Genomic DNA, 144,179 nt, shown 5'->3' on the forward strand with positions numbered 1-144,179 from the left:
TGAAAATGTTAAAAGTACTGTTGCCCACGGGCATTTATGAGAAATTAAAGGAAAAAGATTGGGAGGTGGGGGACACAAAGATAGCATGGGCAGAAATAGAAGACGAAGAAAGCAAACGAATCCCAGGGTTAGGCCTTGGGGACAGGACTAAAGCATTACCCGGATTAATAGTACAGGTCCTGCCAAGATTATTGACAACTAGAAAGGAAGATTGGGACGCCATCTCGTCCTGTAAACAGAAACAAGATGAAGATACTAGTGACTTCTATTCAAGATTCGAGAAATGTTTCATTATAAATAGTGGCCTACAACCAAGCAGCGAGTCATATCCACACCTTTTTGTATCAAAACTAGTCGAGAATTCCCTACCATTAGTTAAAAATAGAGTGTACAAAGTTGAAAGTACTTGGCAGGCAAATACGCCATCCCAGATGTTACAAATGTTACAATATCATCAGAACAGAATTAGAGAAGAACAAGATCAGGAACAGAAACGTATGAAAGACACAAAGATGAAAATGTTAGTAGCTCAGACGGTCCCAGCCGACGGTCAGAGAAAAGGTGGGACCCAGACAAGTCATACTACAGCTCCCGTTAAGGGGACATGTAATTACTGTAAACAGCCAGGTCATTACGTACATGAATGCCCAGTCCTGAAACATAACATCTCAACAGGTAAAACTAAAGAAAGACCGCATCCGCCTAGACAAGATCAGGTCCAGCAACAGACCTCACAAAATGTACAGCCAATGCAGAATACACAGCCTATGCATGCTCCATCCCATACAGCACAGACAGTAGCAGTACCACAGCCACAGCCCATTGCCGCGACTCAGCAAGTTTCACAACAGATGTACCAGTATGCCCAATCTGCATATCCAGATTACCCCCGATATACATGAAACAGCCTAGAGAGGGAAGGTGGTTTGCCTCTTATTGAAATTCCTGTAGATCAAGAAGGTCCTTATGTACACAGTCACGTATTGGGAAAAGACAGAAAGTTTTTAATTGACACAGGGGCAAGCCGCACTACAATAAGTCACAATGAAGTCCCAGGGGCACCCCTCTCAGGCTCACAGAATGTTTCCCTAGGTTTTTCAGGACAGCCTATTGTAAATGAAGTATCGGAACCAGTACCATTGGCTGTGGGTCCATTATCCCGAGTTACAGACTTGTTACTTACGAAATCATGCCCAGAAAATCTGTTAGGAATTAAAACACTGAAGGCTCTAGGAGCTATAATATGCTGTTCCCCGGAGGGAGTTAGACTCTTTCTACGGGATTTCAAGGGTCATTATGTTTTACGAGATTTTGATGTCAGATTGAAAAATGTACCAGATCACCTATGGGCAAAAGGCCCAGCTGACATAGGTTGTATGCATATCACTCCATACCGTGTTACACTCAAGACAGGAGTTGTTCTACCCAGAATCAGACAATACAAGTTACCACCCGAGGCTGTAGTGGCTTTACTGAAAATCATTGAAGAGCTTATTGCCCAGGGAGTGGTCGTAGAGACCAACTCCAATATCTGTAATTCACCCATCATTCCAATTCTTAAACGTACAGACCCCAATGCACCGCCAGTATATCGGCTGGTGATTGATCTTCGAGAACTGAACAAATGCATTGTACCACAGTACCCTGTGGTCCCCGATATCTCTTCCCTATTGACTGCCATTGATTCAGAAGCAACGTTCTTTACTGTAATTGATCTCAAGAACGCCTTCTTCAGTGTACCTATTGATCCGGAGAGCCAATATCTCTTCGGATTCAGTTTAAATGGACGAAGTTTCAAATTTTCCCGCGCACCTCAAGGATTCACAGAAAGCCCCAGCATCTATAGTCAAGCACTGAAAAGACAACTAGATTGTATTCAAATGCCAGTTAACACCGCTTTACTGCAATACGTCGATGATCTACTGATCACCGCACGAAGTGAGCCCGAATGTGAACAAGCATCATTGACAGTTTTACATTTCCTGGCCGACAAGGGACACAAGGTGTCTCCTTCGAAGCTGCAATTCTGTGTTCAGCAAGTTGTATACTTGGGTCACTTGCTGTCCAAAGTGGGGAGACAGCTCACTCCCGATCGCATTCAGTTAATTGTAAATATGCCACGACCACAGACACAAAAGGAAGTGCGGGCCTTTATAGGCCTCACCTCGTACTGCAGACAATGGATTCCTCAATATGCATTTCTAGCTAAACCACTCATCCAGTTAACGACGCAGGAGGCAGCAACTTCGATTGCCCTCCCTTGGACTCAGGAACACACACAAGCCTTTGAGGAATTAAAGAAAGCATTATGCCAAGCACCAGTTTTAGCGACACCATGTTACAGCAAACTGTTTACACTTTTTGTTACAGAACGTGACGGCACAGCATTGTCTGTCCTCACTCAAGACCAAGCAGGTTCACATAAGCCTTGTGCTTATTTCTCAAGTACATTGGATTCAGTAGCCCAGGCACTCCCTGCGTGCTTAAAGTCAGTAGCAGCAACAGCGTTAGCAATAAGACAAAGTGATTCAATTGTTTTAGGTCATCAGTTAACAGTACAAGTCCCACATTCTGTATAGGTTCTTTTAAACAGAACCCAAACTCAACACTTGACTATAGCACGACTGACAGGTTACGAATTGACACTATTCCAGCCACACATAGAAATTAGACGCTGCAGTATCTTGAACCCAGCAACACTGTTACCTACAGTTATGACAGATCCAGTTCCGCATGATTGCATCGAGATCATTAATGCAGTAACAAAGCCCCGACGAGATTTAACAGATGTTCCATTGACAAATGCAGACCTGACACTTTATGTGGATGGTTCATGTATGAGAACAAGTACAGGAGAATTAGTGGCCGCATATGCCGTGACCACTGAAACTGAAGTTAAAGAAACACATCGTATTGATACACTGTCTGCTCAAGCGGCAGAGCTCATCGCTCTGACCCGAGCCTGTATACTAGCCAAGAACAGAAATGTTAACATATACACTGACTCCCGTTATGCGTTCGGAGTCGTACACGACTTCGGCATGCTATGGCAAGAACGAGGTTTTCTGACCTCTCATGGTGCCAAGATCCAACATGGTCCCCTCATTCAAGCACTGTTAGAAGCAATACATCTGCCTTCAGCCATATCCGTCATGAAGTGTAAAGCACATACTAAAGTCACAGATTCTGTTTCCCAGGGTAACGACCTGGCAGACCAGACAGCCAAACATACAGCACTGACTCACACTCAGACAACTGATACAACAAAGACAACCGAACAGACAAACTGTATGACAGTCAGGGATCCCACACTAGATGTTATCGACATTCAGACACATGCTACTCCAGAAGAAATAAAGAAATGGATTGAACTAGGAGGGATCCAGACAGATCAAGGTTGGATGACGAAGGGAAAATCTACATGGTTTCTCCCTGACTCAATGGTTCAAGTCATGATAAATACAGCACATAGCCCTGCACATCTAGGAGAGAAAGCGATGTTAGACAGTTTACAAAATCTCTGGAACAATAAACACTTACGAGCAGCCGCAAAACAGAAAGTGCGTACTTGCATGATCTGTTGTCAGTTCAATCCAGGTAAAAGCGTCCCTGTAGAGCAAGGTGGATTTCATCCTCCCGATCACCCTTTTGAAGTCCTCCAGATGGATTATATCCAGATGGACCGTTGTCGAGGATTTAAATATGTTCTCGTAGTTGTCTGTGCTCTGTCCCGCTGGACCGAAGCATACCCAGTCCCAGATTACACTGCTCCGACCACTGCCAAGCAGCTGGTTCGTGAATTCTTCCCACGATACGGCTTGCCTCGTGTCGTGTACTCAGATAACGGTCAGCCATTCTCATCTGCATTAATGAAAGAAGTTTCCTTATTACTGGGATACCAGTGGAAGTTCCATTGTGTCCGACATCCCGAAGCCGCAGGCCTTGTAGAAAGGCATAACCAGACACTAAAGATCCGCCTTGCCAAAATATGTCAGGAGAAAGGGGTCGACTGGATAGTCGCCCTGCCAGTGGCACTATTCTACATGAGAATGGTCGCCCATTCGAGATCAGGGCTATCCCCGTACGAGGTGGTCTTTGGCAGACCACCGAATATGTGGGGGACGCCCATTCCGAAAAAGATTACTGATGTTGATTGTAATATGTTGACAGATTACCTTGCCTCCTTGATGTCTGCACTCCAATCATGTCGTTCACAGGTTGCCGCAGCCTTCCCTGACAACACTGATGTAAAGCCACACGACGTCCGTCCTGGCGACATTGTGCTAGTTCGCAACTTCGACAGAAAGAGTCCGCTGGAGCCCCGCTGGAAGTCCCCGAAGACCGTTCTTCTCACCACGAGGACGGCCGTGAAAATCGAAGGAAGAAAGGGGTGGGTTCACACGAGTCATGTGAAAAAAATTTTTGGACTGAAACCTGATCGAGACTCGTCCACCCCCACCAAAGACTGTGTCGAACCAAAAGACTTTACAGAATCTGAACGAGAAAAAACTCCTCAAGAAAATTATCGCATGAAACTCCGATCTAGCAAGTCAGACAGTTTAATTGTTTAAGTCCTCCCCTAGGTGAATCGGTTAAATAGTTTCTGACATGTATCCCCTAGATCGAGATAGAGAGAGAGAGAGAGAAGCCAAGAAACGTACATATTGTAAATCACTTCGTAGTCACTGTATAGTGACACTATTAATCATGTTTATTCTGAGTATTTTAATTATTGTTGTCAGCATCGTTTTGCCTATCTATTACCCTATTTTCAAGCGTGAACAATCTGTCTATAATGTATCTGCTGAGCACACTTTTAGTGAGTTACCTCCACATGAACTTTCCTACAGACTTGCGCTGCGCAACAACACATTCATTAGTATGCTACACCATTCTCATCAAACTAACAATGCTACAAATTGCTGGATATGTGGCCGACTCCCTCCCTACCAGAATTACAAGGGAGCTCTGCCCCTCTTTCCGTACCCGTTCACTCACAATGGCTCCTGTGGAGCATGGTTTAAAATAATTAATTCCTTAGATCCTGATATTGCTGTTTTCGATGGGGGTTGGGTTTGGGGAAACCTGAACTTAGTCCTGCTTGACGTCTGTTTCCCTGATAAGGAGGGACTCCCCACTAGAATAGGAACTGATCTAGAAAATGAAGTATATGGATTAGGTAAATTATACAATTAGCCTTATGATTCTTACTGTTGAGTCCGAAGCTACGCCAGTTCTACCCATTATGTCAGTATTGCCAGTCACTGGTGAACTATGTATCAAGAAGAAAGGTTCAGTACACTTAGGTCATAGTAAATGCACTACCGTGGTCGAATTCAGTGATCATGGAAAATCGTCCTTTAAAGCTATTAGTCATTCTTACTTTGTTTGTGGTCATACCGCTTACATACGCCTACCTCCAGATTGGGATGGTACCTGTTACATTGCATTCCTTCTGCCACCTGTTTTCCTAGCTCCCCCTGATTACCATAGAAATACCAATCTAGTAAAGAATAGACCCAGAAGAGATATCCCATTTGTCGACTACACAGAGACGGCATGGGAACAGTACACCGACTTTAATAAAGGATTCTTTTTCTTTTTAGGACCTGTTCAGAATAGTAAATTAATACGCAGATTAACTAGAACACTTGAAGCAGTAGTAAATGAAACTGCCTCCGCCTTAGGTAACTTAACCGAAGAACAGTCCGCCATGCGGGTTGTTGTCCTTCAGAATCGTCTTGTTATTGACGTCATCTTGGCAGATAGAGGTGGAGCCTGTAAGGTCATCGGGTCAAGTTGCTGTGTTTTCATACCACAAAACGCACCATCTGTATATCAAGCTATCACCCGTCTCCATAAAATTGCAAATCAGATACATCAGAATCCAGGCACCTGGACTTGGTCCGGTTGGTTCTGGACAACGTTAACAGCTTGGGGATGGAAGATCCTATCCTTCCTAGGCATTGGCCTAGTCCTAATATTCAGTTGCTGCCTGTGCCTGCAGTGTGGGCCAGCGATTTGTGGACTGTGTGCCACGTCATGTATTGAACATTCCAGTTTTCTCTCAAAACGTAAACGAAAGAAAGAAGAACAAATGATGTTACAAGAACAAACTGATCGATTCATGAGGATCGATATTTCATGAAGGGTCCGTAGGGAACAAGGAGGGAATGAGGAAATATAAATTTTTGGTCATGTTATGTTCCCTAGCACGTACCCCACCGACTCCATGTACCAGCTTAAAGTGCATGTAACTTCCCTCCTGTGCCAGCTATGAAGACGCAAATACATTTGCATCCAACGTTAACTTGTCCTCTTTCAGATCCACCCTGAATGGATTATATAGTCCGTTCCTAAGTATGCTATGCCACCGTCTTTTTGTAGTGTACTTTACATGTTTTTCCTGCTCTGGCAGAGTAGGCCCTGAATTTCTGCCATCGAGCCTCTTTGGGCTCCTGACTCTGACAGCCTCTGCCCAGGCTACCTCTGTACCCGTGAACTCTGACTTACTTTCAGCGCGGCCCCTCGCGCTCAGCTCAGCCTGCTTTCTGCCAAGACTGACTATAACCTTCGAGTTATCTGTTCCGCTCCTCGAGAATGCATTCCTGCCTACTAGCTCCAGTAAACATCCTCTCCAGCTGCAGAGCCAAAGGGCCGACCTGTCTCAGTGCAAGTAATTCATAGCCCCTGTTACCATGTTTCCATGGAAGGCCTCGTGCCCCCTACGCTTCTCATGCAGACACTTAGGCGCTTATACACGCATCCACAGTTAGCATAGAATAGCTTCTGCCCTAGAGACCTTTCCACCCAGATAGTATGGTTCCTAAACATCAGATATCAGATACGATAAAAGTACAAGTTGATCTGACATGCCAGACTTCTGTCTCTTTCCGTCAGTGTAAATGTCAAGTCCCCTGCACCCCTTCCATCACACGTCATGCAGCTGCGCGCGCATCCAAGCTTCCGATTTCTGCTGACATTGCAACAATTCTGTTAGCACCACCCCTTGGTGCCACCCACTTGCGTCACCTATCAGTGACGTTTCTAGCACACACCTCTGGTTCACGCCTAGTTCACGCCTCTTGATTACGTACTAGTAACACGTGCATACTGTTATCTTGTCTTCTCTCAGCTGTTACGCCTACTACACTACTTCCTATGGTATAAATCAAGTATATAAGCTATGTAATGTCAATAAAGTTTGCTCTATCCCTTCTGACACCCCTGTGGTGGTCAGAACATGATATCCTGGTCACGACCATTCCTTTATGAGGAATAAAACCCTTAGAAACTCTAACACCACGGACTCTGTCTTTTTTCATTCCGATTGAGTTGTTATTGATTAAGTACTTACCTGCATAGAAATTAAGAGAGTAAATTAATTATTTACGTCAGCTAGATCGCACTATGATTGACGACAGCGAGGCTGGTGCCTTTTCCATTTCTATTAATGGCTATTTCACTCTGAAAGGCCTTCTAATTTACCGCCCTCCGGGCTCCACTGCAGCCTTTATTGAAAAGCTAGTGGAAGGCGTCACAGAAGCCGCATTACGCTCGGATAAATACCTGGTCTTAGGGGACCTTAACCTGCATTTAGATACCCCTGCGGATAGAGTGGCGAGTGATCTATGTCACACGATGGCCAGCTTACAGTTCGAACAGAAGGTATTGCATCCTACCCATAAGCTGGGCCACCTTCTAGACCCAGTTTTCGCAAACTGGAACCAAGTAGACGCCCAACCCCCAATTCCCATCCCATGGTCTGACCATCTCCTCGTCCCCTTTACCATCGAAATGCAGGGACCTCGCCCCAGTGACCCCCCTGCTGATAAACACCCAAGGCGTAGATGGGCAGCGTTCCCCCAGGCCAAATTCAATCTGGCACTTACTGAGAAGGGTCATCCTGGGGGCGATGGGGTAAATGAAATTAATTCCAACTTTGACCAACACATCATGGAAGCCCTGAATCAGGTGTCACCATTAGGTATGGCGAAATTGGGGGGCCGAGTGCAAAGATCGGCACCTTGGTACAATGAGGACTTGCGAACGGCCAAAGCAACATGTAAACGCGCCGAAAGGCAATGGAGGATTGCCTATTCCACTCAGGCCAAAACTGTTTACATAGACTGCAGACGTCTCTATCACACGTTGATTAGGAAGGCCAAATCATTGTACTACTGCAATAAGATAGAGGAAGCAGAGCAGTCCACCAAGGAGCTTTTCTCTATTTATAAGTCTATTGCGATTGGAAAACCCGCCGCGGTGCCTAAGAAACTCTGCACCACGGAGGGCTGTAACCGAATTGCTGAGTTCTTTGCAACTAAGGTCACCAACATCTATAACTCCTTTCCCCAGAGGACAGACAGTGGCTCTGCCCCCTCGGAATCCTCCAGAATGAAAGGGGAACAACGTCTAACCACTTTTGTTACTCCTTCCACTACGGAACTTCTCCGTATTTGTGGATCTATAAAATCCGGTTCCCCTAGAGACCCGACCACTCCTAGTCGGCTAAAGGACAGCTTGCCAGTACTAGAGCCCTATGTGCGTCATTTACTGGACACCTCCTTTGAGTCTCAGGTGGTCCCGAAGGCCTGGAAGCAGGCAGTGGTACTTCCTCTGCAAAAGAAGACCAACGTCAGCTTTGAAAAACTGGACAACCTCCGTCCCATTTCCCTCCTGCCCTATATGGCGAAGGTGGCGGAAAAAATAGCCAACATACAGCTTATGCAGTTTGTGGAGACGGCCTCGCTACTCCACGACTCGCAATTTGGCTTCCGCCCCCGTCACTCGACGGAGTCTGCTCTTCTCGTGGCGGTGGAAGCACTTAGACAGGGAGTGGACGAGGGCCAAACCATGGCATTGATCCTACTTGACTTAAGCGCAGCATTCGACACTGTAGCACACTCCACCTTGCTACAGTGTCTGAATGGAGGAGGGGTGACAGGAGCTGCGCGTGGCTGGATCAAGTCCTTCCTGTCTGATAGGTGCTTTCAAGTCAGACTGGGTGATTGCTACTCCAGGGAGATTGAGTTGGGCCAGGGCGTACCTCAGGGTTCGTCCCTGAGCCCAACCCTATTTAATATCTACGTCTCCCCCCTGGCGGCCATCGTGGAGGGATATGGTCTTCGCCTGGTGTCCTACGCCGATGACACGCAGTTGGTCATCTCCCTGTCGCGTGCGCCCGGCCTTGCAGCGGACATCTTCAGGAATTGCATGCAAGATCTTGCTGCCTGGATGTCCGCAAACTGTTTAAAGTTGAACGGTAGCAAGACCGAGGTGCTCGTGGTGGGGGGTGCACCGTCTGCGTGGTCGTCGGCGTGGTGGCCACCTTGTCTGGGTGAAGTTCCTGCTCCCTGCCGCGAGGCCAGGAACCTTGGCGTGTGGCTGGATAAGGACCTCACCTTCGGTCCACAGGTCGGTCGGGTGGCGGGGATATGCTTCAGTGTTCTGAGAGCCCTCAGGAAAGTGTTAGATCTGCTTCCCATTTCTGCTCGAAAGACGCTGGAGCATGCCCTGGTCACCTCCCGACTTGATTATGGGAACCTGCTCTATCTGGGGGCCACAGGCAGGGTTATGGGCCGCCTGCAGGTTCTTCAAAATGCGGCAGCGCGGCTGGTTCTCAGACTCCCCAGGAGGTCTTCCGCCAAACCAGCTCTACGGGCCCTCCATTGGCTCCCCATTGAGAGGAGAGTGGAGTTTAAGGCCCTTGCCACATGTCACCGTATCCTGAGCGGCAAAGCACCTCTTCCGCTCCAGAGCCTAGTATCCCGTTATGAGCCCGCACGCAGTCTTCGGTCTTCTCAGACTGGGCTGCTAAAAGTCCCAAGAGTATTCAAAGCTCGTATGGGAGGTAGATCCTTTAGATACCTTGCTCCCAAGTGCTGGAATAATCTTCCGCTGGAACTTCGACTCGAACCTTCTGAAGTCCAGTTCAGAAAAAAACTTAAAACGCATTTTTTCAGCAGATAGCTTTTGTGGGAGGAGGAGGGACAGCCACTTCACTTGTCATAGCGCGGGGACACGCCAGTGGCGTAACCAGGCGCTTAATAGATGTCCGATAATAATAATAATAAGAGTGGTGAGAAAACCTGAGTCTTGATTGGTGAGAGAGCAGGGGAAACCGTCCAGCCCGTCCTGCAGCGCGTCCTCAGCTAGGACGGGCGAAGACGGGCAGGACTCTGGCACGACTCCGGCACAGGTCCGGCACATCCGATGATCGCGTCCACTGCGCGGAGACATATCCGTCCCCTTTTATGTGCAACTAGAGCGCGAGAAATCACTAACACACTCAATATGGCCGCCGTAAATCTGTACCCGGGACCAACTCCACAGCATCAGTACTCGGTTGAGAGTGGCCCTGGGCAGCGAAGAGGAGGGAGAAGGTGTGAGCAATAAAAAGCTTCTTAAATCAAGCAGTTTAAGGCAATTTTAGTTTAAGGCATGTTAGTTCCAGACATTGACATTGCCTACAGAGGAGTATACACCTGGTTCACATTGGCACACAATGAGTTGGCACCATGGTTCACTGACAATGCCAGGGCAGCTATGATGTCTACACACAAAAACAACATGTACTCACAGTAGATACTGGCAATGGTGCAAACACTGACATTGCCATGTGAGAAGGGTGGTTTCAAGTTCCATACATTTGTATGTCTGTTGTAAATTAGCAGAAATGGGTTAGCGTTGGCAGAAGCCATCTTGCATTTAGAAGTTATCTTATCCACTTTTTAGAAGCCATTTTAGTTTCTGGAGGCCATCTTGTCTACCATGTGCTGCCATGTGCTCACTATGTGCTTTGTCCTACCTTCCTTTTAGCTGCGCCTGAAGTCTGCCTAGTAACAGGATATATTTAGCCTCCTCCACTTTCACGCCTGCTCAGAAATGCCTGGTAGAGTCTGCAGCTGTTACTGATTAGTTTTACATAGGAATGTGTTCACTATGTTCTGAAACTGTTAGCTCCTCCCACTTGGTTGAACAAAGAGAACTTGTATGTCCATATTTGGTAATTTTGTGTGCTCACAGGAGCCAAGACTGCCCCTTTCATTTATGCTTACTGTGTAAGTCTGAAATGTATTTAAGGCGCCAGCCTTCTGAATTCCTCAGACTGTCTCATTCATTTGCCATGGCTTTTGGGCGACACAGCCTCACCTCATATGAGTGTAATAAACTGTCCTTTGATATTTCAGAGTTCTGTGTCAGTCTCTTACTGCTTTATGGACTACGTATCAGTGAGATCCCTGAGAGGCAGGATTTTGATTACAACAGTTGGCACCCCAGATGGGACTCATCAGAGAGGTGACAATCTGGAGGAGTGATCGTCTTGTCAGGAGACAGAAAACTACTGAGCAGCATGGGACTGGTTTCTGCAAAGAAGGTATGCTGTGCACGGCGCTTCTGGTGATTCCTTGTGTCTGCAGCTCGGTGTGTTTCTGTCCTTCCTGATTTTTGATCCTCCACATGATGTCACCCCTGACTGAGAACACTTTTGGCGTGAGTATTAAAATGTAACATAAAAAGATAGACTGTTAGATCATTTAGAACTTGGCAGTTAGAATTTGGACAGCTTATGTTTGGTAAGAGTAATTTTGTGGCCCCTGTTCTAGGTTTTGGATGCCTTTTTATGGTAAGGTAGTCTTAGGAACGCTTACTGTGGCGTATTCGTATTTGAGATAGACTTGTCTACTTTGGATTTTGTTTGACCTTTGATGAATATGATATGAATATGATTTGATATGATTTGATTTGATTTGATATGTATGTGTTGCAACTCATATAGGCAGGTCATGCGAGGATATTTCCTCCACCTTTGATAATAGTGTATATTCTGCACTATTTTTGGCATGCCTGTTGTTGTCTTTGGTTAAGCTCACATGTTAAAATGTGTTGCTTTTGTGAAAGGTACCATAATGTGATGTGAAGTAAATGAGCCGGCTTCTCTTAGAAGGGATACCTAAATAGGTTTAGGGGTGAAAACATATTTCTTCCTTGGTGATATTGTATCCCCAGGGAAATAAAATATGGACATAATACATATAAGGATCCTTTGTTCTGTGCACTTTTATGAATGGGGAATGCAGAGCGATTTTTGGTGCTCTGCCAGTCAAAACTTGAATTGAAACACCATTGCCAAACGTTCCTTGTAAATATGACGCACAACTAGCATTTACAATTGGTTTGGTTTGAGTTCCGTTTGTGGGTTGTCTTTTTGTTTCAGTCCTAGGTGTTGATCTGTGGGTTCACTGTGTGTTTAAATGTGGTTTTTTTCCTGTTAGTGTAACTTTTGTTTGTGAATAGCGTTGGCGCGAATTTATGAAACACATGCCTTAAGCGCTGTATTGTGTGTCCTGCATGTTTGAAATGTTTCTGTTTCTGTGTGAAATGAGCTCAATACGTGATTGTGGATTTCTTGATGTTTTCAGTCTGTTAAGAAAAATGTTGGATTAATTGATATTAGGTGGAAACTAAATAAGAATGCAGTAATTTGCCATGTTACCTGCTAAAATCGCTATATGTTGTTTTTTAATTTATAGACTAAGCAAAGGCACACATGTGCAAAATGTTAAATGCTTAAATTAGATAAAGTTAAAATTTACATTCACTAGGAATATGAAAGGCCTCAAAATTAAATTGTGTGTTCTGTAGGGAAAACGAATTTGTAGCCTTTTTTACTTACATGCATTTTCATATATGTAAAATGCTAAAACTTCAGCTAAAGTGAATTCTGCTACGTTTAAATGCATCTTGTGGCACACACATTTCTGAAAAATGTCTGTTTTCAGTAAGACTGAAAGCTCTGGGTTTCAGCTTTGTGCAGGCCCTTTCCTGCCTTGAGAACGGCAGCTGTTGTTTTTGAAAGGCCATAAATGACATTGGAATGTTTATTCAGCCAGAGCCTAGCCGTTAGTTCATCACGCTCTGAATTTAGCATTTTAGAATAAGTGTTTTAGAGGGTTACAAAAGTAAGGTTCATTATTTTGTATCACAGGAAGACATTTCAATTGTGGTTTTTCTCTCTTTTTAAACATAGTAAAAAGAAAAAGGGGTATAATTCTGGTTTTGTTGCTCAATGTCCTTCTAAAATTCTGGCGCGAAAATCTGTCTTGTTTTCAGTGAGGCTTTTGTGCATAGGCTCATACATGACTGCATCTAAACTGATAGGCAAAAGATGCAGTTTGGTTTTTAAATGTGGATTTAGCAATTCAGATTGGGTTTAGAAAAAAAATTTTTTTTTATTAATCATGGAAAAATTATTTGAAAAAAAAAATATGTGTTTTTTAAAATCGTTTTTAGATATTCATAAAGCTTAATACTCATACTATGACCTCCTAAAATTAAAATTTTATTTAAGTAATGTGTAACTGCATAATTAGGACATTTGCATGTCGGGTTTTGACTTGGCGCAGGCGTAACAGCTCATTTTTCTAAGGCATTACATGCCTATGCCTCATGTTCGCTCTTTGCAACATGTAAAGCACATTCTTAGGATGATTAATATGTGATACAATTGTAGGATTTTCATTTTCAAGTGCCCCAGAATCAAAAGTCGAAATTGAGTAAAAATTGACTTTTTAACAGCATTCTTGTCATTTACCATAGTTTTGCAGTGTTTCTGGCTTTCAGAGAATGCATATTTGTGTATATTACAAACTTGTGGGTTGTTATTAGTCCAGGTTGTTCTTCATAGCTCAGTGAACCACTGTGCCCGGTGCAGAGGTTTATGTTTAATATCAGAGTTGAAGATTCTACCTTTGGCAGGGCTCATTTTGTCTTTCATCTTTGTAGGGTTGATAAATGAGTACCATTGCATAGGGTGGTAGCAAACATTTCATTTACTGTTGGTATGCTATGTTATTATGTTCTGCAAATTGGTCACAGTAAATGTTTTGAAATATAGGACTAAATGAATTTTATCCCTAAAAGAAGTCATTTATACAACATGTGTTTTTCAACAGGGTTGTTTTTTGGAGCTTAGAAAGAGTGGGGAAGGGTTTCTGGCTTTGTCAGTTAGAGTGAGGAAATAGGTGGGGGACTGAAGGTGCGCAAGGTTCGCCTGGCAGAGTTTGACCTTAAGGTCAGTGAGATGGGGGTTTAGGAGTAAGTGAAAACAGATGGAGCAATGACTGCTTGGTGAAAGCTTCTCTGACTAGCAGAAAATAAAGCTTGCACATTAGATGGCTTGCGCAAGGCTTTTACGTCCACATCTGCAGCTCATTACATTAGGGCTTTGTCTCCGAGAAGTGCATTCCTGACCAGCCTTGGAGAGAGGAAACAGAAGCAGGGCCTAAAGGCCCCCCAGGGCCTAAAGGCCCCCTAGGACCTCGAGGGCCAAGGGTCTCAAAGGGTCTCAAGGATGGACTGGTGCACGGGACGCAGTGCATGTCTGTGAAAGTACTTTGTTTTTGGACAGTCGATATTAAAGTGGGTAGCATGTTTTAAAAGAAGGATGGTTGGTTAACAGTTGAGATTTAATATGTTATGTGCTGTGTTAGCAGTATGTTGAAAAAAGATGGGTTTTTATTATGACTTTTTTTACAAGAAATGTTTGTGTGTTTTTTTCATGATTTTACATTTTTTCCCTTATGAATGGTTCTTGCTGATCTTATGCGTCACAAGCGACACCGTAAGTTTTATTTGCCAGTTTGATAACCAGCAACTGGTGATCACCTGGCAAAAGCGGGGTGTGAGTAAATTAAAGCGTAATTTTGGTGCAATTTTGATTTTTATTTTTGATCCTGACAAATTAAGCAGGCCTGGATTTTGGGTTTTGGGGTGCATGCATGCATGCACAACTGCTTCTTTGCATGTGCTATTGTAATTTATCTATGTTTTCTTGTGCTTGGTATACTGCATGTATATCTGATGGTTTGATATGTTGTTTTGTTACATGTTGCTGCTTTTTGATATTATTACAAATTTGCCTGTGTTGTGAAGAGACATGTATGACGGTATGTGTCACCGAACACCACGAGGTTAATATTTGGGTTGATACTAAATTTCACAGACATAATGTTACATGAAAATACATCACCTCACCAGTGAATGTTAGAATTTGGCTATGATAGTATTGAAGTAAAATAAAAGATATACAGGAAGCCACCATACTGCCCTTCTCCCTTAAGGAACAGGCAGGCCTAGATTTATATACATATCCTTGATTGGACCTAAGGATGAAATTATAGATTTGTGGCTGTTTTTAAAGGTGACCTAAATTTTTCATTTTTTCCCTTGAAGAAGGAACTGGACCATTAGCTGAGATTACCGTATATGGTGTAGCGCTTCTCCCCAGATGTTGCATTGTGCCCAGACTGCAGAGATGTAATAGGAACAACCACATTATGCATAATTCCCTTTTGTATGACCAGACTGTTTCTTTCTCTTAAGACTTTTCTTTAGGCCTGTATTTTTGATGCTTTCCAGTCTGACTGTCAGCTTAGTGATAGACTGGTTAACTGACTTAATAGTATAGTAAAAAAAGTTTCCCATCTCAATAGGAGACACTGTATGTTCATCCTTGAATGTGGGAAAAAATGTAATGCCCATTCTAATCAGGTTCTCAGTTCTTTTTTCTGCTGCTTTAAATCTTTGATAGACCACATGTGTTTTAATAATGTAAACACTAGGAGTTTCTATGTTTTCACATTTTGATAAATTAGCCTTTGTCTGAATGTCCCTGATCATCTGTTTTATGTGATTTCGCTTTTGAGGTGTTCTAGATGAGGGATTTAGGAACACTTAGACTTACTCATTGAGGAAAATGTTTACCCCATTAGACAATGCCACTATATGTAAGGACATCTATTCAGATGGAATGTTTATGTAATTATCTACCCTTAGATGATAGAAGATATGCTCTCACATGGAAACTCAATGGAAGGGGCTAGAAGCACTGTTTTTGCCTACTGCCTTTGTCTTTGTATTCTATGAGAATGACAGTGTATTTTAGATCATGATAGTCCCAGGGCGTATGACCACTCTCTTGAAGATTGCAGGCCAACTGATTGCAATCCCCTTGTTAAATATTGAATTGTTTTTTGTACAAAAATTGAAGGAAACTAACAATTATGTCACATCTCCTACATCACTAGGTTCTGCAGGATGTTCCAGAGTCAAAGGGAGAGTGGCACCCTGCAGAACGAATGATCAAGATGAATTCTAACTCCTATCGTTGACAGCCATAGATGAAAGCAGGAAGTTTTGGTCTATAGTCCCAGCACCCAGTAAGGAATCTGCACGCCATCAATGGTATTTCCAAGTTCTTTTGTTTGCTTTATCAGCCAGCGTTCCACGACAGAAGAAAAGGAGTCTCTTTGGTTTTGCAACAGAATGAAAAGTTTCAGAAAAGGGCAAAAAGCTACCTGTTATGTACTGGCAACCTCTGACAGTGTACAGCCCCTTGAGCCCCTTGGCCTGAGTTTTGGCCTGAGCCCCTTGAGTCCTTTGGTCTGAGCCCTTTTGCCCAAGTTTTGCCCGAGTCTTGGCCTGAGCCTTGGTCTGAGTTGGCCACGCCGTTCCCTTTTTCCCTTTATTCCAATGGAAGTGCAGTGCAATGGAGAATTTGAGATTGGCAAGAGGCACTACATTCTGGTGCCCATGAAAGAGCAGCTTGAGCGTCCTCTGACACTGAACAAGGAGTGTTGGAGTCTGAAAGTGCTGCTGATCTTGCTAAAGTTGTTTCTCAATAGTGTTTGGATCTGCACGAGATGCTTTGTGCCCTTGATCACGAAGAGCACATCATTTGTAGTGTCTGCCGTAAGTGTCTGCCGCAGATGAGAGACACCAGTGCACTGCCTTGAGACATTGAGACTTTCGTCTGAACTGTGAGTGTTTGCCAAAAGGGCACTCCAACGGATGCTAAGACACATTTCCATGGAAGGCCTGAAATGAAGAGGCCCATGCAGTGATGGAAGAGGAGATTCGATGAACAATAAAAGTCTGCCAGAGAGACTTGGAATTGGACTCTGGGCATAAGTCGTGATCATATAAGCGATTCCTGAACAGTTAATTACTGGGTGTTGTGGAATTAATTTTTATTATCTTGCTTGCAGTATTTTAGAGTAGTATTCTGTTTAGTACAGGTAGAATAGAAGTTCATTCTCTGTGGAAGAGTATCCCTATTCAACTTGAGAGCATTGAAGGATTGCATTGCCACTGTTTCACATGAGAATATAGTGTTTTCTGAAAGGTTTTAGGATTTGCTATTGCTTAGGGTTGTGAAATTGCTCATTTTCTCTGTAATAGTGGTCATTACTTTCTCCTACTGTTTGTATGTATGTTTATGACCTAATGTCCAGTTCTTTAGTATTCCTGGTCATACCCTTGCTGAAATGTTTAGAATGGAAATGCTTATCTAGCAATGAATTAGGACCTTGATGTAATTATTTGCAAATTAATGAGCACCTGTTTTCTATGTTCCTACTGGATCATACGGATGTCTTCAGCGAACGCTAAAACGGCCGTCTGTTGTAAATTAGCAGAAATGGGTTAGCGTTGGCAGAAGCCATCTTGCATTTAGAAGTTATCTTATCCGCTTTTTAGAAGCCATTTTAGTTTCTGGAGGCCATCTTGTCTTCCATGTGCTGCCATGTGCTCACTATGTGCTTTGTCCTACCTTCCTTTTAGCTGTGCCTGAAGTCTGCCTAGTAACAGGATATATTTAGCCTCCTCCACTTTCACGCATGCTCAGAAATGCCTGGTAGAGTCTGCAGCTGTTACTGATTAGTTTTACATAGGAATGTGTTCACTACGTTCTGAAACTGTTAGCTCCTCCCACTTGGTTGAACAAAGAGAACTTGTATGTCCATATTTGGTAATTTTGTGTGCTCACAGGAGCCAAGACTGCCCCTTTCATTTATGCTTACTGTGTAAGTCTGAAATGTATATAAGGCGCCAGCCTTCTGAATTCCTCAGACTGTCTCATTCATTTGCCATGGCTTTTGGGCGACGCAGCCTCACCTCATATGAGTGTAATAAACTTTCCTTTGATATTTCAGAATTCTGTGTCAGTCTCTTACTGCTTTATGGACTACATATCAGTGACACCCCTGAGAGGCAGGATTTTTGAATTACAACATGTCTACTACCTTTGTGGGCAAACACAGTATGCATACAACTGGGTATAACCACATGCCTTTACACCTCATGTAGCCGTAGTAGACAGGGATGCATGTCCTACCCCACTAGTGAGCGTGCTTACACATGTGAACAGACATACTCACAAAAAACAGGTATGATGACAATAGACACCACTATAGCAGTGTGTCACGCGATTGCTAAGCGGAATAACAAAGTACCATTATATGCACCTGCACTCCCCCTGCCATGTCACGCAGCACTGTCCATTACACAGGTGTAGGGTCCTTTGCGGTCTCTCCAGGAGGTTTGCATTGTGCAGATGGGAGACTTATATCCTGAAGGGCACTACATGACAGACAATGACTTAGGCTATATCCATACGCCCTCTCCCCTTTTTCACTATTCCTGCTTTTGCCTACAGTGGCCTATACATGATCAATACCCAGACTTCCCCTCAGAACCACCAACACTACAGGCCCTGCAGTTGCTCCTAGTCTTTCCCTCAATGAAGTAATTAATTACCTACCTTTAGGAGGCGGTGCAGGAGGAGACGGGCAGGGGGCCAGACAAAGGCTTACACAAATGGAATACTGTATTGTATCAGCCTGTATCTGAGGAGGAGTGGGTGAAAGTCATTCAAACAAATTTGTAGTGCGCGCTACTCACCCGTTAGGGTCTCAAGGCACTGGGAGGAGGGGAGCCGCTACTGCTCCAAGAGCCAGGTTTTGAGTTGTTTCCTGAAGGAGAAAAGGTCCTGTGTCAGCCGTAGGTGGGTGGGGAGGGAGTTCAATGTCTTAGCTGCCAGGTAGGAGAAGCATCTTCCTCCGGCGGTGGCTCAGCAATTTCGTGGGACGGTGGCATATGCCAGGCTGGCAGATCAGAGCTGGCGGGTGGGTGTGTAGAATGTGAGACGGCTGTTGAGGTATTTGGGGTACATGTGGTGGAGAGACTTGTGTGCGTGGGTGAGGAGTCTGAACCTGATCCTCTTGCTGACGGGTGGACAGTACAGGTCTCACAGATGGGCAGAGATGTGGCTGTGACGGGGGATGTCCAAGATGAGTCATGCAAAAGCGTTGGGTATGGGCTGGAGTTTTGTCAGGAGTTTGGAGGTGGTTCCAGCGTGGAGGGTGTTCCCGTAGTCCAGTCGGCTGGTGACGGGGGCCTGGGAGACCGTCTTCCTGGTTTCGGTGGGGATCCACTTGAAGATATTTTTGAGCATGCGCAGGGTGTTGAAACAGGATGATGAGACGGCGTTGACTTGCTTAGTCATCGTGAGGGAGGAGTCCAGGATGAAGCACAGGTTGCGTGCGTGGTCCGTGGGCTTGGGGGCGGTGCCCAGTTCAGGGGGCCACCAGGAGCCATCCCAGGCAGAGGGGGAGGGTCCTAGGATGTGGACTTCCATCTTGTCTGAGTTCAGTTTGAGACGGCTGAGCTTCATCCATTCCACAACGTCTTTCATTCCTTCTTGATGCCTGGCTCTGGTAGTGGCGGGGTCGTTGGTGAGGGAGAGGATCAGCTGGGTGTCGTCAGCATAGGAGATGATGCTTAGGTTGTGTTGGCGTGCGATGGCTGCGAGGGGGCTCATGTAGACGTTGAAGAGGGTGGGGTTGAGTGAGGATCCTTGATGAACGCCGCCGATGACTTCGCTGGCCAAGTATTGTAAGGGGGGAGGTGGACTCCCTGGGTTATTCCGGTGAGGAACAGAATGATCCACTCCAAGGCCATCCCTTGGATTCCGGTGTTGCTGAGGCACAGTATCAGTGTGCTGTGGCATACGGTGTCAAAGGCTGCCGAGAGGTCCAGGAGGATGGGGGCAGCTGTTTCCCCGTTGTCGAGCAGGGACCTGATGTCATCGGTAGCTGCGATGAGGGTGTTGTCTGTGCTGTGGTTAGCTTGGAAACGGGACTGCGAGGGTTCAAGGGATCCGTTAGTCTCAAGGAAGGCGGAGAGCTGTTTGTTGACAGTCTTCTCGATGACTTTGGCAGTAATAGGGAGTAGCAAGATGGGGCGGAAGATCTTGAGGTCTGCGGGCTCCGCAATGTGTTTCTTCAGGAGGGCGCTGAGCTCAGCATGTTTCCAGCTCTCCGGGAAGGTGGCGGATGCGAAGGAGCTGTTAATGAGGTCCCGGAGTCAATCAATCAATCAATCAATCATAGACATTTATAGAGCACACTACTTACCCGGAGGGTCTCAAGGCGCTAGGGGGAGGGGGGGTGTGCTGCTACTGCTCGAATAGCCAGGTCTTGAGCTTCTTCCTGAAGGAGAGGTGGTCTTGGGTCAGGCGCAGGTCGGTCGGGTGGGAGTTCCAGGTCTTGGCGGCCAGGTAGGAGAAGGACCTTCCTCCTGTTGTCGCTCTTCGGATGCGGGGGACGGCGGCGAGGGCGTGGCTGGCTGATCGGAGATGACGTTTGGGAGCGTAGAAGTTGATGCTGTTGTTGAGGTAGCTCGGGCCTTGGTCGTGTAGGGCTTTGTGTGCGTGGGTGAGGAGAGGGAAGGTGATTCTTTTGTCGACAGGGAGCCAATGCAGGTCTCTCAGATGTCCGGAGATGTGGCTGTGTCGTGGGACGTCGAGGATGAGTCTGGCCGAGGCGTTCTGGATCCGCTGGAGTCTCTTCTGGAGCTTGGCGGTGGTTCCGGCGTAGAGGGCGTTGCCGTAGTCCAGTCGGCTGGTGACGAGGGCCTGGGTGACCGTCTTCCTGGTCTCGGTGGGGATCCACCGGAAGATCTTCTGTAGCATGCGCAGGATGTTGAAGCATGACGAGGATACGGCGTTGACTTGTCAGGTCATGGTGAGGGAGGAGTCGAGGATGAAGCTCAGGTTGCGTGCGTGGTCTGTCGGTTTGGGTGCGGTGCCCAGGGCGGGGGGCCACGAGGAGTCATCCCAGGCGGAGGGCGAGGAGCCGAGGTTGAGGACTTCCGTCTTGTCTGAGTTCAGTTTCAGGCGGCTGGTCGTCATCCAGTCGGCTACGTCTTTCATCCCTTCGTGAAGGTTGGCTCTGGCGTCGGCGGGGTCGTTGGTCAGGGAGAGGATCAGCTGTGTGTCGTCAGCGTAGGAGATGATGTTGAGGTTGTGTTGGTGTGCGATGGCCGCGAGGGGGCTCATGTAGACGTTGAAGAGGGTGGGGCTCAGCGGGGATCCTTGAGGGACGCTGCAGATGACTTCGGTGGCCTCTGACTTGTACAGTGGTAGACGGACTCTCTGTGTTCTTACGTCGAGGAAGGAGATGATCCATTCCAGTGCCTTCTCCTGGACTCCGACGTTGCTGAGGCGCTGCACTAGGGTGCGGTGGCAGACAGTGTCGAATGCCGTGGAGAGGTCTAGGAGGATGAGGGCCGCTGTTTCTCCGTTGTCCATCAGGGCTCGGATGTCATCGGTGGCAGCGATGAGGGCGGTCTCGGTGCTGTGGTTGGCTCGGAAGCCAGACTGTGAGGGGTCGAGGGATCCATTCGTCTCGAGGAAGGCGGCCAGCTGTTTGTTGACGGTCTTCTCGATGACTTTAGCTGGGAACGGGAGGAGCGAGATGGGGCGGTTATTCTTGAGTTCGGTGGGGTCCGCTGTAGGCTTCTTTAGTAGGGCGCTGAGTTCTGCGTGCTTCCAGCTCTCGGGGAAGGTGGCGGTGTCGAAGGAGGTGTTGATGATGTCCCGCAGGTGGGGTGCGATGACAGCGTCGGCCTTGTTGAAGACGTGGTGAGGGCAGGGGTCGGTCGGAGATCCGGAGTGGATGGAGTTCATCATGTGGACGGTGTCTTCGGTGCTGATCGGAGTCCAGGCGCGGAGGGTGGTGGTGGGCGGTGGCTCGGTCTTGGCGTGCGTCGGTTGAGTGCTGAAGCTGTTGTTTATGTCCACGATCTTGTTGTGGAAGTAGGAGGCGAGGGAATTGCAGAGGTCTTGCGATGGGGTGATGTCGTTGTTACCGGCGTTGGGGTTGGAGAGCTCTTTCACGATGTTGAAGAGTTCCTTGCAGTTGTGTGCGTTGTTTTCCAGCCGGTCCTTGAATGCAGTTTTCTTGGTGGCGCGGATCAGTTGGTGGTGCTTCCGGGTGGCAAGCTTGAGGGCGGTCATGTTGTCCGGTGTTGGTTCCCTTCTCCAGGCTTTCTCGAGGGCTCGACAATTCTTCTTGGAGCTCTTGAGTTCGTCGGTGAACCAAGGAGCCTTCTTGCTGCCGGGTCTGCTGGGCGGGGTCCTCAGTGGGGCGAGTTCGTCCGCGCAGTTGCTGATCCACTTCGTGAGGTTGTCGGCGGCCTGGCTGGGGTTCGCTGAGCTGGCGGGAGGGTGCTGGCTCAGGGAAGCGGCGAGCAGTCTGTTGCTGGTGGTGGTGGATCGTCGTTTTTCTGAAGGTGAAGTGGACGCAGCTGTGATCCGTCCAGTGGAGTCCAGTGGCGTGGCTGAAGGCGATGTCTTTGCTGGATGAGAAGACGGCGTCGAGTGTGTGTCCGGCGAGGTGGGTGGGGGTGGACACTAGCTGCTTGAGTCCGAGGTTGGCGAGGTTGTCGAGCAGGGTGATGGTGTTGCGGTCGTTGTTGTTCTCCAGGTGGAAGTTGAGGTCCCCCAGGAGGATGTAGTCAGTTGAGGGGAGGGCATGCGGGCTGACGAAGTCGGCGATGTTCTCGCTGAATTGTGTGCGTGGTCCCGGGGGTCGGTAGATCAGGGTGCCTCTGAGGGTGGTGTTCGGGTCGGTCCGGATCTGGAAGTGTAGGTGTTCGGTGGTTGTCAGGGTGTCGTCGGTGTTGGTCGTGATGTGGATGGTGTTCCTGTGGATGATGGCGATGCCTCCTTCCGTCTGTTTGACGCGGTCTCTTCGGGTGATCTTGTATCCCTCTGGGATGGCGATGGCGATGTCGGGTGCTGAGGAGTCGTTCATCCACGTTTCCGTGAGGAAGGCAACGTCAGGAGCTGTGGTGTCGAGGAGGTTCCAGAGTTCGATGGTGTGCCAGTGGACGGAGCGGGTGTTGAGCAGGATGCACTTGAGGTGGTTGCTGCTGGTGTTCGGCTTGGTGGGTGCTGGAGCGGGGCAGGTCCGGATGCAGGTGAACTTGCAGGCGTGGCAGCTGAAGGGTCCGTGGGTGCGCTTCGGAGTGGCTCGGTAGTATCCAGGGATCCCGCCGGTGTTGAGTGCGATGAGTTCGGTGGCGTCGTAGGACAGTCTGGTCGTCTTCCGTCGGAGGGGACCAGGGGTCCTGGCGCTGGACGCGGTCCGGTCGCGGACGGGCGCAGACGGGCTTACCTTTGGCGCGCCTTCGGCGCACAATCGGCGCACCCGCTGCGCATGACCGCTGCGCGTTCGCACGGTCGCCATATATGGCGAAGTGCGAGGGAGGGCGGAGCAGCTGGGAGGCGGGAGCGGGGAGGGTACAGAAAAAAGGGGGCGTGGTTAGCGGCAGTGGCGGGGAGCGGGGAGGGAGGAGACCGAGAAACAGGGGGATAGGCGAAATTACAAGCACACAACAAATGTACAAAATCACAAAGAATAACAGAAAATGAACAAATTATGACTTAACAGGCAGGGGTCTTTTTAACAACAAGGGACCCCAATATAGTCAGCCAGGGACCTTGGGGAGCAGTTTTTTGAAACAACAATGGTCCCGTGCATAAAACAATTACCAATCAATAAATATAGACGAAATCAAATCTATATTTTGGAAAGACTTGTCCAGCCGGACAGGGGTCCTTCAGGTTTACTGAATAAACAGAAATTACATAAGTAGAACAAGCATACCTTCCACAAAACCCCCGTGTGGTACACAAGCCTGTGCCCAACACTTGCGGGGTGATTACTGTTGGTGAGAATAGGAAAGGTTTGAAGGCAAAAAACAAGCGTTTTTCTGTTTACAAATACAATGTGCAGAAAATATCAATTAGCACCGTTACAACAATCTATACAATCAAACATCTGTATAGGGTGCATGAGCAAGTCGACGGCGTTTCGGTTCCCCTACAGGGTTATGGGAACCATCATCAGGACAGGCAGTTATATTGCCTTTTTCATTAAACCTTAATTTGCCGAGGCAGTGCGTGGCATAGCATTCCGTACGAGTTAATACTCATGTAGTTCGATTCTGCAGCCCCAGTTCAGGCTGTAGTTACCGCGTTACAGAATCGTAACCGGTCGACGCCAGGGTAAGCCGATAAGGGCGGTCAAGACGATGTTCCCATGGCGTAATGAAAAAGGCAATATAACTGTCTGTCCTGATGATGGTTCCCATAACCCTGTAGGGGAACCGAAACGCCGTCGACTTGCTCATGCACCCTATACAGATGTTTGATTGTATAGATTGTTGTAACGGTGCTAATTGATATTTTCTGCACATTGTATTTGTAAACAGAAAAACGCTTGTTTTTTGCCTTCAAACCTTTCCTATTCTCACCAACAGTAATCACCCCGCAAGTGTTGGGCACAGGCTTGTGTACCACACGGGGGTTTTGTGGAAGGTATGCTTGTTCTACTTATGTAATTTCTGTTTATTCAGTAAACCTGAAGGACCCCTGTCCGGCTGGACAAGTCTTTCCAAAATATAGATTTGATTTCGTCTATATTTATTGATTGGTAATTAACAGGCAGGGGGGCACACAGCAGGAGAACGGGGTACAGGAGCCTGTAGAACAGGCGAGCACAGTGCTATCACGCAGGAGACCACGCCGCTCGGTGTCAGGGGGCGTGGTCACACGGCGGCGGCAGGGGCAGCGAGGCAGGCAGGCGGGAGGCACACGCAGCAGCTGGTGGTCGTGCGGCGCGGGGGGTGTCCTAAGCTAGGTCCTTTTGGGTGCGATGATGGAGTAGGCTTTGTTAAAGATGTGTTGTGGACAGGGGTCGGTTGGAGAGCCGGAGTGGATGGTGTTCATCATGCGGGTGGTGTCTTCGGAGCTGACCGAGGTCCAGGTGCAGAAGGTGGTGGTGGGTGGGGCAGGTTCGGTGGTTTGCTGCGTGGTCTGTGCGCTGAAGCTGTTGTGTATGTCGGCGATCTTCCGGTGGAAGAACGAGGCAAGTAAGTCGCAGAGGTCTTGCGAGGGTGTGATGTCGTTGTTGCAGGCGCTGTGGTTGGAGAGCTCTTTGACAACGCTGAAGAGTTCCTTGCTGTTGTGGGTGTTGTTTGTCTAGTAGTTCTGTGAATGTAATCCTTTTGATGTTTCGGATCAGCTGGTGTTGTTCACGGACGGCGTTCTTGAGGGCTGTCATGTTTCCTGTTGAGTGGTCATGGCGCCAGGCTTTCTCGAGAGTGCTGCAGGTTTTCTTTGGTTTTTGAGTTTGTTGGTGAACAAAGAGGCTTTGTTGCTGCCAGGTCTGCTGGGAGGATACTTCAGCAGTGCAAGGTCATTTGCGCAGTTGTTGAGCCACAGTGTGAGGTTGCGACCAGCTTCGTTGGGGTCTGTCGTGTTGGTGGGAGGGTTCTAGCTAAGGGAGGTGGTGAGCTGGTCAGCAGTGATCTTGCTCCAGCTTCTATGGGGAACCTGTTGCAGGTGGTGGTGGGTTGTGTTTCTCCTGAAGTAGAAGTGGACGCAGCTGTGTTCTGTCCAGTGTAGTACGGTGGAGTGGCTGAAGGAGATGTGCTTGCTGGAGAAGACGGGGTCAAGCATGTGGCCGGCATAGTGGGTGGGGGTGTTCACCAGTTGCTTGAGTCCGAGGTTGGTGAGGTTGTCCAGCAGGGTGGTGGTGGTGTTTTTGTCATTGTTGTTCTCCAGGTGGAAGTTGAGGTCCCCAAGGAGGATGTACTCTGAGGGGGTTTGGCCGTGCGGGCTGACGAAGTCTGCGATGGGTTCGCAGAATTGTGTGCGTGGTCACAGGGGTCTGTAGATGAGAGTGCCTCTGAGGGTGGTGTTGGGGTCGGTGTGTATCTGGAAGTGAAGGTGCTCGGCAGCAGTGAGGGTGTCTTCAGAGTTGGTCATGATGCGGATGGTGTTTCTGTGGATGATGGCGATGGCACCTCCGGTTTGGTTGATGCAGTCCCTCTGGGTGATCTTATAGCCATCCGGAATGGCTATGGCTGAGGAGGCGTTCATCCAGTTTTCTGTGAGCAAGGCAACATCTGGTGATGTTGTGTCGAGGAGATTCCAGAGTTCAACAGTGTGCCTGTGGACGGAGCGGGTGTTGAGCAGGATGCACTTGAAGTAATCAGGGTTCCCAAGGCCTACATGTTCCGAAGATAACCCACTTACATTCAAGAACTGTTGGCACGGAAACTGTAAAAGTCAAAGAACAAGTTTATTAAGACCCCATGGGGTGGTGGTACACTCAAACAGCACCCTTCGGTAATGCAAGAGGTATCACACCGAACATCGGTGTGACCCTTCCTTTATATGATTCTACAGGTAATAAAACGTACACGCGGCACGAAGTTACAGAACATTATGTACATATAAGGGCATATTTTGGAATACTGCCAGCTCATTGGAGGGTTTCAAACCCACTGGTCAGTTTGTGGCACATTCCTGAGGAACGACTGGCCAGTGTGAACTGCGCATGTGTGGCTTGACCAGTACTAAAAATAGCCTGTTGCTGGGCAGACTAAAGTGGTCAGTGGAACGGACAACGGACTAAAGGGTACGCCGGCCACGAGGCCGTTCATGATCTAAGATGGCCGCCAACACATACAAAATGGCGTTTCTACATATAGCTAATTTAAGCAGGAATCGTGTAGCAAAGCTAAGCGCTAACCCAGCCATCGTCAAAATACGACAGACGACCCTTTTAGCGTTTAGCTGAAGCTACCTCATAGTGGACATAGTCAGGGTGTTCATCTTCTATGTCAATTAGCATTATTTGTGTTACTTCTTTATGAAGCATCATTTTGTCATGAGCAAGAGCTTGTCTCGAGGGTACACAAACTGACAAGCACATAGAACAAAAAACTGGGCCACACTGGATACATAAGCACATGTAAAACAGAATTCCCACAATAATACATAGAATCGTTAACAGTTTCCATCCCCAGGTGGTGAGTATTGACCAGAACCATCCTGACAGAGTCCAAGTACCATTATCGGGATGTATTTCAGCCGCTATCTTATGTAGTTTAGTGATAGCATCATATACAGAAGGTGAATTATCAGGTATGTAAACGCAACAGCTACTTCCGATGATTCTACATGCCCCCCCACGATCAGCTAACACTACATCCAGAACCATCCGATTCTGAAGCGCAACAATTCTAGAAATCTGTACTTCTTCAGTGATATTTCCAAGTGCAATTGCGGTATCATTAGCCACAGCCTCAACAACACAAGTTAGTCGTCGGATCTTTCGACTGTTCAAAGCTGCCCCAACGAAAGAGAACAAACCCAAATTGAAGTCCACATATTGTTGCAAGGTAGTGTCCGTTTGGTCAACATCGTCCAAGACAAGGGAGCGTTTATCACGATTTAAAACAAAGTCGTGATAGAGGATGTAGTTGTTGTGATACATGGGTGGGGCAATGAATACAGGCGGCAATACAAAAGACACGTAGCAAGTGCCTGACCATCCCAAAGGAAGCTGATGATAACCCTTCGTTCCACAGATGAAGTAAGTATTTCGGGAGGTGACAAACGATATACCAGTAGGACTATCAAACGTAAGTGTAGTGTTACATTCACTTCTTCCAACAGAAATTACACCTTTATTACGTATACATAGGTCTGCTTTGGTAGCGATAACGTTGATAACATGTGCATTCGATACATTGACATTCCGCTGGTTGCTATACATTCGTGAAGCAGACACATTGTCAGGGCGGTACTCCTCATATTCAAATCGAGTACCCTCAGCTTGTGGATACCCATCCCGATCATGATGACACAATTTATTCAAACGAAAAAGCACTCCCCCTTTTGTGGGCCATCTCAAAGTAAAGAGGAGAGTATAAAATGCATTACAGGACCCATTATGTGAAAACGGGAGAGGGATGAGTGGAGTACCCCCTTTCTTCTGATGCCCAGGCAACATCCCACACACCCAGCAATTTGAAGTATTTGTCATATTGTGTGTATGATGTAGGATCTGAATAAAACTATTGTTCAGATAAGTCTGTCGGTGCCGTTCTTCATGATAAGGCAGGGTGAAATGGAAATGTTCAGATGGAGCCGGGGTAGTCGGCAGCAAATGTTCACGTGCAGGTACCACAAGTTCGACTACCCAGGCTATTACCGCAATCACTACAATAGTCAGGACAAAGAGAATGGCACCCAAGAGTCTCTTATCTCGTACTGCTGATAATGCCATAGTTCTGAAAACCTTTGCTGAGTCTCAATAATTCGATTTAGTCACAAAGTTGCACATACACATGCGTGTATACCTAAAAAGAAAAAATGTGGTGCTGAACTCCGAGGTAGCCGTTGTTTTCTTCTCCGGGCCAAGACGGGTGTCACTATACTGGCAGAACTGATCCCCCCCCTTGGAATTCCCGGTTTCCGTTTCACAAACCTGGAGCGGTAACCAACCAGTCATTAAAAATACAAAAATCTTCTTATCGAGGACGCAAGTTGTAGCGTTCTCGTCCGGCAACAGTGTGGTCCGGGAAGGCTCCCTCAACTTCGGCCGACGTCACAGCTGGGCTCTTTTCTTTCTCCAAAATCTCTTTGTAGTCGGTCAGCACAGCAGGAGTCACCAGGTCCGGAGAGACACGGCGACAATGTGTCGAATGCACCCACCGCTTCCTGTTGGTCACTCGTACGACGGTGCGGGTTACAAGGAGGACCTGTTCGGGGCCCTTCCACCTGGGCTCCAGACTGCTTGCTCTCTCAAACGAGCGAATCATCACGTGGTCACCAGGGCGGAGATCATGGCCCTCTCCAGTAGAGTTGTCAGGGAGCGCTTCTCAAACCTGTTGATGAATAGAGAGCAAATCATTTGTTAATCGTGCCAAATAATCATTCATCATAACACAAGGCACATCATGTATTAATCGCGGCTTGGGCACCCCCCAGATATTCATAGGGCGCCCAAACACCACCTCATAGGGCGTAAGGCCAGTTCGTGAGTGGGGTACTGATCTAAGAGAGAGTAGTGCTAGCGGCAAAGCATCTGGCCACTTCAACGATGTAGACGCCACAATTTTGGCCAGCTTAAGCTTCAACGTTGCATTGTACCGCTCGACCAGACCTGCTGACTGAGGGTGGAATACAGCGTGGAACCTCTGCTGAATCCCTAACCCCTTCAGTACATATTCCACAATCTTTCCAACAAAATGAGGCCCAGTATCGCTCCACAGAAATTTGCAAACTCCAAAGCGAGGAAAGAATTCCTTAAGCAACACCTTAGCTGTTGTCAAAGCTGTGTTGTCTTTCGTGGGGTAGGCCTCAACCCATTTGCTAAAAGCACATACCACCACTAGGACGTACTTCAGGTTATTGCAACGCTCAAGTTGGATGTAATCCATTTGGAGTACCTCAAATGGTGCAGAAGGTGGAACGAACCCTCCTTTCGGAGTATGGGTCCCCTTTCCAGGATTGTGTTGCAAACATACCAGGCAGGTCTGCACTACTCTCTTTGCAGTATTAGCAATCTCGGGATGTTCCCAAACTCGTGTTAAGAGCCGAGTGATTGCAAGAGCTCCGACATGCGCCAGTCCATGTGTCATCTGGACCATCGCCTGCAAGTAAGCTGCAGGCAATTTCCACTTTTCCATGTCTTTGCTTCTCCAACAACCCTCGTCATCTAGTACCCCGTCTGCTGCCCATGCCGCAAGTTCAGATTCAGTAGCTGATTTTTGAATGTCTAATATTTCTGCTCTAGCATCACTCCATCGCTCAGCCTGCGATTGTACCACATACATGGGGGAGCTAGTTCGGGACATAGCCGTTTGTCTTGCTATGCTGTCTGCAAAGGCATTTCCTTGACCCACTTTATCCGTAATCTTTTTGTGGGCACTGCATTTTACTATCGCTACTTTCTTTGGGCCTAGCAGCGCATTTAGGAGATCACGCACTAGTTCTCCATGCATAATGTGCTCTCCGTGAGACGTCAAAAACCCACGTTCTCTCCAGAGTAGCCCAAAGTCATGTGCCACTCCAAAGGCGTACCGGCTGTCCGTGTATATGTTCACACATAAACCAGCACTCAGTTCGCAGGCTCTTGTTAAGGCTATCAGCTCTGCTGCCTGAGCCGACTTTTGTGGTATCCTAGCTGTTTCTACCACTGTCTTAAGTGTCGTGATCGCATAGGCTGCGGAAGTCGTACCATCTGGCAGCCTTAAACACGATCCATCAACCCACAGTTCCCCATCCACATCTGGAAGTGGGACATCCTGTAAGTCGACACGACCCTTTGTCTTTTCCTCGGTCAGGAAAACACAATCATGATGTTTTTCTTCCTGACCCTCCTCAGCCGGATAGGGCAATAAAGTGGCAGGGTTCAAAGTAGCGCATCTTTTCAGTGTAATATGTGGCGCCAAAAGTGTCAGCTCATATCATGTTAGCCGTGCACTCGTGAGGTATTGGGTCTTTGTTTGGTTTAGCAAGGCATCTACTGCGTGAGGAACTAATACCAACAGTTTATGTGATAACACTATTCCCTCACTCTGTCGTATGGCCACTGCTGTTGCTGCTACCGCTCGAAAGCACCCAGGCAACCCTCGTGCTACAGGATCCAGAACGGCAGAGAAGTATGCACATGGTCTCTGCTTATCCCCGTGTAATTGCACTAATACTGACAACGCGCACCCATCATTCTCGTGCACGTACAATGTGAAAAGTTTCGTATAATCTGGTGTGCCCAACACGGGTGCGGAACAAAGGGCCTGCCTCAACTGTTCAAAAGCCTTCTGACATTCATCTGTCCACTCAAGGGGCATTGGTGTAGCTTTGGACAGTAACGCTAGCAAAGGTTTTATGATATGTGAAAAACCCATGATCCATTGTCTACAGAAGGACGTCAACCCTATGAAGGCACGTACATCTCTCTGCGTGCGGGGGACTGGTGTGTCTAAAATTGCTTGAATTCGATCAGATGTTAATGCACGCCCCTCCTTAGACAACAGATGACCGAGGTAGGTCACCTGAGGTCTACAGTATTGAAGCTTCTTCTTCGAAACCTTATGATTATTCTGTGCCAAAAAGGAAAGCAACGCAAGTGTACTCTGTTCACATTGTGCATAAGAGTCGGCAGCCAGCAGAAGGTCATCCACGTACTGGATAAGAGCAACGCCAGACTGCAATTTAAAGGAATCCAACTGCCTTTTCAAAGCCTGACTATAGATGCTAGGACTTTCAGTATATCCCTGGGGAACACGACAAAATCTATACGATTTATTATTTAGCGTAAAGCCAAACAGGTATCTGCTATCAGGATGAACAGGGATGGAAAAGAACGCATTCTTTAAATCAATTACACTAAACGTGGTGGCCGTTGGTGGAACCAAAGTAAGCAAGGTCGTAATATCGGACACCACCGGGTATTGAGGAATGACAATTTTGTTGATCTCTCGCAAATCAATAATAAATCGATAGATTTTGCCGTCAGTGTCTCTCTTAAGAATCGGAAGAATAGGACTGTTGCAAACATTATAAGGGACCTCCTCCACAACCCCTACAGAAATCAAATCCTGAACAATATGTGTCAATGCAATTTTACCTTCTCTCGAAATCTTATACTGTGGCACACGTGGTAGAGGGGCCCCCTCCTTAACAGTAATATGTATCGGTGGAATACGCATCTCTCCCACATCCGTATCTGAGATCGCCCATAACGTGTGCGGGAGAGAGGCCAAAGCTGAAATATATGAGATTGCGTAAAACCTGTCGGGGTCAGGATAATTGTCATTCAGGATAACCCGCACTCCCTCCGGAGCGCAACGTATTGTCGCTCGAAAATATTTAAGCAAGTCAATACCCAGGATATTGTCTGGGGTATGAGGTGATAACAAAAATTGACCAAAACTAAAGTACTTGTCAAGACATAGTGCAAGGGGCTTAGACAATGGGCTGGGGGAGGGTGTGCCATCAAACCCTACACATGTAATCATTTCGCCAGACAGGGGAGCCCTCGGAACCAAGTTTTTCGACAAAGCGCTACGTGTAGCTCCTGTGTCGACTAGAAATTGATCAGTAGAACCCAGAATACCCGCTGTTACATATGGACCCTGCTGATCTACCGGTACTTCAACTGATTCCTTACCCCATCCTACGCAGTCCTATGCATGCACATAATCCTGGTGTTCCACATTCTCTCCCTCCGAAATCTGATATTGATTCCGCCTATCAAACGTATTTCGCTCATCCTGGCCACGGCCCCTCTCCTCAACCTTTCCACGATCACCTCCGCCACCTCTCACTCCCGTATAACCTCCTCTTGACCTTCCACCTCCTCGACCACGCTGACTACGCTGCTCACGAAGTACCGGACAATCTTCGGCCCAATGCCCAAACTCCTTACAATAAGCACATTGATCCTCCGCTATGTCCGTACGACCATACGACGTATTTCCTCCACCCCGTCTACCTCTATCATTCCCTCTACCCTGTGTTCCCTGAACCTGCGCCAACATCACCTTCGTTTTCAATTCCTTCGCCTTTTTCTCTACACTTTCTTTAGCCTCCAATTCCTGCCGCTCATAATACTGAGCCATAGTTAACAAAGACGCAGGGGTCGCCGTGGCCCAGGAACTTTCACTCGACTTCAATCGTTTCGCAATCTCCGGTAGGAGATTAGCCACATACTTATCTACAAACAAATGCCGGCCCGTATAGTCTGTCAAAGATTGACCACTGTAATCATGAAATGCTTCCTCAAAGCGTGTAAAGAAATCCGAGACCGTTTCATCGGCTTTCTGTTTGCACGACGTCAACATAGTCCAATCAATCTTTTTAGAGGGAACAAGCATCTTTAATTTAGTCAGAATAGCTGCCGGGAGGTCTAGAATTAACTGGCAAGGCTTACATGCTGGTTCCCTGTCTAAATCCGCAGCATTAATTTCTTTCCAGGTGCCCCCCAATATCGTTTCATCATTATTTTTACGAATTTGCCTCCACATATCAGGTGGTAGAATTAACCCAAAAAACAAATCTATATCCACAAGAGTCATCACACAAGATGAAATAGCCCCTTCCACCCCTTCATAAAATGCCGCCGGGTTTTTTCGAAGATCAGGTAAAGAATTTTTCAATGCCATAACATCTGCTCTATTCCAAGGCGTATATACCCAGTTATACACAAAATACCCTTTCGCATCCTTTGATGATTTATCATCATCTGTACCTTCCCCTTTTGGTGGAACATACAAAGGCGCGGCTTCACGCATAGGCATAACATGCAGTGCAGAACTCTTATCTGAACCACGGAGAGAACACTCCTTAATCTGCCCATTATTTTCCGATTCGGACTCCTTTTGCCTCCTTTTTCGCTCCTCCCGCAATCCGGCTGTCTCATCCCGCAGCTTGATCAGTTGCTTGAATAGGTCGTCAACATCTGAAAGATCAAAATCACCTTTAGCCAAATTCTCACGATACACTGACAACGATTTAGGCTCTAACGTGTCTGAAAGGTCACGATACGCGCCTACAACTTCATCCGCCAAACTAGACAGAAAATACATTAATTCAAGATCCGACCACGCTTTCTTTTCTGTTAGCAACTGCTCCTGAGAAACACAATTCTTATTCACTTTACGAGCCCAACTACGCAAATGAGCGGACCTCGCCGTAGTAAACCTGAGAGCGGATATACCCTTGTGATCCGACTTATCCTGTCCATCGTCCTCTGAATCCGCAGCCGGAGCCGTCGGCGAAACATACGGAGGCGGTGACCGATCTAACAAAGAAAAATCATCAATTTCATTATTAAGGACAGGATAGAGTGGTCGGCGGATAGGAAATTGACCAGCCGTCTGCAATTTACGTTCCCGTTCCTCCCTTTCTTTCTTCTCCTGAGCCTCCTTTTCCTCAAGCTGTAAAGCCTTATCCCGAGCAGCCTTGCGCTGCTCTTTGTCCGCCAAGGCAACCTCACGCTTCATTCGCTCGCGCACCGCTTTCTCCCACATACGCACGCAATCAAACATATTTTGTCTAGACCTGCGTTGAAACAAACATTGCTCTACAAACTGTACTTTACGTAAATCGAACGACCCATGTAGAGGCCATTGCAATTCAGGATCGGCCTTTGTATACTTATGCCATAATTTGCTGTACATAATAGGGGGAAGGCCATGTTTGATGTACATCTCACGATTTGGTGTTCCCTCTGGGGGAGCCGGCTGTGCTTCCGCTAACCTAATTGAGGTACCTTCTCCAAGACAGCACATCCCTCGGAGTGTGCTGAAAACAGGCATGTTCAAAAAGTATCACGAAAGCGTGACACCGTATAAAATGGCACTTACAGTACTTCACACAACTGTGCCGCTCAGAGGAAAAAAAAGAAAGTTAGAGAAACATCTCTACATGTCTGCCTATGTGAAGTGCACTACACATATAAGTTCAAAGATCACAAATTCACAATATTAGCTAACTCAAATCAAAACGTAGGACTTCGGCAAGCGTCCGAGGACTACCTTACCGATCACAAATCACAGAATTTCAGTAAGCGTCCGAAGACTACCTTACCGAACACAAATCATAGAACTTCAGTAAGCGTCCGAAGACTACCTTACCGAACACAAAGCTTACCCAAATTCTCAAATGTCCAGATTCCAACTGCCAAGGTCTTGTAAGCCAAATCAGCCAAACGGCACTTTCTCAGCGATGCGGACACTCGAAAACTCAGTCGGAGACCGGCGCCACCTGGAAGGTCAGATCGGAAGGAAAGGAAAAAACACCGTGGCAGCCAAGACTCGGGTCACTCGTGGCAGCGCGCGTCCATGGCGAGTTTCCAAGCCTTCGTCACGACCTCTCCTTCGGGCATCCGAGTCGCCGATGAGTCCCTTCGTGGTCGCCAATTTGAAGTAATCAGGGTTCCCAAGGCCTACATGTTCCGAAGATAACCCACTTACATTCAAGAACTGTTGGCACGGAAACTGTAAAAGTCAAAGAACAAGTTTATTAAGACCCCATGGGGTGGTGGTACACTCAAACAGCACCCTTCGGTAATGCAAGAGGTATCACACCGAACATCGGTGTGACCCTTCCTTTATATGATTCTACAGGTAATAAAACGTACACGCGGCACGAAGTTACAGAACATTATGTACATATAAGGGCATATTTTGGAATACTGCCAGCTCATTGGAGGGTTTCAAACCCACTGGTCAGTTTGTGGCACATTCCTGAGGAACGACTGGTCAGTGTGAACTGCGCATGTGTGGCTTGACCAGTACTAAAAATAGCCTGTTGCTGGGCAGACTAAAGTGGTCAGTGGAACGGACAACGGACTAAAGGGTACGCCGGCCACGAGGCCGTTCATGATCTAAGATGGCCGCCAACACATACAAAATGGCGTTTCTACGTATAGCTAATTTAAGCGGGAATCGTGTAGCAAAGCTAAGCGCTAACCCAGCCATCGTCAAAATACGACACACTTGAGGTGGTTGTTGCTAGGGCCTGGCCTGGCGGATGCGGTGCTGGTCTGGAGGCAGGTGAACTTGCAGGCTTGGCAGGTGAAGGGTCCGTGTGTGCGTTTTGGGCTGGCTTGGTGGCAGGTGGGGTTCCAGCTGACGTTGAGTGCATGGAGAGTGGCGTCGTCGCAGTTAAGACCGGTGGGCTTGTGTCATTGAGGGCCAGGAGTCCTGGCGCTGGGCGCGGTCCATGTGCGGACGGCGCAGACGGGCTTACCTTTGTAGCGCCTTTGGCACGACAGCGGTGCGTCCGCTGCGCGACAGCAAAGGAGCAATAGTATATGAAAATTAATACCAGTCAACACTCACACGGGGTACAAAATAAGAAGGGATGAGGGCAGGCACATGGGGACACAGAAGGCAAGGGGCACAGGCACTCAAGGGGGCCAGGCAGCAATGATGCAGGTGAATAAGCATCGATCTGAGGAAGGGGCAAAGCTGAAAGAGCGGACAGGGCAGGCGGAGATGCAGCAGTGGGTAACCGACCTATCCAAGGGTCAAGGGTCGCTGTCTCCACCGCACAGCAGCTGCCAAATAAGGGGAGGAGGGGTCCGCTGGGAGGAAGGAGGAGGGTGGCGAGGACAGCAAATGGGATCCAGGGGGCGGTGCGGCACGGGAGGCAGCGGGGGGAATTACAAGCCCGGAGGCGCTAGCAACAGCGAAGTGTGCCAGCTGACACGCTGCCTCACCCCCAATGGCAACTTTCTGGTAATTAATTTTACAATTTGTGCACCAAACATGCCACCCACCTGTTGAGCCCCATAGAATGGGTCTCAGGGGAAATGATCTTTGCAAGTGCTGTGTACAATCGGGGCAGTCTTTATTACTTTGTCCTGGGGCTGTATTCCTGGTCATCTATACTAGGAGGTAGTATTGAGATACTTGCACACCACGATGGGTTTGCAGTTGCCGTGTACGCCCCTGGTTTGGCTACTTCATCATACTCTGCACATTAAGGGGACGGTGTCCATGTTGGTCAGAATTGCTCTCAGACTGGATCTACGCCACATCTTATTTACATGGGATACTAGGGCGAAGCCAGGTATGGAGTGCTGGCTGGAAGACTTGGATTACTGTAGGGACCCTGTCAACTTATGCTGGGGAAATGCCAATGACGTCTAAACCCAAGTACAACTGGGGTCCACTGCTGAGTTTCCTTTCTCCTCCATCACCTGTAAGTGTCACCAAACATTCTTCTACGAGTCACTACTTTCCATAGTTAATTGTAAACCGTGGTTGATGCGACACCTATGTTAGAATGCAAGAAATAATATAAGGTATGAACCTTTTGTTTTTGTGCATGCCCGTGCTGTATTATCCACTGACGTCTCTTGTTTTTCAAGTATGTACTGCCGTAGATTGCAGTATTACTGTGTTATGTTGTGACCAATGAAAATAACAATGTAATGAGGAAACAGTCCTGTATCAGCTCCATATTTGAGGGTCAGTCTCCATATACCTAGAGGTGTACCAGGTGGTCTGCATCTGCCTCGCAGGCCTCAGCGTCCTTCATTATTTTATTTAAAATCTTATATAGCGCGCAGCTACCCTTGGGCATCCCGGCGCTTTCCAGACAACATCCGATGGTAGTGGGGGACAGAATTAACGCATTATACAGGAAACAAAAAGGTTTTAAGACCTTTGCGGAAACGCAGTGTGCAAGGCTCAGCGCGCAGTTTTAGAGGGAGCGAGTTCCAAAGCTTTGCCGTATTAAATGAGAATCTTCTCCCGCCCGTGCGGGCCTTTTTAACTCTAGGAACTAGCAAGAGATGTTTCCTCTCCGATCGCAGCGTTCTGCTTGCTTTGTATGGAGTAACTAGGTTTTTTAAAATGAGGGGGCCTTTACCTGAGAGAATTTTATGGGCAGTGCAAAGTGCCTTAAAAGTCACTCTCTCCCGCACAGGGAGCCAATGCAGCGCCTTCAATGCCGGTTTCGCTGATTGCGTCCTCGGAATATCCATAAGCAGCCTTGCCGCTGCATTTTGGACCTGTTGAAGGGTCTTGAAGGTAGATTCAGGGGCGCCCAAAAAAATGGTGTTGCTATAATCGAGTCTAGATGTTATAAGACCCTGAATCAGCAACTTCCTCGATGTTAACGGTAGGAGAGGGAAGATTTTCCGAGCCGACCTAAGCAGGGCATAACACACTCCTGCTGTTTTCTTAGCTTGGGTGCGAAATGACAAGTCTGGTTCTAGCCAGACTCCAAGGCTCTTAATCGCTTCTTTGGGGGCCGGGGGATCGCCCATACATCCCGGCCAGCTGAGCGAAGGGAAAACAGTAGTTTTACTCCCCAGCAGCAGTATTTCCGTCTTTGAGCCGTTTAACTTGAGGGAGGATTCTCCCATCCAAGTATGAACATCCGCCAGGCAGGAGTTCAAGGTGTCCGGATTGTCGGCCAGATGGGATAAGGAAACCACTAGCTGCGTATCGTCAGCGTAGCTGACAATTTTGATGTCATATGGGGATACTACGTCCTCCAGGGGGGCCATGTAAACATTGAATAATGTAGGGCTCAGCGAAGAGCCCTGTGGCACTCCACACTGGAGGGGAATTGATTTGGATCTCTCAGAGCCATCCCAGACCTGGTAAGTTCGATCCGAGAGAAAAGATCTCAGCCACTGCAGGGCCACCCCAGACACCCCTACCTCAGCCAGCCGTCGAATCAACATGGGCCTAAAGTTCGACAGGTCTGTGGGGTCCAGATTGTTTTTTTTTAAAAGAGCCTTAACAACTGCCATTTTCCAAGTGGGTGGCACCACACCCTGGATAAAAGAGGCGTTCATTAGGTCTGTCACGGGAGCTGCAATGGACGCTGTTACCTGTTTGAGGAACTTCATGGGAACAGGGTCCATGGGGGAACCACTTTTAATCGAAGATAAGGTTTTGGCGACCTCGCTCACTGATACTGGGCCAAAGGTGTCAAGATCGAAAGCGGTCTCTCTGGCCTGAGTTCCCACGGTCTGCTTGCCATTGTCCTGAGATAGCCTGGGCTGGGGCAGGGAGTTTAGGATCTTCTCGATTTTTGTGTGGAAGAACTCAGCTAGTTCATGCAGCCTTTGCAAGTTAGCACACATTGTAGTGTGCTACTGGGTCACTGACGGTAAGTGACATGGAGCAGTACTACACTTTCACACTAAATGGCAACATGTCAGTCTCTCCTGTGGTATTCATCCTGCCTGTCCAGCACAAGACATGCACAGTGGAAGTTGTGTCACAAGTTTGTTTGTGAGTGATGTTTCTCCCTCACACATGCATGTTTCACACATCTTGTAACTTTGGGGAGGGGGACAGGGGTGTACAACTTGCTGTGATTTTGGTCTATGTATCTGGCTCCAGTGCCCACAGTTCATGGTGTTAATGTGTCTGGTGTGGGGTGATGTTTTTGGACATCTTGGGGCAGATTTACAAGCCCCTTATGTCTCATTTACGCCACCGCTGCGTCACTTTTGTGACGCAGCGGCGGCGCAAATCCTGCTCCATGGTGCAGGGGTACTTACAACATGACGCATCTGGGAGATATGTCACGTTGTAATGCCCTGCGCCACATGTAGGCGTTCTTGTGCAGGGGGGGGGGGGGGCGTTCCGGTGCAGGAACGTCTCCTAAAAGTGGCTGTGTGGAATCTACAAGATTTCACTCAGTTACTTTTAGGCCCATGCTGCGTCAAAACCCTGCGCCTGCCTGAAGCAGGCGCAAGGCTTGATGCAGCATTAACTAGATAGGGCCCCAAGAGCATTGCTGGAGCTGCGTCACGCTTGCGACGCAACTCCAGCAATGCGTCACTTTTACGGCACAGATGCGTCACGCATCTGTGCCGTTTTTGCACCATGGTGCGCCGCATTGTAAATGCGGCGCATCCATGATGGCGGAGCTGTGGCGCACAATAACTGGTGCATCCCTGCTGATTTGCATGAATGCGCCAGTTCTTGTAAATATGACCACTTGTATGTGGTATTGTGACATTGACATTGGAACATTTCTGTTTTGCATGTATGTGCTGCAGATGCAAGTGGTATGTTGGATTACTACTTACCAACTAGGACTGCATTCCCATATCTTCCATCCTGGAAGCGCTGGTTGATGACTGACTGCTGGAAAATATACGAATCATGCACACTCCCTGGAAACTTTGCAATGACATTAGTGAACATTCCACGGTGGTCCACTATTGCCTGCACATTCATTGAGTGAGTGGGCTTTCGGTTTCTATATTTGTGTGCACTGTCCGCCGGTGGCACTAATCGGATATGTGTGCAGTCTATTGCACCCAGTACTTGTGGGAATCCAGCTATGGCGTGGAAACCCTGCTTGGCCAGGAGCTGTTCACGCACGGTGTTGGGGAAGTGTAGTTCCTGGGGTATCAGGCTGATTATGCCATCCAACACAATTGGCAGGAATCTTGAAAAGGCTGCCTGTGAGACTCCACCCACTCTGGATGTTGTGGGTTGAAATGTCCCTGAGGCCAGGAAATGCAGCACAGCCAGTAGCTTTGTTTGCGGGGGGATATTGGTTATCCGCTGGGTTGGTGGTTCAGTATGTAGTCAATGGATGTCCGTTTGAGCCTGTAGTGGGCTATGAAATCCTGGGGTTGTAGATCTCCAAGGACAAGTCGTGTGCGCATTGGTCGCCGTTGTCTTTGGCGCTGCCTTGGTGGTGGTCCTCGAGGCGGTGGTGGTGGAGGCGGTGGTGGTGGTGGTGGTGGGGGCTGTGGCATTTGTGGGACTCCAAGCTGTATGATTACTGCCTCCATGGCGTCTGCAGGTCCTCAGCTTTGTGGTGGGGCTGGGCTTGGCTATGTCTCCTTTTATTTGATATTTTTATCTCCAGTTTTGCTTTTTTAGAACTGGTTTTAGCAGTTCTTATTTTTCTCCAGCTAAGGGGTCTTAGCGGGAATTTTTTTTGTCGCTAAGCATGTCCATGCGATAGTTGTTAATAGTGCAATAGCGTTTTAGCGACATTTTTAGTAAAATTTAGCGAGGGTACGCCTACCTCGCATATCATTAGCGATATTTATCTCTTCCGTGCTTTGCGATATTTTTTTCTGTTGCTAACTCATGGAAACTGTCGTTAACAGTAGTTAGTGACAGCTTGATCATAGGGCGATAGTTTTATCGCCGCTTTAGCGGGAAAAATCCCGCTAAAGCGGCGAGAGTGCCCTTGGTAATATGCCCCTTAATTACGAGTTCAGTAAGTGATAATCAAATTGATATTTACCAACAAAATAGTGAGGGCTCATTTATGAGGCCCCTTGCGCCATCGGAACGTCCCTTTTTGTGAAGTTCCATGCGCAGAAGCCTGCATGATATTTATCAGGCAGCACTAAGCCACTTTTTTGGCTCAACGCTGCCTGATAAATATCGGTCCCTTTAACGCAGTGCTCTGCGTTAAAGGGCGTCCAATGGGTGTTGCTGGGGGCGTTCCCAGCAACACCCATGGCCTTTCGACACTGCCCCAGATTTACACGAAATCGTAAAATTGTATCTTATACATACGGCGCATTCCTGCCCTTTTCTTTTGCCGCAGGGAAGTGCAGTTGGAAGGCCTCCTGCGCTTCCCTACGGCAAAACCTCAAAAATGACGCCCTGAGTATTTAGTGCTTGGATGCCCCAGAGCACCATTTAATGAATGCTGTTCATTGAAGCTCTTACATTTTCTTAGGTACTTTTAAATTGCGCAAAATCAACCCAAGGTAGCGCTTTGCATAACCACCACTTACATTACGCAAGGACATATTTTTTCAAAGCACAGGGAGATTAAGTGATTTGCCCAGAATCACTGGATCTGATGCTGAGACTCAAATCAGGATCTCCAGTTCCACAGTTAGCAGGCAGCTCTGGCTGTAAGCCACATCCTCTCCATTAAAGTAGTGAGTAAGGGGCACATGCATCATTGAAAATTGCATTCGCAAATGGTGCGAATTGCAAAAATCGGCCGTTTGCGAATGCAAATTCATCATTTGGGATACATCATAATTTTTTTACTTTTCTCAATTTAAGAATTCGGAAAATTGTGATTTCTTAAATTGCGATTGCATTTAAGGAATCTCAAATTGAGATTCCTTAAATGCAATGCATCAAATAAAAAAAAATTGTGATTTTGCTAATAGGGGGTGCAAATTACCATGAAGTTGAACTTCATGGTAATTTGCGAAAACTTTAAAAAATGCACTAAAGTGCATTTTTCAAAGTTCCATTTTACACACACACATGCCCTTGAGGCAAGTGTGTGTGCAAGATGTACTCGTATGCAGATTTCAGGGGTGCAACAGGGTGTCCTTTTGACACCCTGGCCCCCTTGAAATTGCAATCTCAATTTGCGATTTGCTAATTGCGATTCGCAAATTGAGAATGTCTTCCCATTCATTCCTATGGGCCTCTAGGCCCATAGGAATGAATGGGGAGGTATTCCTTAATTGCGATTCGCAATTTGCGAGTCGCAATTAAGGAATTTTAAGAAATTGCTATTTTTTTTAGCGATTTCTTCATGCATAGCCATTTGCGATTCCTTATTCGCTAATAAGGAATCTCAAATGGCATTGTTGATGCATGTGGGCCTAAGTGAATTAACCCCTTCACTGAGGCGGCTAATCCGCCGCAGTGCTAAGGGGCGGGGTGGAAATGCGGCGGGCGCATGCTGGTGACAGAACCGCTCCGTCACCAGCGTCGGTTGCGCTGTGCTTATGACGTAGCGGTTCCGTCATGGCCCCGCCCTCTCAATAAAACGCTCAGCGCAGGCGCGGAATTCGCGCCGCGCAGGAGCGGTGAGCGGGCCATGACGGAACCGCTCCGTCATCAGCACAGCGCCACCACAGCTGATGACGGAGCGGTTCCGTCATCAGCATGCAAAGGGTTAAAGAGAAGATAAAAACACACAAGTTTACTAATAGGAATGTCTTGTTTTCTGTTTTCAATATTGGGATACCAAGCATTCACATTATTGGGCCTCTGAAAGCACCTCTTTCCATTGGAAAAAAGCCCTGATAATCTGTACAAATATTTATTTATTGTAAATGTGTCTCAATGGGGGGCGTGGCTTGGATGGCGAGGAGGAAGCTCACCTAAGTCCAGAGCTCCCGACCCCCAAGTCGAACTACCGGCGAGCACAGCGGCACAGAAGCCCGAAGTAAGGAAGGTCACACAGGTAAGGGTGTGTGAAGGTGGAGGGCACACGCAGCTGCAGCCAGTCACACCCAAGAAGCAACAGGAAAGGAAATACGAGAAAATAAGCAAACAAGCGAAGAAAGCGGACGAGATTCCAAGATGGCGGCAAAAAGTAAGGCGTAACCGATCAGCAAGGAGGAAGCACCGATAGCGCTACCCTCCGGAATCCCTGCCGTAAGAAGAAGCAGAGAGGTGCGTGGAGAGACGAGCGACGAAAGCGGTGGAAGCGGTGCGAGCAAGAAGCGGTAAAAGCGACAAGACGCACTCGGCAGTGGAGAACGAAACCAAACGAAACCGAAAGCAGGCAGGCTGTGCGCCACTTGTAAGGCGATCATTTTACCAAGCCAGGTAAACGGGCAAGCAGCCACCAACGCCAGGCGCTTGGCGGAGCAGACAACCAGCAAGCTGGACAGCCAGGGGAAGCGGCCAGTGGGAAACAAGCTGAGTCAAGAGCAAGCGACGTGAGGGGGAGACACCTTTGGAGCGACAAGAGGCAGATCGGTGCGGTGGCGGCGGCCATCTTGGGGTGGGCACACGAACCGGCGAGCCGGGCCAAACGAAGCCTATACCTTTGGCTAAGAGAGGGCAAAGAGCGGCAACCAGAGCAAACGCGCCACCATCAGCAATGGAGAGCCACAACTGGGAGGCAAGGCCAAGGGGAATCCCTCGAGGAACAGGAAAGAAACGGAGGCCATATTGGGAGGGGCTCGAGAGCAACCAGGCACCCAGCACAAGGGGGCCATCTTGGGTGAGTGCGAACAAAGAGAGAAACGCTCCTGCCAGCGAGTACTCGGCTAAGAGGCCCTAATTCACAACGTAACCCCTGGGACAAGCGTCCCTTGGAGGAAACAGCCCAACACCCAGGCGCGTACAGAGAAGCTCGCAGCACAAATCAACAAATACAAGAGCGCATAAGAAAGTAAAACCAACAGAGCCACCAAGCGCGATAGGGACGAGCCCACCAACCCTGCACATAAACAGGTACGCAGTAAGCATGGGCGGAAAATCCGTTACGCTCGCGGATTTTGCGGATTTTTGGTAAATTCACAATCCGCAAGATTCGCGAATTTCCCGCAAAATCCGCAAATCCGCGCGCTGCGGATTTTTTGCTTGTGTTCGCACTGCTCACGGCCCGCGGTGCGGGCAGCAACAATCTCGCACTCGCGAAATTACAAAAATTATAATTGGGGAGGGGTGAAGGAAGGAAGTGGCCCAGTCTCCAACTTCCTGTTCCTGTCCAGCAAGCTCCTCCCATTGGGGTGGGGTGAAGGAAGTGCCCCAGTCTCCAACTTCCTGTTCCTGTTTCCTGGCCATTTTGGATTCGATCTTGACTGGGAAGGATTACTTTTTAGGTTTTGCCTGGCGAAAGCTGCGCTCTGCGCAGCTTTTTCGCGCAGGCGAAAACCTAATGAGAACTGTAGTGTGGGTTTGGGTCGGCCCTCGTCATTCATTGGCTGGCTCCATAAATGGAGCCTAGCCATTGGACGAGGGGCCTGTCCGTCAATGCCGGACCAGACTCGGGGGCGTTCCCGAGATTCTTTGGCTTTTGCCGACGTCACGCGACGTCAGCCAAAAGCCGGGAACGCCCCCGAATCTGTTCCGGCATTGCCGGCACCCGCCTTACTGCTCCGGTGTCTCCCGCCGTCCGTGTCCTCTCCCGCCCCCCTCCCCCAGTCCCTCTTGATGAACAGCCGGCATTGCCGGCACCCGTCTTTCTGCTGTAAGGGTGAGCCGAGGTGCATTTAATAAAATTACTGTTTTCGGCGCTATAGTCACCGTTGCAATGAGCGATCTTTCACTCACGCTGTATTCTGGGCCCACGTCGGCATTTCCTGGTCTCTCGCGCATGTTTGCTGGTCGGCGGCTGCCTCACAACACGTTCCTTGTTTTTTTTATATATTTATAATATTTATCCCGCCAGCGGCTCGGGAAACTTCGCGCCCGCCTGCCTGAGCTAGAGACGGGCCGCCGCGCTGCCCGCGGCGACCCGGAAGTGACCGGCCGGCCGGCCAATCCTAGCGCGGCCGGCCGGAAGTGCCCGCCCCCCGCAGCCCGGTGGAAGAAGGAAGACGGCAAGAAGTATGGCGGCGCCCGCGGGGCTCCCGTGGCCTGGAGGGAGCCCCGGGAGATGCGGAGGACGTTGCCGGTCTCCCATGCCAAAGAGGGAGACCGGAGAAGTGCCAGCGAGATTACCGCCGTCGATGTTGCCGGTATCCCATGCCAAAGAGGGAGACCGGAGAAGTGCCAGCGAGATTACCGCCGTCGATGTTGCCGGTCTCCCATGCCGAAAAGGGAGACCGGAGAAGTGCCGCCGTCGCAAGGTGCAGGTGAGTCGATCTGCTTGCACAGGAGGAGCCCCGGGGAAAGAGAACGTCCCTCCGCGGCCCGGAGAGTCCCGAGGAGCGGGAGCTCTCGTCCAGCAGCCGCCGGACCCGGTGAGTGCCAGCAAGGGGAGAGGGGCGTCGGGACACATTGTCGGTGTCCGCCCCTCCCCCCGTAGTAGAAGTCACCATGTCCCCCTGCGCCTCCTCCTTCCCTCGCGTCGGGTCTCCTTCTCCGTGGGTCTCAGCCGTCTGGCAAGAAGCTGGGACTCGGGTAAAGATATCCGGGACCGAAGCCGCTGAGGGGGGAGACCTGTTTGTCACCCATGTTCTGCTAAAGGGATTAACTTTGCATACAGAAGTGTTCTGGAACATGCACTAATTCAAATCTTTCGGAGAATGCTAGATGGAGAATGCTAACTTTGTTCTTCTAACAGTTGCTGTATTGTCTGTTGCAGTTTTCATTTCCTTATGCTCATTATTTTTTTGTCTGTTGCACCATTAGGGCAAGTATATATTTCACTTCACGTGAAGGACTTCTGGAAGGCTATCGTTAGTGCATCCCACCCGTCTTCCAGCAAGCTTTTTCTCCTGTATGTCTAAGGAAGCAATAGTGCACTGTGGCTCCAGGAAGTTACAATTAGTTAAATTCACCTAGGGACATATGCCTTAAACATTTTCTAGCTATAGACGAGCACATGCCTTCGTATACCAGTCGGCGAGTTACATTTTTTAGTTTACCCCACTAATACCCTCACCTCTCTCATTATGTCATCGTTCATCTATGACAAAGTTAGCAGTGGAATGTGTGTGTGTATGTATGGGGGATCTGTTGATGCACGCCGGTCAGAGATGCATCATTAAAGCAGGAGGGGGGGTGCGGGGGCTCGCGCAAGCTGCAGGAGGCGTCAGTCATACACAGCAACAAGTGTCTTCCACCAGGCGGGCAGAGCAGCATGAGCCCATGCAACCTTCAGCACCACTGCCCCCCTCCTGCTTTAATGATGCATCTCTGACCGGCGTGCATCAACAGATCCCCCCCACCTGCTGCACTGGAGGCCAGGGAGGTGGGCTGACACTGCATCTTCGGCACGCGCTGCTCTTGTGTGCACCTATCTGTGCCCAAGAACATGAGTGCACTGCAACAGCAGGTGTTAGTTCGCATTGGAAGAGGGTCTCACATGCCATCCATGAAGCGTGTGTCTGTTTTAGGTTGTGTGCCTGTGCATCTGTGTGCAGCTGCATCTGTGCTTCTTTGATGGCTGCTGACTGTCCTGCATACTTGGTGGGGATCCGGCCGAGGGTCTTTATTGGCACTGATGCCGGCTGCAGACACTGTGCAGCGTGGTACGGAGACGTGTGCGCATAGGGGTGCAGTGGCGTCACGAGGGTGCTAGGCAGGATACTGACAGCCCGTGTGTTTATTATCCTCTGCATTAGCAGACGCTGTGTGTGATGTACACTGTGGTTGGAGGCCTGGCACGGGTGCTGTGGTGGGCGGTAGACATGACACCTTTAATGTGCGCCTGTGTTCACCATTCTTGGCACTGAACTGAGGGCATAAGACACCGTGCAGTGTGCTGTAGAGTCAGGTGACACACCACTGTGCTGCTGGCCGGAGTGAGGCCTGCAGGAGGGAGAGGGCAGTTGCCAACCTGACATCTTTCATTTGTGATTGTGGGAGCGCTCATGTGTGGCATCCCATGGGCTCCTGTCCAGACAATGCATGATATGGAGTAGGGTCAGGCATTGCGCGTCGAGGACATTAGTGGGACGCCTGTGTGTGTGTGTGCTCAGGGGCGGCCTTAGGCATGTGCAAGCGGGGGGTTACACCCTCCCTAATATATGTATCTCCTAATAGAATGGTAGGGGTGCTTTCAGTCGGGTAGGTTGAGAATGAGATGCCAGTTGGATTTCAGCAGGAATTTCTACATACCCACAGACAAAAACGCATAGGCACTCCAGTTTTGAAAGTCTTCAAAAATGTTTTTTTTTATTTTCAAAATATTGTGTTCTCTTTCCTAGTACTCCTACCAAATCGCATTCCTCTCCCTTACCCCTTGGACGCCTCTCACTTTTTGTCATATAATTTATTTAAAAGTTTTATAACGGCAAGAGTGTCAGAAAATTTGAATCCCCCACTCAATGGAACGGGGAGGGGGACATGCGTGCGGGCTTGGACTCTTCCCGCAGGCAGCGGAAGGATGGAGGGATGGACACGTGAGCTGATGAATGGATGGATGAACGGCGCATGCTTTGATAGATGAGTGGGTACCAGAATGGACAAGTGGGCAGCTGGGTGGGTGAATGAAGAGATTGGCAAGTGCATGCGTAGATAGATGAGCGGGTGGATCAGTGGCTGGGTGTTCAGATGGGTTAGATGAGTGGTTGAATTTGCTATTGTAAATGACAATGCCATTTATTTATGTTAAAAAAAAAACAAATAAAAATAATGTCAAGAGCAATGCCAATAGCTCTAACTTTAACAAAGGCAAAACCATTGCATTGTAAATGCTTGTTTTGGATGCTGCTGGATATTTGGATTTGAGGCCTTTTGGATTACTTTTGGATTCGAAATTTGATTTCACAAGTAAGTTGATAAGTTGATGTTGTTTGTGGTGATTTTTGTGTGTGTTTTTCGACTTTTGGGGTGGTGTTGGGGGCTGGCTATGTTGGTGGGGGGCCATTTGGATTACTTTTGGATTCGAAATTTGATTTCACAAGTAAGTTGATAAGTTGATTTTCTTTGTGGTGATTTTTGTGTGTTTTCCGACTTTTGGGGTGGTTTTGGGGATTTTGCGAGTTTTTCGCCACGTTCGCGTCGTGAAGCAACAATCTCGCACTCGTGAAATTGCAAAAAGTGCAATTCTGCACCAGAAAACCACCAGCAGGCAGCATAAACCTTCTGAAACTTGATGGATGGCATTGGATTGTGGTGATTTGTGTTGTCTTTTTTGACTTTTTGGAGTAGGGGTTGGGGGCTGGCTATGTTGGTTGGGGCCATTTTGAGGCATGGTCCTGGCCATGTGGATGGGGGTCAAGTGGCCATTTTGAAGGCAGGCAGTGAGCTTTGTGCCATAGGCCTGCACCCATTTTGCCTTGCTTTCACCCATTGTGCCCAGGTTGAGTCAGTGGTACATGAAACTACAACCCTCTCTGTGGGCTCTCTTGGATCAATGTTAAATTCATGTTTCCCAAAAATTTAGCAATTCTTATTTTTGATATTTCCATATTGTGGTGTGCACGTGTGTATTCGAAATTTGATTTCACAAGTAAGTTGATAAGTTGATTTTGTTTGTGGTGATTTTTGTGTGTGTTTTCCGACTTTTGGGGTGGTTTTGGGGGCTGGCTATGTTGGTGGTGGGGCCATTTTGAGGCATGGTCCTGCAGGTCCTGGCCATGTGGATGGGGTCAAGCGGCCATTTTGAAGTCAGGCAGTGTGCTTTGTGCCATAGGCCCACCCAATCTGCTCTGACTTCATTCATTATGCCCAGGGGTCCTAGAACTCCCGCGGATTTACCGAAAATCTGCAAGTTCGCGAGCTGCGGATTTTTTTGCTTGTGTTCGCACTGCTCGCGTCCCTCGCAGCAACAATCTCGCACTCGCGAAATTGCACAAATTACAATTCTGCACATGAATTGAAAACCATCAGCAGGCACCATAAGGAGTCCATTTTGTGGGGGTGGGTGCCCACCCCCACAGAATGGGGTGCCATAGGCCTGCATCCAGTGTGCTCTGATTTCATTTATTATGCCCAGGGGACCCAGAATCGGTCTGTTCGCGGAATTTGCGGGTGTTTTGCCACATTTGCGTCGTGAAGCAACAATCTTGCACTCGCGAAATTGCAAAAATTGCAATTCTGCACCAGAAAACCACCAGCAGGCAGCATAAACCTTCTGAAACTTGATGGATGGCATTGGATAGTGGTGATTTGTGTTGTCTTTTTTGACTTTTTGGAGTAGGGGTTGGGGGCTGGCTATGTTGGTTGGGGCCATTTTGAGGCATGGTCCTGGCCATGTGGATGGGGGTCAAGCGGCCATTTTGAAGGCAGGCAGTGAGCTTTGTGCCATAGGCCTGCACCCATTTTTCCTTGCTTTCACCCATTGTGCCCAGGTTGAGTCAGTGGTACATGAAACTACAACCCTCTCTGTGGGCTCTCTTGGATCAATGTTAAATTCCTGTTTCCCAAAAATTTAGCAATTCTTATTTTTGATATTTCCATATTGTGGTGTGCACGTGTGTATTCATAAATGCCTACTTGCAAACTATTAATTGAAGCGCCACATATGCAACATATATTTAACTGATGTTCCTCTGTCTTCGTTTGCTTTTAGGTGCACAAAGTCAAGAACTCCGCATCATCGTTGAGCATCAGTGACAGGAAGAAGTCCTGCTGCGGCCTGCTGTTCCGACATCTGAAGAAGATGGGTCCGAAAAGAGGTGCCCGTAGCTCCTCTTGCAAGAAAGATGTCTCTACTAAGGAGAAGAAGAAGCAAGTGGCACCACTTACCAAGGAGTCTGGTGCCTCGACCACTAAATTTATGTGGAAAAAAGAACAAAAGTCCACCATGAGTGCTGCACAGGTAGCCTGTTTAGTGGTTCAATCACCAACGACCAGTGATGTTGGCTCAAGTACTATTCAACAACCAAAGCCGCAACAACAACTGCATGAGCTAACAGTACAAGCACAAGTACATGCGCAAGGAGCTGTCCGAGAAGGAGCTGTCCGAGAAGGAGCTGTCCGAGAAGGAGCTGTCCGAGAAGGAGCTGTCCGAGAAGGAGCTGGCCGAGAAGGAGCTGGCCGAGAAGGAGAAGGCCGAGAAGGAGAAGGCCGAGAAGGAGAAGGCCGAGAAGGAGAGGTCCATGGAGAGTTGCAAGTAGGGGTCAGTGAAGAGGCCCATGTAGCGGCGCATGGAGCGGTGCAAGTGGCCACAATGGTTGTTCTTCCAGAAGTAAGGGCACAGGAGGAAATTGACTTTGGAGCCGGGGTATCATGTCAGGAAGACGAAGCCACTCCTCTTGATGATTCATTTTCTCCCAGCTCCCCAGCAAGGAAAAGACCAAGGAGGGTGTGTAGAAGTTCCTCTTCAAGCCCCGCTCCATCAGATAATCTGGATCAAGATTGGCAACCATCTCCGACGTCTGAGAGGGAGGCACACCATGAGCTGAGAAAGGTATCAAATGTTAAAAGGAAGGGCCCCGGAAAGCTCATACTTATGGATCCGAACGTCGGACTTGATGAAGTGGTGCATTCTGATGTTGATGAACAGGATGACAGCAATGACCTAGTCATCACACATGCCATTCCAGCCACACCGGCCATGCAGCAGACAGACATTTATACCCTATCCCGATGTCATGCTGAGCGTGACCCTGGCGATGTGGCACTGGTAGCACCACCAACGCAGTCAAGTAGTACAAGTTCAACAAAACCTACAGCTCCCATATTTTCTCCCCAGAGGGGAACTCCATCCAGCTCGACTCCCTCAAGTAGGGTTGCTGCAATAATTGCACAACCCAGTAGATGTCTGCAAGGCTCATCCACCACTGCTTCATCTGGCATTGGCAGTATCACCTCGTATGGCAAAACCAGAAGTTTCCAGTCCCCAGTTTGGAACTTTTTTAGTGTCCATGCAAAGCATGATAACCTAGCCGTTTGTTCCATTTGTACGACTACAGTTAGCCGTGGTAATATTGGTACCAACTATGGTACCGGAGGCCAGATAGGTCATCTTGAAAGAAGGCACGCTGTCGAATGGTTTGCGCACCTAGCAAACATCAAGGGAAAGCAATCCCAAAGGGCAAGTGGCCAAAATATACCCGTACTAGGTGTTTCATCTGAAGATGACGGGGAGGTAGAAGAAGCGTCAGACATTTATCCGGTCGCACCCAGTACCCCTGGCAGCACCACACCCTCCGGAACACATAGGAGGCACACTGAGAGTCTGGGAGACACACCAATGCGGAAAATGTCAACACTGAGCAGAAGTGGGTCGAAGAAGGCATCAGCATCATCCATTAAACTTGTCCAGCGCAGCATTACAGACATGTTCTCCTCAGATGCGCCATTTCAACGCAACCACCCAATTGTGCGCCTGTATAACACTAAGCTGGCTAAAATGCTAGCGGTGGACCTTCTCCCTTTTTCGTTTGTCGAAGGTGTGGGTTTTCTTGAACTCGTGGCAACACTGGCCCCTAAATGGAAGGTTCCTAGCCGGTTCTATTTTGCCAGGGTTGCTGTTCCAGCACTACATAAAGAGGTGCTTGAGTTGATTGGGGAAGCTTTGCAGAAGAGTGCTGTTCACACTATACACCTGACAACAGACATGTGGACCAGTTGCGCAGCCAATGATTACATGTGCATCACTGCACACTGGGTCTCTTTTTCAGGGGTTGCAAAACAGATAAATGCAGGTGGTGACTTGGTCGAGATTTTTAAGGGTGCTCGTAAACATGCAACATTAGCCATGTTTGGCTTGGAGAAAAGTCATACTGCAGACAACATTTTGGATGACTTTAACAAAAAGGTCTCGCAATGGCTGCCCCCAAGAAAATGCAAGTTTGGTTATGTTTCTACTGATAATGGCAGCAATGTAGTTAAGGCCATGGAGGACAGTGACTATTTCAGAGTGGCGTGTTTGGCGCACTGTATAAACCTGGTCGTGCAAAAGTTCTTGAAAAATGAACTTGCAGTCGACAAAATACTGACCACCTGCAGAAGAATATGCACACATTTCAACCATTCTTTTAAGGCCCGGAAGGAGCTGAGGCGCAAGCAACATGAACGTAGAATGCCAGTGAAAGCACTTATCCAGGAGGTGGCAACACGTTGGAATTCAACCTTCTACATGCTTGAGCGTCTGCATGAGCTGTTTCCAGTAGTCAATGAGTATGTCTACAACCTGGGTGGTGCTACGACAGAAATGATGCTAGCGGTGGAGCAATGGCAGCTAGTTAAAAGCCTGACAGACATGCTTCGTCCTTTTGAGGTCTTCACGCGTGAAGTCAGCAGGGAGGACTGTAATTTGGGAAAAGCTATCCCATGGTTGCTGAAGCTCGAGCACCAAGTCAAGGCGGTGTCTTCAAAATTAAAGGATGCTGGAACGAATGAAGCATATGAGTTGGCCCAGAGATTATTACAACGCCTAGTTAGCAATAAACGGCTTGTAAATATCAAGAAACAACAGCACTACATTTGTGCTACGCTTCTGGATCCATGTTACAGAAAGCCATTGTTAGGCAAAGTATTAATTCCTTTTGAAACTTCAGATGTTACAGAGTACAAAGGTTGGCTAGCTCGGTCAGCCATTCGTTTTGAAAGAGAGCGGAAGGAAACTGTAGGAGAAGACAGTACTAGTGAATCAGCAGGCCAACAGGCGTCCCAAAAAAGCACTTCTGTGCCTGTGGCAGAAGTGAGTGTCTTTTCCTCTGTGCCGTTAACCACACCAGCAACCGTATCATCTGCACCAGGCACAGGCGATATGTCTGAAGAGGATTGGCTAAGTCAGCTAGGGTTTCCTTGTCCCAGAAAGGACACAGAAGTGCAAAGTACAGGAATGCGGGAGAACATTGTTTCAATGGTGCAGGCCTCCCTGGACGACTCAACAGCGGTCAATATTACTGAGGGCCCATTGGCGTATTGGCATGGGAAAAGAAACATATGGCGAGAGCTCACCAACCTGGCTATCAATTACTTGTCTTGCCCACTCGCAAGCGTGTCTTCAGAACGTGTTTTTAGTTCTGCTGGTGGCATTGTGACTTCCAAAAGGTCCCGCCTCTTGCCCGCAAATGTGGAGCGGCTCACCATGATAAAGATGAACCAGCACTTCATACCACCAGATTACAAAGTACGAGAATGCACGCAGGAAGAAGAGGACACCGACCTACCTGAGGAAAGTTCTCCTCAGTTACCAGAAGTACTACCGACTGAATTTGCAGAGTATGAGGACGAGTTCTGCTTCCCTGACAGCGAGTTCTGAATATGAGTCAAGGATTCATTAACTTTATTTTTAGTCCTTATTCACTTTTATTCCTGTGTGTCTGTCTTTCTTTGTTTAGCAAGTGCTTGATCCCATTCACAACAAAACTGTAATCACCCAATCAAACAACAAGCCCATCAGCAGAACTGTCTTGATTTTGATGCCGCAGCATTCATCAGGTTCACAAGTTAGTTGCCAAGAACTCAGTCCTGGTCGTCTATCCTCCTCCTCCAGACTCACCCTATCCATTTCCCGTAATGCTGATGCCTGGATTCCGCACAATGAAGAAACTTACGTTGACGAGTCCCCTAAAGAGGTACTGGAAGTAGTGAGTCCTCATTTAAATACATTTTGCTAAGTGTGGCTTTTTTCCCGGATTTGCTTTTTGGCTGTTTGGGGGGTGTCAAACTTGTTTGCGCCTGGGTTTACGGGTCTTGGCTGGGCCATTGCTGGCAAGGTCTATTAAGGGATGAAATTGGTTAGGAGGAAATGGGAGGTGAAAACGTTTAGGCGTTATTGCTCGCTTGCCTGTCTTAGGGGTGCTGTCTGTGTGGCTTCTAGGGTTTTGGGGTCTGTGAGCCCCGCTGGCACATTTCGAATGTCGATTGCTTTTGCTTTACAGAAAATCCACGCCGGGAAACTCCAGTTGGGGCCCTGCTGCAGAACGCTTTAGGACACTGTGAATTCCAGGTGGAGGCAGCCCTCAAACACAAATTAGAGGTAAGATAAGCGTTTGGATGGGAGGTAGTATAATGGAGTATTAGGAGGAGAGGCGAGAGAGTGACAGTGGTACTACTAGTAAACTCCTAGGACTCTTGATTTAAGAAACTCTGTGACAGGCATTTAACTTTGGAAAACATTTGGCCAATTACAGGTGAACGTTTAGGCGTTATTAATGCTCGCTTGCCTGTCTTAGGGGTGCTGTCTGTGGGGCTTCTAGGGTTTTGGGGTCTGTGAGCACCGCTGGCACATTTCGAATGTCGATTGCTTTTGCTTTGCAGAAAATCCACGCCGGGAAACTCCAGTTGGGGCCCTGCTGCAGAACGCTTTAGGACACTGTGAATTCCAGGTGGAGACAGCCCTCAAACACAAATTACAGGTAAGATAAGCGTTTGGATGGGAGGTAGTATAATGGAGTATTAGGAGGAGAGGCGAGAGAGTGACAGTGGTACTACTAGTAAACTCCTAGGACTCTTGATTTAAGAAACTCTGTGACAGGCATTTAACTTTGGAAAACATTTGACCAATTACAGGTGAACGTTTAGGCGTTATTAATGCTCGCTTGCCTGTCTTAGGGGTGCTGTCTGTGTGGCTTCTAGGGTTTTGGGGTCTGTGAGCACCGCTGGCACATTTCGAATGTTGATTGCTTTTGCTTTGCAGAAAATCCATGCCGGGAAACTCCAGTTGGGGCCCTGCTGCAGAACGCTTTAGGACACTGTGAATTCCAGGTGGAGACAGCCCTCAAACACAAATTACAGGTAAGATAAGCGTTTGGATGGGAGGTAGTATAATGGAGTATTAGGAGAGGCGAGAGAGTGACAGTGGTACTACTAGTAAACTCCTAGGACTCTTGATTTAAGAAACTCTGTGACAGGCATTTAACTTTGGAAAACATTTGGCCAATTACAGGTGAACCAACACGATGACAGTGTTCAGTAAAACGAACTTACTGCAAAACCACCACCCACCAGGCTCAAAAGTAGTAAAAAACAGTTATGCTCAGATAAAGTTGGAAAAAGTATATTTTTATATCCCTAACAAAATAATCTCCCGCAAGACCCTCCCTAACCCCAACAAATAAATAGTCCTTCAAAAGTCCCCAAAAACCCCAACTCCCAATTCCCACCCCCCAAAGTCTATAAAAAAGGGGCAAGGGACACTCTATGGATGCATGGTGTTGACTTTGGCCTCCAGGGCATCATGCCTAAGGGCCAGGGCATTGTACTGCTCCCGGAGGGTGGCGTGGTCTAGGCGGAGGCCCTCCAACAAATTTTGGTATTCTTTCAACTTCCGGACCTCCGCCTCCAGGTCGGACACTCTGTGCATTGCACGGCGCAAGCGAGCCTTTAGAGTACTGTGAGGGGCAGCCTTTGCTGCTCGGCGGTGGAGTCTGCCAGCCCGGCTCCGTATCGCCGGAGCACTGCGCTGGCCGGCAGAACGTGGGGTCACGGAGGAGGATGCAGGTGTCTCATTTGATGTACTGGACTGCGTGTCCTCCCCCTCCAGTTCTACCAGCCGCCGATATTGGGCAACAGTAGCATCCAGCCTCCGTTGCCGGGCCAGTAGAGTCTTCATACTCCTTGGTGCTTTTGATGTTTTAGTATTGCCAACTATATGAAGAAAGAAAGACATAATCTGTAACCAATGCTCTTTAAGAATATGATTAACACAAAATGATTCAGCAGAAAGTTGTGTCACAGTACAACTAGCAACTAGCCAGCGCAGTACAAAACTATTGAGGCCAGTATCATGGGCGTCCGCAGGGAGGGGTAAGGGGGGGCGCTTGCCCCCCCTCGGATTGCAGGTCCATCCAGTGCTGGCCCAGTGACAAATTACAATATGGTAATTACAGCAGGCTGGAACCGACAGACAGATAGAGGCAGAGACAGGGACAGAGAGATAGAGAGGGAGATGGCGAGGGAGAGAGAGAGAGGGATTGAGACTGAGGGTGACGGAGGGAGGGAGACAGAGAGGGAGATAGAGAGACGGAGACAGAGGGAGACAGAGAGACGGAGACAGAGGGAGACAGAGAGACGGAGGGAGACAGAGAGAGAGGGAGACGGACAGAGTGAGTGAGACAGAGGGAGAGAGAGAGAGAGGGGGAGAGAGAGCAAGAGAGGGAGACAGGCAGAGAGGGAGGGAGACAGAGAGAGAGAGGGAGGGAAACAGAGAGAGGGAGGGAGACAGAGAGAGAGGGAGGGAGACAGAGAGAGAGGGAGGGAGACAGAGAGAGAGGGAGGGAGACAGAGAGAGAGGGAGGGAGACAGAGAGAGAGAGAGGGAGACAGAGAGAGAGGGAGGGAGACAGAGAGAGAGGGAGGGAGAGAGACAGAGAGAGAGAGAGAGAGAAAGAAAGATGTGTGTAATGTGTATGCCAGGTCTGGTGCCTCAGTGGACAAAGGCATCCGCTGCTGGGGCATGAGTTCAACCTCATGGTCATAGTTTTTTTTGTTGCTCTAGATCCAACCCCCTCCCCCACTGACCCTGCCCCCTTCGGTGCCGCCCTTGGACACAAACCACACTGTCAATTTGGCCCCGAGAGAAAGTTTGTGAGGACCCATGCTCTATACCACATCCTCCTGATTTAGATTGAATTGTTTTTTTCTGGCATTTTTTGTTTTTCCCTGTTTTAATGTAGTTGCCAGGTCGTCTGCTGTGGTGCCGCACAAGATTTTTCTCTTCCCCCTATGGGGTTCTTTGTTTATTTAAGCTCTATGTCGTGTTAGATTTAAAAATAAATATATGTAATACTTGTGCTCAATCATGTCAGGACTCAGGAGATGGTGATGATGTTGCCCCCCCACGTCCCCCCGGAAACATTTCATAGTATTTTCGTAGTTCATCCAGTGACCGTCTACTCTCTGTAGATACACATCATATGCTATCTAAGAGTCAGATAGTACCATGATCCAGCTTACCTCTACCCGCCACCACCACTGTCTGTTTCCTCACAGTCTCTTCTTTGGCCACTTGCGCCACCGCCGCCTCCTCCCCAGAGTTGTCCTCGGACCCGGAGTCTACCACCACCACCACATCCGAGCTGGCCCCTGCACCAGATGTTCCACCTACAAAGTAGATTTAAGAATGTTAGATTACACCACTCACTAGTATTTGGTCTAGGAATGAAGGAACGTGAAAACAACAGAAAAAGTAATTGACTGTCTACTCTAGTCTAAAGTAAAAATGTCCCTCCTTCCACGGAAGGCTGTTGTCTTGCTGCACTTTTTTGTCACAATTGATGAATGCTTGCTTAATTTTAACACACACCATTTTTCTCTGAACAGACAGAAGCTGGACTTCTAAGGACAAGACCAACATCAACTTCAAACCAGATGAAAGCTCGGCTCGACCACAAGAAATGTGTTCAATTACTCATCAACTCAGCACCAAGCACTTTTCCATTTCCAGCTAACTTAATTTTAATATAGGTGTTTACTTTTACTTTTAATAAAGCTTTTAAACTTGAATAGACTCTGTGGTTTTTGGTCCTCCAGACTAGAGTGACTGAGCGAAAGGTTTTGCAAATTTTGGCAAGGAGGAGTCCGTGCCGCAGACACTACCAGGTTTATACAGTGTGCCAAACACGCCACTCTGAAAATGTATTACTCTGGTGTTTAGTGTCCATAGTTCGGTTTGTGGAGAATTGTCCCTGCAACAGTAGTATTATGGATTGTGCTCCTATCTAAACACTATTTCGAAAAAATTAAATTAGGAACGCTTGGACAACAGTAGGTCCTCTATATTTAAATGAAAACTTACTGGGGCCAGCAAAGGAGCACTCGCCGCCCTGGCCTGCATCCTCCTCCTCTGGAGCCACAACAGCATCCTCCTGTTCCACTTCTGTCCGCTTGCCCCTGGGGGGACCTGACATACAACATGAAAGAAAGAACAGAAAACATTGATGATTGCTGCTTGTCGATGTCCTTGTCAACCAAATCAAACATTTAGAAAGAACAAGAACCAACTATTTCAGCCAAAAAGAGGGCTACAAAGGAAGGACTGCACCTGAGCCTCTACTCTAGGGGCAGATTTACAAGCCCCTTGCAGCTCTTTTGCTCCGTTCTTGCGTCACTTTTCTGACGCAGCGCCACAACAAGAGAGGCGCCATGGTGTGGCGTATATTAACAACGTGACGCATATGGGAGATGCATCCCATTTCAAAGCCCTGCGCCATAAGGGAGCGTTCCAGCGCAAGGGAGGGCGTTCCTGCGCAGGAACGCATGCTAAAAGTGGCTATGGGGAATATATTAAATTTGAATCAGTCATTTAGGACAATGATGCGCACTCAAACCCTGCACCGGCATGAAGCAGACGTACGGCTTGACGCAGCATTGCTGGAGCTGCGCCATCGTTGCGACGCAACTCCATCAATGAGCAGCCTTTTCGGCACCGATGCGTAAACGCTTCGGTGATGTTTTGGGACCATGGTGTGCCGCATTGTAAATACGGCGCACCATGGGTGGTGTTGGCGTGCCGCACACTTTGAAGGGATGCGCAGGTAATTGCAAATCTGACACTTAGGGGCATACTTACTAGTTCTGGGCTGCACACCTCCAGAGGTGCACCAGAACAAATGCGTAACGCAAAACTAACCTTGCTTCACGGCAGATGCGCCGCAATTACAATGCGGTACACCCTGGCGCAAGGGTAGGCAGATGCGTGACGCATCTCGTGACGAAAGAGGGGCGCATCTCTAGAGTCGCGTCGCAGGCGCGATGCAACTCTAGCACTGCTCAGGGCTGCCCAATACTCAACATACCGCATCAGTCCTTACGCCTGCTTCAACCAAGCAGGCATAAAGAATTGACGTAGCATCGTCGCGGAAGTGCCTGCGTTAAATCTTGTAGATTTCACGCAGGCACTTTTGCGAGGCGCACAGCTGCCTGACCGCCACCCCCCCCCCCCCACCCCCCTGTGTGGAGACGCACCCATTGTGGCTCAGGCCCAGGCCTTAACGTGGCGCGTCTCCCTAGATGCATCACGTTGTACATGACTCGCAGGGATGCGCCACGTTTACGTCGCTGTTGCGTCAGGTAAGGCAGCGTAAACGTGGCGCAAGGGGATTGTAAATCTGCCCCTTGGTGTCTAGCATTACGCAGTTCTGTAAAGTACACTCATACATTACTCAGCCCAATTAAATGAACACAAAATAGAAAACAAATAAGCAGTGGCACCGCCACAGAGAAGGAGAGCAGTGCACCTGAAATGCACAGAAGATTTTGAAATATTAATTTACCTCTACTATCAATGTAATCGGCAGCATTATTGCTCTTTATAAAAAAGTTAAAACAAACATTTGCAATATAACACACAGAGCAGGGGAAAAAACAGAGTAGAGAGTGATGAAAAAATTGCTACTACTACTCACCAAGCCCGGGGACCTCCACTCCCAGCAGGTCGAGCAGTTCGCGCTCCCTGTCCAGGATATCCGTCCAGCGGTGGGTCACCTGGTTGTAGGTGCGCTGGACCCCCGAGATGTCAAACAGGGCCCGGCACACCTGCTCCCACCGCTTCCGTCGCTCCTGGCAGTTGGTGTAGCCAGCAGCGATCCTGCCGCCTGCCGCGATGGTCCTGGGGAGAAGGCGCTGGACATAGAAAACCAGTGAGCCCACCTTCTCAGGGCTGAAGATCTCCCTGGGCACCACCATTTCCGCCCTTAAACGGCCACACGGGAGCCGGGCACGGGCTGCGGGGCCCGTCTTGGGCAGCTTCACTGCTGTCTTCACCATGGTCTGGGCAGGTGGTAGGAACAAGGAGAAAAAATGAAAAAGAATAAGACTAGGGAAGAAGAAAATAAAAGTTTAAAAAAGTAGTTGAAAAGTAAACAAAAGTAGCAAAAAACACAAAAATATAAAGCTAGAAAACTAGAGGGATAGATAATAATTTAAATAGATTCAAAAAATATTATAACAAGCACAGGATGGCAGAGATATAGAGAGGATTAGAAACACCACCTAGCCCAGACACAAAAATGAATGAAAAACAAGATGGCGGCCCGATCACGTGAGCGTGAGTAAGTTCGCACGCGATTTCTCTCGCGAACTCGTGCGAACTTGTATTCGCAACGCGCTCATTCCGCGAGATTACACTTCGCGGGCGGAAACGGAAATACGTCACGCAAACAAAATGGCGGCGCCCATACTCGACCTTGGGGTTTTTCGCACGAGTTCGCGGCTTCTACGGTCGATTTCGCACGACGTCGCGCCTCGCGAATAGCGCGAAATTACAGAAAAACGATTTTTGCAAAAGCAAAGGCTATGAGCAGGTGCAAAAGTTCAACCTCATCATTTGTAACCATTCCCTGTAGTGCTTCCTCAAGGGGCCCTCCAGAATTCGGTTAGGTTCCTGTTAAAAAAAAAAAAATTGCAACAAACAGGAAAAGGAAAGGAAAGGGAGCAGACAAGCAGGTGCCAGCCTTCATTAATGTCAGTTGGGGCAGGGCAGGTGTTGTTGTAATTTAATTTTGCAAAACTTAAAGCACTTAGCAGGTGTGCTTTGCTTTCCCACAATAATGTACACTCACTGGTCAACCAGAGGGTGCTCTGATGACACCGAGGGTGGCATGGGTGTGCCAGCCAGAGGGTGGCATGAGTGAACCAGAGTGCCAGTGTTGACAGAGGATGGCAGTGCTTTGCCCCAATAATGTAATATAATATAATATAATAATAATAATTCGACAAGCCCTTCAAAATAGAGAAAGCATACAGGATCCCAGCAAGGAAGCTCCAAAACAGCAACAGCCCAAGACCAATCATCTGCAAACTACTGTGTGGCAACCAAACAGATGCAATCTTTGCAATCGCCAGAAAGAGGCAATCGCTGACCATAAACGGCCAAAAGATAATAATCACGCAAGACTACTCTAAACTCACAGTAGAAACCAGGAAAGGGTTCCTAGCCCTACGGGACAAGATGCGAAGAAACAACATCACCTTCAGTTTTGCCGGACCGTCCAGGCTGAGAATAACGGACAGGAACAGCACCCTCCTATTCGATGACCCCAACGAACTAAAGAGATACCTGAGAGGACCAGAGCCAGAGACCATGGAGGCACAGAGCCCAGGAGCAAAGAGAAGAGCCTCGTCAGATGCTGCAGAAGGCGGAGAGGAGTAAAGCCGACCTAAACCGACACTGGAACATTTCTACCCAAGGCCGGCGAGCACTGTTTTTCTTTTTTAACTTTGATGACACACCTACCTCAACTCGGAAGAAAGAAGAGAAAGAACACTGAGTACAATCGCAGAACTGCCCCAGCGCAACTGAAGTACGCAACCTTTGTCTACCTCAGTCTTTTTCAGACAAACACAAGCGTGATGACCTACCAGACCTACCCCAAGCGATTGGAGGAGAGGAAGAAGGACACAACAATGCTACCTCAAAAGCAAACGCAGCAGCACGGAGGGCGCAGAAGTGCAACCATATCCTTTTTTCTATTCACAGACACTATCGAGCTAAGGGGGGAAATACTATGCAAGGACACAGAGTGACAAGGGCTGTATCTCTCCTTTCAGCACAGATACGGACTTGGGGGAGGGAGAGAGGGAGGACTCTTGCTGTCACACGCTCACAGTTCAAAAAGCGGGGGGAGGGGGGAGGGAAGGGAGGGGGAGGGAAGGGAGGAGGGAAGAATGGGAGATCGCGACTGAACACCACAGTACAGAAGCATGCATTACTTTTTCTCTATGTCTTTACTATCTCTACATCCCTACTCATACTAAGCCACAGCCCAGAGGGGGCTTCTCTAAGCGGGAAGCGTAGACCAATGGCGCCCACAGCAGGCAACCTAAATGACCCACCGACAGGCGGCGACACCAAGAAACCACCATGAGCACATCAACACAAGCCAGGCCAGCCGCAAACCTCAAGGTAGTGTCCCTAAATGTCAAGGGCCTCAACCACCCAGTCAAACGCAGGAAGACGCTCGAATATCTGGCAAAACTGAAAGGGGACGTATATGTATTACAAGAAACCAAGCTCTCACAAGAAGAGGTCGCACAGCTGAAAGCGAGGTGGATAGGGGAGGGTTTCTGCTCACCAGCCAAGCACAAGAAACGTGGGGTAGTCACAATAGTAGGCAGGAAGGCCAACCTGACCCTAGGGAAAACACACACAGATGAAGAAGGCAGACTACTACTCACGAGTCTGAAAAGGGGGGATGAAACAATACACGTAACCAACATATACGGACTAAATTCGGATGACAAAGAATTCTGGGAAGGAGTTACCACAAGACTATCAGGAATTCCCCAAGAAGACCTCCTCCTCGTGGCAGGAGACATGAATCAAGTATTAGACCAAGCAACAGACAGACACCCGCACAGAGCAAGCCACGACACCCACAATCCCAACATCCTGAAAGACGTTTGCCCCAAGCTTCAACTCACAGACCCATGGAGGCTGCAGCACCCTGATGCACGCAAATATACTTTCTACTCACATCCACACAACTCCTACAGCAGGATAGACTACATCCTAATGTCCAACACGCACTCACATCTGATTGGCCACACAGAAATAGCGCTGATAACCATCTCGGACCACGCGCACATCACACTCTCAATGAGCGGGAAACACAACGACAAACCAACTAGCAGATGGAGACTGAACAGCAATATCCTACAAGACCAGAGCAATGTAAAAGAAATTGAAGAGGCCATAAAAGACTATTTAGATCTAAATGACAACGGCGAAGTGGAGAAAAGCACCACCTGGGATGCCCTAAAGGCAACAATCAGGGGAAGCTGATAAACATCAAGGCCAGAATCAACAGAGGCAGGAACAAGAAGATAAAGGAACTAGAAGAACAAATAGGCCCCTTGGAGAAAGGCCACTGTGCAAACATCACAGTCAAAAATACCCTAACAACCTTAACAAAGAAAAAATACGAGCTTAACAAGATCCTGAGTGAAAGAGCAGGCACATGGATAAATAAATTCAAAGTCATAAATCTATGCTCAGCCAACAAGGCAGGGAAACAACTGGCATCGTACCTGAAAGCGAAGCAGAGGCAGCACTGAATCGCAGCTATAACTGACAATACAAACAAATCACAAACGACGAACAAAGGGATCCTAGAAGTCTTCAGACTTCTACCAGGAATTATACAGTGCAGACACAAACCTGGACTTGCTCAGTAGAGTCAATCTGCCAGCACTGAAGGGAAGAAGGGAGCAGTTCCAAAAGGCGCTGAGGGCCTGGGTCAAGGCAAGGAATGACCCTGGAAAGGATATTGAATTTGAGGATGCAGAACAGCAGCTGGAGGGACCCCTGACTCCAGAGTGGAGGGGTGCAACCTCCCCTTTGGGTAGCAGTGTTTCTGGCCGAGGTCTGTCGCCAGAGGAGCTGGCGGACAGACAGGCAACCCAAGATCATGAATTGAAGTTGGCAGAGCTGGAAATAAATGGGCAACTGGAGCTAGAAACCAAGAAGTTGGCCCTGGAAGAAATGAAAATACAGCTTGCCCGTGACTTAAGAATGAGGAAACTTGACATGGAGCTCGAGGGGCTTGAGGCCAGGAGGGCTTCAGTCCAACAACAAGAAATATGTGTAGCTCAGAGATTGAGCTTTGCTGAGTTGGAGGTGGAGTCCAGCTCAGATGGTGGCAGCAACATTAAGGTAACCAGTGCTGAGAGCATAGTGCACACACCTAGAGATGTGGCACCTGACTTGGAGGGGTTTAACATACGTCAGTAGGTTCAAGGGCATGAGGTAGCTCCAGTAGTGTGCAGCGTCCCTGAAGGGAATAGGGTAGCTGGCGTAGGAGTTCATGGTCCTAGTGGTGGGAGGGATTCCCCCATGGTTGAGGTCCTGGTGGGTGAGTGTAAAGACCGCCCAGAAGAGTGTGGGTTGTGTGACAGAGACAGTCCGCTACTGTCTGGCCAGTCTCAGAAGAATGGTGTGGAGTATGTGTGTGAGGCGCTGGATGGAGAGGTGGAGGATAGTTTGGTTAACCCTGCTAGGGGGCTGTGTAATCCAATTATGGGAGAGCATACTTTAAGTCTCAGTTTTCCAGAGCTATGCCAACACCTGTTTGAGAGTGAGTTCTCTGACCCCAGGGAGCTCACATTGGAGGAAGACCTTGTGGTGGATTCCAGAGGGTCTGGAGAGGCAGTGGGGTGTGATCCTGTGGGGAGTGGCTCAGGTATCTTCCAGCCCAGAGTGGTGGAAGTGGCGCAGAGTAGCCCAGCTAGGTCCTGTAGTAGTCAGAGGGGTGTAGGGCCTCACGTCCTGTCCTTAAGGGGAAGGAGTGAGAATGGGTTTTGTCCCGGTAGTGCCCAACCTCAGCCTCCGATCCTGGATGGTTCTTTAAGGGAACACCAGGTGGGGAGCCTAGGCTGTCTGGATGAGTCACCCGCTGAGGGGGATCCCCCAGTGGCGAGAGAACGTGGAGGCTCTGTAAACAGGGCTCCAGTAGTTCTGGAGTCTGGCAGTACCACTCCAGTTGGGAGGGTGCAGAAGTCCAGAAGGAGGGGCGAGAGGGGGAAAGAGTCCCCAGTGGAAGAACCAGTGGGTCAGGGGCCAGCCAGTGAATGACCATGGGGACACCACTTCTGTCCTGGGGGATCTTCCCGCACTGTCAGATGGACAGGGGTTGGGAGATCTGCGCCAGGCAGCCTGTCGCATGGCACATGAGCTATATGCCACCCTCAGGAGGGGGCATGCGTGCTCCCCGGGAAGTCCTGGTGCACCAGGCAAGTGTTCAACTGCAGGGTTGGGTCCCTGAGTTGGAGAGCCAGGTTCAGGTGTTGTCTGACCTGGAGGGGAGGGAGTCCTCGTCTCTGATCCTGGTTTAACTAGAGGGTTTAGACCCTAGGTCTAAGTGCCAGGTGCAGGGTGTGCCCCCTGACCTGGTGCCCCAGTTGCAGGATAGCACCCCTGAACTGGTGGGAGAATTGTGCAGGTCACCTGCCACAGGTGCCCTGACAATTCTGGAAGGGGGTACCACTCCAGGTGGAAGGGTACAGAGCCCCAAGGAGGAGGACCGGGTGTGGGAGAGGCCACCCCAGTCTTTGGTCCAGCCGCCAGGTACAGGCCTGGAGCTGGTGGGTCAGTGCCAGGATGTCATACCTGACCTGACAGGAGAGAGAGTGGACAAAGGGTGCCAAGCACCTGGGGCTACTCCCCCCTGCTCTTTAAGGCCACAGAGGTTTGAGAGCCCTGAGAGGCATAAGGCCTGGGTCTCATTCCTGACTACTGTCAGTGGCCACTGTGACATTTTTCTGTCTGCCTGTTGGGACACACCTGTGAGCGAATTAAGGCTAGGTGCTGCCCAGGTGGTGTCCACGGGTGAAGAGAAGGGTTCCACATGGGCTGGCTTTGTGGACCCTGAGAGCATACCCAGAGGAATTGAAAAAGGTTCAGTTTGGCTTAGAACTGGAGTCTGCCCCTGCAGTTGCGGGCCAGGTCCTTGTTCTATCGCCAAAAGCAGTGAAGACCATCAATGTAGTGATTGGTCTACCCTGCGTTTTGGCTGGAAGGGGGTTGTGTTGGACTTGGCCCTTCCTGCTGGGTCATCCCTAAACTTTTTGCCTTTTTCCTCCTATATTTCCTCTGACCTGTTTTTGTTGGTTTAATGACTCTGGGCACTTTACCACTGCTGACCAGTGCTAAAGTGCATATGCTCTCCCTGTTGTAAATTGTTACATTGATTGGTGTCCATGTTTGGCTTATTTGGTTTACTGTCAGTCCCTAGTCGAATGCACCAGGGGTGCCAGGGCTTGTAAATACAAATGCCGCTAGTGGGCTTGCAGCACTGGTTGTGCCACCCACAGAAGCGGCCTAGCAAAATGTGTCTAGGGTCTGCCATTGCAGAACCTGCGTGCAGTCTGGTACTGTCATGCTGGCTGGGCAAGTGCACACACTTGCCAGCCCCTAAACCTTCCCTTAACTTCATATTAGTCACCCCTATGGTAGGCCCTAGGGCAGGGTGCATTGTAAGTGTAAGGTAGGACATGCTCTGATGTGTGTGGCATGTCCTAATAGTGAATTACTGCCAAATTCGTTTTTCACTATTGTACGGCTACCTGTTCTCATAGGCCAGAATGGGCTGCTGGAATTATTACACTCTATAATCCCAGCAGGCTCAGGGAACATGGTAGAAAATAAAGTTTAGTATGCCTGAACTCAGAATAATAAAATACTTCTTTTAGTAAAGTTTATTTTAATATCCTGTGTTTGCAAATGCTACTTTTAGAAAGTTAGCATTTGCTTGCCTAACCATTTCAGCCCGCCTCTGCTTGGATGTGTATCTGACTGTCTGGGATGTGTGAGTGACAGGGCTGGGGTGTGACAGGTGGTGAATGCAAGGATTACACCTTAGTGGGAGGTAGGAGTGCCCCTGGACTCTTAATAGGGCAGTGCTCTGCCACCACAATGCTGGCTCCGCCCCCTGGGGAGCGACTGATGACTCAGCCTGCACCTGGCCCAGAAAGGGCGAAGCACTGTCATCAAGGTACTCCTGGCTGCCCCTGTCCACACAATGCTGGCTCCACCTCCTGTGGAGCGTCTGATGTGCCTGCCCCTCACACTGAAAGAAGACACCAGAGTACACCCAACAAGAGCTCAGAGACTGAAAGAAATTATGCAGAGGCCCCCCTGGCCTGAGAAGACAAAGGAAATGGTGTATAAAAGTAGGAGCCCTGCTCCTTGTAAATCAGATCCTGTTTGCGCAAAGAAGAAGCTCTGCCTGAAGAGAAGGACCCTGGAAGCTGCATGGAGAAGTTCTGACTCTGACCCCAAGAGACTGGCCTGTGGTGGGTGCCTTGCTGCTTAAGGAGAGCAGGAGAAGAAAGACTGAAAGACTTTGCTTTATTTTGAACTTGTGCCAAACTCCTACAAAGATCTCCAAGGGCTTGCTGTGGAACTTGCCCCCTGAACTGCGCCCCAGGAACATTGGGCGCTACCCCCCTGAAAGAGGAACTGCTGTGAGTGCTGCCTTCCCCTGCACTGCTACTTGGGGACAGCGGAGCACGTCGTGATCATACGCCGTGCCCCCTGAGAGGCCCAGGGCACTACCGTCCCTCCAAGCACCGTGACTGCTGCCTGCCGAGGCCCCAGAAGCACCGCGAAGACCAGCCTCGCTGGCCCAAGCACCGTGACTGTCGCCCAACCGAGCCGTAGCTCGCACCGTGAGGAGAGGCCTCACCCTGCACCTGCTTGCCCTTTTTGACCTGTGCCCAGGAAAGCGCCTACCGCTGTCTGTGAGCCGCTGTGGCGCGCTGTGCAGAAGAAGCCCGTCTTGACCCCTTGACGTGCCCTGCAGGTTCGCCGCCCCCAGCGTGTGCCCCCTCTTTCAGGACTCGAGGTGCTTTATCTCCCTGGCCCGTCCCGGCCCGCGCCGCAACGCCAACCTTCAAGCCCGAGCCGAGCCGCCGCTCTGACTGGCCCAGGAAGGAAGACACCGCGATGCGGGACACCGAGCTGACCCCCGACATTGCCGCCTCGACCTTCGCCTAATCTTTAAAGGTACTGTGTGTGCCCCCTCGCGGTGCGAGCATCCTGCCCTTTGCAGCTCGCACCGCCCTCTGTGACCTTCCGTGCCCCGGGTGCCCCGCATCTGCAGCCTGCACCTCGGCACGAGCCTCCCCTCCCCAGAGAGGCTCGCACCGCTCCTGGCCCCCCGAGACCCCCCCTGACACTCCCCGTGGCCGGTGCCCCCTCCGCCTCGAGTCGCGCACAGAAGTTTGACTCAATCTGAAAGCCAGACCCGGTCGTGCCCTTCGCCGCTCACGCGAGAAGCGTGAGCTTTGGCAGGCCGGGCCCGATTTCCTCACCAGAAGTGCACGGAGGCGTGGGGAAGCGCACAGAAGCGCTAAGGGGCACTATACTTGGCAGGAACTGGGCAAAAGGCCCCAAAGAACACCTTTGAAAGACTAGAAGAAGCAGAATAAGAACTGTGGCCTATTAAAAATTAACTGGAACCATTTTTTTGTACAAAGACCGTATTTACAAGCCTGCTTTAAAAATATATATAAAGAAGATATTTTTACAAGAATACAGTCTAGTGTCATTGTGTGGTGGGTTGAGGATTATTGTGTGTGATACTGCAAATGTTTAACCCTATGTACTCCAGAGTTTAGCCTAGACTGCTTGCGCCACACTACCTAGAGGGTGAGCAGGGGTTATTTCTGGGAGTAATCCTTTGCCCTGACTTAGAGGAGAGGGTCCCTGCTTGTCGCAAGTACATACCTGCGCCAACCAGAGACCCCCAATTCTAACACATACCAATTAATTTTGTTGGTCTCGCCACTGGGTTCATGACGGACTGCCTAGAAAACAAGGAGGAAAGAGACCTAGTGGACATCCTACTGACAGCGGCAGTGAAAATCATATTAACAAACTGGAAGAACACGGCCAAAGCCACTTTCAAAAACTGGATAATCTGGGTCACCTTCCTCAGAGGCGCAGATAACATCACTGGCAAATTCTCGAAGAAGCACAATGCCAAAAACGACACGTGGGAAGCCCTCGACGCACACTTGGAAACACGCCGGACCTAAAACGCGACCCCCACCCCCTCTCCTCCCCACTATCTTCATCTCCGCTTTCTTTCTCTCTCCAGGGGGGGTAATGTTATGTTATGTTATGTTATGTTATTGGTTCTTGTACCGCGCACAGCTGCCCCAGCAAAGGGGCGTCCTGGCGCCAGGAGAGATAAACACAACATCACAGAACGCAGCAAAGTCAGGAAAAATTAGTTAAAAAGAAAAGTTTTGATGGCACGTCTGAATAGCAGTAGATCTTCCAAAGCTCGGATTTCACTGGGAAGAGAGTTCCACAATTTGGCCGCCACTACCCGGAAGGAGCGGCCACCCATCCTGCTAAGCAGAAAGCGTGGGACAACAGCCAAATTCTGACCCATCGATCTCAATGATCGAGAAGGAACATATGGGGTCAGTAAATTACTCAAGATAGGTGGAGCCATACCTTTCAAAATTTTAAAAGCTAGGCAGAGCACCTTGAACTCGATCCGGCGAGCGACAGGCAACCAGTGAAGCGATTGCAATGCTCTAGACGCCGAGCAACGACGAGGCAATCCTAATACCGCTCTTGCGGCGGCATTCTGCACTCGTTGTAGCCGCATGAGTTCTGCCTTGTTCGTACCTGCTAGTAAGACACTGGCATAGTCTATCCTGGATAGGATCGCGGCCTGGACTACAAGCTGTCTAGTGGGGGCGTCGAAAAATTTAAGCACCGGCCTGATACCCCTAATTATGCCGAAACAGGAGGCAGCCACCCTCTTAGTTTGGCAGATGAAGTTCAATGTAGGGTCCAGCCATACCCCGAGATTTTTTATCTCGATGGCAGGAGAAGGAATTGTTCCTAGCTCGGGGGGCCACCAGTTGTCATTCCACCATCCAGGTTGCTTACCCACCACCATCACCTCGGTCTTCTTTGTGTTCAATTGGAGGCAGTTTAGGTTCATCCAATTGGCCACGGCACGTAGCCCCTCACAGAAGTTGTGGGCGTCCACGGCTGAGTCCCCACTTAGTGTGACCGCCAGCTGCGTGTCGTCCGCATAGGACACCATTGTTAGGCCCCAGCGTTTGACTACCGCAGCCAGCGGGCTCACATAAAGGTTAAAAAGCGTGGGGCTCAGAGATGAACCCTGTGGAACTCCCAGGGTGAGCGGGTGAGAGGTGGATTTGCCAGGTGGTATCGCAACCTGAAAGGATCTGTTGGTGAGGAAAGAGCGGAACCATCCTAGAGCCGAACCCCTAACCCCAGCTTCAGCTAATCTCCGCAAAAGGATCTCGTGGGACACCGTGTCGAAGGCGGCACTCAGATCTAACAACAGGAGTGCCGCTGTTCGTCCGGTGTCCAGCACGGAGCGCAGATGTTCAACCATGTATAACAAGGCAGTCTCCGTGTTGTGGCCTGCACGGAATCCATTTTGCGTGGGATCCAAGATGTTAGCTATGGCGAGATGGTCGGCCAGGATCCTATTCACGTGGGCTTCGGTAACTTTAGCAGGCCACGGCAGCAATGAGATGGGGCGATAGTTCTCGGGTTTTACCGGATCTAGGGTAGGCTTTTTTAGGATGGGGGTAACTACCGCTTGCTTCCACTTGGTGGGCACCATCCCTGAGGTCAGAGAAGTGTTAATAAGGGCCAGCAAAGGAGAGCGACATGTTGCCTGCATGTTTTTGAACTGAGTCGGTATGAGGGGGTCTGCTGGGGAGCCAGATTTAATTTTTTGGCTCAATAGATCGAAACCCTCCTCAGAGAGGGGGGCCAGCATATCCAAAGTTGGAGCATTGCCCTTAGGACCGACATCTAAGTCCAAGTGGTGCACGGCAGTTGGGAAGGTGCGATAGATTGTATGCACCTTTTGGACAAAGAAAGAGGCCAGACTCTCACAATGAGAGTCTGTACAAATTTCTGCAGCAGAGGCCCTCTTTGTCGTCAGATCTTTTAGGACCTTGAAGATAAGTTTAGAGGGGTTAGGGCTGTTCCGGAACTCCTGCGCATAATATGCAGCCCGCGTTCGGCAGACCGCTCTATGATATGCCTTGGATACGGTAAGGTAGCAGGATTTGCGCACGGGATCATAGGCTTTCCTCCATTGCCTTTCCGCTTGCCTGCACTCTCTCTTGAGAGACGCCAAGGTCTCATCATACCACGGGCTATGAGCCTTAGTGCGGCACTTAGAGCGTACCAAGGGGATAAGGGAATCCAGGGCCGTTTCAATCCAGTTGCAGAAAGAGTCATACCCTCCGTCGACATCCGAAAAGGTAGGTAAGGGAGTCTTTCCAAGTAGGGAATGAAAATCTTCTAGTTTTAGTTTGCTCCACTGGCGAGAGAAAGAGGTTTTGTTTTGTGCCACAAAGATAGGGTCAGTCACAGGAATAGCTGCCTTCACCAGCATATGATCAGTCCATGTCAGCGGGACAGGTGGATACAAAATTATGTCCTCTAAGGTGGTAAAGAACGGGTCCAGAGTATGGCCGCCTGTTGTACACTCAAGGACGGGCCAAGCCCATACCTTAACTATGTTTACAGTGCACAACCTGGCGACGAACCAAGCCCAACCCTCCCCCCCACCCCCACCCCCGCATTGCTCTGTACTGTTTGTATCTTCTGATATGCAAATGTATATATTTTAATTGAAATACTCATAAATGTGTCTCAGTGGAGCACTTTGGCGCTGAATACAGCTCAGAGATGTGCCATGTTTTGGGGTGATTCTAAAATCTCGGATCTGTTGAAAAAGCACAGCGTTTACAACAGTGGCAGTGAAATTCCCTTTATTTCAGGACAATGCATGTAAAGCATACATGAATTTCTATCGGTTTTAAAGGAAATAAAGTCATGAAAAAGAGGAACGCGCTTTTGGCGCCTTTCTTGTGAATGTCATAAAAGTTTTTCATGTTTTAGGTGCATCCTGTGTAGACGATAAAAGAAAGGGCGTACTCCAGCCATCCAGAGGGTTTGGAAGGAAACTCAAGGCAGGACTTCAGAAGGGCAGGCCAGAGCTGCAAATGCAGGTCTGTGCATAACAAAAGGGCCATGCTCTGTGTGGGCCTTGATTGCAGCAGGGAGGGGGCGGGGGGTGCAGACAAACACTGCCTGTGAACAGAAGCTCCATCCAAAAAGAAGGGCACAGCTGCCACAATCACACAGCTGGGAGAAGTGACTTTAAAGTGCAATGACATCATTGTAATGATTGTGGTTAAATAGCTGCAGTGCCTGCATGCCTGTGTTCACTGGGAAAGGGTCTCACATCTCTTTGAGCTGTGTTTCCTCAAGATGGTGAGATAGAAGGAAGGCGAACGCAGCAGAGCTCGGAACTATAACATATAAGGGGAAGACGGCGGAGACGCATACCATAGGAGCATACACATGTAGAGTTGCTTTATGAAGAGGTGTGAAAAGTGTATCGAACTATATATGTGTTAATACGTGTAAGGCTTTAGAGGGATTTGAAGGAGGGACGAGAATCACAGGAATGGCGTGAGGAATGTCGGGAAGTACAGATGGAAGGATTTGGGGTGAGCCTGGTGATATGGGTAAGAGGCACTTTACATCCAACGTTTAAAAGAATCCCTGCAGGCCTCCCTCCCTGGTATTGTAATAGGTTGTAATTTGGCACCTAGCTCATGCAAACTAATAATGGAAACCAAACTGCGTCCCTACTACTCTGTATGATGTGAACTGACCTATTAGTACATTGGTTGGTTCTGCAAATTGTAACCCCTTTTACCAAATGCATTCTCTGTACATGAGTCAAGGCAATGATTTGCTAAAATATCACACCGTGCAGTGCAGCAGCCCCAAATGCGGCACCGCATGAGAAGGAGAGAGCAAGGAGCACCGTATTTACAGAAATATGGCGCTGTACTCCACTCTCCCTAGCGTCAGTGCAGGAATATGCTGCTGTGCGCCATGCACACACCTTAGCACAATAGTGCCAGGGCGCCTGCATGAGCCTGCCATATGTTTTGTACTAAAAGGATAAAGCCTAGAGCCTGCCGCCTTTATAGCGCCTAGAGCCTGCCGCCTTTATAGTGCCTAGAGCCTGCCGCCTTTATAGTGCCGAGCCTGCTGCCTTTATAGTGCCTAGAGCCTGCCGCGTTTATAGCGCTGAGGCTGCTGACTTTATAGTGCCTAGAGCCTGCCGCCTTTATAGCGCCGAGCCTGCTGCCTTTATAGCACCTAGAGCCTGCCGCCTTTATAGCGCCTAAAGCAGGGGTACTCATAGTACGGCCCGCGGGCCTGGGGCGGCCCGGCAAGCCTTTCCTGGCAGCCCGCGGACCCCCGAGACATCATACCTGTGTTTTTTAAGTGTCTGCAGCAGCGCGAGAGACTCTGCTGCTCTGTGGGGGCTGCCGGCCGGCGATCCTAGCAAGGGCCAGAGTAAAGCTGCAGGGGCCTAGGAAGAGGTGAAATACAAAGGGCACATTAACATGCAAATGGTCTTTTAACCCCATCCATGCGACCTAGATTCCCCTCCGGTGCTGAGCCCTTATGCAAACGGGCGTGGTCATGACGGAACGGTTCCGCCATGAGCATCGAAGGGGTTAGAGACCTGTTAAGTGCTCGGGTGCGGTTGTGAGTGTGTGCACGCCCCGGCTGGCACACAGGCAGGGTGAGATGACAGGGGGAGTGGGAGGGAAAGGGAGGGGGAGGGGGAACGGAGAGGGAGTGAGTGAGTGAGAGGGAGTGAGTGAGTGAGAGGGAGTGAGTGAGTGAGAGGGAGGGAGTGAGAGTGAGTGAGAGGGATGGAGTGAGTGGGAGGGAGGGAGAGGGAGTGAGTGAGTGTAGGAAGGTGGCTACCTGACTATGGTTACCCCAGATTTTTTGCCTGTGTTTAGCTGGTTTTTTGACTTAGTTGACCTGGTTCCCTGCTAATCAGGGCCCCAGGCCATCTGCTCTCTCTGTAAAATGGATTCCATGTACCCTAGGTACATACCAATTGGAAATGGACTCCTTGTCAGCCCCTGTAGAATGCACTATAGGTGCACAGGGCACAGGAGCCACTAAGGCCTACCAGGGGCTGCAGCATATCTTTTGCCACCCCTGGCTGGTTCTTAAATTGACACAACTGGCTGATCACTCAGCTGGGGTAAGGTGGTGTACACACCCCTTGCTTAGATATAGTATACCTATGTCTAAAACCTATATCTGGACACATGTAAACCTGTGAGCCACTCCTATAGACAGGCCTCACCAATCCTGGAGGCTGGGTGCTTGGTTTTTATGTGAGATGGAGCTCTAGCATGAGCTGAGCCTGTCTGCAGCCGTCGGGAACAAATCCCTAAGCTGTTTCAGGATAATGCCATACCATATACTATTAAGTGCCTTATAATCCTCGCGGTTATTTAGCAACTCTGGTTTGGCTTTATCAAAACATGTCGTGTAAGGTGTCATACGCTTTGGAATACCATCCCCTCGCCAGTTCTGGCGACGGGGATGGCATTCCACCCCTCTAGAGGGGTAAGACATGTTACTTCACTTTAATGCGGTTGATTTCTCCAAAGGCCTTAAGATCCCCAAAATGGATGCCTCTGCCACAGACAAATGTCTGGACCCCTGGAGCTGACCGAAACCCAGTCAAGGGGGTCCTGGACAAAGGGTTTCCTGTCACAGGAGGGTGTCACCGCCCTCCAGACAGGAGATAGTGTATTGTAGCAGGGAGGTTTGAAAGAAACCAGACACTGCCTGGGGCGCACAAGGCTGCCCCTTGCATAATCCGGCCAAACCGGTTCTGGGGCACTCCAGCCCTCGTGCCAGGGCGGCCTGGATCAAAGGAAGGGGGTGTATCCACCCACTTCCTGGGTCCCACCCATAGGAGGGGACCTAGCAGGTAATCACGCCCACCAGATTCGAATAAGAGTGGGAGCAGTGCCAATGCACATCAGATTTCCTGGAAGAAACATTTTGAAACGATATTCTGGACCCTTCGCCCTCCATCTCAACGTGGAAGCCCGAAGAATCTCCCTTGTGGTCAAGGAGTGACCACCCTGCAGCAGCAGGCACCATCCAGCCCTCGACGTCTACTTAGTTGCAGTTCCCGCCGGAACTCGAGCGACTGAGATCGACGAGATCAAGCCTGCCCAGCTTCTAACAGCCCGATCCACAGTCCCTGCAAAGCTGAGACCCGTGGAGGCGACCGGAAGCGTGGGGCACGCCATCTTGAAGTGACCACGAGACGCTGACCGTGCAGCCCACGAGTGACCCTCGAAGCTGTACACCGGGGTTTGAGAAGCCCCCACCCTGAGCTACTCCTGAGCCGAAGTTCAGCCCTCCACACTCGACGAGTGCTGCGTGGGGCCCTTTGGCACGATTTGGCTCAACGCGTTGGCCCGGTCACTTGCCAGCTGGCTTGTGGTCCCTGTGCCGACGAACTACAAAGAAAGACTCGTGATTCTGGTTGCTCCAGATCCACACCCGCTCCCCTGAAAGGGAGCCCCGACTCTGACCTTCCTGGTCCGAGTGAGACGCCATCTTCCAATCCCGCGTGGATTGCTCTTACCAAGGCTTGTTTGCTCCAAACCGGAAGCCGACTGCACCGACGGTGAGAGCCTGCGTGGGACAGATCGTGACCTGCTCCTGGACGTCGCAGATGCCCCAGAGCCCACGTGACAGCGAAGAGAAGCGCCTCGACGACCACCTGATTGCGCCCGACATTGCCTGGTTCCGTCCTGGTTCCACCCTGGTCACTGCTGAGTGACCCAAACTCTGTCCCCTCTGCTTTCAGGTACTCTACAACTTGAGTCCACCCTTGGACTCCACCGGACACTTCGTCTTCACCCTGCCTGCAGCCCTTTCAGCTTCAAGCACCAAGAGCCTGCGTGTCAAAACCCGACGCCACTTCGACCCTGTGCACCCACTTCCTGTGGGTGAGGTAACTTTGCTCCGCCGGTGTTCCCACACTGGTGCACACCTCTAGGGTCTGTGTGTTAAGTTTTGTTCCTCTAGGTTCAGCGGAAGTGTCCTTAAACTTTAACTATTTGACTTTTACGCACCATTGGTTAACATTGGTGCATGCGTGCGCTTTCCGCACATCTCCCGAATCCCGAGGGCCATTCCCGACTTCAGCATTGCTTGTCCTGACTGCTCCCAGCGATTCCCTAGGCCCTAGGCCTAACCACTGCTCGAGTGGCCTTTCTTATACCACTTGTTTAGTATATGGTTTGAGTGGCCCCCTGCCCTCATCCATAATTGTGCAACTTTGTATGTTTAAACAGTGCTTTTGATTTAACGCTTGTGCCCCTTTATTCATAAAGAATACTGGGGATTGTTTTTAGTAATAAACACATATATTTTTATAATATATACTTGTGTGGTGTCCTTTCATTTGGTATTACAGGATTGTATGTGGTAAAACAGCTCGCTTAACACGACCTCTTAAGTTAAGCCTTTAGGCTGCTTAGTCCATGCTACCACTAGGATAGCTTGTCTAATAAGGTTGACTTACAACCAGACACCATAAGGGGATTGTTTGGTCAGGTAGTAGGTGGTTCCAGAATTGGAAACATCCCCTACCAGGCCAACTTCTCACATTGGTGAGCAGCGGTGCGGATTTGAGCTTGCTGTTGTTTTACCATTGCAATCTTTATATCAAATTGAAAGATCACATCAAGTACCTCTAGGTACATATAAAATCAAAAGCTTAGCATATTAAGTTCTACTGAACTTAGTAGTTGTAGGTTGAAGGGAGTAGCACACCCCTGACTACAACTCACTAGCAAGGTCCAGTAGGAAAACACTTAGTGTAGGTAAGTGCACCACTTACACCTCACTAGTAACCATGTCCGACACAGGAAAGGCCTCAGGGTCTAGTCCTGTGACAGTTGACCCTACCCAGGCAACTTCTGGATATGACAAACTAACCCGCAGAGACTTGATTGTCTTGTGCAAAGCAAGAGGGTTAAAAAGGGGCAGAAGCCCCACCTGCCTAATTCTGGTAGAACTCCTAGAACAGGATGACTTAGAGAAGGCAAAAGCAGCTTCCCTAGATACAGGAACTGGAGGGAACCCCCCTGCAGTTGATCCCCCTGAAGAGGAGGATGATGATGACTTGGATGAGGACTCAGATGCTGGGGACTTAGAAGTACAGGATCAGGGTAGCCAGGTTCCAGTTGGTAGGCTTAGCCAGGCCAACTTGGACCTACTGGGAAATGGAGAGGGCCAGCACCTCCCCAGATCCCAACAAATGATTCTCCCAGGCAACAGAAGAGTGAGATCTCCCTCAGGGGACTCTCATCTTTCTAGTGCCTCCAGAGAATCAGAGAGAGGCATGAGTGCTTCTCAGAAAGCTGAGCATAGGGCTAGAATGAGGGCTGTCAGACTCCAGATAGAGAGAGAGGAGGTAGCCCTGAGTCAAGCTAAGCTTACCTTAGCTCAAGCTAAACTTGCCTTGGCAAGAGAGCAGAAATTGTGTGGCTTAGATGCCACTGGTGGCAGCAATATTCCTAAAGAGAAACCCAGGTCCTATGATAGTAGAAACCTGACAAAGATTGTGCCCCCCTTCAAAGAAGGGGATGACATCCACAAATGGATGACTGCTCTTGAGAGAGCCTGCATGGTACAGCAGGTTCCTGAGGAACAGTGGGCAGCAATCTTATGGTACTCCTTTTCAGAGAAAGGGAGGGACAAGCTCCTCACTGTCAGACATGAGGATGCAAACAATTACAAAGTCCTGAAGAGTGTTCTGATAGATGGGTTTGGCTTAACCACTGAACAGTACAGGTTCAAGTTCAGAGACACCCAGAAGACACAGACTCAGGACTGGACTGATTTTGTAGATTGTGCTACTAAGGCTCTGGAGGGTTGGCTACATGGCAGCAAAGTACATGACTTTACAGGGTTGTATAATTTGATTATGAGGGAGCAGATCCTAAGTAATTGTCAGAACCAGCTCTTACACCAGCACCTGGTCGACTCTGATCTGACCTCTCCCCAAGAATTGGGAAAGAAGGCAGACAAATGGGTCAGAACCAGGATTAGGCCTAAGAATCAGGACAGTAACCAGAAGAAGGAGTCTACCAAGCCTCAAGATAAGGGTGGGGATAAAAGTAAAGAAAAGACTTCCCCAGGGCCCCAAAACTCCAAGGATGGGGGTGGGTCCCAAGACACTTCTTCAACTGAGAAAAAACCCTATTGTTATCCCTGTAAACAGGTGGGGCATTACAAAACAGACAGCTGTTGTCCCAAGAATAACAATAAAGAAAATATACCTCCAAAGCCAGCTTCAACACCTCCTGTTACTGTCAGCAGTAATCCCCCAGGAAGTGGAAGCACACCCAGGAATCTGGGTGGGTTTACTTTTGGAAATCAGGTGGACCCTGGCCTATCCAGGTCCCCATCACCCAATGATCTTGTTTATGAGGCTGGCATGGGGTTTGCCAACTTCTCTGCTTGCCCAAATACTTTGAGCAAGTATAGACAAGAACCCGTCATCAATGGTTTAAGAGTTGAAGCTTTTAGAGACACAGGGGCTAGCATCACCATGGTGGCTGATGGCATAGTCCCCTCTAAGCAACTTTTACCTGGTGCCACATACCAGGTAATAAACATTGATGGCATCCAAACGAATCATCCCATGGCAGTAGTAAGTCTCAGCTGGGGAGGTGTCACTGGCCCAAAGAGAGTGGCAGTGTCCCCAAACTTGCCTGTAGACTGTCTACTGGGTAATGATTTAGAAATCTCAGCCTGGGCTGGGGTTGAACAGGAAATCCATTCTAGAATGGTAAATTCCAATGGAAAGGTTAGTGGGGCTGTAATGGCTACAGCCCCAATTCAAGATGTCCTTCCTGAAAAGGTTGGTAGGGCGGAGATACTCCCTGCCCCATCTTTAGCAAAAGCTCTTCCTGAACAGAATAGCAAAGCTGTTATGATAACAGCAGAAACCCAAACTGAGTCTCCTCCTGAAAAGGTTGGTGGGGCTGTGATGGCCACAGCCCAAACTCAAACTGACACGTGTGTTGTGAAACCTGAAATGATGGATAACTCCACACAAACTGAGAGCATGGAGGAGGAAGAGAAATCTCCCCCTCACCAGACTTTAGGACAGGATCAGCCTCCTCAGGGAACTGATCTTACCCCTGATGAAGGAACTGCCCCAGAGGTGGTTGGGCCTAGCCTGACAGAACCTCTGATGTCAGTGGACCCTTCTCAGGTGGGACCCAGTCTGGAGCAGGTAACCTGCCCCTCTCTCCCTTGCCTTAGCCAGCCCAGGGCTGCAGAGGTCAAGAAGGACAGTGAGACCCAGAGGGCCCCCTGTCAAATAAAGCACCCCCATCAAAAGATTAGGTGCACCAAAACTAGTAGCCCTAGTAAGGTGAAAACTTTAAAAACTCCTGAGGGAGCCCCCTTAAAAACAGTTAGGGACCTCCCACAGATGGATTCTGTTGGGCACAGCCAAACCTGGGACCCAAGGGGCCCAAACCTGAACTGTCCCTCCAGCAAGCCAAACAGAGGGACCCAGCCTCCAGCTTTAGGTAGCCAGAGGTTGACCCTGAGAGCACAGTGCAACTCAGTTAAAGAAAGAAAGGCACACCTGGTGGAAGATAATTGGAGGAAGCCAAGCCCTAACTTAGTGGAGCCTAACTTCAATACTCCATATCCAAACCAGCCTTTAACTTTGCATAAACACACCCAAGGTAGTGATTCCCTATGGTGGAGACCCTCTAATACCCAAAGGGTGAGGGACTGCTTAGTGGACCATGAGACAGGGGGTACCCATGCTAGTGCAGGTACTTCCTTATATGGCCACTCAGGCAATATAGGCTTACCTGGCCAAGGATAGCCTTATCTCCTTTCGTTTGGGGGGGGGTTATGTAGGAAGGTGGCTACCTGACTATGGTTACCCCAGATTTTTTGCCTGTGTTTAGCTGGTTTTTTGACTTAGTTGACCTGGTTCCCTGCTAATCAGGGCCCCAGGCCATCTGCTCTCTCTGTAAAATGGATTCCATGTACCCTAGGTACATACCAATTGGAAATGGACTCCTTGTCAGCCCCTGTAGAATGCACTATAGGTGCACAGGGCACAGGAGCCACTAAGGCCTACCAGGGGCTGCAGCATATCTTTTGCCACCCCTGGCTGGTTCTTAAATTGACACAACTGGCTGATCACTCAGCTGGGGTAAGGTGGTGTACACACCCCTTGCTTAGATATAGTATACCTATGTCTAAAACCTATATCTGGACACATGTAAACCTGTGAGCCACTCCTATAGACAGGCCTCACCAATCCTGGAGGCTGGGTGCTTGGTTTTTATGTGAGATGGAGCTCTAGCATGAGCTGAGCCTGTCTGCAGCCGTCGGGAACAAATCCCTAAGCTGTTTCAGGATAATGCCATACCATATACTATTAAGTGCCTTATAATCCTCGCGGTTATTTAGCAACTCTGGTTTGGCTTTATCAAAACATGTCGTGTAAGGTGTCATACGCTTTGGAATACCATCCCCTCGCCAGTTCTGGCGACGGGGATGGCATTCCACCCCTCTAGAGGGGTAAGACATGTTACTTCACTTTAATGCGGTTGATTTCTCCAAAGGCCTTAAGATCCCCAAAATGGATGCCTCTGCCACAGACAAATGTCTGGACCCCTGGAGCTGACCGAAACCCAGTCAAGGGGGTCCTGGACAAAGGGTTTCCTGTCACAGGAGGGTGTCACCGCCCTCCAGACAGGAGATAGTGTATTGTAGCAGGGAGGTTTGAAAGAAACCAGACACTGCCTGGGGCGCACAAGGCTGCCCCTTGCATAATCCGGCCAAACCGGTTCTGGGGCACTCCAGCCCTCGTGCCAGGGCGGCCTGGATCAAAGGAAGGGGGTGTATCCACCCACTTCCTGGGTCCCACCCATAGGAGGGGACCTAGCAGGTAATCACGCCCACCAGATTCGAATAAGAGTGGGAGCAGTGCCAATGCACATCAGATTTCCTGGAAGAAACATTTTGAAACGATATTCTGGACCCTTCGCCCTCCATCTCAACGTGGAAGCCCGAAGAATCTCCCTTGTGGTCAAGGAGTGACCACCCTGCAGCAGCAGGCACCATCCAGCCCTCGACGTCTACTTAGTTGCAGTTCCCGCCGGAACTCGAGCGACTGAGATCGACGAGATCAAGCCTGCCCAGCTTCTAACAGCCCGATCCACAGTCCCTGCAAAGCTGAGACCCGTGGAGGCGACCGGAAGCGTGGGGCACGCCATCTTGAAGTGACCACGAGACGCTGACCGTGCAGCCCACGAGTGACCCTCGAAGCTGTACACCGGGGTTTGAGAAGCCCCCACCCTGAGCTACTCCTGAGCCGAAGTTCAGCCCTCCACACTCGACGAGTGCTGCGTGGGGCCCTTTGGCACGATTTGGCTCAACGCGTTGGCCCGGTCACTTGCCAGCTGGCTTGTGGTCCCTGTGCCGACGAACTACAAAGAAAGACTCGTGATTCTGGTTGCTCCAGATCCACACCCGCTCCCCTGAAAGGGAGCCCCGACTCTGACCTTCCTGGTCCGAGTGAGACGCCATCTTCCAATCCCGCGTGGATTGCTCTTACCAAGGCTTGTTTGCTCCAAACCGGAAGCCGACTGCACCGACGGTGAGAGCCTGCGTGGGACAGATCGTGACCTGCTCCTGGACGTCGCAGATGCCCCAGAGCCCACGTGACAGCGAAGAGAAGCGCCTCGACGACCACCTGATTGCGCCCGACATTGCCTGGTTCCGTCCTGGTTCCACCCTGGTCACTGCTGAGTGACCCAAACTCTGTCCCCTCTGCTTTCAGGTACTCTACAACTTGAGTCCACCCTTGGACTCCACCGGACACTTCGTCTTCACCCTGCCTGCAGCCCTTTCAGCTTCAAGCACCAAGAGCCTGCGTGTCAAAACCCGACGCCACTTCGACCCTGTGCACCCACTTCCTGTGGGTGAGGTAACTTTGCTCCGCCGGTGTTCCCACACTGGTGCACACCTCTAGGGTCTGTGTGTTAAGTTTTGTTCCTCTAGGTTCAGCGGAAGTGTCCTTAAACTTTAACTATTTGACTTTTACGCACCATTGGTTAACATTGGTGCATGCGTGCGCTTTCCGCACATCTCCCGAATCCCGAGGGCCATTCCCGACTTCAGCATTGCTTGTCCTGACTGCTCCCAGCGATTCCCTAGGCCCTAGGCCTAACCACTGCTCGAGTGGCCTTTCTTATACCACTTGTTTAGTATATGGTTTGAGTGGCCCCCTGCCCTCATCCATAATTGTGCAACTTTGTATGTTTAAACAGTGCTTTTGATTTAACGCTTGTGCCCCTTTATTCATAAAGAATACTGGGGATTGTTTTTAGTAATAAACACATATATTTTTATAATATATACTTGTGTGGTGTCCTTTCATTTGGTATTACAGGATTGTATGTGGTAAAACAGCTCGCTTAACACGACCTCTTAAGTTAAGCCTTTAGGCTGCTTAGTCCATGCTACCACTAGGATAGCTTGTCTAATAAGGTTGACTTACAACCAGACACCATAAGGGGATTGTTTGGTCAGGTAGTAGGTGGTTCCAGAATTGGAAACATCCCCTACCAGGCCAACTTCTCACAGTGAGTGAGTGAGATGGAGTGAGTGAGTGAGTGAGAGGGAGTGAGTGAGAGGGAGGGAGGGAGTGAGAGGGAGTGAGTGAGTGAGAAGGATGGAGTGAGTGGGAGGGAGGGAGAGGGAGTGAGTGAGTGAGTGAGTGAGTGAGAGGGAAGGAGTGACTGTGAGGGAATGAGAGGGAAGGAGTGAGTGAATGAGAGGGAAGGAGTGAGTGAATGAGTGGGAGGGAGTGAGTGGGAAGGAGTGAGTGGGAAGGAGTGAGTGGGAGGGAGTGAGTGGGAGAGAGTGAGTGGGAGGGAGTGAGTGGGAGGGAGTCAGTGAGTGGGAGGGAGTCAGTGAGTGGGAGGGAGTGAGTGGGAGGGAATGAGTGAGTGGGAGGGAGTGAGTGAGTGGGAGTGAGTGAGAGGGAGTGAGTGAGAGGGAGTGAGTGAGTGAGAGGGAGTGAGAGGGAGTGAGTGAGAGGGATGGAGTGAGTGGGAGGGAGGGAGAGGGAGTGAGTGAGTGAGAGTGAGTGAGTGGGAGGGAGTCAGTGAGTGGGAAGGAGTCAGTGAGTGGGAGGGAATGAGTGAGTGGGAGTGAGTGAGTGGGAGGGAGGGAGGGAGGGAGTGAGTGGAAGGGAGTGAGTTAGTGGGATTGAGTGGGAGGGAGGGAGGGAGTGGGAGGGAGGGAGGGAGTGAGAGGGAGGGAGGGAGTGAGAGGGAGGGAGTGAGAGAGAGATGGACAGGGAGGGAGAGAGACGGAGAGGGAGTGAGATGGACAGGGAGGGAGAGGGAATGAGGTGGAGAGAGGGAGGGAGAGGGAGGGAAAGGGATGGAGACGGAGAGGCAGTGAGAGGGAGGGAAAGGGAGGGAGACGGAGAGGGAGTGAAAGGGAGGGAGACGGAGAGGGAGGGAGAGGGAGGGAAAGGGAGGGAGACGGAGAGGGAGGGAGAGGGAGGGAAAGGGAGGGAAACGGAGAGGGAGTGAGGGAGAGGAAGGGAAATGGAGGGAGAGGGAGGGAAAGGGAGTGAAAGGGAGTGAGGTAATGCAAGAGGTATCACACCGAACATCGGTGTGACCCTTCCTTTATATGATTCTACAGGTAATAAAACGTACACGCGGCACGAAGTTACAGAACATTATGTACATATAAGGGCATATTTTGGAATACTGCCAGCTCATTGGAGGGTTTCAAACCCACTGGTCAGTTTGTGGCACATTCCTGAGGAACGACTGGTCAGTGTGAACTGCGCATGTGTGGCTTACCAGTACTAAAAATAGCCTGTTGCTGGGCAGACTAAAGTGGTCAGTGGAACGGACAACGGACTAAAGGGTACGCCGGCCACGAGGCCGTTCATGATCTAAGATGGCCGCCAACACATACAAAATGGCGTTTCTACGTATAGCTAATTTAAGCGGGAATCGTGTAGCAAAGCTAAGCGCTAACCCAGCCATCGTCAAAATACGACACACTTGAGGTGGTTGTTGCTAGGGCCTGGCCTGGCGGATGCGGTGCTGGTCTGGAGGCAGGTGAACTTGCAGGCTTGGCAGGTGAAGGGTCCGTGTGTGCGTTTTGGGCTGGCTTGGTGGCAGGTGGGGTTCCAGCTGACGTTGAGTGCATGGAGAGTGGCGTCGTCGTAGTTAAGACCGGTGGGCTTGTGTCATTGAGGGCCAGGAGTCCTGGCGCTGGGCGCGGTCCATGTGCGGACGGCACAGACGGGCTTACCTTTGTAGCGCCTTTGGCACGACAGCGGTGCGTCCGCTGCGCGACAGCAAAGGAGCAATAGCATATGAAAATTAATACCAGTCAACACTCACACGGGGTACAAAATAAGAAGGGATGAGGGCAGGCACATGGGGACACAGAAGGCAAGGGGCACAGGCAGTCAAGGGGGCCAGGCAGCAATGATGCAGGTGAATAAGCGTCGATCTGAGGAAGGGGCAAAGCTGAAAGAGCGGACAGGGCAGGCGGAGATGCAGCAGTGGGTAACCGACCTATCCAAGGGTCAAGGGTCGCTGTCTCCACCGCACAGCGGCTGCCAAATAAGGGGAGGAGGGGTCCGCTGGGAGGCAGGAGGAGGGTGGCGAGGACAGCAAATGGGATCCAGGGGCGGTGCGGCACGGGAGGCAGCGGGGGGAATTACAAGCCCGGAGGCGCTAGCAACAGCGAAGTGTGCCAGCTGACACGCTGCCTCACCCCCAATGGCAACTTTCTGGTAATTAATTTTACAATTTGTGCACCAAACATGCCACCCACCTGTTGAGCCCCATAGAATGGGTCTCACGGGAAATGATCTTTGCAAGTGCTGTGTACAATCGGGGCAGTCTTTATTACTTTGTCCTGGGGCTGTATTCCTGGTCATCTATACTAGGAGGTAGTATTGAGATACTTGCACACCACGATGGGTTTGCAGTTGCCGTGTACGCCCCTGGTTTGGCTACTTCATCATACTCTGCACATTAAGGGGACGGTGTCCATGTTGGTCAGAATTGCTCTCAGACTGGATCTACGCCACATCTTATTTACATGGGATACTAGGGCGAAGCCAGGTATGGAGTGCTGGCTGGAAGACTTGGATTACTGTAGGGACCCTGTCAACTTATGCTGGGGAAATGCCAATGACGTCTAAACCCAAGTACAACTGGGGTCCACTGCTGAGTTTCCTTTCTCCTCCATCACCTGTAAGTGTCACCAAACATTCTTCTACGAGTCACTACTTTCCATAGTTAATTGTAAACCGTGGTTGATGCGACACCTATGTTAGAATGCAAGAAATAATATAAGGTATGAACCTTTTGTTTTTGTGCATGCCCGTGCTGTATTATCCACTGACGTCTCTTGTTTTTCAAGTATGTACTGCCGTAGATTGCAGTATTACTGTGTTATGTTGTGACCAATGAAAATAACAATGTAATGAGGAAACAGTCCTGTATCAGCTCCATATTTGAGGGTCAGTCTCCATATACCTAGAGGTGTACCAGGTGGTCTGCATCTGCCTCGCAGGCCTCAGCGTCCTTCATTATTTTATTTAAAATCTTATATAGCGCGCAGCTACCCTTGGGCATCCCGGCGCTTTCCAGACAACATCCGATGGTAGTGGGGGACAGAATTAACGCATTATACAGGAAACAAAAAGGTTTTAAGACCTTTGCGGAAACGCAGTGTGCAAGGCTCAGCGCGCAGTTTTAGAGGGAGCGAGTTCCAAAGCTTTGCCGTATTAAATGAGAATCTTCTCCCGCCCGTGCGGGCCTTTTTAACTCTAGGAACTAGCAAGAGATGTTTCCTCTCCGATCGCAGCGTTCTGCTTGCTTTGTATGGAGTAACTAGGTTTTTTAAAATGAGGGGGCCTTTACCTGAGAGAATTTTATGGGCAGTGCAAAGTGCCTTAAAAGTCACTCTCTCCCGCACAGGGAGCCAATGCAGCGCCTTCAATGCCGGTTTCGCTGATTGCGTCCTCGGAATATCCATAAGCAGCCTTGCCGCTGCATTTTGGACCTGTTGAAGGGTCTTGAAGGTAGATTCAGGGGCGCCCAAAAAAATGGTGTTGCTATAATCGAGTCTAGATGTTATAAGACCCTGAATCAGCAACTTCCTCGATGTTAACGGTAGGAGAGGGAAGATTTTCCGAGCCGACCTAAGCAGTGCATAACACACTCCTGCTGTTTTCTTAGCTTGGGTGCGAAATGACAAGTCTGGTTCTAGCCAGACTCCAAGGCTCTTAATCGCTTCTTTGGGGGCCGGGGGATCGCCCATACATCCCGGCCAGCTGAGCGAAGGGGAAACAGTAGTTTTACTCCCCAGCAGCAGTATTTCCGTCTTTGAGCCGTTTAACTTGAGGGAGGATTCTCCCATCCAAGTATGAACATCCGCCAGGCAGGAGTTCAAGGTGTCCGGATTGTCGGCCAGATGGGATAAGGAAACCACTAGCTGCGTATCGTCAGCGTAGCTGACGATTTTGATGTCATATAGGGATACTACGTCCTCCAGGGGGGCCATGTAAACATTGAATAATGTAGGGCTCAGCGAAGAGCCCTGTGGCACTCCACACTGGAGGGGAATTGATTTGATCTCTCAGAGCCATCCCAGACCTGGTAAGTTCGATCCGAGAGAAAAGATCTCAGCCACTGCAGGGCCACCCCAGACACCCCTACCTCAGCCAGCCGTCGAATCAACATGGGCCTAAAGTTCGACAGGTCTGTGGGGTCCAGATTGTTTTTTTTTAAAAGAGCCTTAACAACTGCCATTTTCCAAGTGGGTGGCACCACACCCTGGATAAAAGAGGCGTTCATTAGGTCTGTCACGGGAGCTGCAATGGACGCTGTTACCTGTTTGAGGAACTTCATGGGAACAGGGTCCATGGGGGAACCACTTTTAATCGAAGATAAGGTTTTGGCGACCTCGCTCACTGATACTGGGCCAAAGGTGTCAAGATCGAAAGCGGTCTCTCTGGCCTGAGTTCCCACGGTCTGCTTGCCATTGTCCTGAGATAGCCTGGGCTGGGGCAGGGAGTTTAGGATCTTCTCGATTTTTGTGTGGAAGAACTCAGCTAGTTCATGCAGCCTTTGCAAGTTAGCACACATTGTAGTGTGCTACTGGGTCACTGACGGTAAGTGACATGGAGCAGTACTACACTTTCACACTAAATGGCAACATGTCAGTCTCTCCTGTGGTATTCATCCTGCCTGTCCAGCACAAGACATGCACAGTGGAAGTTGTGTCACAAGTTTGTTTGTGAGTGATGTTTCTCCCTCACACATGCATTTTTCACACATCTTGTAACTTTGGGGAGGGGGACAGGGGTGTACAACTTGCTGTGATTTTGGTCTATGTATCTGGCTCCAGTGCCCACAGTTCATGGTGTTAATGTGTCTGGTGTGGGGTGATGTTTTTGGACATCTTGGGGCAGATTTACAAGCCCCTTACGTCTCATTTACGCCACCGTTGCGTCACTTTTGTGACGCAGCGGCGGCGCATATCCTGCTCCATGGTGCGGGGGTACTTACAACATGACGCATCTGGGAGATATGTCACGTTGTAATACCCTGCGCCACATGTAGGCGTTCTTGTGCGGGGGGGGGGGGGGGGGGCGTTCCGGTGCAGGAACGTCTCCTAAAAGTGGCTGTGTGGAATCTACAAGATTTCACTCAGTTACTTTTAGGCCCATGCTGCGTCAAAACCCTGCGCCTGCCTGAAGCAGGCGCAAGGCTTGATGCAGCATTAACTAGATAAGGCCCCAAGAGCATTGCTGGAGCTGCGTCACGCTTGCGACGCAACTCCAGCAATGCGTCACTTTTACGGCACAGATGCGTCACGCATCTGTGCCGTTTTTGCACCATGGTGCGCCGCATTGTAAATGCGGCGCATCCATGATGGCGGAGCTGTGGCGCACAATAACTGGTGCATCCCTGCTGATTTGCATGAATGCGCCAGTTCTTGTAAATATGACCACTTGTATGTGGTATTGTGACATTGACATTGGAACATTTCTGTTTTGCATGTATGTGCTGCAGATGCAAGTGGTATGTTGGATTACTACTTACCAACTAGGACTGCATTCCCATATCTTCCATCCTGGAAGTGCTGGTTGATGACTGACTGCTGGAAAATATACGAATCATGCACACTCCCTGGGAACTTTGCAATGACATTAGTGAACATTCCACGGTGGTCCACTATTGCCTGCACATTCATTGAGTGAGTGGGCTTTCGGTTTCTATATTTGTGTGCACTGTCCGCCGGTGGCACTAATCGGATATGTGTGTAGTCTATTGCACCCAGTACTTGTGGGAATCCAGCTATGGCGTGGAAACCCTGCTTGGCCAGGAGCTGTTCACGCACGGTGTTGGGGAAGTGTAGTTCCTGGGGTATCAGGCTGATTATGCCATCCAACACAATTGGCAGGAATCTTGAAAAGGCTGCCTGTGAGACTCCACCCACTCTGGATGTTGTGGGTTGAAATGTCCCTGAGGCCAGGAAATGCAGCACAGCCAGTAGCTTTGTTTGCGGGGGGATATTGGTTATCCGCTGGGTTGGTGGTTCAGTATGTAGTCAATGGATGTCCGTTTGAGCCTGTAGTGGGCTATGAAATCCTGGGGTTGTAGATCTCCAAGGACAAGTCGTGTGCGCATTGGTCACCGTTGTCTTTGGCGCTGCCTTGGTGGTGGTCCTCAAGGCGGTGGTGGTGGAGGCGGTGGTGGTGGTGGTGGTGGTGGGGGCTGTGGCATTTGTGGGACTCCAAGCTGTATGATTACTGCCTCCATGGCGTCTGCAGGTCCTCAGCTTTGTGGTGGGGCTGGGCTTGGCTATGTCTCCTTTTATTTGATATTTTTATCTCCAGTTTTGCTTTTTTAGAACTGGTTTTAGCAGTTCTTATTTTTCTCCAGCTAAGGGGTCTTAGCGGGAATTTTTTTTGTCGCTAAGCATGTCCATGCGATAGTTGTTAATAGTGCAATAGCGTTTTAGCGACATTTTTAGTAAAATTTAGCGAGGGTATGCCTACCTCGCATATCATTAGCGATATTTATCTCTTCCGTGCTTTGCGATATTTTTTTCTGTTGCTAACTCATGGAAACTGTCGTTAACAGTAGTTAGTGACAGCTTGATCATAGGGCGATAGTTTTATCGCCGCTTTAGCGGGAAAAAATCCCGCTAAAGCGGCGAGAGTGCCCTTGGTAATATGCCCCTTAATTACGAGTTCAGTAAGTGATAATCAAATTGATATTTACCAACAAAATAGTGAGGGCTCATTTATGAGGCCCCTTGCGCCATCGGAACGTCCCTTTTTGTGAAGTTCCATGCGCAGAAGCCTGCATGATATTTATCAGGCAGCACTAAGCCACTTTTTTGGCTCAACGCTGCCTGATAAATATCGGTCCCTTTAACGCAGTGCTCTGCGTTAAAGGGCGTCCAATGGGTGTTGCTGGGGGCGTTCCCAGCAACACCCATGGCCTTTCGACACTGCCCCAGATTTACACAAAATCGTAAAATTGTATCTTATACATACGGCGCATTCCTGCCCTTTTCTTTTGCCGCAGGGAAGTGCAGTTGGAAGGCCTCCTGCGCTTCCCTACGGCAAAACCTCAAAAATGACGCCCTGAGTATTTAGTGCTTGGATGCCCCAGAGCACCATTTAATGAATGCTGTTCATTGAAGCTCTTACATTTTCTTAGGTACTTTTAAATTGCGCAAAATCAACCCAAGGTAGCGCTTTGCATAACCACCACTTACATTACGCAAGGACATATTTTTTCAAAGCACAGGGAGATTAAGTGATTTGCCCAGAATCACTGGATCTGATGCTGAGACTCAAATCAGGATCTCCAGTTCCACAGTTAGCAGGCAGCTCTGGCTGTAAGCCACATCCTCTCCATTAAAGTAGTGAGTAAGGGGCACATGCATCATTGAAAATTGCATTCGCAAATGGTGCGAATTGCAAAAATCGGCCGTTTGCGAATGCAAATTCATCATTTGGGATACATCATAATTTTTTTACTTTTCTCAATTTAAGAATTCGGAAAATTGTGATTTCTTAAATTGCGATTGCATTTAAGGAATCTCAAATTGAGATTCCTTAAATGCAATGCATCAAATAAAAAAAAATTGTGATTTTGCTAATAGGGGGTGCAAATTACCATGAAGTTGAACTTCATGGTAATTTGCGAAAACTTTAAAAAATGCACTAAAGTGCATTTTTCAAAGTTCCATTTTACACACACACATGCCCTTGAGGCAAGTGTGTGTGCAAGATGTACTCGTATGCAGATTTCAGGGGTGCAACAGGGTGTCCTTTTGACACCCTGGCCCCCTTGAAATTGCAATCTCAATTTGCGATTTGCTAATTGCGATTCGCAAATTGAGAATGTCTTCCCATTCATTCCTATGGGCCTCTAGGCCCATAGGAATGAATGGGGAGGTATTCCTTAATTGCGATTCGCAATTTGCGAGTCGCAATTAAGGAATTTTAAGAAATTGCTATTTTTTTTAGCGATTTCTTCATGCATAGCCATTTGCGATTCCTTATTCGCTAATAAGGAATCTCAAATGGCATTGTTGATGCATGTGGGCCTAAGTGAATTAACCCCTTCACTGCGGCGGCTAATCCGCCGCAGTGCTAAGGGGCGGGGCGGAAATGCGGCGGGCGCATGCTGGTGACAGAACCGCTCCGTCACCAGCGTCGGTTGCGCTGTGCTTATGACGTAGCGGTTCCGTCATGGCCCCGCCCTCTCAATAAAATGCTCAGCGCAGGCGCGGAATTCGCGCCGCGCAGGAGCGGTGAGCGGGCCATGACGGAACCGCTCCGTCATCAGCACAGCGCCACCGCAGCTGATGACGGAGCGGTTCCGTCATCAGCATGCAAAGGGTTAAAGAGAAGATAAAAACACACAAGTTTACTAATAGGAATGTCTTGTTTTCTGTTTTCAATATTGGGATACCAAGCATTCACATTATTGGGCCTCTGAAAGCACCTCTTTCCATTGGAAAAAAGCCCTGATAATCTGTACAAATATTTATTTATTGTAAATGTGTCTCAATGGGGGGCGTGGCTTGGATGGCGAGGAGGAAGCTCACCTAAGTCCAGAGCTCCCGACCCCCAAGTCGAACTACCGGCGAGCACAGCGGCACAGAAGCCCGAAGTAAGGAAGGTCACACAGGTAAGGGTGTGTGAAGGTGGAGGGCACACGCAGCTGCAGCCAGTCACACCCAAGAAGCAACAGGAAAGGAAATACGAGAAAAGAAGCAAACGAGCGAAGAAAGCGGACGAGATTCCAAGATGGCGGCAAAAAGTAAGGCGTAACCGATCAGCAAGGAGGAAGCACCGATAGCGCTACCCTCCGGAATCCCTGCCGTAAGAAGAAGCAGAGAGGTGCGTGGAGAGACGAGCGACGAAAGCGGTGGAAGCGGTGCGAGCAAGAAGCGGTAAAAGCGACAAGACGCACTCGGCAGTGGAGAACGAAACCAAACGAAACCGAAAGCAGGCAGGCTGTGCGCCACTTGTAAGGCGATCATTTTACCAAGCCAGGTAAACGGGCAAGCAGCCACCAACGCCAGGCGCTTGGCGGAGCAGACAACCAGCAAGCAGGACAGCCAGGGGAAGCGGCCAGTGGGAAACAAGCTGAGTCAAGAGCAAGCGACGTGAGGGGGAGACACCTTTGGAGCGACAAGAGGCAGATCGGTGCGGTGGCGGCGGCCATCTTGGGGTGGGCACACGAACCGGCGAGCCGGGCCAAACGAAGCCTATACCTTTGGCTAAGAGAGGGCAAAGAGCGGCAACCAGAGCAAACGCGCCACCATCAGCAATGGAGAGCCACAACTGGGAGGCAAGGCCAAGGGGAATCCCTCGAGGAACAGGAAAGAAACGGAGGCCATATTGGGAGGGGCTCGAGAGCAACCAGGCACCCAGCACAAGGGGGCCATCTTGGGTGAGTGCGAACAAAGAGAGAAACGCTCCTGCCAGCGAGTACTCGGCTAAGAGGCCCTAATTCACAACGTAACCCCTGGGACAAGCATCCCTTGGAGGAAACAGCCCAACACCCAGGCGCGTACAGAGAAGCTCGCAGCACAAATCAACAAATACAAGAGCGCATAAGAAAGTAAAACCAACAGAGCCTCCAAGCGCGATAGGGACGAGCCCACCAACCCTGCACATAAACAGGTACGCAGTAAGCATGGGCGGAAAATCCGTTACGCTCGCGGATTTTGCGGATTTTTGGTAAATTCACAATCCGCAAGATTCGCGAATTTCCCGCAAAATCCGCAAATCCGCGCGCTGCGGATTTTTTGCTTGTGTTCGCACTGCTCACGGCCCGCGGTGCGGGCAGCAACAATCTCGCACTCGCGAAATTACAAAAATTATAATTGGGGAGGGGTGAAGGAAGGAAGTGGCCCAGTCTCCAACTTCCTGTTCCTGTCCAGCAAGCTCCTCCCATTGGGGTGGGGTGAAGGAAGTGCCCCAGTCTCCAACTTCCTGTTCCTGTTTCCTGGCCATTTTGGATTCGATCTTGACTGGGAAGGATTACTTTTTAGGTTTTGCCTGGCGAAAGCTGCGCTCTGCGCAGCTTTTTCGCGCAGGCGAAAACCTAATGAGAACTGTAGTGTGGGTTTGGGTCGGCCCTCGTCATTCATTGGCTGGCTCCATAAATGGAGCCTAGCCATTGGACGAGGGGCCTGTCCGTCAATGCCGGACCAGACTCGGGGGCGTTCCCGAGATTCTTTGGCTTTTGCCGACGTCACGCGACGTCAGCCAAAAGCCGGGAACGCCCCCGAATCTGTTCCGGCATTGCCGGCACCCGCCTTACTGCTCCGGTGTCTCCCGCCGTCCGTGTCCTCTCCCGCCCCCCTCCCCCAGTCCCTCTTGATGAACAGCCGGCATTGCCGGCACCCGTATTTCTGCTGTAAGGGTGAGCCGAGGTGCATTTAATAAAATTACTGTTTTCGGCGCTATAGTCACCGTTGCAATGAGCGATCTTTCACTCACGCTGTATTCTGGGCCCACGTCGGCATTTCCTGGTCTCTCGCGCATGTTTGCTGGTCGGCGGCTGCCTCACAACACGTTCCTTGTTTTTTTTTATATATTTATAATATTTATCCCGCCAGCGGCTCGGGAAACTTCGCCGCCCGCCTGCCTGAGCTAGAGACGGGCCGCCGCGCTGCCCGCGGCGACCCGGAAGTGACCGGCCGGCCGGCCAATCCTAGCGCGGCCGGCCGGAAGTGCCCGCCCCCCGCAGCCCGGTGGAAGAAGGAAGACGGCAAGAAGTATGGCGGCGCCCGCGGGGCTCCCGTGGCCTGGAGGGAGCCCCGGGAGATGCGGAGGACGTTGCCGGTCTCCCATGCCAAAGAGGGAGACCGGAGAAGTGCCAGCGAGATTACCGCCGTCGATGTTGCCGGTATCCCATGCCAAAGAGGGAGACCGGAGAAGTGCCAGCGAGATTACCGCCGTCGATGTTGCCGGTCTCCCATGCCGAAAAGGGAGACCGGAGAAGTGCCACCGTCGCAAGGTGCAGGTGAGTCGATTGCTTGCACAGGAGGAGCCCCGGGGAAAGAGAACGTCCCTCCGCGGCCCGGAGAGTCCCGAGGAGCGGGAGCTCTCGTCCAGCAGCCGCCGGACCCGGTGAGTGCCAGCAAGGGGAGAGGGGCGTCGGGACACATTGTCGGTGTCCGCCCCTCCCCCCGTAGTAGAAGTCACCATGTGCCCCTGCGCCTCCTCCTTCCCTCGCGTCGGGTCTCCTTCTCCGTGGGTCTCAGCCGTCTGGCAAGAAGCTGGGACTCGGGTAAAGATATCCGGGACCGAAGCCGCTGAGGGGGGAGACCTGTTTGTCACCCATGTTCTGCTAAAGGGATTAACTTTGCATACAGAAGTGTTCTGGAACATGCACTAATTCAAATCTTTCGGAGAATGCTAGATGGAGAATGCTAACTTTGTTCTTCTAACAGTTGCTGTATTGTCTGTTGCAGTTTTCATTTCCTTATGCTCATTATTTTTTTGTCTGTTGCACCATTAGGGCAAGTATATATTTCACTTCACGTGAAGGACTTCTGGAAGGCTCTCGTTAGTGCATCCCACCCGTCTTCCAGCAAGCTTTTTCTCCTGTATGTCTAAGGAAGCAATAGTGCACTGTGGCTCCAGGAAGTTACAATTAGTTAAATTCACCTAGGGACATATGCCTTAAACATTTTCTAGCTATAGACGAGCACATGCCTTCGTATACCAGTCGGCGAGTTACATTTTTTAGTTTACCCCACTAATACCCTCACCTCTCTCATTATGTCATCGTTCATCTATGACAAAGTTAGCAGTGGGATGTGTGTGTGTGTATGTATGGGGGATCTGTTGATGCACGCCGGTCAGAGATGCATCATTAAAGCAGGAGGGGGGCGCGGGGGCTCGCGCAAGCTGCAGGAGGCGTCAGTCATACACAGCAACAAGTGTCTTCCACCAGGCGGGCAGAGCAGCATGAGCCCATGCAACCTTCAGCACCACTGCCCCCCTCCTGCTTTAATGATGCATCTCTGACCGGCGTGCATCAACAGATCCCCCCCACCTGCTGCACTGGAGGCCAGGGAGGTGGGCTGACACTGCATCTTCGGCACGCGCTGCTCTTGTGTGCACCTATCTGTGCCCAAGAACATGAGTGCACTGCAACAGCAGGTGTTAGTTCGCATTGGAAGAGGGTCTCACATGCCATCCATGAGGCGTGTGTCTGTTTTAGGTTGTGTGCCTGTGCATTTGTGTGCAGCTGCATCTGTGCTTCTTTGATGGCTGCTGACTGTCCTGCATACTTGGTGGGGATCCGGCCGAGGGTCTTTATTGGCACTGATGCCGGCTGCAGACACTGTGCAGCGTGGTACGGAGACGTGTGCGCATAGGGGTGCAGTGGCGTCACGAGGGTGCTAGGCAGGACACTGACAGCCCGTGTGTTTATTATCCTCTGCATTAGCAGACGCTGTGTGTGATGTGCACTGTGGTTGGAGGCCTGGCACGGGTGCTGTGGTGGGCGGTAGACATGACACCTTTAATGTGCGCCTGTGTTCACCATTCTTGGCACTGAACTGAGGGCATAAGACACCGTGCAGTGTGCTGTAGAGTCAGGTGACACACCACTGTGCTGCTGGCCGGAGTGAGGCCTGCAGGAGGGAGAGGGCGGTTGCCAACCTGACATCTTTCATTTGTGATTGTGGGAGCGCTCATGTGTGGCATCCCATGGGCTCCTGTCCAGACAATGCATGATATGGAGTAGGGTCAGGCATTGCGCGTCGAGGACATTAGTGGGACGCCTGTGTGTGTGTGTGCTCAGGGGCGGCCTTAGGCATGTGCAAGCGGGGGGTTACACCCTCCCTAATATATGTATCTCCTAATAGAATGGTAGGGGTGCTTTCAGTCGGGTAGGTTGAGAATGAGATGCCAGTTGGATTTCAGCAGGAATTTCTACATACCCACAGACAAAAACGCATAGGCACTCCAGTTTTGAAAGTCTTCAAAAATGTTTTTTTTTATTTTCAAAATATTGTGTTCTCTTTCCTAGTACTCCTACCAAATCGCATTCCTCTCCCTTACCCCTTGGACGCCTCTCACTTTTTGTCATATAATTTATTTAAAAGTTTTATAACGGCAAGAGTGTCAGAAAATTTGAATCCCCCACTCAATGGAACGGGGAGGGGGACATGCGTGCGGGCTTGGACTCTTCCCGCAGGCAGCGGAAGGATGGAGGGATGGACACGTGAGCTGATGAATGGATGGATGAACTGCGCATGCTTTGATAGATGAGTGGGTACCAGAATGGACAAGTGGGCAGCTGGGTGGGTGAATGAAGAGATTGGCAAGTGCATGCGTAGATAGATGAGCGGGTGGATCAGTGGCTGGGTGTTCAGATGGGTTAGATGAGTGGTTGAATTTGCTATTGTAAATGACAATGCCATTTATTTATGTTAAAAAAAAAACAAATAAAAATAATGTCAAGAGCAATGCCAATAGCTCTAACTTTAACAAAGGCAAAACCATTGCATTGTAAATGCTTGTTGTGGATGCTGCTGGATATTTGGATTTGAGGCCTTTTGGATTACTTTTGGATTCGAAATTTGATTTCACAAGTAAGTTGATAAGTTGATGTTGTTTGTGGTGATTTTTGTGTGTGTTTTTCGACTTTTGGGGTGGTGTTGGGGGCTGGCTATGTTGGTGGGGGGCCATTTGGATTACTTTTGGATTCGAAATTTGATTTCACAAGTAAGTTGATAAGTTGATTTTCTTTGTGGTGATTTTTGTGTGTTTTCCGACTTTTGGGGTGGTTTTGGGGATTTTGCGAGTTTTTCGCCACGTTCGCGTCGTGAAGCAACAATCTCGCACTCGCGAAATTGCAAAAAGTGCAATTCTGCACCAGAAAACCACCAGCAGGCAGCATAAACCTTCTGAAACTTGATGGATGGCATTGGATTGTGGTGATTTGTGTTGTCTTTTTTGACTTTTTGGAGTAGGGGTTGGGGGCTGGCTATGTTGGTTGGGGCCATTTTGAGGCATGGTCCTGGCCATGTGGATGGGGGTCAAGCGGCCATTTTGAAGGCAGGCAGTGAGCTTTGTGCCATAGGCCTGCACCCATTTTGCCTTGCTTTCACCCATTGTGCCCAGGTTGAGTCAGTGGTACATGAAACTACAACCCTCTCTGTGGGCTCTCTTGGATCAATGTTAAATTCCTGTTTCCCAAAAATTTAGCAATTCTTATTTTTGATATTTCCATATTGTGGTGTGCACGTGTGTATTCGAAATTTGATTTCACAAGTAAGTTGATAAGTTGATTTTGTTTGTGGTGATTTTTGTGTGTGTTTTCCGACTTTTGGGGTGGTTTTGGGGGCTGGCTATGTTGGTGGTGGGGCCATTTTGAGGCATGGTCCTGCAGGTCCTGGCCATGTGGATGGGGTCAAGCGGCCATTTTGAAGTCAGGCAGTGTGCTTTGTGCCATAGGCCCACCCAATCTGCTCTGATTTCATTCATTATGCCCAGGGGCCCTAGAACTCCCGCGGATTTACCGAAAATCTGCAAGTTCGCGAGCTGCGGATTTTTTTGCTTGTGTTCGCACTGCTCGCGTCCCTCGCAGCAACAATCTCGCACTCGCGAAATTGCACAAATTACAATTCTGCACATGAATTGAAAACCATCAGCAGGCACCATAAGGAGTCCATTTTGTGGGGGTGGGTGCCCACCCCCACACAATGGGGTGCCATAGGCCTGCATCCAGTGTGCTCTGATTTCATTTATTATGCCCAGGGGTCCCAGAATCGGTCTGTTCGCGGAATTTGCGGGTGTTTTGCCACATTTGCGTCGTGAAGCAACAATCTTGCACTCGCGAAATTGCAAAAATTGCAATTCTGCACCAGAAAACCACCAGCATGCAGCATAAACCTTCTGAAACTTGATGGATGGCATTGGATAGTGGTGATTTGTGTTGTCTTTTTTGACTTTTTGGAGTAGGGGTTGGGGGCTGGCTATGTTGGTTGGGGCCATTTTGAGGCATGGTCCTGGCCATGTGGATGGGGGTCAAGCGGCCATTTTGAAGGCAGGCAGTGAGCTTTGTGCCATAGGCCTGCACCCATTTTTCCTTGCTTTCACCCATTGTGCCCAGGTTGAGTCAGTGGTACATGAAACTACAACCCTCTCTGTGAGCTCTCTTGGATCAATGTTAAATTCCTGTTTCCCAAAAATTTAGCAATTCTTATTTTTGATATTTCCATATTGTGGTGTGCACGTGTGTATTCATAAATGCCTACTTGCAAACTATTATTTGAAGCGCCACATATGCAACATATATTTAACTGATGTTCCTCTGTCTTCGTTTGCTTTTAGGTGCACAAAGTCAAGAACTCCGCATCATCGTTGAGCATCAGTGACAGGAAGAAGTCCTGCTGCGGCCTGCTGTTCCGACATCTGAAGAAGATGGGTCCGAAAAGAGGTGCCCGTAGCTCCTCTTGCAAGAAAGATGTCTCTACTAAGGAGAAGAAGAAGCAAGTGGCACCACTTACCAAGGAGTCTGGTGCCTCGACCACTAAATTTATGTGGAAAAAAGAACAAAAGTCCACCATGAGTGCTGCACAGGTAGCCTGTTTAGTGGTTCAATCACCAACGACCAGTGATGTTGGCTCAAGTACTATTCAACAACCAAAGCCGCAACAACAACTGCATGAGCTAACAGTACAAGCACAAGTACATGCGCAAGGAGCTGTCCGAGAAGGAGCTGTCCGAGAAGGAGCTGTCCGAGAAGGAGCTGTCCGAGAAGGAGCTGTCCGAGAAGGAGCTGGCCGAGAAGGAGCTGGCCGAGAAGGAGAAGGCCGAGAAGGAGAAGGCCGAGAAGGAGAAGGCCGAGAAGGAGAGGTCCATGGAGAGTTGCAAGTAGAGGTCAGTGAAGAGGCCCATGTAGCGGCGCATGGAGCGGTGCAAGTGGCCACAATGGTTGTTCTTCCAGAAGTAAGGGCACAGGAGGAAATTGACTTTGGAGCCGGGGTATCATGTCAGGAAGACGAAGCCACTCCTCTTGATGATTCATTTTCTCCCAGCTCCCCAGCAAGGAAAAGACCAAGGAGGGTGTGTAGAAGTTCCTCTTCAAGCCCCGCTCCATCAGATAATCTGGATCAAGATTGGCAACCATCTCCGACGTCTGAGAGGGAGGCACACCATGAGCTGAGAAAGGTATCAAATGTTAAAAGGAAGGGCCCCGGAAAGCTCATACTTATGGATCCGAACGTCGGACTTGATGAAGTGGTGCATTCTGATGTTGATGAACAGGATGACAGCAATGACCTAGTCATCACACATGCCATTCCAGCCACACCGGCCATGCAGCAGACAGACATTTATACCCTATCCCGATGTCATGCTGAGCGTGACCCTGGCGATGTGGCACTGGTAGCACCACCAACGCAGTCAAGTAGTACAAGTTCAACAAAACCTACAGCTCCCATATTTTCTCCCCAGAGGGGAACTCCATCCAGCTCGACTCCCTCAAGTAGGGTTGCTGCAATAATTGCACAACCCAGTAGATGTCTGCAAGGCTCATCCACCACTGCTTCATCTGGCATTGGCAGTATCACCTCGTATGGCAAAACCAGAAGTTTCCAGTCCCCAGTTTGGAACTTTTTTAGTGTCCATGCAAAGCATGATAACCTAGCCGTTTGTTCCATTTGTACGACTACAGTTAGCCGTGGTAATATTGGTACCAACTATGGTACCGGAGGCCAGATAGGTCATCTTGAAAGAAGGCACGCTGTCGAATGGTTTGCGCACCTAGCAAACATCAAGGGAAAGCAATCCCAAAGGGCAAGTGGACAAAATATACCCGTACTAGGTGTTTCATCTGAAGATGACGGGGAGGTAGAAGAAGCGTCAGACATTTATCCGGTCGCACCCAGTACCCCTGGCAGCACCACACCCTCCGGAACACATAGGAGGCACACTGAGAGTCTGGGAGACACACCAATGCGGAAAATGTCAACACTGAGCAGAAGTGGGTCGAAGAAGGCATCAGCATCATCCATTAAACTTGTCCAGCGCAGCATTACAGACATGTTCTCCTCAGATGCGCCATTTCAACGCAACCACCCAATTGTGCGCCTGTATAACACTAAGCTGGCTAAAATGCTAGCGGTGGACCTTCTCCCTTTTTCGTTTGTCGAAGGTGTGGGTTTTCTTGAACTCGTGGCAACACTGGCCCCTAAATGGAAGGTTCCTAGCCGGTTCTATTTTGCCAGGGTTGCTGTTCCAGCACTACATAAAGAGGTGCTTGAGTTGATTGGGGAAGCTTTGCAGAAGAGTGCTGTTCACACTATACACCTGACAACAGACATGTGGACCAGTTGCGCAGCCAATGATTACATGTGCATCACTGCACACTGGGTCTCTTTTTCAGGGGTTGCAAAACAGATAAATGCAGGTGGTGACTTGGTCGAGATTTTTAAGGGTGCTCGTAAACATGCAACATTAGCCATGTTTGGCTTGGAGAAAAGTCATACTGCAGACAACATTTTGGATGACTTTAACAAAAAGGTCTCGCAATGGCTGCCCCCAAGAAAATGCAAGTTTGGTTATGTTTCTACTGATAATGGCAGCAATGTAGTTAAGGCCATGGAGGACAGTGACTATTTCAGAGTGGCGTGTTTGGCGCACTGTATAAACCTGGTCGTGCAAAAGTTCTTGAAAAATGAACTTGCAGTCGACAAAATACTGACCACCTGCAGAAGAATATGCACACATTTCAACCATTCTTTTAAGGCCCGGAAGGAGCTGAGGCGCAAGCAACATGAACGTAGAATGCCAGTGAAAGCACTTATCCAGGAGGTGGCAACACGTTGGAATTCAACCTTCTACATGCTTGAGCGTCTGCATGAGCTGTTTCCAGTAGTCAATGAGTATGTCTACAACCTGGGTGGTGCTACGACAGAAATGATGCTAGCGGTGGAGCAATGGCAGCTAGTTAAAAGCCTGACAGACATGCTTCGTCCTTTTGAGGTCTTCACGCGTGAAGTCAGCAGGGAGGACTGTAATTTGGGAAAAGCTATCCCATGGTTGCTGAAGCTCGAGCACCAAGTCAAGGCGGTGTCTTCAAAATTAAAGGATGCTGGAACGAATGAAGCATATGAGTTGGCCCAGAGATTATTACAACGCCTAGTTAGCAATAAACGGCTTGTAAATATCAAGAAACAACAGCACTACATTTGTGCTACGCTTCTGGATCCATGTTACAGAAAGCCATTGTTAGGCAAAGTATTAATTCCTTTTGAAACTTCAGATGTTACAGAGTACAAAGGTTGGCTAGCTCGGTCAGCCATTCGTTTTGAAAGAGAGCGGAAGGAAACTGTAGGAGAAGACAGTACTAGTGAATCAGCAGGCCAACAGGCGTCCCAAAAAAGCACTTCTGTGCCTGTGGCAGAAGTGAGTGTCTTTTCCTCTGTGCCGTTAACCACACCAGCAACCGTATCATCTGCACCAGGCACAGGCGATATGTCTGAAGAGGATTGGCTAAGTCAGCTAGGGTTTCCTTGTCCCAGAAAGGACACAGAAGTGCAAAGTACAGGAATGCGGGAGAACATTGTTTCAATGGTGCAGGCCTCCCTGGACGACTCAACAGCGGTCAATATTACTGAGGGCCCATTGGCGTATTGGCATGGGAAAAGAAACATATGGCGAGAGCTCACCAACCTGGCTATCAATTACTTGTCTTGCCCACTCGCAAGCGTGTCTTCAGAACGTGTTTTTAGTTCTGCTGGTGGCATTGTGACTTCCAAAAGGTCCCGCCTCTTGCCCGCAAATGTGGAGCGGCTCACCATGATAAAGATGAACCAGCACTTCATACCACCAGATTACAAAGTACGAGAATGCACGCAGGAAGAAGAGGACACCGACCTACCTGAGGAAAGTTCTCCTCAGTTACCAGAAGTACTACCGACTGAATTTGCAGAGTATGAGGACGAGTTCTGCTTCCCTGACAGCGAGTTCTGAATATGAGTCAAGGATTCATTAACTTTATTTTTAGTCCTTATTCACTTTTATTCCTGTGTGTCTGTCTTTCTTTGTTTAGCAAGTGCTTGATCCCATTCACAACAAAACTGTAATCACCCAATCAAACAACAAGCCCATCAGCAGAACTGTCTTGATTTTGATGCCGCAGCATTCATCAGGTTCACAAGTTAGTTGCCAAGAACTCAGTCCTGGTCGCCTATCCTCCTCCTCCAGACTCACCCTATCCATTTCCCGTAATGCTGATGCCTGGATTCCGCACAATGAAGAAACTTACGTTGACGAGTCCCCTAAAGAGGTACTGGAAGTAGTGAGTCCTCATTTAAATACATTTTGCTAAGTGTGGCTTTTTTCCCGGATTTGCTTTTTGGCTGTTTGGGGGGTGTCAAACTTGTTTGCGCCTGGGTTTACGGGTCTTGGCTGGGCCATTGCTGGCAAGGTCTATTAAGGGATGAAATTGGTTAGGAGGAAATGGGAGGTGAAAACGTTTAGGCGTTATTGCTCGCTTGCCTGTCTTAGGGGTGCTGTCTGTGTGGCTTCTAGGGTTTTGGGGTCTGTGAGCCCCGCTGGCACATTTCGAATGTCGATTGCTTTTGCTTTGCAGAAAATCCACGCCGGGAAACTCCAGTTGGGGCCCTGCTGCAGAACGCTTTAGGACACTGTGAATTCCAGGTGGAGGCAGCCCTCAAACACAAATTAGAGGTAAGATAAGCGTTTGGATGGGAGGTAGTATAATGGAGTATTAGGAGGAGAGGCGAGAGAGTGACAGTGGTACTACTAGTAAACTCCTAGGACTCTTGATTTAAGAAACTCTGTGACAGGCATTTAACTTTGGAAAACATTTGGCCAATTACAGGTGAACGTTTAGGCGTTATTAATGCTCGCTTGCCTGTCTTAGGGGTGCTGTCTGTGGGGCTTCTAGGGTTTTGGGGTCTGTGAGCACCGCTGGCACATTTCGAATGTCGATTGCTTTTGCTTTGCAGAAAATCCACGCCGGGAAACTCCAGTTGGGGCCCTGCTGCAGAACGCTTTAGGACACTGTGAATTCCAGGTGGAGACAGCCCTCAAACACAAATTACAGGTAAGATAAGCGTTTGGATGGGAGGTAGTATAATGGAGTATTAGGAGGAGAGGCGAGAGAGTGACAGTGGTACTACTAGTAAACTCCTAGGACTCTTGATTTAAGAAACTCTGTGACAGGCATTTAACTTTGGAAAACATTTGACCAATTACAGGTGAACGTTTAGGCGTTATTAATGCTCGCTTGCCTGTCTTAGGGGTGCTGTCTGTGTGGCTTCTAGGGTTTTGGGGTCTGTGAGCACCGCTGGCACATTTCGAATGTTGATTGCTTTTGCTTTGCAGAAAATCCACGCCGGGAAACTCCAGTTGGGGCCCTGCTGCAGAACGCTTTAGGACACTGTGAATTCCAGGTGGAGACAGCCCTCAAACACAAATTACAGGTAAGATAAGCGTTTGGATGGGAGGTAGTATAATGGAGTATTAGGAGAGGCGAGAGAGTGACAGTGGTACTACTAGTAAACTCCTAGGACTCTTGATTTAAGAAACTCTGTGACAGGCATTTAACTTTGGAAAACATTTGGCCAATTACAGGTGAACCAACACGATGACAGTGTTCAGTAAAACGAACTTACTGCAAAACCACCACCCACCAGGCTCAAAAGTAGTAAAAAACAGTTATGCTCAGATAAAGTTGGAAAAAGTATATTTTTATATCCCTAACAAAATAATCTCCCGCAAGACCCTCCCTAACTCCAACAAATAAATAGTCCTTCAAAAGTCCCCAAAAACCCCAACTCCCAATTCCCACCCCCCAAAGTCTATAAAAAAGGGGCAAGGGACACTCTATGGATGCATGGTGTTGACTTTGGCCTCCAGGGCATCATGCCTAAGGGCCAGGGCATTGTACTGCTCCCGGAGGGTGGCGTGGTCTAGGCGGAGGCCCTCCAACAAATTTTGGTGTTCTTTCAACTTCCGGACCTCCGCCTCCAGGTCGGACACTCTGTGCATTGCACGGCGCAAGCGAGCCTTTAGAGTACTGTGAGGGGCAGCCTTTGCTGCTCGGCGGTGGAGTCTGCCAGCCCGGCTCCGTATCGCCGGAGCACTGCGCTGGCCGGCAGAACGTGGGGTCACGGAGGAGGATGCAGGTGTCTCATTTGATGTACTGGACTGCGTGTCCTCCCCCTCCAGTTCTACCAGCCGCCGATATTGGGCAACAGTAGCATCCAGCCTCCGTTGCCGGGCCAGTAGAGTCTTCATACTCCTTGGTGCTTTTGATGTTTTAGTATTGCCAACTATATGAAGAAAGAAAGACATAATCTGTAACCAATGCTCTTTAAGAATATGATTAACACAAAATGATTCAGCAGAAAGTTGTGTCACAGTACAACTAGCCACTAGCCAGCGCAGTACAAAACTATTGAGGCCAGTATCATGGGCGTCCGCAGGGAGGGGTAAGGGGGGGCGCTTGCCCCCCCTCGGATTGCAGGTCCATCCAGTGCTGGCCCAGTGACAAATTACAATATGGTAATTACAGCAGGCTGGAACCGACAGACAGATAGAGGCAGAGACAGGGACAGAGAGATAGAGAGGGAGATGGCGAGGGAGAGAGAGAGAGGGATTGAGACTGAGGGTGACGGAGGGAGGGAGACAGAGAGGGAGATAGAGAGACGGAGACAGAGGGAGACAGAGAGACGGAGACAGAGGGAGACAGAGAGACGGAGGGAGACAGAGAGAGAGGGAGACGGACAGAGTGAGTGAGACAGAGGGAGAGAGAGAGAGAGGGGGAGAGAGAGCAAGAGAGGGAGACAGGCAGAGAGGGAGGGAGACAGAGAGAGAGAGGGAGGGAAACAGAGAGAGGGAGGGAGACAGAGAGAGAGGGAGGGAGACAGAGAGAGAGGGAGGGAGACAGAGAGAGAGGGAGGGAGACAGAGAGAGAGAGAGGGAGACAGAGAGAGAGGGAGGGAGACAGAGAGAGAGGGAGGGAGAGAGACAGAGAGAGAGAGAGAGAGAAAGAAAGATGTGTGTAATGTGTATGCCAGGTCTGGTGCCTCAGTGGACAAAGGCATCCGCTGCTGGGGCATGAGTTCAACCTCATGGTCATAGTTTTTTTTGTTGCTCTAGATCCAACCCCCTCCCCCACTGACCCTGCCCCCTTCGGTGCCGCCCTTGGACACAAACCACACTGTCAATTTGGCCCCGAGAGAAAGTTTGTGAGGACCCATGCTCTATACCACATCCTCCTGATTTAGATTGAATTGTTTTTTTCTGGCATTTTTTGTTTTTCCCTGTTTTAATGTAGTTGCCAGGTCGTCTGCTGTGGTGCCGCACAAGATTTTTCTCTTCCCCCTATGGGGTTCTTTGTTTATTTAAGCTCTATGTCGTGTTAGATTTAAAAATAAATATATGTAATACTTGTGCTCAATCATGTCAGGACTCAGGAGATGGTGATGATGTTGCCCCCCCACGCCCCCCCGGAAACATTTCATAGTATTTTCGTAGTTCATCCAGTGACCGTCTACTCTCTGTAGATACACATCATATGCTATCTAAGAGTCAGATAGTACCATGATCCAGCTTACCTCTACCCGCCACCACCACTGTCTGTTTCCTCACAGTCTCTTCTTTGGCCACTTGCGCCACCGCCGCCTCCTCCCCAGAGTTGTCCTCGGACCCGGAGTCTACCACCACCACCACATCCGAGCTGGCCCCTGCACCAGATGTTCCACCTACAAAGTAGATTTAAGAATGTTAGATTACACCACTCACTAGTATTTGGTCTAGGAATGAAGGAACGTGAAAACAACAGAAAAAGTAATTGACTGTCTACTCTAGTCTAAAGTAAAAATGTCCCTCCTTCCACGGAAGGCTGTTGTCTTGCTGCACTTTTTTGTCACAATTGATGAATGCTTGCTTAATTTTAACACACACCATTTTTCTCTGAACAGACAGAAGCTGGACTTCTAAGGACAAGACCAACATCAACTTCAAACCAGATGAAAGCTCGGCTCGACCACAAGAAATGTGTTCAATTACTCATCAACTCAGCACCAAGCACTTTTCCATTTCCAGCTAACTTAATTTTAATATAGGTGTTTACTTTTACTTTTAATAAAGCTTTTAAACTTGAATAGACTCTGTGGTTTTTGGTCCTCCAGACTAGAGTGACTGAGCGAAAGGTTTTGCAAATTTTGGCAAGGAGGAGTCCGTGCCGCAGACACTACCAGGTTTATACAGTGTGCCAAACACGCCACTCTGAAAATGTATTACTCTGGTGTTTAGTGTCCATAGTTCGGTTTGTGGAGAATTGTCCCTGCAACAGTAGTATTATGGATTGTGCTCCTATCTAAACACTATTTCGAAAAAATTAAATTAGGAACGCTTGGACAACAGTAGGTCCTCTATATTTAAATGAAAACTTACTGGGGCCAGCAAAGGAGCACTCGCCGCCCTGGCCTGCATCCTCCTTCTCTGGAGCCACAACAGCATCCTCCTGTTCCACTTCTGTCCGCTTGCCCCTGGGGGGACCTGACATACAACATGAAAGAAAGAACAGAAAACATTGATGATTGCTGCTTGTCGATGTCCTTGTCAACCAAATCAAACATTTAGAAAGAACAAGAACCAACTATTTCAGCCAAAAAGAGGGCTACAAAGGAAGGACTGCACCTGAGCCTCTACTCTAGGGGCAGATTTACAAGCCCCTTGCAGCTCTTTTGCTCCGTTCTTGCGTCACTTTTCTGACGCAGCGCCACAACAAGAGAGGCGCCATGGTGTGGCGTATATTAACAACGTGACGCATATGGGAGATGCATCCCATTTCAAAGCCCTGCGCCATAAGGGAGCGTTCCAGCGCAAGGGAGGGCGTTCCTGCGCAGGAACGCATGCTAAAAGTGGCTATGGGGAATATATTAAATTTGAATCAGTCATTTAGGACAATGATGCGCACTCAAACCCTGCACCGGCATGAAGCAGACGTACGGCTTGACGCAGCATTGCTGGAGCTGCGCCATCGTTGCGACGCAACTCCATCAATGAGCAGCCTTTACGGCACCGATGCGTAAACGCTTCGGTGACGTTTTGGGACCATGGTGTGCCGCATTGTAAATACGGCGCACCATGGGTGGTGCTGGCGTGCCGCACACTTTGAAGGGATGCGCAGGTAATTGCAAATCTGACACTTAGGGGCATACTTACTAGTTCTGGGCTGCACACCTCCAGAGGTGCACCAGAACAAATGCGTAACGCAAAACTAACCTTGCTTCACGGCAGATGCGCCGCAATTACAATGCGGTACACCCTGGCGCAAGGGTAGGCAGATGCGTGACGCATCTCGTGACGAAAGAGGGGTGCATCTCTAGAGTCGCGTCGCAGGCGCGATGCAACTCTAGCACTGCTCAGGGCTGCCCAATACTCAACATACCGCATCAGTCCTTACGCCTGCTTCAACCAAGCAGGCATAAAGAATTGACGTAGCAGCGTCGCGGAAGTGCCTGCGTTAAATCTTGTAGATTTCACGCAGGCACTTTTGCGAGGCGCACAGCTGCCTGACCGCCACCCCCCCCCCCCCACCCCCCTGTGTGGAGACGCACCCATTGTGGCTCAGGCCCAGGCCTTAACGTGGCGCGTCTCCCTAGATGCATCACGTTGTACATGACTCGCAGGGATGCGCCACGTTTACGTCGCTGTTGCGTCAGGTAAGGCAGTGTAAACGTGGCGCAAGGGGATTGTAAATCTGCCCCTTGGTGTCTAGCATTACGCAGTTCTGTAAAGTACACTCATACATTACTCAGCCCAATTAAATGAACACAAAATAGAAAACAAATAAGCAGTGGCACCGCCACAGAGAAGGAGAGCAGTGCACCTGAAATGCACAAAAGATTTTGAAATATTAAATTACCTCTACTATCAATGTAATCGGCAGCATTATTGCTCTTTATAAAAAAGTTAAAACAAACATTTGCAATATAACACACAGAGCAGGGGAAAAAACAGAGTAGAGAGTGATGAAAAAATTGCTACTACTACTCACCAAGCCCGGGGACCTCCACTCCCAGCAGGTCGAGCAGTTCGCGCTCCCTGTCCAGGATATCCGTCCAGCGGTGGGTCACCTGGTTGTAGGTGCGCTGGACCCCCGAGATGTCAAACAGGGCCCGGCACACCTGCTCCCACCGCTTCCGTCGCTCCTGGCAGTTGGTGTAGCCAGCAGCGATCCTGCCGCCTGCCGCAATGGTCCTGGGGAGAAGGCGCTGGACATAGAAAACCAGTGAGCCCACCTTCTCAGGGCTGAAGATCTCCCTGGGCACCACCATTTCCGCCCTTAAACGGCCACACGGGAGCCGGGCACGGGCTGCGGGGCCCGTCTTGGGCAGCTTCACTGCTGTCTTCACCATGGTCTGGGCAGGTGGTAGGAACAAGGAGAAAAAATGAAAAAGAATAAGACTAGGGAAGAAGAAAATAAAAGTTTAAAAAAGTAGTTGAAAAGTAAACAAAAGTAGCAAAAAACACAAAAATATAAAGCTAGAAAACTAGAGGGATAGATAATAATTTAAATAGATTCAAAAAATATTGTAACAAGCACAGGATGGCAGAGATATAGAGAGGATTAGAAACACCACCTAGCCCAGACACAAAAATGAATGAAAAACAAGATGGCGGCCCGATCACGTGAGCGTGAGTAAGTTCGCACGCGATTTCTCTCGCGAACTCGTGCGAACTTGTATTCGCAACGCGCTCATTCCGCGAGATTACACTTCGCGGGCGGAAACGGAAATACGTCACGCAAACAAAATGGCGGTGCCCATACTCGACCTTGGGGTTTTTCGCACGAGTTCGCGGCTTCTACGGTCGATTTCGCACGACGTCGCGCCTCGCGAATAGCGCGAAATTAAAGAAAAACGATTTTTGCAAAAGCAAAGGCTATGAGCAGGTGCAAAAGTTCAACCTCATCATTTGTAACCATTCCCTGTAGTGCTTCCTCAAGGGGCCCTCCAGAATTCGGTTAGGTTCCTGTTAAAAAAAAAAAAATTGCAACAAACAGGAAAAGGAAAGGAAAGGGAGCAGACAAGCAGGTGCCAGCCTTCATTAATGTCAGTTGGGGCAGGGCAGGTGTTGTTGTAATTTAATTTTGCAAAACTTAAAGCACTTAGCAGGTGTGCTTTGCTTTGCCACAATAATGTACACTCACTGGTCAACCAGAGGGTGCTCTGATGACACCGAGGGTGGCATGGGTGTGCCAGCCAGAGGGTGGCATGAGTGAACCAGAGTGCCAGTGTTGACAGAGGATGGCAGTGCTTTGCCCCAATAATGTAATATAATATAATATAATAATAATAATTCGACAAGCCCTTCAAAATAGAGAAAGCATACAGGATCCCAGCAAGGAAGCTCCAAAACAGCAACAGCCCAAGACCAATCATCTGCAAACCACTGTGTGGCAACCAAACAGATGCAATCTTTGCAATCGCCAGAAAGAGGCAATCGCTGACCATAAACGGCCAAAAGATAATAATCACGCAAGACTACTCTAAACTCACAGTAGAAACCAGGAAAGGGTTCCTAGCCCTACGGGACAAGATGCGAAGAAACAACATCACCTTCAGTTTTGCCGGACCGTCCAGGCTGAGAATAACGGACAGGAACAGCACCCTCCTATTCGATGACCTCAACGAACTAAAGAGATACCTGAGAGGACCAGAGCCAGAGAACATGGAGGCACAGAGCCCAGGAGCAAAGAGAAGAGCCTCGTCAGATGCTGCAGAAGGCGGAGAGGAGTAAAGCCGACCTAAACCGACACTGGAACATTTCTACCCAAGGCCGGCGAGCACTGTTTTTCTTTTTTAACTTTGATGACACACCTACCTCAACTCGGAAGAAAGAAGAGAAAGAACACTGAGTACAATCGCAGAACTGCCCCAGCGCAACTGAAGTACGCAACCTTTGTCTACCTCAGTCTTTTTCAGACAAACACAAGCGTGATGACCCACCAGAATTACCCCAAGCGATTGGAGGAGAGGAAGAAGGACACAACAATGCTACCTCAAAAGCAAACGCAGCAGCACGGAGGGCGCAGAAGTGCAACCATATCCTTTTTTCTATTCACAGACACTATCGAGTTAAGGGGGGAAATACCATGCAAGGACACAGAGTGACAAGGGCTGTATCTCTCCTTTCAGCACAGATACGGACTTGGGGGAGGGAGAGAGGGAGGACTCTTGCTGTCACAAGCTCACAGTTCAAAAAGCGGGGGGAGGGAAGGGAGGGGGAGGGAAGGGAGGAGGGAAGAATGGGAGATCGCGACTGAACACCACAGTACAGAAGCATGCATTACTTTTTCTCTATGTCTTTACTATCTCTACATCCCTACTCATACTAAGCCACAGCCCAGAGGGGGCTTCTCTAAGCGGGAAGCGTAGACCAATGGCGCCCACAGCAGGCAACCTAAATGACCCACCGACAGGCGGCGACACCAAGAAACCACCATGAGCACATCAACACAAGCCAGGCCAGCCGCAAACCTCAAGGTAGTGTCCCTAAATGTCAAGGGCCTCAACCACCCAGTCAAACGCAGGAAGACGCTCGAATATCTGGCAAAACTGAAAGGGGACGTATATGTATTACAAGAAACCAAGCTCTCACAAGAAGAGGTCGCACAGCTGAAAGCGAGGTGGATAGGGGAGGGTTTCTGCTCACCAGCCAAGCACAAGAAACGTGGGGTAGTCACAATAGTAAGCAGGAAGTCCAACCTGACCCTAGGGAAAACACACACAGATGAAGAAGGCAGACTACTACTCACGAGTCTGAAAAGGGGGGATGAAACAATACACGTAACCAACATATACGGACTAAATTCGGATGACAAAGAATTCTGGGAAGGAGTTACCACAAGACTATCAGGAATTCCCCAAGAAGACCTCCTCCTCGTGGCAGGAGACATGAATCAAGTATTAGACCAAGCAACAGACAGACACCCGCACAGAGCAAGCCACGACACCCACAATCCCAACATCCTGAAAGACGTTTGCCCCAAGCTTCAACTCACAGACCCATGGAGGCTGCAGCACCCTGATGCACGCGAATATACTTTCTACTCACATCCACACAACTCCTACAGCAGGATAGACTACATCCTAATGTCCAACACGCACTCACATCTGATTGGCCACACAGAAATAGCGCTGATAACCATCTCGGACCACGCGCACATCACACTCTCAATGAGCGGGAAACACAACGACAAACCAACTAGCAGATGGAGACTGAACAGCAATATCCTACAAGACCAGAGCAATGTAAAAGAAATTGAAGAGGCCATAAAAGACTATTTAGATCTAAATGACAACGGCGAAGTGGAGAAAAGCACCACCTGGGATGCCCTAAAGGCAACAATCAGGGGAAGCTGATAAACATCAAGGCCAGAATCAACAGAGGCAGGAACAAGAAGATAAAGGAACTAGAAGAACAAATAGGCCCCTTGGAGAAAGGCCACTGTGCAAACATCACAGTCAAAAATACCCTAACAACCTTAACAAAGAAAAAATACGAGCTTAACAAGATCCTGAGTGAAAGAGCAGGCACATGGATAAATAAATTCAAAGTCATAAATCTATGCTCAGCCAACAAGGCAGGGAAACAACTGGCATCGTACCTGAAAGCGAAGCAGAGGCAGCACTGAATCGCAGCTATAACTGACAATACAAACAAATCACAAACGACGAACAAAGGGATCCTAGAAGTCTTCAGACTTCTACCAGGAATTATACAGTGCAGACACAAACCTGGACTTGCTCAGTAGAGTCAATCTGCCAGCACTGAAGGGAAGAAGGGAGCAGTTCCAAAAGGCGCTGAGGGCCTGGGTCAAGGCAAGGAATGCCCCTGGAAAGGATATTGAATTTGAGGATGCAGAACAGCAGCTGGAGGGACCCCTGACTCCAGAGTGGAGGGGTGCAACCTCCCCTTTGGGTAGCAGTGTTTCTGGCCGAGGTCTGTCGCCAGAGGAGCTGGCGGAAAGACAGGCAACCCAAGATCATGAATTGAAGTTGGCAGAGCTGGAAATAAATGGGCAACTGGAGCTAGAAACCAAGAAGTTGGCCCTGGAAGAAATGAAAATACAGCTTGCCCGTGACTTAAGAATGAGGAAACTTGACATGGAGCTCGAGGGGCTTGAGGCCAGGAGGGCTTCAGTCCAACAACAAGAAATATGTGTAGCTCAGAGATTGAGCTTTGCTGAGTTGGAGGTGGAGTCCAGCTCAGATGGTGGCAGCAACATTAAGGTAACCAGTGCTGAGAGCATAGTGCACACACCTAGAGATGTGGCACCTGACTTGGAGGGGTTTAACATACGTCAGTAGGTTCAAGGGCATGAGGTAGCTCCAGTAGTGTGCAGCGTCCCTGAAGGGAATAGGGTAGCTGGCGTAGGAGTTCATGGTCCTAGTGGTGGGAGGGATTCCCCCATGGTTGAGGTCCTGGTGGGTGAGTGTAAAGACCGCCCAGAAGAGTGTGGGTTGTGTGACAGAGACAGTCCGCTACTGTCTGGCCAGTCTCAGAAGAATGGTGTGGAGTATGTGTGTGAGGCGCTGGATGGAGAGGTGGAGGATAGTTTGGTTAACCCTGCTAGGGGGCTGTGTAATCCAATTATGGGAGAGCATACTTTAAGTCTCAGTTTTCCAGAGCTATGCCAACACCTGTTTGAGAGTGAGTTCTCTGACCCCAGGGAGCTCACATTGGAGGCAGACCTTGTGGTGGATTCCAGAGGGTCTGGAGAGGCAGTGGGGTGTGATCCTGTGGGGAGTGGCTCAGGTATCTTCCAGCCCAGAGTGGTGGAAGTGGCGCAGAGTAGCCCAGCTAGGTCCTGTAGTAGTCAGAGGGGTGTAGGGCCTCACGTCCTGTCCTTAAGGGGAAGGAGTGAGAATGGGTTTTGTCCCGGTAGTGCCCAACCTCAGCCTCCGATCCTGGATGGTTCTTTAAGGGAACACCAGGTGGGGAGCCTAGGCTGTCTGGATGAGTCACCCGCTGAGGGGGATCCCCCAGTGGCGAGAGAACGTGGAGGCTCTGTAAACAGGGCTCCAGTAGTTCTGGAGTCTGGCAGTACCACTCCAGTTGGGAGGGTGCAGAAGTCCAGAAGGAGGGGCGAGAGGGGGAAAGAGTCCCCAGTGGAAGAACCAGTGGGTCAGGGGCCAGCCAGTGAATGACCATGGGGACACCACTTCTGTCCTGGGGGATCTTCCCGCACTGTCAGATGGACAGGGGTTGGGAGATCTGCGCCAGGCAGCCTGTCGCATGGCACATGAGCTATATGCCACCCTCAGGAGGGGGCATGCGTGCTCCCCGGGAAGTCCTGGTGCACCAGGCAAGTGTTCAACTGCAGGGTTGGGTCCCTGAGTTGGAGAGCCAGGTTCAGGTGTTGTCTGACCTGGAGGGGAGGGAGTCCTCGTCTCTGATCCTGGTTTAACTAGAGGGTTTAGACCCTAGGTCTAAGTGCCAGGTGCAGGGTGTGCCCCCTGACCTGGTGCCCCAGTTGCAGGATAGCACCCCTGAACTGGTGGGAGAATTGTGCAGGTCACCTGCCACAGGTGCCCTGACAATTCTGAAAGGGGGTACCACTCCAGGTGGAAGGGTACAGAGCCCCAAGGAGGAGGACCGGGTGTGGGAGAGGCCACCCCAGTCTTTGATCCAGCCGCCAGGTACAGGCCTGGAGCTGGTGGGTCAGTGCCAGGATGTCATACCTGACCTGACAGGAGAGAGAGTGGACAAAGGGTGCCAAGCACCTGGGGCTACTCCCCCCTGCTCTTTAAGGCCACAGAGGTTTGAGAGCCCTGAGAGGCATAAGGCCTGGGTCTCATTCCTGACTACTGTCAGTGGCCACTGTGACATTTTTCTGTCTGCCTGTTGGGACACACCTGTGAGCGAATTAAGGCTAGGTGCTGCCCAGGTGGTGTCCACGGGTGAAGAGAAGGGTTCCACATGGGCTGGCTTTGTGGACCCTGAGAGCATACCCAGAGGAATTGAAAAAGGTTCAGTTTGGCTTAGAACTGGAGTCTGCCCCTGCAGTTGCGGGCCAGGTCCTTGTTCTATCGCCAAAAGCAGTGAAGACCATCAATGTAGTGATTGGTCTACCCTGCGTTTTGGCTGGAAGGGGGTTGTGTTGGACTTGGCCCTTCCTGCTGGGTCATCCCTAAACTTTTTGCCTTTTTCCTCCTATATTTCCTCTGACCTGTTTTTGTTGGTTTAATGACTCTGGGCACTTTACCACTGCTGACCAGTGCTAAAGTGCATACGCTCTCCCTGTTGTAAATTGTTACATTGATTGGTGTCCATGTTTGGCTTATTTGGTTTACTGTCAGTCCCTAGTCGAATGCACCAGGGGTGCCAGGGCTTGTAAATACAAATGCCGCTAGTGGGCTTGCAGCACTGGTTGTGCCACCCACAGAAGCGGCCTAGCAAAATGTGTCTAGGGTCTGCCATTGCAGAACCTGCGTGCAGTCTGGTACTGTCATGCTGGCTGGGCAAGTGCACACACTTGCCAGCCCCTAAACCTTCCCTTAACTTCATATTAGTCACCCCTATGGTAGGCCCTAGGGCAGGGTGCATTGTAAGTGTAAGGTAGGACATGCTCTGATGTGTGTGGCATGTCCTAATAGTGAATTACTGCCAAATTCGTTTTTCACTATTGTACGGCTACCTGTTCTCATAGGCCAGAATGGGCTGCTGGAATTATTACACTCTATAATCCCAGCAGGCTCAGGGAACATGGTAGAAAATAAAGTTTAGTATGCCTGAACTCAGAATAATAAAATACTTCTTTTAGTAAAGTTTATTTTAATATCCTGTGTTTGCAAATGCTACTTTTAGAAAGTTAGCATTTGCTTGCCTAACCATTTCAGCCCGCCTCTGCTTGGATGTGTATCTGACTGTCTGGGATGTGTGAGTGACAGGGCTGGGGTGTGACAGGTGGTGAATGCAAGGATTACACCTTAGTGGGAGGTAGGAGTGCCCCTGGACTCTTAATAGGGCAGTGCTCTGCCACCACAATGCTGGCTCCGCCCCCTGGGGAGCGACTGATGACTCAGCCTGCACCTGGCCCAGAAAGGGCGAAGCACTGTCATCAAGGTACTCCTGGCTGCCCCTGTCCACACAATGCTGGCTCCACCTCCTGTGGAGCGTCTGATGTGCCTGCCCCTCACACTGAAAGAAGACACCAGAGTACACCCAACAAGAGCTCAGAGACTGAAAGAAATTATGCAGAGGCCCCCCTGGCCTGAGAAGACAAAGGAAATGGTGTATAAAAGTAGGAGCCCTGCTCCTTGTAAATCAGATCCTGTTTGCGCAAAGAAGAAGCTCTGCCTGAAGAGAAGGACCCTGGAAGCTGTATGGAGAAGTTCTGACTCTGACCCCAAGAGACTGGCCTGTGGTGGGTGCCTTGCTGCTTAAGGAGAGCAGGAGAAGAAAGACTGAAAGACTTTGCTTTATTTTGAACGTGTGCCAAACTCCTACAAAGATCTCCAAGGGCTTGCTGTGGAACTTGCCCCCTGAACTGCGCCCCAGGAACATTGGGCGCTATCCCCCTGAAAGAGGAACTGCTGTGAGTGCTGCCTTCCCCTGCACTGCTACTTGGGGACAGCGGAGCACGTCGTGATCATACGCCGTGCCCCCTGAGAGGCCCAGGGCACTACCGTCCCTCCAAGCACCGTGACTGCTGCCTGCCGAGGCCCCAGAAGCACCGCGAAGACCAGCCTCGCTGGCCCAAGCACCGTGACTGTCGCCCAACCGAGCCGTAGCTCGCACCGTGAGGAGAGGCCTCACCCTGCACCTGCTTGCCCTTTTTGACCTGTGCCCGGGAAAGCGCCTGCCGCTGTCTGTGAGCCGCTGTGGCGCGCTGTGCAGAAGAAGCCCGTCTTGACCCCCTTGACGTGCCCTGCCGGTTCGCTGCCCCCAGCGTGTGCCCCCTCTTTCAGGACTCGAGGTGCTTTATCTCCCTGGCCCGTCCCGGCCCGCGCCGCAACGCCAACCTTCAAGCCCGAGCCGAGCCGCCGCTCTGACTGGCCCAGGAAGGAAGACACCGCGATGCGGGACACCGAGCTGACCCCCGACATTGCTGCCTCGACCTTCGCCTAATCTTTAAAGGTACTGTGTGTGCCCCCTCGCGGTGCGAGCATCCTGCCCTTTGCAGCTCGCACCGCCCTCTGTGACCTTCCGTGCCCCGGGTGCCCCGCATCTGCAGCCTGCACCTCGGCACGAGCCTCCCCTCCCCAGAGAGGCTCGCACCGCTCCTGGCCCCCCGAGACCCCCCCTGACACTCCCCGTGGCCGGTGCCCCCTCCGCCTCGAGTCGCGCACAGAAGTTTGACTCAATCTGAAAGCCAGACCCGGTCGTGCCCTTCGCCGCTCACGCGAGAAGCGTGAGCTTTGGCAGGCCGGGCCCGATTTCCTCACCAGAAGTGCACGGAGGCGTGGGGAAGCGCACAGAAGCGCTAAGGGGCACTATACTTGGCAGGAACTGGGCAAAAGGCCCCAAAGAACACCTTTGAAAGACTAGAAGAAGCAGAATAAGAACTGTGGCCTATTAAAAATTAACTGGAACCATTTTTTTGTACAAAGACCGTATTTACAAGCCTGCTTTAAAAATATATATAAAGAAGATATTTTTACAAAAATACAGTCTAGTGTCATTGTGTGGTGGGTTGAGGATTATTGTGTGTGATACTGCAAATGTTTAACCCTATGTACTCCAGAGTTTAGCCTAGACTGCTTGCGCCACACTACCTAGAGGGTGAGCAGGGGTTATTTCTGGGAGTAATCCTTTGCCCTGACTTAGAGGAGAGGGTCCCTGCTTGTCGCAAGTACATACCTGCGCCAACCAGAGACCCCCAATTCTAACACATACCAATTAATTTTGTTGGTCTCGCCACAGGGTTCATGACGGACTGCCTAGAAAACAAGGAGGAAAGAGACCTAGTGGACATCCTACTGACAGCGGCAGTGAAAATCATATTAACAAACTGGAAGAACACGGCCAAAGCCACTTTAAAAAACTGGATAATCTGGGTCACCTTCCTCAGAGGCGCAGATAACATCACTGGCAAATTCTCGAAGGAGCACAATGCCAAAAACGACACGTGGGAAGCCCTCGACGCACACTTGGAAACACGCCGGACCTAAAACGCGACCCCCACCCCCTCTCCTCCCCACTATCTTCATCTCCGCTTTCTTTCTCTCTCCAGGGGGGGTAATGTTATGTTATGTTATGTTATGTTATTGGTTCTTGTACCGCGCACAGCTGCCCCAGCAAAGGGGCGTCCTGGCGCCAGGAGAGATAAACACAACATCACAGAACGCAGCAAAGTCAGGAAAAATTAGTTAAAAAGAAAAGTTTTGATGGCACGTCTGAATAGCAGTAGATCTTCCAAAGCTCGGATTTCACTGGGAAGAGAGTTCCACAATTTGGCCGCCACTACCCGGAAGGAGCGGCCACCCATCCTGCTAAGCAGAAAGCGTGGGACAACAGCCAAATTCTGACCCATCGATCTCAATGACCGAGAAGGAACATATGGGGTCAGTAAATTACTCAAGATAGGTGGAGCCATACCTTTCAAAATTTTAAAAGCTAGGCAGAGCACCTTGAACTCGATCCGGCGAGCGACAGGCAACCAGTGAAGCGATTGCAATGCTCTAGACGCCGAGCAACGATGAGGCAATCCTAATACCGCTCTTGCGGCGGCATTCTGCACTCGTTGTAGCCGCATGAGTTCTGCCTTGTTCGTACCTGCTAGTAAGACACTGGCATAGTCTATCCTGGATAGGATCGCGGCCTGGACTACAAGCTGTCTAGTGGGGGCGTCGAAAAATTTAAGCACCGGCCTGATACCCCTAATTATGCCGAAACAGGAGGCAGCCACCCTCTTAGTTTGGCAGATGAAGTTCAATGTAGGGTCCAGCCATACCCCGAGATTTTTTATCTCGATGGCAGGAGAAGGAATTGTTCCTAGCTCGGGGGGCCACCAGTAGTCATTCCACCATCCAGGTTGCTTACCCACCACCATCACCTCGGTCTTCCTTGTGTTCAATTGGAGGCAGTTTAGGTTCATCCAATTGGCCACGGCACGTAGCCCCTCACAGAAGTTGTGGGCGTCCACGGCTGAGTCCCCACTTAGTGTGACCGCCAGCTGCGTGTCGTCCGCATAGGACACCATTGTTAGGCCCCAGCGTTTGACTACCGCAGCCAGCGGGCTCACATAAAGGTTAAAAAGCGTGGGGCTCAGAGATGAACCCTGTGGAACTCCCAGGGTGAGCGGGTGAGAGGTGGATTTGCCAGGTGGTATCGCAACCTGAAAGGATCTGTTGGTGAGGAAAGAGCGGAACCATCCTAGAGCCGAACCCCTAACCCCAGCTTCAGCTAATCTCCGCAAAAGGATCTCGTGGGACACCGTGTCGAAGGCGGCACTCAGATCTAACAACAGGAGTGCTGCTGTTCGTCCGGTGTCCAGCACGGAGCGCAGATGTTCAACCATGTATAACAAGGCAGTCTCCGTGCTGTGGCCTGCACGGAATCCATTTTGCCTGGGATCCAAGATGTTAGCTATGGCGAGATGGTCGGCCAGGATCCTATTCACGTGGGCTTCGGTAACTTTAGCAGGCCACGGCAGCAATGAGATGGGGCGATAGTTCTCGGGTTTTACCGGATCTAGGGTAGGCTTTTTTAGGATGGGGGTAACTACCGCTTGCTTCCACTTGGTGGGCACCATCCCTGAGGTCAGAGAAGTGTTAATAAGGGCCAGCAAAGGAGAGCGACATGTTGCCTGCATGTTTTTGAACTGAGTCGGTATGAGGGGGTCTGCTGGGGAGCCAGATTTAATTTTTTGGCTCAATAGATCGAAACCCTCCTCAGAGAGGGGGGCCAGCATATCCAAAGTTGGAGCATTGCCCTTAGGACCGACTGTAGGAGAGTAGGGTCTGCAATCCTATGATCACCCAGATTTTTTGCTTTTGTTTCACTGGTTTACGACTTTCTCTGGCTGTGGGCCTGCTAATCAGACCCACAGCCTGGCTGTTCTCTTTCTAAATTACGATATGTACCCTAGGTGCATTTACCAATTGGTACTGGGCCACCTTATCAGACCCCGTAACGCAGGGCATAGGTGTACCCAGGGCCGCCAGGGGCTGAAGCATGTATTATGCCACCCCTGGCCGGCCTCCTAAATTTGACACAACTGGCTGCACGACAGCTGGGGCGAAGACGTGTAACCACCCTTCGCTTTAGGTATAGTAGCTCTATATCTAACCATACAATGGACACCCGAGTTCCTATCAGTCACTCCTATGGCAGGCCTTAACGATCCTGAAGGCAGAGTGCGTGGGCTCGTGTGAGCTAGGTTCAGGCCCGAGCCGAGCCCGGTTGCAGCTTGCGGAATCAAGACCCAATAGCTGTTCCATGATAACGCGTACCATATCGGTAACTCCGGTGTCGCGGTATCAAGGCATGTCGAGTAAGGTGTCATACGAATCGGGGTGCTGCCCTCTCACCAATTCTGGCGATGAGGTTAGCATCCCACCCTTCTAGAGGGACACGACATGTACGTAACTGTGAACCCCGGTTAAAGTTAACTGAAGCCTCAGCTCCACAAAATGGATGCTGCCACCACAGACACGAGTCTGACCTCCTGCTGCTGGGAGTCCTTCCAGCGAGGAGCACTTGGACAAAGGGTTTCCTGTCGAGGGCGATGTTCGCACCGTCCAAGACAGGGTTTGTGTATTCTGGGTAGGTAGGGCTTTGGCGAGAAGGTGACTGCGGAGTGGCACCCCGGTGCTCACTACGCATCTGCCGGTTAGAACCAGTTCCAGGGGCGACAGCCCTGGCCTGGGGAAAGCCCGGCAGGGGAGAGGGGTGTAACTACCCCCCTTCCTGGTCCCACCCTTAGGGCAGGACCTAGTCATGTACCCACCCCTTTCTTTAGAATAAAGACCGGAGCGGGGACCCTTCCAAATTAGATCATCTTTGAATCAAGAATACTTTCTACGAAAGGACTTCGAGACTCTTCTCAAGATTTCTCCCTTGTGGCTAAGGAGTAGTCACCCTGCATCAGCGGGCACCATCTAAGAACTCTGCGGTTTGCTGTAAGTCCTTCCTCAAGGAATCCGACGGCCCAGCTCGACGAGAACCGGCTTCCCTGGCACCTCTGACCTCTACCCACGTCATCAGCTCAGCTGTGATCTGTGGGTGCGACGAGACCTCGAGGGACCGGCCATCATCAGAACCTGCACGCTCTTAAAGCCAGCACGACCATCGAGGTAACTCTCTGGTGAGTGCTCTGGGGTCCGAGAAGCCCCGACCCTGAGCCGCTCCAGCACCGAAGTGCAGTCTCCCAGCATCTCCACGATCTGCGTGGGGCCCTTCTGCTCGCTGCTCAGCACGTTGTCTGGTCACTAGCCGCTGGCTTGTGCCCTTCTGTGACGACATCCGAGAATCATCACTGCTGGTCTGGTTGCTCCAGACTGGCCCTTGCTTCCATCTTTGCGAGAAGCACCCCGGACCCTCCTGGTCCACTCAAGACGCCATCTTAGGCCCACCACGTGGCCCTGAGATCTGCCAAGGCTTGTTGCCCCATCCTGGGCCCAGCGACGCCGACAGCATCATCCTTCGTGGGACAGCTCGCACCTCCACCGTGGTCGCCGACAACGCCTCCTGGTCCGTGAGACTGCAGAGCCTAGCGTCGCCCACTCACCTGGTCGAGGTGACGGCCAACCGGTGCCTTCCTGGTACCCTCTGACTACTGGCTAGTAGTACGAACTTGGTCCCCTCTGCTTTCAGGTTTCATCAATCTCCGATCCAGGCTTGGATCTCTACGAACTATTCAGCACTGGTCGCCGGCCAGCAATTCCTTTTCTTCCGGCTCCTGGCTCGTCAGCGAAGACCCCGACGCCTGTAAGACTTGTGCAGCCGCAGCCCTCGTGGCTAGGTAACTCGGCCTGGGCAGTAAGGTTACTGATTATCAAGGATTGTATAATTTGATGATGAGAGAACAAATTTTAAACAATTGTCAGAACCAGTTGTTGCATCAGCATCTTGTCGACTCGGATCTGACCTCTCCCCAAGAATTGGGAAAGAAGGCAGACAGATGGGTTCGTACAAGAGTTAAACAGAACCAGGGCCAGAATCAAGGTGGTCAGAAGAAAGCAGACCAGAAGGGTAAAGATTCTAAAGGGGAACAAAATGACCAGAAGTCTTCGACAGGTCCCCAACAACCCAAAGAGGGTGGGGGTCAGGCTCCCCAAAAGAAGAAAGAAGGCCAATCCAAAAGATGGTGCCAGTACTGTAAAAGTAAATCTCACTGGTTTAGTGAGTGCACCAAGAAAGGAGGAGGGCAGACTCCTGCCACTGCAGCCCCTAAGGCACCTGTGCCCCCTAGTACAGTCAGCAGTGGTAGTGCGCCTCCCAAGGGTTTAGTAGGGTTAACCCTGGGTTCTGAGGGGCGTGACAACTTAGTTGGCACACTCACTCAGGCTGTCCTTGTCAGTACAGGGGACGCGGACGTATCCCCTGACGTAAGCCCCAATACTTTGGGCAAATACCGACAGACGCCTTTCATAAATGGAAAGATGGCTCAGGCCTATAGGGACTCTTGTGCCAGCGTCACCATGGTGACGCCTAACTTTGTGGACCCTGGACAGATCATGCCAGGTACAGAATTCCTGGTGACCAATGCAAGCAATGTCACTACCAATCACAGTATGGCAATTGTAGCTTTCTCCTGGGGAGGGGTAACTGGCCAAAAGAAGGTTGTAGTTAGTCCAGACCTCCCAGTGGATTGTTTGTTGGGCAATGATTTGGAGTCGTCACAATGGTCAGAAGTGGAGCACCGGACTCACATGGAAATGTTAGGTTTGCCAGCACATGTGTTCGCTGTGACTAGGTCACAGGTCAGGAAATGCCCCACTGAACAGGTGCTGGATCCTGGAACAACGGACCAGACACCTCCCAAGAAAAAGAGCAGTAGGGTTAAGGCTGCGCCTTCCCCCTTGCCCCAGGTCGAGGATCAAGTCTCAGAGGAGGCTGACCTACAGGAATTGAGGGAAACTGAGCCTAGGGAATTCGAACTTGATCAAGTTGAATTCTTGGGTTCAGGGGGACCCTCAAGGGAAGACCTGGGGAAGGACCAGTTAGACTGCCCTTCTCTTGAACCCCTCAGACAGCAGGCTGCTGCTGAGGCTGCTGGGAACGCCACAGGTACCCACAAGGTATACTGGGAAGATGGACTCCTGTACACTGAGTCAAGAGACCCCAAGCCTGGCATGACCAGGAGGCTGGTTGTACCCTTGTCTCAGCGTGGTTTCCTACTTACCTTGGCCCACGAGATTCCCTTAGCAGGTCACTTAGGCCAGACGAAAACATGGGACAGGCTTGTCTCCCACTTTCACTGGCCTCACATGAACGAAGACACCAAGGAGTTTTGCCGCTCCTGTGTCACTTGCCAAGCCAGTGGTAAGTCAGGTGGCACGACAAAGGCCCCCCTTATACCAATGCCTGTGGTGGGGGTGCCCTTTGAACGGGTGGGGATCGACATCGTCGGTCCCATGGAACCACCTACAGCATCAGGGCACAAGTTTATACTGGTGGTAGTGGATCATGCCACCAGGTATCCTGAAGCTATTCCCCTTAGGACCACTACAGCACCTGTTGTGGCAAGAGCCCTAGTTGGAGTGTTCTCCAGAGTGGGCTTCCCTAAGGAGGTCGTCTCCGACAGAGGTGCAAACTTTATGTCGAGCTACTTAACTGCTATGTGGAAGGAATGTGGTGTTAACTACAGGTTCACTACACCCTATCATCCACAATGCAATGGGCTTGTTGAGAGATTCAACAGGACCCTAAAAGGGATGATTCATGGACTACCGGAAAAGCTTCGGCGTAGATGGGACGTCCTGATCCCCTGCCTCTTGTTCGCCTACAGAGAAGTCCCGCAGAAGGGGGTTGGCTACAGCCCTTTTGAACTTTTGTACGGGCATCCTGTAAGGGGACCCCTGTGTTTGGTGAAGGAAGGATGGGAGAGACCTCTCAAAAAGCCTGCAGCCAACATAGTGGACTATGTGCTTGGCCTCTGCTCGCGGATGGCTGAATACATGGAAAAGGCATCTGAAAACCTTAAGGCCAGCCAAGAACTCCAAAAAGCTTGGCATGACCAAAAGGCTGTCTTGACTGTTTACCAGCCCGGACAGAAGGTGTGGGTGTTGGAGCCAGTGGCCCCAGCAGCACTCAAGGACAAATGGTCCGGGCCCTACACCATCCTGGAGAAGAAGGGAGAGGTCACCTACCTGGTCGACCTGGGCACTCCCCGGAGCCCCCACAGGGTGCTTCATGTCAACAGGCTAAAAGCATATGTCGACAGGAAGGACATGAGTTTGCTCATGGCCCTAGATGAGGGACAGGAAGAGGAGAGTGACCCTCTCCCCGACCTGCTCACTCAGAATCCTGACGATGGCTCGGTAGATGGTGTTGTCTTTTGTGGCAGCCTCTCCGAACATCAACAGAGCGACTGTAAACAGGTTCTTCAGTCGTTCAGACATATGTTTTCTCTAACACCCAGTCAGACCGATTGGTGCACCCATGAGGTTGACACTGGTGACAGCTTGCCCGTCAAGAGTAAAATCTACAGGCAGCCTGATCACGTTAGAGACTGCATCAAGAGTGAAGTGCAGAAAATGTTGGAGCTGGGAGTCATTGAACCCTCGGATAGCCCTTGGGCTAGTCCCGTAGTTCTAGTGCCGAAACCTCACCCCCAGGGTGGTAAGAGAGAGATGAGGTTTTGCGTAGACTACAGGGGTCTCAATGCAGTCACTAAGACTGACGCCCACCCAATACCAAGGGCAGTCGAGCTTATCGATAGATTGGCTTCGGCCAACTACTTAAGTACGTTTGACCTGACAGCTGGGTATTAGCAAATCAGGTTAGCTGAGGACGCCAAGCCTAAAACCGCATTTTCAACCCCTGGTGGGCATTATCAGTTCGTGGTAATGCCCTTTGGTCTGAAAAATGCACCTGCCACCTTCCAACGGTTGGTGAATCAAGTCCTTACTGGGCTGGATGACTTCTGTGCGGCGTATCTTGACGATATCGCTGTCTTTAGCTCCACCTGGGAGGATCACCTGGTCCACCTGCGGAAGACGTTAGAGGCACTGCAGGCAGCAGGTCTCACTATCAAGGCCACCAAGTGCCAGATAGGGCAGACACAGGTTGTATACCTGGGCCACCTTGTAGGTGGAGGTCAGGTTCAGCCACTGGAGAGCAAGATACAGTCAATCAGGGACTGGGCTCCTCCAACCACCCAGACTCAGGTTCGAGCTTTCTTGGGCCTGACTGGTTACTATAGGAAGTTTGTCAGGAACTATGGTTCCATTGTGACACCATTAAACGAACTGACAAGTAAGAAAATGCCAAAAAAGGTTCAGTGGACAGCGAGCTGTCAAAAAGCATTCGATGACCTAAAGCAGGCCATGTGCACGGCGCCTATCCTCAAGAGTCCGGACTACTCCAAACCATTCATTGTCCAAACAGATGCTTCTGAGTTGGGTGTGGGAGCTGTTCTTTCTCAACTGAATTTTGATGGTCAAGACCAGCCCATTGCTTTTATAAGCAGAAGGCTGACCCCTAGAGAGAAGAATTGGTCAGCTATTGAGAGGGAGGCCTTTGCTGTGGTTTGGGCCCTGAAGAAGCTGAGGCCATACTTGTTTGGCACTCACTTCAAGATTCAGACCGACCATAAGCCCCTCTTGTGGCTAAATCAGATGAAGGGTGAAAACCCCAAACTGCTTAGGTGGTCCATTTCCCTACAGGGGATGGACTTTACAGTGGAACATAGACCTGGTACTGATCATGGCAATGCCGAAGGGCTCTCCAGATATTTCCACTTAGAACAAGAAGACTCACCTGGTCAAGGTTAGCTTATTGTTCCGACGTTTGGGGGGGGGTCATGTAGGAGAGTAGGGTCTGCAATCCTATGATCACCCAGATTTTTTGCTTTTGTTTCACTGGTTTACGACTTTCTCTGGCTGTGGGCCTGCTAATCAGACCCACAGCCTGGCTGTTCTCTTTCTAAATTACGATATGTACCCTAGGTGCATTTACCAATTGGTACTGGGCCACCTTATCAGACCCCGTAACGCAGGGCATAGGTGTACCCAGGGCCGCCAGGGGCTGAAGCATGTATTATGCCACCCCTGGCTGGCCTCCTAAATTTGACACAACTGGCTGCACGACAGCTGGGGCGAAGACGTGTAACCACCCTTCGCTTTAGGTATAGTAGCTCTATATCTAACCATACAATGGACACCCGAGTTCCTATCAGTCACTCCTATGGCAGGCCTTAACGATCCTGAAGGCAGAGTGCGTGGGCTCGTGTGAGCTAGGTTCAGGCCCGAGCCGAGCCCGGTTGCAGCTTGCGGAATCAAGACCCAATAGCTGTTCCATGATAACGCGTACCATATCGGTAACTCCGGTGTCGCGGTATCAAGGCATGTCGAGTAAGGTGTCATACGAATCGGGGTGCTGCCCTCTCACCAATTCTGGCGATGAGGTTAGCATCCCACCCTTCTAGAGGGACACGACATGTACGTAACTGTGAACCCCGGTTAAAGTTAACTGAAGCCTCAGCTCCACAAAATGGATGCTGCCACCACAGACACGAGTCTGACCTCCTGCTGCTGGGAGTCCTTCCAGCGAGGAGCACTTGGACAAAGGGTTTCCTGTCGAGGGCGATGTTCGCACCGTCCAAGACAGGGTTTGTGTATTCTGGGTAGGTAGGGCTTTGGCGAGAAGGTGACTGCGGAGTGGCACCCCGGTGCTCACTACGCATCTGCCGGTTAGAACCAGTTCCAGGGGCGACAGCCCTGGCCTGGGGAAAGCCCGGCAGGGGAGAGGGGTGTAACTACCCCCCTTCCTGGTCCCACCCTTAGGGCAGGACCTAGTCATGTACCCACCCCTTTCTTTAGAATAAAGACCGGAGCGGGGACCCTTCCAAATTAGATCATCTTTGAATCAAGAATACTTTCTACGAAAGGACTTCGAGACTCTTCTCAAGATTTCTCCCTTGTGGCTAAGGAGTAGTCACCCTGCATCAGCGGGCACCATCTAAGAACTCTGCGGTTTGCTGTAAGTCCTTCCTCAAGGAATCCGACGGCCCAGCTCGACGAGAACCGGCTTCCCTGGCACCTCTGACCTCTACCCACGTCATCAGCTCAGCTGTGATCTGTGGGTGCGACGAGACCTCGAGGGACCGGCCATCATCAGAACCTGCACGCTCTTAAAGCCAGCACGACCATCGAGGTAACTCTCTGGTGAGTGCTCTGGGGTCCGAGAAGCCCCGACCCTGAGCCGCTCCAGCACCGAAGTGCAGTCTCCCAGCATCTCCACGATCTGCGTGGGGCCCTTCTGCTCGCTGCTCAGCACGTTGTCTGGTCACTAGCCGCTGGCTTGTGCCCTTCTGTGACGACATCCGAGAATCATCACTGCTGGTCTGGTTGCTCCAGACTGGCCCTTGCTTCCATCTTTGCGAGAAGCACCCCGGACCCTCCTGGTCCACTCAAGACGCCATCTTAGGCCCACCACGTGGCCCTGAGATCTGCCAAGGCTTGTTGCCCCATCCTGGGCCCAGCGACGCCGACAGCATCATCCTTCGTGGGACAGCTCGCACCTCCACCGTGGTCGCCGACAACGCCTCCTGGTCCGTGAGACTGCAGAGCCTAGCGTCGCCCACTCACCTGGTCGAGGTGACGGCCAACCGGTGCCTTCCTGGTACCCTCTGACTACTGGCTAGTAGTACGAACTTGGTCCCCTCTGCTTTCAGGTTTCATCAATCTCCGATCCAGGCTTGGATCTCTACGAACTATTCAGCACTGGTCGCCGGCCAGCAATTCCTTTTCTTCCGGCTCCTGGCTCGTCAGCGAAGACCCCGACGCCTGTAAGACTTGTGCAGCCGCAGCCCTCGTGGCTAGGTAACTCGGCATTTCGGTGCCTGCATAGCCTCCTTACTCTAGGGTCCTGAGTCCCTCGCTTCCGACTTGCCTTATCGGGTCCGCCCGAGACCTTAATCTTTCCGTGTCCTCGGACACTTGTTTTAATTGTGCACTTGAAGTATTCGCTAAAGAGATTTGGTTTGTGCTTAGTACCCTGTCCTCATAAAGAGTACAGGGCTGTTGTGATTCTTAATAAATATACTGTTTATTTTCATAACACTTGCGTGGTGTCCTTTCACTGGGTGTTCAAGGGGTACATGTGTGGTAAACAGCTGGCTTAACGCGCCCTCTCGAGTCTTTAGCCTTAGACTGCTCGTATCCACGCTACTAGGATAGCTGGTCTATAGGTTGACTTACAACCAAACACCATAAGGGTCGTTGGAACGATACATAGCGGTCGCTAGAATAGCGAACGTTGCATATCGGGCCAACTTCTCACACCGACATCTAAGTCCAAGTGGTGCACGGCAGTTGGGAAGGTGCGATAGATTGTATGCACCTTTTGGACAAAGAAAGAGGCCAGACTCTCACAATGAGAGTCTGTACAAATTTCTGCAGCAGAGGCCCTCTTTGTCGTCAGATCTTTTAGGACCTTGAAGATAAGTTTAGAGGGGTTAGGGCTGTTCCGGAACTCCTTCGCATAATATGCAGCCCACGTTCGGCAGACCGCTCTATGATATGCCTTGGATACGGTAAGGTAGCAGGATTTGCGCACTGGATCATAGGCTTTCCTCCATTGCCTTTCCGCTTGCCTGCACTCTCTCTTGAGAGACGCCAAGGTCTCATCATACCACGGGCTATGAGCCTTAGTGCGGCACTTAGAGCGTACCAAGGGGATAAGGGAATCCAGGGCCGTTTCAATCCAGTTGCAGAAAGAGTCATACCCTCCGTCGACATCCGAAAAGGTAGGTAAGGGAGTCTTTCCAAGTAGGGAATGAAAATCTTCTAGTTTTAGTTTGCTCCACTGGCGAGAGAAAGAGGTTTTGTTTTGTGCCACAAAGATAGGGTCAGTCACAGGAATAGCTGCCTTCACCAGCATATGATCAGTCCATGTCAGCGGGACAGGTGGATACAAAATTATGTCCTCTAAGGTGGTAAAGAACGGGTCCAGAGTATGGCCGCCTGTTGTACACTCAAGGACGGGCCAAGCCCATACCTTAACTATGTTTACAGTGCACAACCTGGCGACGAACCAAGCCCAAACCACCCCCGCATTGCTCTGTACTGTTTGTATCTTCTGATATGCAAATGTATATATTTTAATTGAAATACTCATAAATGTGTCTCAGTGGAGCACTTTGGCGCTGAATACAGCTCAGAGATGTGCCATGTTTTGGGGTGATTCTAAAATCTCGGATCTGTTGAAAAAGCACAGCGTTTACAACAGTGGCAGTGAAATTCCCTTTATTTCAGGACAATGCATGTAAAGCATACATGAATTTCTATCGGTTTTAAAGGAAATAAAGTCATGAAAAAGAGGAACGCGCTTTTGGCGCCTTTCTTGTGAATGTCATGAAAGTTTTTCATGTTTTAGGTGCATCCTGTGTAGACGATAAAAGAAAGGGCGTACTCCAGCCATCCAGAGGGTTTGGAAGGAAACTCAAGGCAGGACTTCAGAAGGGCAGGCCAGAGCTGCAAATGCAGGTCTGTGCATAACAAAAGGGCCATGCTCTGTGTGGGCCTTGATTGCAGCAGGGAGGGGGCGGGGGGTGCAGACAAACACTGCCTGTGAACAGAAGCTCCATCCAAAAAGAAGGGCACAGCTGCCACAATCACACAGCTGGGAGAAGTGACTTTAAAGTGCAATGACATCATTGTAATGATTGTGGTTAAATAGCTGCAGTGCCTGCATGCCTGTGTTCACTGGGAAAGGGTCTCACATCTCTTTGAGCTGTGTTTCCTCAAGATGGTGAGATAGAAGGAAGGCGAACGCAGCAGAGCTCGGAACTATAACATATAAGGGGAAGACGGCGGAGACGCATACCATAGGAGCATACACATGTAGAGTTGCTTTATGAAGAGGTGTGAAAAGTGTATCGAACTATATATGTGTTAATACGTGTAAGGCTTTAGAGGGATTTGAAGGAGGGACGAGAATCACAGGAATGGCGTGAGGAATGTCGGGAAGTACAGATGGAAGGATTTGGGGTGAGCCTGGTGATATGGGTAAGAGGCACTTTACATCCAACGTTTAAAAGAATCCCTGCAGGCCTCCCTCCCTGGTATTGTAATAGGTTGTAATTTGGCACCTAGCTCATGCAAACTAATAATGGAAACCAAACTGCGTCCCTACTACTCTGTATGATGTGAACTGACCTATTAGTACATTGGTTGGTTCTGCAAATTGTAACCCCTTTTACCAAATGCATTCTCTGTACATGAGTCAAGGCAATGATTTGCTAAAATATCACACCGTGCAGTGCAGCAGCCCCAAATGCGGCACCGCATGAGAAGGAGAGAGCAAGGAGCACCGTATTTACAGAAATATGGCGCTGTACTCCACTCTCCCTAGCGTCAGTGCAGGAATATGCTGCTGTGCGCCATGCACACACCTTAGCACAATAGTGCCAGGGCGCCTGCATGAGCCTGCCATATGTTTTGTACTAAAAGGATAAAGCCTAGAGCCTGCCGCCTTTATAGCGCCTAGAGCCTGCCGCCTTTATAGTGCCTAGAGCCTGGCGCCTTTATAGTGCCGAGCCTGCTGCCTTTATAGTGCCTAGAGCCTGCCGCGTTTATAGCGCTGAGGCTGCTGACTTTATAGCGCCTAGAGCCTGCCGCCTTTATAGCGCCGAGCCTGCTGCCTTTATAGCACCTAGAGCCTGCCGCCTTTATAGCGCCTAGAGCAGGGGTACTCATAGTACGGCCCGCGGGCCTGGGGCGGCCCGGCAAGCCTTTCCTGGCAGCCCGCGGACCCCCGAGACATCATACCTGTGTTTTTTAAGTGTCTGCAGCAGCGCGAGAGACTCTGCTGCTCTGTGGGGGCTGCCGGCCGGCGATCCTAGCAAGGGCCAGAGTAAAGCTGCAGGGGCCTAGGAAGAGGTGAAATACAAAGGGCACATTAACATGCAAATGGTCTTTTAACCCCATCCATGCGACCTAGATTCCCCTCCGGTGCTGAGCCCTTATGCAAACGGGCGTGGTCATGACGGAACGGTTCCGCCATGAGCATCGAAGGGGTTAGAGACCTGTTAAGTGCTCGGGTGCGGTTGTGAGTCTGTGCACGCCCCGGCTGGCACACAGGCAGGGTGAGATGACAGGGGGAGTGGGAGGGAAAGGGAGGGGGAGGGGGAACGGAGAGGGAGTGAGTGAGTGAGAGGGAGTGAGTGAGTGAGAGGGAGTGAGTGAGTGAGAGGGAGGGAGGGAGTGAGAGTGAGTGAGAGGGATGGAGTGAGTGGGAGGGAGGGAGAGGGAGTGAGTGAGTGAGAGGGAGTGAGTGAGTGAGTGAGAGGGAGTGAGTGAGAGGGAGGGAGGGAGTGAGAGGGAGTGAGTGAGTGAGAAGGATGGAGTGAGTGGGAGGGAGGGAGAGGGAGTGAGTGAGTGAGTGAGAGGGAAGGAGTGACTGTGAGGGAATGAGAGGGAAGGAGTGAGTGAATGAGAGGGAAGGAGTGAGTGAATGAGTGGGAGGGAGTGAGTGGGAAGGAGTGAGTGGGAAGGAGTGAGTGGGAGGGAGTGAGTGGGAGGGAGTGAGTGGGAGGGAGTGAGTGGGAGGGAGTCAGTGAGTGGGAGGGAGTCAGTGAGTGGGAGGGAGTGAGTGGGAGGGAATGAGTGAGTGGGAGGGAGTGAGTGAGTGGGAGGGAGTGAGAGGGAGTGAGTGAGTGAGAGGGAGTGAGAGGGAGTGAGAGGGAGTGAGTGAGAGGGATGGAGTGAGTGGGAGGGAGGGAGAGGGAGTGAGTGAGTGAGAGTGAGTGGGAGGGAGTCAGTGAGTGGGAAGGAGTCAGTGAGTGGGAGGGAATGAGTGAGTGGGAGTGAGTGAGTGGGAGGGAGGGAGTGAGTGGAAGGGAGTGAGTTAGTGGGATTGAGTGGGAGGGAGGGAGGGAGTGAGAGGGAGGGAGTGAGGGAGGGAGTGGGAGGGAGGGAGTGGGAGGGAGGGAGGGAGTGAGAGGGAGGGAGTGAGAGAGAGACGGACAGGGAGGGAGAGAGACGGAGAGGGAGTGAGATGGACAGGGAGGGAGAGGGAATGAGGTGGAGAGAGGGAGGGAGAGGGAGGGAAAGGGATGGAGACGGAGAGGCAGTGAGAGGGAGGGAAAGGGAGGGAGACGGAGAGGGAGTGAAAGGGAGGGAGACGGAGAGGGAGGGAGAGGGAGGGAAAGGGAGGGAAACGGAGAGGGAGTGAGGGAGAGGAAGGGAAATGGAGGGAGAGGGAGGGAAAGGGAGTGAAAGGGAGTGAGGGAGACGGGGAGGGAGGGCGAGAGAGAGGGAGGGAGAGAGAGAGAGAGGGAGAGAGAGAGAGAGAGAGGGAGGGAGAGAGAGAGAGTGGGAGTGAGAGAGAGGGAGTGAGACAGTCAGAGTGAGACAGAGGAAGACAGAAGAGAGGGAGGGAGAGTAGGAGAGAGAGGGAGAGAGAGCTATAGAGAGGGAGGGAGACCGAGAGAGAAATAGAGAGAGAGAAGTGTGTATGCCGGGACGGCTCAGTGGACGAAGGCGTCCGCTGCAGGGACCTGTGATCAACCTCATGGTCAGTTTTATGTTGTTGCTCTAGCCCGCCCCTCCCCCACTGACCCCGCCCCCCAACGATGCGGCCCTCGGACAAAAACCAAACTGTAAATTTGGCCCCCGAGAGAAAGTTTGTGAGTACCCATGGCCTAGAGCCTGCCGCCTTTATAGCGCCTAGAGCCTGCTGCCTTTATAGCGCCTAGAGCCAGCCACCTTTATAGCGCCGAGCCTGCTGCCTTTATAGCGTCTAGAGCCTGTCGCCTTTATAGCGCTTAGAGCCTGTTGCCTTTATAGCGCCGAGCCTGCTGCCTTTATAGTGCCTAGAGCCTGCCGTCTTTATAGCGCTGAGTCTGCTGCCTTTATAGCACCTAGAGCCTGCCGCCTTTATAGCGCCTAGAGCCTGCCGCCTTTATAGCGCCTAGAGCCTGCCGCCTTTATAGCGCCGAGCCTGCTGCCTTTATAGCACCTAGCGCCTGCCGCCTTTGTAGCGCCTAAGAGTCTGCTGCCTTTATAGCGCCTACAGTCTGCCACCTTTATAGCGCCTAGAGCCTGCCGCCTTTATAGTGCCTAAGAGTCTGCTGCCTTTATAGCAAGTTCAAGTTCAAGTTTATGAATTTGTATAGCGCACTACTCACCCAGAGGGTCTCAAGGCGCTTGAGGGAGGGGGGGAGCTTTACTTATCAAATATCCAAGTTTTAAGTTCTTTTCTGAAGGAAATGTGGTTCTGTGTGAGGCGGAGGTGAGTGGGGAGAGAATTCCAGGTCTTGGCCGCCAGGTAGGAGAAAGATCTTCCTCCCATGGTGGATCTGTGGATGCGCGGAACTGCGGCGAGGGCTTGATTGGAGGATCTTAGTTGGCGGGTGGGTGTGTAGAAGGACAGTTGTGTGTTGAGGCATTCGGGTCCTAGTTTGTAGAGGGCCTTGTGTGCGTGGGTGAGGAGACGGAACGTTATTCTCTTGTTGACGGGAAGCCAGTGGAGGTCTTTCAGGTGGCCGGTAATGTGAGCTTGGCGAGGGATGTCCAATATGAGTCTGGCTGATGCATTTTGGATGCGTTGGAGTTTTTTCTGTAATTTGGCTGTGGTTCCGGCGTAGAGGGTGTTTCCATAGTCCAGTCGGCTCGTGACCAGTGCGTGGGTGACAGTCGTTCTTGTTTCTGTGGGGATTCAACGGAAGATTTTTTTGAGCATACGAAGTACGTTGAAGCATGAGGATGAGACGGCGTTGACTTGTCTGGTCATCGAGAGGGAGGAGTCTAGGATGAAGCCTAGGTTACGTGCGTGGTCTGTGGGTATGGGTGCTGTGCCCAGGGCCGATGGCCACCATGAGTCGTCGCAGGCAGAGGGGAATGATCCTAGGATGAGGACTTCCGTTTTGTCTGGGTTAAGTTTTAGGCGGCTGTTTTTCATCCATTCAGCTACTTCTTTCATGCCTTCATGAAGATTGGTTTTGGCGGTGTTAGGGTCTTTGGTGAGGGAAAGGATCAGCTGGGTGTCGTCTGCGTAGGAGATGATGTTGAGGTTGTGTTCTCGCGCGAGGGGGCTCATGTAAACGTTGAAGAGGGTGGGACTGAGTGATGATCCTTGTGGTACTCCGCAGATGACTTCGGTGGCCTCTGATTTGAATGGGGGGAGTCGGACTCTCTGGGTTCTCCTGGCGAGGAATGAGATGATCCAGTCCAAGGCTTTTCCTTGTATTCCGACGTTGCTGAGGCGTTGTATGAGGGTGCTATGACAGACTGTGTCGAAGGCGGTGGAGAGGTCGAGTAGGATGAGGGCAACTGTTTCTCGGTTGTCCAGTAGCGTGTTGGCGCGCGATGGATGCGAGTGGGCTCATGTATACGTTGAAGAGGGTGGGACTGAGTGATGATCCTTGTGGTATGCCACAGATGACTTCAGTTGCCTCTGAGATGAATGGGGGAAGACGGACTCTTTGAGTTCTCCCGGTGAGGAATGAGATGATCCAGCCCAGGGCTTTTCCTTGTATGCCGATGTTGCTGAGGCGTTGTATAAGGGTGCTGTGGCAGACTGTGTCGAAAGCGGCGGAGAGGTCGAGTAGTATGAGGGCCGCTGTTTCTCCGTTGTCCAGTAGTGTTCGGATGTCGTCTGTCGCTGCAATGAGGGCGGTTTCGGTGCTGTGTTTAGCTCGAAAGCCGGACTGTGAGGAGTCGAGGGAGTTGTTGGATTCAAGGAAGGCGGCGAGCTGGCTATTGACGGCTTTCTCAATGACTTTAGCAGGGAATAGGAGGAGGGAAATGGGGCGGTAGTTCTTAAGTTCAGAGGGGACTGCTGTGGGTTTCTTCAGGAGGGCGCTGAGTTCGGCATGTTTCCAGCTTTCTGGGAAGGTAGCGGAGTTGAAGGAGCAGTTGATGACATCACGGAGATGGGGTGCGATGATGGAGTCTGCTTTGTTAAAGATGTGGTGGGGACAGGGGTCGGTTGGCGAACCTGAATGGATGGAGTTCATTAGGCGGATGGTGTCTTCAGTGGTGATTGGGTTCCAGGCGCTAAGGTTGCTAGAGAGCGGTTTAGGTTCGGAGGTGGGTGGGGTGGACTGTTCTTTGGAAATGTTCTTAAAGCTGTTATGTATGAAGGCGATTTTGTTGTAGAAGAAAGAGGATAACGAATCGCATAGGTCTTGGGAGGGAGTAATGTCGTTTGAGGCTGCGGTGGGGTTGGTAAATTCTTTTACGATGTTGAAAAGTTCCTTGCTGTTATGGGCGTTGTTGTCGAGTCGATCCTTAAATGCTGATTTCTTGGTGGATCGGATCAATTAGTGGTGTTTGCGGGTGGCTGCCTTGAAGGTGGTCAGGTTGTCAGTGGTTGGGTTTTTTCTCCATGTTTTCTCGAGAGTACGGCATAGTTTCTTGGATTTCTTAAGGTCATCGATGAACCAGGGGGCCTTTTTGCTACCCTGTTTGGTTTGATGGTTTTTCAAGGGTGCTAATTCGTCAACGCTGTGAGTGATCCATTGTTTGAATTTGGTGGCAGCTTCGTTTGGGTCCGATGAGAGGGTGCGAGGGTTTTGGTTGAGCGATGTGAGGAGTTGGTTGGTGGTGATTTTGTTCCAGTTTCTTCGAGGAATAGGTTGTTGGGGGTTGTGGATCGTGGTAGTTTTGTAGCTGAAGTGAACACAGCTGTGGTCCGTCCAATGGAGAGCTGTGGTGTGATCGAAGGAGATGTGTTTGCAGGAGGTGAAGATAGAGTCGAGCGTATGTCCTGCTACATAGGTGGGGGTGTCAACGAGTTGTTTGAGTCCGAGATTGGCCAGGTTGTCCAGAAGGGTGGTGGTGTTGCTGTCGTTTTTCTTTTCCAGGTGGAAGTTGAAGTTACCCAGTAGAATGTAGTTATCGGAGGGGAGGGCGTGTGGGCTGATGAAATCAGTGATGTCTTCGCTGAATTGTTTACGGGTTCCTGGTGGTCTGTAGACGAGGGTGCCTCTAAGTGTGGTCCTGGGGTCGGAGTGGATCTGGAAGTGGAGGTGTTCGGCGGTTGCAAGGTTATCATCGGAGCTGGTCGTGATTCTGACGATGTTCTTATGGACGATGGCGATGCCTCCTCCTGTTTGGTTGGTGCGGTCTTTTCAGATGATCTTGTAAGCGTCCGGGATGGCTATGGCGATGTTGGGTGCTGATGATGCGTTCATCCAGGTTTCTGTAAGGAAGGCGATGTCCGGTGACGCAGTGTCGAGTAGGTCCCAGAGTTCAGTGGCGTGTCTGTGGACCGAGCGGGTGTTCAGCAGGATGCACTTCTGGTGGTTAGAGTCGGAGCTGTGTTTGGAGGTCATGGATTTGGTGTGGGTCTTGATGCAGGCGAACTTGCAGGAGTGGCAGGCGAAGGGACCATGGGTACGTCCTGGGGCAGCTTCGTAGCATTGTGGTGTGCGTCTGGGGTTAAGGGCTAAGAGGGTGGCGGCGTCATACGTTATGCGGGAGGAGTGCGGTTTGCGGGGACCAGGGGGTCTGGCGCTGGGCGCGGTCCAGGAGCGGACAGGTGTAGACGGGCTTACCTTCGGCGCGCATTGGGCGCGACCGCTGCACGTGAACGCTGCGCGCAACAGCATCTGTCATATGAGGACAGTGGGGGGGGAGGGGCGAGGGAGGAGCAGCTGGGAGGCGGGAGCGGGGTGGAGAGGGCGGGCTCCGGGCACAACAACAACAAAAATGGCGGCAGAAACTAAACCGGAAACCGGTTGGGGGAATTAAATAAATAAATAACGCTGTGGGCAGAGAGGCACTAACGAAATGGGGCACAAGTAGTTTAAACAATCAGGCAATGCGAGCGCTAGTCAGGGCAGAGCGGTCAAATGATAGAGGCAGGGCGATATAGACAGTCAATGCGAGCAAGCCCAGTGAAGCACAATCAAGTACAGGGCAGCAGAGCAGCGCTACGATATCCAGGCAATAAGGCACTCTACACAATCAATGCGAGCAGGCACAGTGAAGCGCTATCAATTTCAGGGCAGCAGAGCAGCGATACGATACCCAGGCAATAAGGCACTCTACACAATCAATGCGAGCAGGCACAGTGAAGCGCTATCAATTTCAGGGCAGCAGAGCAGCGCTACGATACCCAGGCAGTACAGCGTAAGCCAGGCAGTAGAGAGGCACAGCAGTAAGCACAGGAGACCAGGGGCCGTAGGGAGCGACCGCTTCTGACGAAGAGTCTGCTGCCTATATAGCGCCTAGAGCCTGACACCTTTATAGCGCCGAGCCTGCTGCCTTTATAGAGCCTAAGAGTCTGCTGCCTTTATAGCGCCTAGAGCCTGCTGCCATTATAGCACCTAAAGGGAGGGAGGGGGGGGGGAGGGAGGGAGAGGGAATGGAGGGAGGGAGGAAGGTAGGGGGGAGGGGGAGGGAGGGGAGAGGGGGGAGAGAGGGTGGGAGGGGGGAGAGAGGGTGGGAGGGGGGAATGGAGGGAGGGGGGAGAGAGGGAGGGGGGGAGATAGGGAGGGGGGGAGATAGGGAGGGGGGTACTTTAAAGAAAGGTCGGGGATCTTCAGAGTTGCTGCCTGTCTCGAGGCATCTTTCCTGGAACAACATGTGTCAGAGGCTCAATCAGAAGGACGGGGGCAAAAGGGTGAAATCCAAATCTTCCCCCAGGGTTTGCGCTCATGCTGTGGTGTGTGGTTGTGTGTAGTGCCCGAGTGTGCGCGGCAAACATTTGAAGAGAAGGATTCTGTTCAGAACGCGAAAGAGACAACGCAGGGCTGCAGAGAAACGCCCCATTAGGCAAGTGATATTTCCAGGAAAGCAGAAACATTACTGTAAAAAATATTTATCAATATATTTTGAAAAAATCGAAATTTGAAGTTGAGTGTAGTAATAAACACGGGCCAGTGGTATACAATTCATAGGACCGACCCAAACAGAAGAAACAACAAGTAAATAAGAGACACCGCCATTTACAACGCCAGGAGCTCAAACTCTCCAGAAACCTCTTGCACTGCCAATGTTTGTTTAAATGAGTCTAAAGAGCACCGAATGCCCCTTTCAGACCTTCTATATATCACCCTTCACCCCTGCAGGCACATTCAATACATGTATCTTGTAAAACATGAACCCTGCTGTATTAGAAGAAATATATGGGTTTTGCATCCATTTCTTTGAATGGGGGAGGGGCGTGGGGGGGGGGGGGTCAGTGCTCCGGGTGTCGAGGGCTGAAGGGATCTCGGTTCTTTTGGGCGTTGAACCCACGACACGAGCGGGGCCGCTTTTAAAGTCATTAAATAAACTCCGGAAAGACACTTTCACTCATTTCAGGGAGGCGGCGACCCTTTCCAGTATTGAACGCACACAGGCCTCCTGGTCATGCAAACATGCCGCACACAGGCCTTCTGGTCATGCAAACATGCCGCACACATGCCTTCTGGTCTGGTCATGCAAACATGCCGCACACATGCCTTCTGGTCTGGTCATGCAAACATGCCGCACACATGCCTTCTGGTCTGGTCATGCAAACATGCGTGGCTTCTGGGCGCGCCAGCTGGGTGTGGCGGCTTGACTGGTTTTAAGCTCACTCCTGCACTCAGAGGCTCAGCGTAGGATCTGCTGTGAATGGGGGGCGTGGGGGGGAGGCGGGCCCTTCTCTCTTGGGGGAGGGGGAACAGCACACCCCCCCCCCCCCGCTCTCTGATTGGCCGTTTCAGGGTCTGCAGCAGTCCGGGCCCCACCCCCCTCCTCCACTCCGGCCTCCCCCGCCCTGGCGTCCGGGCCTCCGCACTCTAGCGCCTCGAGGCTGCCACCGACCCAGCGCCCAGTGAGGGGCACAGACGGAGGATCCCCCCAGCAGAGGGGGCACTGACCGTCCGGTTCTGGTGAGTGAGCCCCCCAGAACTCCACCACGCCCAGGCCTCTGTATCTAGCGCCGCGAAGGAGCTTCAATTAGCTGAACTGCGGCTGAGGGCGCAGAGAGAGGACCCCCCAGCACTGGTGAGTGACCCCCCCCACACCTCCTCCACTCCGACCCCCGCCGCTGTGTGTCCAGAGGAGGTCTGAGAGCCCTGGTGGGTGAGCAGCCCCGGCCTCGAGGCGCTAGCTCCTCTGATGGAGTCATTGGGGGGCCGAGGACTGCAGATGGGGCCTTGGGGGGGGGGGCTGAGGACAGCGGGAGGGGCCTTGGGGTTCCAAGGACAGTGGGAGGGGTCTTGGGGGGCCCTGGTCTCCAGATCGAACTCCTCTGCCCCAGCTCCTCATGGACCATGAGGCTGTGACTTTGCCGCGGACTGCCTTTCTCCCCCGGACTTCCTGGCTATGGCAGCCTCTTCCTGGACTTTCGGACTCTGACCTTCGCACTTCCCGCCATTTTCCTTTCTTTTCATGACTCGCTTCTTCTGCTACCTCTCTCCTCCGCCATTTTAGCGACCTCTGACCTCTCCCCTCTCTGTCCTAGAGACCTTTCTATTGTCTCTCCTGTTGCCTCTGACACACTCCGCGCTGTCTTACTCGTTACTAGCTGCTTCACTCTCTAGTTTGTCTCACTTTCCTGCCCTTCTCTGTCCCTCCCCTGGTGCTGTGGCTGCATCCCCCCTCCGACTGCATCCCCCCTCCGACTGCATCCCCCCTCCGACTGCATCCCCCCTCCAACTGCATCCCCCCTCCAACTGCATCCCCCATCCAACCACACGTAATGGATCTCTGCTTTTCTGTATATAGAGATAACTCTAATCACTGGTATATGCTGTTGACCTTTGTAGTCTCTACCATTCCTATGTGACTCTTAGAGTATATCCATTCGTATCCCTTCCCTATGTATATAGAGATAACTCTAATCACTAGTATATGCAGTAGACCTTTGTACTCTCTACCATTCCTATGTGACTCTTAGAGTATATCCATGTGTATCCCTTCCCTGTGTATATAGAGATAACTCTACTAACTAGTATATGCTGTCGACCTTTGTACTCTCTACCATTCCTATGTGACTCTTAGAGTATATCCATTCCTATCCCTTCCCTATGTATATAGAGATAACTCTAATCACTAGTATATGCAGTAGACCGTTGTACTCTCTACCATTCCTATGTCTCTTAGAGTATATCCATCCGTATCCCTTCCCTATGTATATAGAGATAACTCTAATCACTAGTATATGCAGTAGACCTTTGTACTCTCTACCATTCCTATGTGACTCTTAGAGTATATCCATTCCTATCCCTTCCCTATGTATATAGAGATAACTCTAATCACTAGTATATGCAGTAGACCTTTGTACTCTCTTCCATTCCTATGTGACTGTTAAAGAATATTCATTCATATCCCTTCCCTATGTATATAGAGATAACTCTAATCACTAGTATGTGCAGCGGACCTTTGTACTCTCTACCATTCCTATGTGACTCTTAGAGTATATCCATTCCTATCCCTTCCCTATGTATATAGAGATAACTCTAATCACTAGTATATGCAGTAGACCTTTGTACTCTCTTCCATTCCTATGTGACTGTTAAAGAATATTCATTCATATCCCTTCCCTATGTATATAGAGATATCTCTAATCACTAGTATGTGCAGCGGACCTTTGTACTCTCTACCATTTCTATGTGACTCTTAGAGTATATCCGTTCGTATCCCTTCCCTATGTATATAGAGATACCTCTAATCACTAGTATATGCTGTCGACCTTTGTACTCTCTGCCATTCCTATGTGACTCTTAGAGTATATCCATCCGTATCCCTTCCCTATGTATATAGAGATAACTCTAACCACTAGTATATGCAGTAGACCTTTGTACTCTCTACCATTCCTATGTGACTCTTAGAGTATATCCATGTGTATCCCTTCCTTATGTATACAGAGATAACTCTAATCACTAGTATGTGCAGCGGACCTTTGTAGTCTCTACCATTCCTATGTGACTCTTAGAGTATATCCATTCGTATCCCTTCCCTATGTATATAGAGATACCTCTAATCACTAGTATATGCTGTCGACCTTTGTACTCTCTGCCATTCCTATGTGACTCTTAGAGTATATCCATCCGTATCCCTTCCCTATGTAATAATAATAATAATAAGGGAATTTTATAAAGCGCCTGGTTACGCTCAGATGTATATAGAGATAACTCTAACCACTAGTATATGCAGTAGACCTTTGTACTCTCTACCATTCCTATGTGACTCTTAGAGTATATCCATGTGTATCCCTTCCCTATGTATATAGAGATAACTCTAATCACTAGTATATGCGCAGACCTTTGTACTCTCTTCCATCCCTATGTGACTCTTAGAGTATATCCATTCGTATCCCTTCCCTATGTATATGGAGATAACTCTAATCACTAGTATATGCAGTAGACCTTTGTACTCTCTACCATTCCTATGTGACTCTTAGAGTATATCCATTCGTATCCCTTCCCTATGTATATGGAGATACCTCTAATCACTAGTATATGCTGTCGACCTTTGCACTCTCTACCATTCCTATGTGACTCTTAGAGTATATCCACTCGTATCCCTTCCCTATGTATATAGAGATAACTCTAACCACTAGTATATGCAGTAGACCTTTGTACTCTCTACCATTCCTATGTGACTCATAGAGTATATCCATTCGTATCCCTTCCTTATGTATATAGAGATAACTCTAACCACTAGTATATGCAGTAGACCTTTGTACTCTCTACCATTCCTATGTGACTCTTAGAGTATACCCATTCGTATTCCATCCTTATGTATATAGAGATAACTCTAATCACTGGTATGTGCAGTAGACCTTTGTACTCTCTACCATTCCTATGTGACTCTTAGAGTATATCCACTCGTATCCCTTCCCTATGTATATAGAGATAACTCTAACCACTAGTATGTGCAGCGGACCTTTGTAGTCTCTACCATTCCTATGTGACTCTTAGAGTATATCCATTCGTATCCCTTCCCTATGTATATAGAGATACCTCTAATCACTAGTATATGCTGTCGACCTTTGTACTCTCTGCCATTCCTATGTGACTCTTAGAGTATATCCATCCGTATCCCTTCCCTATGTAATAATAATAATAATAAGGGAATTTTATAAAGCGCCTGGTTACGCTCAGATGTATATGAGATAACTCTAACCACTAGTATATGCAGTAGACCTTTGTACTCTCTACCATTCCTATGTGACTCTTAGAGTATACCCATTCGTATTCCTTCCTTATGTATATAGAGATAACTCTAATCACTGGTATGTGCAGTAGACCTTTGTAGTCTCTACCATTCCTAAGTGACTCTTAGAGTATATCCATGTGTATCCCTTCCCTGTGTATATAGAGATAACTCTAATCACTAGTATATGCAGTAGACCTTTGTACTCTCTACCATTCCTATGTGACTCTTAGAGTATATCCATTCGTATCCCTTCCCTATGTATATGGAGATAACTCTAATCACTAGTATATGCAGTAGACCTTTGTACTCTCTACCATTCCTATGTGACTCTTAGAGTATATCCATTCGTATCCCTTCCCTATGTATATGGAGATAACTCTAATCACTAGTATATGCAGTAGACCTTTGTACTCTCTACCATTCCTATGTGACTCTTAGAGTATATCCATTCGTATCCCTTCCCTATGTATATGGAGATAACTCTAATCACTAGTATATGCAGTAGACCTTTGTACTCTCTACCATTCCTATGGTGGAGGGAATGTCCTCCTTAGAGAATACGTCACTCAAGAAAACAATTAGGGACTTTGTGTTGATGTTCACAAATTTGTAAGTAATCCAGTTTGAATAATAATCAATGAGCACCAATAGGTACCAATCCTGAGGTCCCTCTGTATGTGTAGGACCAGTGATGTCAAAACCTAGTTTGGCCCAAGGAGACTTAGGGATCTAAACTGGAATGAGAGGGGTGCGCCTGGTTGTTCCGGATTTATCACTCATTCCACATGCATAACAGTCTTTCACTTTTTCTTCCATTAACTGACCCATTCCAGGGAACCAATATTCAGACCTTAATCTTGCCTTGCAGAGACTCCTCCCCAAATGCCCTTCATGTGTAAGATCTGTTATTTGGAATCTCAGTCCATCCGGAGGAACTATTTTCCCTGACTTGAGAAGAAACTTCCCCTCAATGGATAGGTCTTCTCTTAAGTTCCAAAATGGTTGTATTTCCCCTGGAAGTTCTTTACATTTGATAGGCCAACCATTGATGACATATGATTTCACTTTGCTGCTGATCTCATCATTCTCCATGTGAAAGTCCCACTGGTCTTTTGTTACAGCTGGAAGCCTTACCTCCAGAACCCCTCCGTTACCTGTGGATTCAACATTTTCCTTTTCCACTGGTGCCCTTGATAGAAAATCCGCTACTTTATTCTGTTGGCCAGTGTAAGAACTGGGACCACCAGCTCTCCGGGGGGTAGCATGGCTCGAGCAGGAAGGCAGGCAGGGGCTTGCGTGTAAAGCAGCTACTTAACACACACATCCAATGTGACATGCAGTGGGCGCAATAATGGAGACCACACCATTGGTTGTATTTGTAAATCAAGATCTTTTATATAGATTTTAGATTAGAGCAAATCATGCAGTAGCAAATCATTAGCATTGCATTAAAGTACCACATTAAAACCTCTCATGAACGCTTTCCAAATTGCACTACCTGGAAAGTGATAAAACATTTCATCAAGTACTTTCAGTACAACAGAAAACTTCAAAGAACACAGCCTGTCACCGTATGCTACTCAGCAGGCCAAAAAGGTAATTTCATAGATCCTAGATTATCCTGTAGGAAATAACCACAAGCATTTCTTCTTGTGAATACTGAGGGTTTTGCGACCCAGAATCAGATCATCAGAATACCATTAGAATGAATCAATAAGTATCACAGTTTGATCCCCTCAGGAACTGTAGAAGCCCACCCCTGCAAGAAATTCAGTACAGGGAAAAGGACATCCCCTTATAGCAGGCATTAAGACATTTAAGTAAGCATAAACCAAACGGGTGGCGTAGACTGCCACTAAACATCAACCACCAATTGAGCGTCAGAGCTTAATCCCGTCAGGATTCCTTGAAGCCCGCCCCTGCAAGGGAATTCAAGACACAGTGCAATTCCCCATTTCAATTAACAGGCTTGTAAATATGGTATGAACAGAAGCCCTACAGGCCGGAAACTGGCAATATAGCAATTCAACATAGGGGTAAGTGTCTGTCCCCCAAGCCTCCAAACTCTCGAGGCACATTAGGTGGGGGCCAACGGGGCCCAATCTTAGTTCACCCCGGGGGAGGGGCGACCTCGGGCCTCAAACGGCCTACCGCCCTCCTCCCCGGGGGTTACCTGGTGTATTTCGGCCTTTCCGGCCCTTGCGGTGGCGTCTGCAGTGGGGGGCTCTCGTTCACTCGGGGAGCCCTCCGATCTCTGGCAGGCCTCGCTTGGACCGCGGTGGCAACGGGGCAGTGGTGGTTCTTGGGGCGCCCACAGGGGGGTCGGGCGCGGTGTGCGGTGAAGCGGAGGGGGGCTCTCGTGGTCCTCCACCCCCTCTGCGGGAAAACTGAACTTCCCCGGGTGCCTGGTCTTCGGGCAGAGGCTCGTTCCCGGCAGCCAATAGCTGGGCGGGGGGCGCGGCCGATGACGTAGCGGCGCTCCCCCGTCAATTGACACCAGCCCAGGCAGGCTTCAGGCCTAATGTGGCCTGGCAGTTTCGATGCGGCGGCCCTCTCCTGGACACAGCGCGAAGGCAGGCGGCCACAGGACAGGCCGGCACGCCTCAGAGGTGTCGCATGGACCTCAAGGGAACCAGGTACAGCGCTTGGCGCCGAGGCAGAGGAGCGCTTGAAGAGGCAATCCAGCGCTTGGGGGTGACGCTTCACTGCGCTGGTTAGTCAGTCAGCAAATAATGCCGGCAGGATGATTTCTTGAGGAGAAAAGCGCCTCAGGATCACAGCACTTGAACCCCGGGGGCACAGATAGCTCAGGGCAGGCAGTCTTAAATACAGCGCTGGACAGGGGGAGCAGGATATAGCGCTTTCCACACAGTTTAGCAAGGACAGCAGAGCAGTTCAGTCAGGGGGAGACAGGCAGGGCAAGGTGGGCCCAGTTGAAGGCAGGGGATGCGCAGGGCAGCACAGTCCAATACCTGGTCGATCCCCCAGCAGTCTCCGGTCAGAGAAAGGTAGACTTCTTGGCGCTTGGATGGTTCTGCGCCCTTGGATGCTGGTTACTTGAAGTTGCTGAGAGGGGGGGGGGGGGTTTGAGTTGAAGGCTGGATGAGTTTTTCCTCAGTCACTGCAGATGGACCCTGGGGTTCCCTACCACTGGGCCAGATCAGGGGGCTAGCTTAGGACACCTCACCCAGCTTAAGAGGCAGCACCTAAATCCTGTCACTCCGAGTAGCATAGGTTCCTAACTAGGCCCTCCTGCCTAAAACTCCTGCTTGGGTTCCCCAGGTCAGTGATGCCCCAACTGACTAGAAAAAGTTCCCTCCCTTGCTTACATATGCCCAGGTCAGGTGACCACTCTCTAAGGCGGGAAAACCTAACTCCGCCTTTCTTCTGGAAGGTTCCAGGATCTTCCCCACTCTACCTATGGACAGGGGCTGGATGGCTGGTATTGCAACATTGTATGGGGATCCAGCCTGCTCCTGGCAGCTAGGGTGCTACACTAAAAGACCACGCTGCAGTAGCAGGGGCCAGTGGCAGCCATGTTTGAAGGAGAGAGCACCTGCACCCTTACACAGATTAGCTATGAAAAGGTGCCCGAAGACCTATGGGCCAACAAAAAGAAGGTGGGAAAAATGAGGCAAGGGCAAAAAATCACAGGGAAAGACCACCCTAGGGCTGACAGGTCTAACATGCGTCCCCCCCAGCTGAAAGTGGGGAGAGCTACCCAACCTCTAGGGAGTTCTCGTCACTAAGGCGGAAAAACCGGGAGAGACCGTCCGCATTGGCGTGGTCAGCTCCGGGCCGATGTTCCACCCTAAAGTCCATCCCCTGTAGGGAAATGGACCACCTTAGCAACTTAGGGTTTTTGCCTCTCATCTGCATGAGCCAGCGAAGGGGACGGTGGTTGGTTTGAACTAGGAAGTGAGAGCCAAAAAGGTATGGCCTCAACTTCTTCAAAGCCCAGACCACCGCGAAGGCTTCTCGCTCGATGGTACTCCATCGCTGTTCCAGAGGGAGGAGTCTTCTGGAGATGAAGGCCACAGGTTGGTCTTGGCCATCATCGTTGAGTTGCGACAGCACGGCGCCTACGCCATGCTCTGAGGCATCTGTCTGCACAATGAATTCTTTTTGGAAGTCCGGAGTGGCCAGCACCGGAGCGGTACACATCGCACGCTTCAGTGTTTTAAATGCCTCCTGGCAAGCAGCCGTCCAGATGACCTTGCGTGGCT

The sequence above is a fragment of the Lissotriton helveticus genome, chromosome 1_2 (genome assembly GCF_964261635.1).
Source record: "Lissotriton helveticus chromosome 1_2, aLisHel1.1, whole genome shotgun sequence".
Taxonomy (NCBI): Eukaryota; Metazoa; Chordata; class Amphibia; order Caudata; family Salamandridae; genus Lissotriton; species Lissotriton helveticus.